This window comes from Coloeus monedula (genome assembly GCF_965178545.1).
Source record: "Coloeus monedula genome assembly, chromosome: Z".
NCBI classification, from domain to species: Eukaryota; Metazoa; Chordata; class Aves; order Passeriformes; family Corvidae; genus Coloeus; species Coloeus monedula.
Window position 1 is genome coordinate 55,523,999 of NC_138822.1, and position 141,528 is coordinate 55,665,526.

The 141,528-nt window shown below is 45.4% G+C and overlaps 5 protein-coding genes across 7 annotated transcripts; 3 read left to right on the top strand and 2 right to left on the bottom strand.

Annotated features, from left to right (window-relative positions):
- Nucleotides 1-2,449: 2,449 nt before the first annotated feature.
- On the bottom strand, nt 2,450-10,086 carry DNAJA1 (DnaJ heat shock protein family (Hsp40) member A1). Its single transcript, XM_082301344.1, has 8 exons — nt 9,830-10,086; nt 9,545-9,722; nt 8,358-8,462; nt 8,029-8,256; nt 6,534-6,648; nt 4,481-4,596; nt 3,819-3,919; nt 2,450-3,048 (listed from the first exon to the last, which is right to left on the bottom strand). The coding sequence occupies exons 1-8, from the start codon at nt 9,959-9,961 to the stop codon at nt 2,833-2,835; spliced, it is 1,191 nt and encodes a 396-aa protein (XP_082157470.1). The 5' UTR covers nt 9,962-10,086; the 3' UTR covers nt 2,450-2,832.
- Nucleotides 10,087-10,271: 185 nt separating this feature from the next.
- APTX (aprataxin) lies at nt 10,272-22,243 on the top strand. Of its 2 annotated transcripts, XM_082301287.1 has the most exons (8): nt 10,272-10,586; nt 11,297-11,433; nt 12,152-12,198; nt 13,859-14,170; nt 15,553-15,612; nt 18,474-18,700; nt 19,513-19,616; nt 19,917-22,243. In XM_082301287.1, exons 2-8 carry the CDS (start codon nt 11,304-11,306, stop codon nt 20,069-20,071), a joined length of 1,035 nt encoding a protein of 344 aa, XP_082157413.1. In that variant the 5' UTR covers nt 10,272-10,586; nt 11,297-11,303; the 3' UTR covers nt 20,072-22,243. The 2 variants fall into 2 exon arrangements, with proteins under 2 accessions (XP_082157413.1, XP_082157412.1); XM_082301286.1 differs by lacking the exons at nt 10,272-10,586; nt 12,152-12,198 and having other exon boundaries at nt 11,393-11,433.
- Nucleotides 22,244-23,513: 1,270 nt separating this feature from the next.
- On the bottom strand, nt 23,514-55,276 carry ELP1 (elongator acetyltransferase complex subunit 1). Of its 2 annotated transcripts, none has more exons than XM_082301728.1 (36): nt 55,075-55,276; nt 53,822-53,974; nt 52,123-52,204; nt 50,135-50,215; nt 49,697-49,782; nt 49,019-49,118; nt 48,046-48,136; nt 47,446-47,563; nt 46,734-46,824; nt 45,461-45,691; nt 45,014-45,184; nt 44,321-44,420; nt 43,494-43,676; nt 42,575-42,681; nt 41,983-42,086; nt 41,107-41,160; nt 40,904-41,009; nt 40,109-40,224; nt 39,304-39,377; nt 38,613-38,691; nt 38,263-38,342; nt 37,277-37,417; nt 36,119-36,204; nt 34,902-35,050; nt 33,946-34,069; nt 33,413-33,510; nt 32,057-32,258; nt 31,021-31,082; nt 30,433-30,495; nt 30,254-30,314; nt 29,349-29,462; nt 28,593-28,704; nt 27,330-27,457; nt 26,775-26,929; nt 25,721-25,799; nt 23,514-24,712 (listed from the first exon to the last, which is right to left on the bottom strand). In XM_082301728.1, exons 1-36 carry the CDS (start codon nt 55,222-55,224, stop codon nt 24,645-24,647), a joined length of 3,999 nt encoding a protein of 1,332 aa, XP_082157854.1. In that variant the 5' UTR covers nt 55,225-55,276; the 3' UTR covers nt 23,514-24,644. The 2 variants fall into 2 exon arrangements, with proteins under 2 accessions (XP_082157854.1, XP_082157853.1); XM_082301727.1 differs by having other exon boundaries at nt 47,440-47,563.
- Nucleotides 55,277-58,113: 2,837 nt separating this feature from the next.
- On the top strand, nt 58,114-77,090 carry TBC1D2 (TBC1 domain family member 2). The gene is made up of 14 exons (XM_082302022.1): nt 58,114-58,247; nt 59,919-60,406; nt 61,043-61,175; nt 62,081-62,222; nt 63,890-64,026; nt 64,615-64,799; nt 65,872-66,258; nt 67,100-67,210; nt 69,932-70,119; nt 71,074-71,544; nt 72,688-72,808; nt 74,808-74,993; nt 75,621-75,742; nt 76,429-77,090. The coding sequence occupies exons 2-14, from the start codon at nt 59,999-60,001 to the stop codon at nt 76,628-76,630; spliced, it is 2,793 nt and encodes a 930-aa protein (XP_082158148.1). The 5' UTR covers nt 58,114-58,247; nt 59,919-59,998; the 3' UTR covers nt 76,631-77,090.
- A 43,237-nt stretch (nt 77,091-120,327) lies between these two features.
- CORO2A (coronin 2A) lies at nt 120,328-140,056 on the top strand (the record flags this gene model as incomplete). Its single annotated transcript, XM_082301685.1, has 11 exons — nt 120,328-120,561; nt 125,647-125,763; nt 130,519-130,668; nt 131,221-131,400; nt 132,220-132,336; nt 134,488-134,592; nt 134,943-135,039; nt 136,852-136,964; nt 138,031-138,121; nt 138,401-138,666; nt 139,925-140,056. 11 exons carry the CDS (start codon nt 120,328-120,330, stop codon nt 140,054-140,056), a joined length of 1,602 nt encoding a protein of 533 aa, XP_082157811.1.
- Between the last annotated feature and the right edge of the window lie 1,472 nt (nt 140,057-141,528).

Consider the following 141,528-nt stretch of genomic DNA (forward strand, 5'->3'; position numbering starts at 1 on the left):
TGGGATGACTGAGTTTACACCCCTGGGTTGAGCCAACCTCTTCCACTGCTGCTGGGTAGCACGTATTCAAAACTATGGCAAGGAGAGGACCTGTAGTCTAAGGGCTTTGAAAGCAGAAGCAAAAATCTGAGTCGGTTCTTAAATGAGTCTGCAGTGGGTGTTCTTAGTTTCACACCTGTGCAATAGTGGAGCTGCTAGTTTTATGGGAGAAAAATAAAGTCCTAAATGCCTGGTGCACGGTGAAAAGAATAATTGTAATAGACTAAACTATAAGCTTGATCATATGAATTAGGTGGTGTTGAAACACTGGAAATAATTGCAAACTCAGATTACAATAGGTCAGGTTACTACACCGGTACTTACAGAAACAGCCATTTTGTGCTACTGTATCCTCAATTTCTAGAGCTGTCCATTCGGTTCATTTCCCCAAATTGGAAACTGTATCCCACATACAGCAACAAGTCAGAAAAAAATCTTCATTTTTCGGGGGCATAGAGCACCTCTGCTTTCTCTAACTGTATGATACCCAGAATATCACAGGAGAACAAAGGAGCTTGGAAGAGGCCATACCTTGTACTTGAAGCTGTAAGGCCTGGGTCCTTCCTGCTAGCTCTTGCCATCCAGTGCTTTTTGCCAAAAGCTTTCTCTACTGCTGCCCGTATTTGTTTGGGACACAGATTTTATATAAGTAACCAGCTCTTTTCAAAACAGAATACTAAGCTGGTGGTATTTCTCCTGCCCTTCCTGCACTAGCAGTAGCATCTTTCCCTGGACTGCTCTGCTAAGGCTTCTAGAGGCAGCTTCTGGTCAGCCACTCTCCTCCTGGAATCTGGACCTGGCCCCTCCTCTGTGGTGTCAGCAAGAATGAAGCACAATTGCCCATGGTCGCCAAAGTCAAGAATATGACCTCAACTGCGCCAATGCAGCTATGGGTGTGGTGAAAGGAAAACTAGTGTTCCTGAGAAAATAAGTCTATGGAATGGGGTTTTTTTACTATAATACGCAGTCATCTGAAGCAAAACCATTGTCATCCTCAAGGCTGTGAATGGAGTGTTGCTTGCCCTTGCTGTTTTGATCTAATAGTTAAGGAAAAAATAAACAAGGGTGGGTACTGAGCTGAAAAGCAGCAGTGTATTTTACTGCTGTTTAAGTCTCAAGACAGCTGTGCAGGACTCAGCCCTTGCCAAAGGTGATTACTTTCAGTTTCTCCCTTCTACTCAGAGAAACCATCCTAGTGATAGAGCACACAGGTGCCTGCAGGTCACATTTTTCAGCTCGCTGATGAGCTCACTCAAGTAGAATTTGGAAAAAACACTTGGCCTACAGAATTTTATTTCTGTTGAGGAAGAAAACAAGAAGTAGGTGAAACATGCAGGTGAAAGATCACAGTTCTGTAGGTATCTAAAAGGGACTATATTTGAGGTACAAAACCCATTGCATACCAGCTGTCTTCATAAAATGAAGCCTGTTAACGCTTAGATGAGCTAGAGATGTTTTTATGTAAGAGCTTCCAGATATTCAAGTTACAACACATGTACTGCCACGCAGCAGCTACTTAGACGAGTTCTCATGATACTTTTGTTTCAAAGCAGTATGAAAAGCGTAAGCTCTGTCCCAAGCCAGATGGTTGAGCAAGACTAAACTACCACACTAGAGGTTAAATCTGGACCTGTCTTCTCAGCATATTTTCTGAAAGAAGGTTTTTAAGATTTTTCTGTGAATAGCTGTCTAAAAAGATGGGGGTGGTGTTTTTAAACCAACATCTGGTCCAAGAAAAGAGGCAATGAACAATTTTGTAATTATATCAGAAATGCTTCATCTACAGTAATTAGAACATTCATACAGAAATTTCAAGAGTCAGCTTGAAATAATGCACACAATACATTAATTTCAGAACATCCTAGATGCACTGGTTGGCGGTACTCACTAAGCTTCTCTCCTCTGCAGGATCACATATACCCACTAAGAGGGCTAGTACTGCTTTCCATAACACACACACACACACCCCCCAACCAATGAGGGGTTATCCGATTTCAGTAATCAAGGTGGAAATCAGGCTTCACGTAGCAGCAGTCTGACATTCCAAGCCACCTGTGCGCTGCCAAAGCCTAGAGGATTTTACTAATGTGCAATAGCAAAGGCAGCTCCAAGCAACCACGGGCTCCACAGGCGCAGGACAGCAGCCAAATGGGAGTCACCCATGAAACACAGCGAGCTCTGGGGTCAGGACCAGTGCTGGCACAGGAAAGGGCTATCTGACCTCACGTGGAATAGCTTGGAGAGCTTGGGGATGGCATGATTTAACGGGCCTGTGGAGATTGACCACGTCTGTGTCAGCCTCATGTACCATGTGGTTGCATTAGAGCCGGTTTGTACTTAACAAACACCAGTACAAGCCCAAATACTGTTACCCTAATTGGTACAAAACTTAACTACATCTTACCATGGATTATAAGTACTTGTGCATACTTTATTCACAGAGTATAAGATCTAGAATTCCTAAAAAGCACACCACAGAATCTTAGTTTAAGCCTGGGCAATTGCACACATACAGGAATTACAAGGTTTGGAATAAAAGACAAGCAGGTAACGGAGTTTTCTGGACCAAGAGGCAGGGGTGAAGTGCAGTCAACTTCATATGAGCTTGCATCCTTGAGCTTTATACAAATTGCAAAGTCAGTTTAATTACTTAGTTTATTTCTTTACGCTTTTAGAAATAACTATGGCTGGATAGAACAACAAATAGCAGGAGGTGAGGGCAAACTGCTTGTAGTCCTTCACTCATCCACTACTGCATACAAAACAAGCATCACAAGTTATTCACTGGCTCATTTATGATGTCTGGCACTGAACACCACCTCTAGGCTGATGGTCATCTTCATACACTTCTCCATTATAGTGGTGTTTTTGCTTTTGAGATGGATCAAAGTCTACTAATTCCACCTGTTCCATTTCCTCAGTTTCTTCTATCTCCTGCCTTGCAGGTAGCAGTTTTTCGAGTAAGGACAGCTTATCTGAGGAGAGGAAGCCACTCTCTGGGAAGATGACCTGAAATCATCAAGAACTAAGGTTACTCAATCGATCAGAACTGGTCTTTTATTAGGTTAAATAGTCCTTCAAGTTAAATATCTGCCAAAGTCGGCTTTTTCATCATAGGTGACTTTAATTTAGAGCTTAAAAAAATTATCAACATTACTAAGATGTTTTTTAATGCCTGCACAAAGTTAGCTTCTAACTCTGGCAACTCGATCAACACCTTTCTTCTGCCTCAGGCTGCCCTCTGGAATCACCCACAACAGCAAAGTATATATGTAATATAATAGCACATACAATTACATATTTATAATGGCATATACAACAATGTATTTTTATATATATAAACAAAATGTCAGCATTAGAGATGTGGTTCAATATCTTCTAAGCCATAGCAGATGGGGCCCACTGCTATAACTCCCAGCACTAGCTTCTCCCCAGGGAAGAAAATTAGCAGTTTCCAGCCTACTCTTCTGCTCCAGCACAGAAGTCAGTTATTCATCCATCCTTCCTACAGGACAATAGAAACTAAAGAATATGTCAAGCAAATGGAAATTCACAAGGCTGCTAAAGAAACTCCTCTGGTACCTAATGTACTTTGAGCACATAGTGTTCCGGAAGTTTTCTCTTTGTTCTGAACTGTAATTCTGTTTGATGGATTGCATGTTCTCACCATTGTAAAGAACAAATACCAAATCTCTTCTTGACTGAGGTAGTGTTTATTGGTAAAATTTTGGATGGATGTTCAGTCCTGAAATGCTGTGGAAGTGAGTTGATTCACTTACCCTGAATTCTATGATCAGACGGCCTTTTTCATATGGTCTGCGATAAATTGGCATACCTTCATTCAATACACACTTAATAGCCCAATGCTCAACAACCTGGCCTGAAAAACCAAAACAAAAATTACCAGAAAAGGAAGGGATCCATGCAGGCAACAGAAGCAGCTTTAGTTACAATCCCCTTCAATATATACGTAGCTTTCTATATTGTGTTTAGGCAGCAACACCAACATGTAGTAGTCTGATAGGAACTTACTGCCTGGTAACATCTGAGTAGGAAAGCAGATTGATGTCTACATTACATTCCTGTAACCTTGTTATGCTTCCCAAAGGAAGCATACTTACAAATTTATTAAGTGCTCCATCGCTTCCAAGGCTGAAAAAGTGGTTTTCAGAGACCCACGGCCTTCAATTCTCATGAGATATCCTCAGGATGCAAGTATGTCCATGAGGTAAGGTCTGTTACTATGTCACGCAAAGAGAAAGTTACTGCTGACTGCTATGCAAAAATCCTTTATTATTTTAAGATTTGTACTGCAAAGACTCGGGTAAAGAACTTGACACACACCCCTTTTACATCAAGATGGGATGTTTCTGTTCCTTTAAATTTCCAGCTTAAATTACTATATGCTAGAACTTACAACAGAAAGTAAACCAACTCTTACCAGGATGGGAGGTAATAATAATAGTTCTGTTATCTAGCGTTGTGATAGGCTTTTGAAAGCCACATAGTGCTTCAACCAGTTGAATATCCATACACAGAAACAGATCTTCATCTCGTCTAAGGCAGAACCAATCAACAACAGTCACAGTGAGAGAGAAACAGTACAAGGATCATACCCAATGTCAGTATTTAACTTGGAAATGACAATAAGCTGTAATTACAACTGAAGCCCAGGCAATTAAATAAAGAATACCAAATATTAATGTAGCTCCTCAAGCAATTACCACAATGACACCAACCCTGAGAGCCATTACGATCATGTCAAGCTATCTGAAGTGTTAGAAGTGTTTATTGAAAAGAAGTAAGTACAGCAAGGCCTACTTGCATCCAGTTTCACTTCACTGCTCCTTCCCAATTAAAAAAAAAAAAAAAAATCCCTCAGCCTCATAAATACTGAAACAGGGACAATTAATTCCTTTCTTTGTGTAGATAAATACCTTCTTAATTGCACCACCTTGCACTACTGCTCATCTGTAAGGCTCCAAAGATTTATTACAGGGGAAGTTTGAACAGGTAATGGCCACTCTGGGTAATGATACAAGTACCTTTTAGAAAGTACCAAGAAGTATCTGGAATAGATAGTATTAATTGCTTTAACTGTATTCTGACTTCAGTATGGCAATGCTAGTGATTGTCTACATGTTCAAAGGCTACAAAATCCATCTTATTCAAGGAATGTAGAGCATTCACCCTGTTTTTAAAAGGACTCTGGCAGGAGACTTGAAAGAAAAGATAATTTTAGACTCTGACAGGAGAGGAGGAACATCCCAATTGTGCAAGAGCATGACCTCAGAATAACCCCACAAGATCAGTAATATCAAGGGTTATTGGAGGACACCAGAACTGAAGGCAGTGGGCAAAAGATAGACAAAAATAATTGAACAGAATTGTGACTTCAAGTCCCAGGAAACCATGAGAACAGTTTGCCTATCTGATTCAGTGTCTGGTTTCACTGGAAGTTAAGAAAAATCAGCTGAGTAAGCTCATACAAAGCAAACAGAACTGATTCTTAACCTGTAAGCTCAGTGTTCCTTGGCACAGAATTCTGACACCAGCTTAAAGTGCTCAGCACCATACACAACAGTCAGGCAGACCAGCTGCAGGTTTCCCAAGAACCTTTGGCTCACCATTCCTATTTACAAGCACAAGGTCAGTGGTTGGTGCTGAAACAACCAAGTGCTTTCTCTAAATCTACCGATTCCCTTGTAACCACTCTGAACAGTGGCAGTGAGACACCAAATGCAACACATTTCTGCAAGACCATCAGCGGTGGTTTTAATGGGACCAAAATGTAGCAGACAGACTAAGTCCACAAACAGTAACATGAAACAGGGAGGTGTGCAACACCGAGCAGTATTGCCTGGGAACTTGAAATAGTTGAGATGTGGTCAGTATTACTTGAGTCACGTTTGCTTTCACAATAAAAACCAGACAAGACCAATTATCCTGCCCCATAGCACTCAGGCAGGAAATGAAGTGAGGGAAACCACGTTTGATCAGAACGGTGCACGCTATACTGTGTAAATTTGTCCTAAGTAAGATCCATGAACACATGTGCACACACTCCAAGTTTTCTGTGCCTTGAGGCCAAGTGGACAACAGCTGCCTACACTAAATGGCAATTTTCTGAGCTAAGTAATTGAGAGCAAGGAAACAGTCACAAATATTCAAAACTACTAAACAAAATCTCAGTATTTCAATGAGTTCTTAAAATTAAAGATTTGTAAACTCTTAACTGTAACTACTTTTGTTTGCCTTCTATCCCCTTCTGCTGCCAAAGCTCACAGGAGATTACCCCATGCTATTAGAACACAAGTGGCCAGACTAGTTGCACCAGAATTCCCCCACCTCAGTGCTTCTCTGACCACCCAAACTCATGGCTGAGTGACAGTCCTATCTCCTGACACTCCACTACGTACAAGATGAGTGGTAACCAGGGAAGCACATGAAAAAACATCACAGGAGATAATGTAAGAGGATTCAGAAGTCTTTACCTTTTAAATACAGAGTGGTCATTTTGATCCAAAACAATAATAATATCCCCTGGCTCCAGACCTGGCTCTTGATCCCCTTCACCATGGAATGTTATTTTCTGACCATCCTTCATTCCTAGTGCAGAAAACAAATAAACATTTTTCTTATTTTTAAAATAAAAGCACCAACAAGAAACACTTCTATAGGCATGAGCTGGTATCAAGATATCTCTGTATCTTTAAGCAAGAACATCATAATCTTCCCTTGAAGCATTTGTTTTTAATTTTTTTTTCCAATCCATTCACTTGTTCAACAGATCTTAGTGGTGCTAACCTGAATTCAGTGTTATGTCTCAAGACCATCAAGTTTAACTGTACTGCCAAAAGACCCACCAACATAAAGTCCTGAAGGGAAATATTGTCAAAACAGTTTTCATTATACATACAAATACAAAAAAGAAAGCAGAAATACTGTGTATAGACTGTATTTCAAGAGAAATTGACCTCAGCTTCTTCAGTTTTATAAATATATGGCCCATCTCCTTATGATCTAAGTGCCTGACAAGTCCAAGAAGCATTCCCCATGGACTGAAAACCTCCTGTAAGAAACTCATTTCATCCACACAAAAAGTCTATCTACCGAAAATACTAGCTTTCTTATGCTAGATCAGTCTCTTTTTCCTTCCTTCTAGAAAAACATTCTTCTGGTAAGACTTCCCTCTTCAAAATGTCAGTAACATATCCCTACTAGTCCTCGTATTTACTATTACTGTAGGATTTCCCCTACAAATTCAGGCCTTGCATAAGCTCTCCTTACACGTGTAACAGTTGCAGGTGATAATCATGAGCAAGTCTGTAAAAACCATATATTGTCAGCTTGCTCTGTCTTACAAGCTGCACTACTCCGGACTTCTCCCACCAGCTTTTGGGCAGCCCTCTCAAGAGAGATGCATCTATCACTCAAAACCATCACGTTCACGCATCCCATAGAGGGTTTGCATCTCAACTTGCATTTTGCCAGGCAAGGAGGTTATACCTGCGCTGAGTAGCACTGTCAGGGTTGTGTAGCCAACAGAGTGAGTTCTAAGCACGAGAGGCTTAGCACTGTCTCTGCACCCTATCATTATAGCAGACCTGGTTCCCCCTCACACTGAAACACAGCAGAAGTGATCGGAGTCTGCAAGGTTTTGCTGCAGGCAGTGAAAACTGATTAGACTACCTGATCACAAACTGGGCTGAGAATGACCTGAAAAATAATTCACTACTTATAATAATGCAGGTTTCAGAATTCATTCTTAGTTATGTGCTAGGTTTAGAAGTGAACATAGAGGTAGTCAATCTTCCCTAGAAACAAGTCAACTTTTTATAAGGCAGCAACAGACAGTTTTACTGTATGTGTATTCAGCAGTGTTACTCACCAAATCAACACCAGGTATTTGCTAAAGCTTCTGTTTTAATGCTGCAAAGTCAGTCACTACATCCAAGTTCAATATTTCACCTCAGTAAGGCACCTCACCTTTGTCAATGTGAACTTCTAAGATCTTCTTCTCTCTAACAATTTTTCTGCCATTGCAGCTCTTACACCGGTCCTTGGGGCTGATACGCTCCCCATGCCCCTGACACTCCATACACACAGACTGGATTTGTTGCACCATTCCTGGCCCGATCTGGTGAATTCTGATCTGCATGCCTGTTCCCCTGCAATTAGGGCAGCACTCTACTGCACCTTTCTTACCACCACGACCTGAGAATGAAAATTGGAGATGGGTGATTATGTGCTACCAGGAAAAAAAATCCCAAAAAGTGTAAAAAAAATCTTTTGTTTAGTTTCAGTTTCAAAATTACCTTCACATTTGTCACAGATAACATTTTTCTGCAGTGCAAGTTTCCTCACTGCACCATTGTACATATCTTCTAAACTTACTGACAACTGGTGGACCACGTTTTTACCTGTAAAAGAACGCAGATATTTAGTCAAGTTTGGAAGCTTGGTCTGCACATCTCCCTGTCAAGTCATGATAAACCAAGTCTGTGGGCTTTAACATCTTGTTTCAATAGAACTTTGTCTTGTTTTGCTGGCATTTGTCAAAAGCCCCCTCCCAGCTGCTGTCATAGCAGGTAACAAGTGCCATGGCTTTGACTCTGTTAAAGTCAGGAAAGACCTTCTGTGAAAGTACAAACAGTAACAGCAACAGAACACAGAGAACCTCAGACATTTAAGTTCTATAATGCAGGACTCCTGTTTTAACAAAGTCACCGAACAAGTCTCCAACAAACAAGTGAAGGGACTCTGTCTGGAATCTCCACTCCAGCACTTTCTTTCTCTCACCAGGTGACTTTCTGGAACCAGAAATGAGCAATTACATTTTTACACTCAGAAAGTCCTAAGTACTTTAGCTTCTGTAGGCTTAGTTTTGCAAAGGATGCTGAGCTCTGGGTTGTTAGGAGTATTTTGACACAACACTCATAACACTTTGATACAAAACATTTTTTCTTCCCTTTTGCACCAGATCTGCAGGTGATGGGGTCAGCACTGCTCTTAACAATTTTAAAGTTTTTCCCAGTGTGATTAAACTTGAGCTTAACTTTTGAGTAGCGTTTTACTGCAGCTTCAACTTAATTCTACCGCATGGCGTGGGAACATAGAAAGGTTTCCCAGACTGAACCGGATCTTGATCTCTTGTTCATATAGTTGCTTATAGATGCTACAGTCACGGTAGCTTAGTTAACAGGTCATTTTAAGCTAGGTTACCTTTCCATTTCCTACTCTGTTTACTAGCCGGGCTTACACTCAGATAAAGGTTCTCCAAACACAACATCTGGTTAGCGATTAACAGGGGACAATGCACAGGAGACCAAACTACCACTGTACAAACCAAACGCCTCCCTTGTAGTTTCAAGCGTTAAAGGACAACAGTGTTCTCCAGTTTTGAGATTAAACCTGTAACTTCACTTTAACTCTTTTTAAATTCTTACACCTACGGCATTCTCCTCAGAGAATCTGATCCCGTCTACCCCCGCCGACACGTTACCTCGCCTCTCCCTCTGCATCCTCCCTCCGCCGCCGAAGAACATATCGAATATGTCCATGGGTGACCCGAAGCCGCCACCAGAGCCGCCCTCCTTGATAGCCTGCTCGCCTCCTTTGTCATACAGCTCCCTCTTTTTCGGGTCCGACAGCACTTCGTAAGCTTGGGAGATCTGTTTGAACTGCAGAAAGGACAGTCACCGGCACTCAGGCATCTGCAACACCCCCGGCGGGACCCCCACGTGGCCCCCTCCCGCCCGGCCCCACCGCCCCGGCCCGTCCCGCCAACCTTTTCGCCCTCATTGGGGTTCTTGTCCGGGTGGTACTTAAGCGCGAGCTTGCGGTAGGCCTTCTTAAGCTCCTCGGCGGACGCGTTGGGCTTCACGCCCAGCACGTCGTAGTAGGTGGTCTCCTTCACCATGGCGGTGGCGGTGGCGGCAGCGGCAGGAGGCCCCCGGGGCGGCGGGCGCAGATCCCGCTCACCGCTGCTCCGATCCCGACTCTTCTGGAAAGTTCGGGCCGGTCCCGCAGCCCGTCCGCTTTACAGCCGGCCCCACCCCGGAAGTCCTGCCCCGCCGCGCGCCGGGCCCGGGCGAGCGGCTCACCAATGGTTGTTCCGGACGGGAAGGGGCCTGACCAATCAGCGCCCGCCCCCGCCTCCCGCATGGAGCGCGGGCCCCGCCCCCCCGCCCCGCGCGGGCGGTGGCTCCCTCCCCGCCCAGCGTGTGCCTCGCGTCGCGCCTGCGCGCCGGGCGGCTCCCGCCCTCGGAGGCACCGAGCTGCACCGGCCACAGAGCGTCAGCCCGGCCGCCGCCTTCCCGGCACCGCTCCGCGCCTCTTCCCCCCGCACTCTACGCGAGCCTGGTCCGGCCTGCTCCACCCCACTGCGCCTGTGCCAGGCCACAGCGCCCACCGCCGGGTGTGCGGGCCCAGTGCGCCTGCGCCGAGCCGCGCGCCGCGGCGGGAGTCGCTGCCTGGTCACGTGGGAGACGCGCTGCAGCAGCTGATTGGCTGCCGGAGGCGGCGGCGCGAACGTCTCGCGCGCGGTAAGGGAGAGGGGTACGTCCCGGCGTTGCCATGGGAACGAGACCCACGGGGACGGGGCCCGCGGGGACGGTGTGCCGTAGGGATGCGGGGTGTGTGGCACTGCCGGTGTTACACTGGGGACGGAGCCTTGCCTTCCGCCGAGATGAGCTCACCACCACAGAGCTGGGAGGAGCAGCGCCGAGCACTGGGCAGGGTGAGGGTGAGAGATCTTTGCTGTCCAAGGTCAAATTAGTGTAAACTTGAGGGTTTCATGGCATGGTCCGTGTGCTAACTGTTGCTGGATGAAGCTATCTCGACCCTCTCGTCCTCTCATGTCTTCTGCTGCTCTCTCATGTTTTGATGGTTAAGTTAATCTCTCAGATGAACTCTTGATTCAATGGGAAACAAATCACGGTTTTTTCTGGGTAGGCTCTTCTGTCAGATGGAACTATCAATCCAACTGATTTTTCCTATGTAGAGTTCATGGATATGAGAATGTATGGTAATGTAGGAAGCAAAACAGGATTACCCTTTCAACAGCAACCTGCTCTTAGATTATGCAAGTGCTAGTGACATGCTTTGCCTTGAATTTCAGAAACATGAACCCAGTTAGCAGAATTGGCTCAGCTAATGGATGGGCTGGCAGCAGAATTCATGGACCCTGTTCCACAGGAAGGTGGCCCATTGGGAAGTGGTGTGTTGGTAACACACTGTTTATTTTGCTCTATAGCACAGTGATGCGTGTGTGCTGGCTCGTGGGGAAAGAGAAATGCACTCAGCGAGTGAAACTGCCACACTTGGAAGCCGTGGTAATTGGGCGTGGCCCAGAGACTGGGATAACAGATAAGAAGTGTTCACGGCAGCAAGGTAAGGTGGTTTAGCTCAAAATTTCTGCATGCAGCAGCAGCTGAGCTTGCCTCGTTCCTCTGTGTGGTCTGCAGTGTTGCCTGGTTCTTGAAGTAATCAAACCTTTTTCATAAGCACTTGCGGAGATCTCTGGGACCTAAAAAATCAGAGACATCCAATGACAGGATGTCCGCCTCTGTAAACTAAAGCAATGAACCTTAGTGTGAGTTCCCAGGCCCACAGTTGTGTTTCGCTGCCTGCACCCCTGCTTCATGAGCAGCAGTTCTTCTCCCTAGTATTCCACCAACTGACTTTTTGCATGACTTGTTATTTTATACATAAAATAACATGGTCTTGGAGAATATATGAAAATACCTGTCATCTGTATTGTCCTGCACACTTTCCCTGCCTTATCTTCTCTGCCTCTGAACACAGTCTTGCTCTATGCCTTATTGTCACAGAGGGCTGGTAAGAATATCAAGAATGTGTAGAAGACATCAACAGAATCCACCTTTATTCTGAATTAATTCCACCCTTGGCTCAGTGTATGGGTTGGCTCTGTTTTGCCTGTTGTCCTGAAAAGAAGAGACAAGGCAGAAATATTCTTGGCATACATTCACAAAGATCAGCCTCAGAAGGAAGCAGATCCTCAGAAAGAGGAGTGTTTTCTGCACTGGGTGGTTCAGCAGAGTTCTTTTTATTTACACTGTTTTGTGACACTTTGTTGTTTCTTTTGCAGTTCAGTTAAAAGCAGACTGTAACAAGGGGTATGTCACAGTTAAGCAGGTAGGTTTTCATGTATGGATGTACAGTATTTTTGATACTTACTGAGACAGTTGTACTTAACTCCACAAATGCTCCAAGTGATGATTCTGATCATTGGGTCTGAAGGACCTGAAGCTTTCTTATCACCAAGGGAGACTACAACTAGTGGCCTTCAGAAGTGAACTTCTTTTTCTTAAATGTGCACCTCAGTGAAAGACTGCACTATTCCTTCCAGATACACTCCAGTCTAAGCCAGACTTGCAGCATCAGAGACTGTGCTTGTGAATCCTCAGTCAGTTCTTTAAGGTGCTGTATTTGGGAGATTTTGGACTTCTTCCACTAAACTTGCTTATCTTCCTCCTGAGCCTTAAACTTCATAAGACAAGGCAGCTCTTTGTTTAAGGTTGAAGTCCTTGTGTTAATGGGACTACACAGTTGTAGGAGGTTTTTGTTCGGTTGGCTGATAGAGCCAAAGATGTGGTTATCTGGGAAGGGATGGGATATGAGACAGCACTGCAGGCATGTTGTGCTACCAGCTGCATGGAGGCAGGCCTTCTTCCTGACACTTATGAGGCCCAGTATCTCTGAGATAATATGAAGGGGAAAATGTCTGGTGCTGGTGTTTGTGTGTGTGTGCCCACAGCATCACCCTGTGTGGACAACATAACATCATGTTCTGCCTACCGAGGGGTAACACCATCTCTCAAAATGCCTCCAGAGCTCACTAAGCACAGGCACCCCACTAGTATCTGATGAATCCTGCGGAGATCTCTCGGAGAGTTTTTCACAGAAATCAACACTAGTCATGATTTGAGTATTATGTTACTGGAATCTCAAAACTGGGAATACTTTCTGGTGGTGGGTGCTAGCGTGTTTTCTCTGCCTGTTGAAGAGTTGCTTCCCAGGTGAGAGCTGTGTGGCACAAGGTTCCAGTGATCAGTTGTTTGATACTGTATTATTCACTGATGGGAAGCATCCTTGACCTGAGTGAAACTGCAGAACTATGGATAAAAGAGATCCTGGCTGGAATCAGGCATGTGCTTCATTGCAGTGAATACCAAGTGAGAGGTATAGTATCATCTTGTGGAGCGTGCAGGTATTGTAGTGACAAAGCTAATTAAACACTCTCTGACAGAGTTCATCAGTCACAGGAGAGAGCCGGTTTCCTAAAGCCTGTTTTATGCATAAACATTAACAAAAAGCATTTTGCTGAAGACTCCTAATTTTCCTAGGGTCACCCACATGATGAAGCAAATTCCATCTATCACGCAATCACTGTACGTTGCCTACACCACAGTGCTACTGCACTAAAATAATTTACTTAAACTACTGTTACTCCTCAGAAATAGTTGGTACTGTTACTAGTTGTGTAATAGGTTGCTAATTTGTGAGGGAAGTGCAGCACATGTCATGCTGTAATTCTGTAGCTGCTGCACACCCCGGCTGGCTGTGACACCACGCCCTGAGGTTGTGTGCTGACAGCTGTGCCTGCAAGACTGGGACACAAGGAGGTGTCCACAGGTCTGGACTGCCTGGCCCACTAAAGCCGGTTGATGTGGGCAGTGAATACAAAATGCATTTGCTTTCCAGGATAGTGGTATTCCAGGAGGACGGAGCAGAAGTTGGTGATTCCACTTACAACATAATTTTCTACTATTTTTCCTTTTTCTGTCTACCAAAGATGGGGGTCAACCCAACTAGTGTTGATCTTGTGAATATTGGCAAGGATGAAGTGGTGAAAATGAAACCAGGCCAAGTTCTGCATATTGTGAATAATCTTTACCCCTACACGGTGCAATTTGCTGAAGAGTCTGGGAAAACTGTTCCACAAGCAGACAAGACGCTACATGAGGACTCCTGTGAGAATGATGATACAGAGCTTGTGCCCAGAAAAACAATGAAATTGGAGGTGGTGGATACACAAGGCAGTTCTACGAATCCCAAGCTAAGCAATACCAGTGTATCTACACATGAAGGAACTTCGAGCAAGCAGGCAAGTGTGTTGGTATTAATACTTGTGCTGTTTCTCCTGGGCTTGTCTTCTCCATGAGGAGACGTGGTCTTTTACGTTTGTGGATTCTGCTGGTGGGAGGCATCTCAGGTGAACCCACATCCTCAAAGTATACAGAGCATGAGAGGTGTTACATACTCCTCACATCACCCAGACCCTGGGAAAGTTACTTGGGACCCATTCTAACCTGATCTGAGGGTCAGGTGTGTGTGAAGGGGCTTCCCTGTAGCAGATGAGGATTTAATCTCTGGTTTCTGCTGCAGTTTCTGGTAAAAGGACAGTCTACATGAGCTCCATTTAGCTGGAGTTACCCAAAGATACTGTCCTGGCTCTTGAATGGTTATCTAAAAGCAAGCGCACAGAGAATGGAACAACTTGAGCCTTTCTTTTATTTGTTTGTAATTGCATGGGGCTTTTTTCTCCTCCTGCTTTGTTCACTCCATGTGGCAGAGCCATGTTTACATTAGTGAATGCTACTGCCCAAAATCTTTGAAACGGAGTTTTTAGCCTTGGACATGGACAAATGAAAGACCTTAGTGCATTTGGAACAAGTGCAGTGCTGGAGGAGAAGGCACAGAAATGAAACCCCTCAAGACAAAATTCTAGTCTCAGGTTGCCTTGAGTTAACCGCTTATTTCATTTGTGGACTTGGCCTAGTTATATTAGGGCCAGACTTGTGGTGGAATGAGCAGGGAGACAACGACTCACATTGTTTCCCTGCCAGCTTATACTTATGTTCAACTTAAATAGCTTGAACATCTTCCTCTATAAGTATATGATTAATATCATTGCTGATCTGAACAGCAAAAAATCTGTTTTGAAAAAGGTGCACTCGAGGCACGCCTTCTATGAGGTGTTCAGTAACCAAGTTAAGAAACAGCTTGTATTGGTTTGATCCTCCTGTACCTTTCTTGTTTTCTCTACAAGCCACTGCACAATATAAAAAAATCAGTACGTCTAAGGATAAGGCCACATAGCACAACTACTTTGTGCTGTGCAGAGCAGTATGGAATAGGACAGTTAATGGAGATTTTTGTTCTTTCTTTGGCCCTTGCAATCCCTGAAGCAGAGGGCCTTATGCCATGACATGTGCAGGCAATTTATTAAATTTAAACACATTTATAGCTCCCTGTTGTTAAATTTTGAACATTTGGAATATTGAACTTTTCATCTTCATAGTATCTTGTTAAAAGTTTTCAAAAGTAGCTGATGTGTTGGCATTTTACAGAAGGGAAATAATTCAGCTGTCATTCAGCTGTTATTATACTTCTGTATACTAATGAATGTTCTTAACTGAATCCTTTAAAATACATAATTGGATGTTTAATTGTCTTATAATTTATTTTTCCCGTTCTGTGCTATAGGAACATTTAGGACACTGGAGTCAGGGTCTAAAGAGTTCCATGCAAGATCCAAAAATGCAGGTGAGAGCTGTATACTTGTATGTTACAGCAGATCCTGTCTAGCAAAGCTAAATGAGCTTTCTTTCTTCCTTCTGCAATTTGCTTTAACAATCTGGTTAATCAGTGGAGTCCTGCATAAGGGCTGAAATGTACTTGCATCTCTCTGTAGTAACATTAACTTGGGAGTCTCTACTGTACTGAATTTGCAGAGTGTCATTGTCTTAAGTACCTTTGAGCCCTCTGTACTGTGAGATTTGGCCAACAGATTTCAAAATGGTTGATGGGAGAGCAGGCGAGCCATGCAGTTGCTTTGTTTCCTCAGGGAAACCAGCTAAAACAGGGTTGTCATTTGAAGCTGAGCAAGTCACAGAGATTCCCATTTTCCAGCAGTCAGCATTGCCTTGTTTCTTAGTGCAGTTTCCTGGTTCCCAGCAAACTCTTAACTTTCACACCTTTGTTGACAGGACCTCGCCCCTGGTCTCACTGGGTCCCTTCAGGTGATCATCACTGTCAGGCTGAAAATAATTTAGAATCACAGAATATGTTGAGTTGGAAGACACCCATCAGGATCATTGAATCCAACTCTTAGCCCTGCACAGGACATCCCCAAAAATCCCACCATGTACCTGAGAGCATTGTCCAAGCGCTTCCTGGACTCTGTCAGACGTGGTGCTGTGACCACTTCCCTGGGGAGCCTCTCCAGTGCCCAAACACCCTCTGGGTGAAAAACCTTCTCCTGATATCCAACCTAAACCTCCCCTGACACAACTTCAGGCCATTCCCTTGGGTCCTCTAACTGGTCACAAGAGTCTAGATGTCAGTGTCTGCTCCTCCTCCTCACAAGGAAGTTGTAACTGCAGTGAAGTCTCTCCTCAGTCTCCTCCAGGCTGAACAGACCAAGTGACCTCAGCTGTTCCTCATATGGCTTCCCCTCAAGGCCCTTTTCTACCTTCATTGCCCTCCTCTGGACACTCTCTAAGAGCTCAATGTTTCTCTTATATTGTGGCACTCAGACCTGCCCCCAGCACTCGAGGTGAGGCCACCCCAGTGCAGAGCAGGTCAATCCCCTCCCTTGCCCTCCTGGCAATTCTGTGCCCCCCAGGACACGGGTGGCCCTCCTGGCTGCCAGGGCACTGCTGGCTCATGTTCAACTTGCCACTGACCAGGACCCCCAGGTCCCTTTCCATGGAGCTGCTCTCCAGCCTCTCATTCCCCAGTGTGTATGTCCAGGGCTGCCCCATCCACATGCAGAATCCAGCACTTTCCTTTGTTAGACTTCTGCCCAGCCCTCTAATTTGTCCAGGTCTCTCTGCAGGGCCTCCCTGCCTTCAAGGGAGTTGACAGTTTCTCACAGTTTAGTGTCACTGGCAAACTTGTTTTCTACTCATTCCAGTTCTGCGTCCGGGTCATTTATGAAGATGTTGAACAGCACAGGGCTGAGGATGGAGCCCTGTGGAACCCCACCAGTGACAGGTCACCAGTCTGATGTCACCCCATTCACTGTAACCCTTTGTGCCCAACCTGTGAGCCAGTTCCTCAGTTAGCTGATAACTGAACAGAAGGCTCCAATTTCTTGATTGATTTTTTTTAAGTGTGAAGTGTTGAACTGCATAGATTTGTAGGGTAACTGCCCATTGTCATAGAATTGCCAGTACTTTCAAATGAGTCTATCTATAGGGGATGGTAAAACTATGGAAATTCTTGCTTACTTTTTGAAACATGAAGCTTAATTTTCATCCCTGAAGCAGAATTCCATATAGTATTTACTAAAACAAGGCTTTCTTGACCCAAAATATAAGCAGGTTTTAAAACTGTTCTTTTAATGTTAGACACAAATAACTGTTTATGACTGAAGGTCAGCTTTATTAGTTGTAGTTTCAATATGAATACACAAACAATAGAACTCCTATCTCTGCTTTTTAATCAATTATTAAATGGCAGTATTTCTTTCTTCTGAAAAGACTTGAAAGTGATCCTGTTCCTGCTGGCTGCAGAAGCAGACACTAACGTGTATATAAAATATCTTGCTACTGAAAGAATCAGTCCTGTGATTTGTGTACCTATAGAATTTTAATCTTCCTTCCTGTAATGACCAATCTGTATATAAACATACAAGAATAATTAGCAAAGGTGACAAAGACATCGTCCATCTCTCATCAGCAGATGCACTGCTAAGACACCAGAGACACAATACACAGTTGTGTATCACAACCTGACAGCTTTTTATTGCTGGGTTCTCTCCACTGTTGTCCACAAACTTCCCAACCATTTCTCTTCCTCAGCTGCATTGAATTGTTGCAGGAGGCAAGACAAAATGAAAACAGGAAGAAGGGCATGATAGACAAGAATCTGTTCTCCGTCTTGTGAGTGATCTTACAAAGCAGCACACTGAATTGAATAGCTCAGACTTGAATGTTTTTGTCTTTGTAATGTTGGTAGAGGTCTGCAGCACACTGCTGGTAGCACGTCTGAGATTTGTGTTTCACTCCAGAAATCTGTGACAGCTGTGGCAGCCCAGTGCATTCCTACATGTTCTGTATTGAGCACAGTGTTTTTTGTTTGTGACTGCAGTTTGAATGTAGCCTGATGGAAGTAGAGCTCCCTAGGACTCACTAGTATCCACCTATAGCTATGGTTAACTTACTGCAAAGTAAGATTAGAAAGCCTTTTTCTTTTTTTAATAAAGTATATGAAAAAGGATGCTTGAACACTTCTCCATAGCTGCCTGATATATGTTATGGAAGAAGGTACTTATCCCGGAGCAACTTAGTTCCAACAGAAGTTCTCCTTGGATAGCATCTCTCCACTAAATATAGTGCTTTTAGGAATAATATGTTTAACTTTCAATCAGAAAGTAACTTAGTTATTTGGTTTTTTCCAAGGTTTACAAAGATGAAAAGACTGTAGTCATCAAGGATAAATATCCCAAAGCACGTTTCCACTGGCTTATCTTACCATGGGACCCCATTTCAAGCCTGAAGTCAGTCACCAGGGACCATCTTGAACTCCTGGAACATATGCATGCAGTTGGGCAAAAAATGATTGAGCAGTGCCCTGCCAGAGAGAGCCTGGAGTTCAGACTGGGCTACCATGCTATCCCCAGTATGAGGTAAGACCTAGAGGAGTCATCTGGTGGAGGTGCTGCTTTTCCAGTTACACAGACTTGGGGCTAAATCTGTGAGGGGATTTGGCATTGCTCAAGAACAGGCAATCCTCAACACTACAGACAGCTCAGTCAGTGTGGAGGCCTTTGCTCCACACTGCTGTATAGATCCCAATGGACTACATGGGCCTGGTGGGAAGTGCCTGTTGGGCTCTGCTAGCAGAGGCTGGTGTCTGGGACTGTGGAATGCCTGTGGTCCATCCCCAGCAAAAGGGGCAGTGGTGCCAACACCAAGTCCTAGGGCATCCCCCTCCCAGAGCACCAGTGTGGGATTAGAGACTGACTCCTAGACCTGTCGAGTCCTACCTGATACTGAGCAAGGATTTGAGTCTTGTGTAAGTCCAGACCTTGGAATGTCTAAGTGCCTTAGATGCTGCAGTCAGTTGTTCACCAGCTCTTGAATGAAGCTTTTGGACACTGGTAAGTCCCATTCAATTACCCTGCAAATAATAAAACTTTGGTTAATTATTAAGCCTTTAATAAACCTTTGGTTTGTTAACACTCCTGTCTCCAACTTTTTGGAAACTTGCAGGAATACAGTAGTAAGGGGCCAATGGAATATGCAGAATAGTGATCCTGACTGCTTTTAAGTGAAATGCTTGGCAAGAGACAGAACAGACTGTTTCTTCTGTCACAGGGTCAGGACTGACCCACAAGGCTGGCACTCTGCTGAATCATGTTTGCAACTGATACATCTGCAAAAGAACTTCGGTCATTAACCTTCTTCTCTCATATCTACGTTACATTTTTTTTTTCAGTCAGCTACATTTGCATGTAATCAGCCAGGATTTTGATTCTCCGGCCCTGAAAACAAAAAAGCACTGGAACTCTTTTACTACAGACTACTTCTTAAACTCTCAAGGTAATGATTAGAAAAAGTATTTCATAACATATAATCCTGCTTGCAGGTTCTGGCTTTGGGCTTTTCTTCCAAATAAATGTGCAAGTCATACATTTTATTGCAGTAAGTGAAAGGTTTTATTTAATTTAAGGTATTGGGGAGTAGCACCCCCAATAAAAGGCAACAAATTTTTTGGCTGGTTTAAATTAGAAGGCAGCAATGACACACTGCATGTGAAACTCTGCAGAGAGATTTGCAGTGTCATGTGCTTGATGACACTGTGTGGTCCTGATACTTACGGTCTCTTATTTTTATTCCCAGATGTGATAGAGATGGTAAGAAGCAAGGGAAAAGTGATGGTGAAAGACCATACCTCTGAACTTCTCAAACTTCCCCTCAGATGCCATCGTTGTAAACAACAGCTGTCCACAATCCCACAGTTAAAGGAACATCTTAGGAAACACTGGCCAAAATGATTTTGCAAAAAAGCATCTTTCAATCTGTCTTCAGATTTCAAGCCAACACAAAGACCACCAAATGTTAATGGAAATGTATGTTTGTTAACTGGAATGACAAATGTAATGTGGGGAAAAGTAGCATGGAAACAGCAGCATACTAATTTAATAATAGCTTCAACAAAAAAACAATCCTCTTCTTTCTCCCTACTAAAAATATAAATAAAGTGACTTTTGACCTTGAAGCTTTTTGTTTGCAGCTTTGTTGTGCTACAGCCACACTAATCTGTAAGTGAACTGAAGTCTGGACAAAGCGCTTTGTTTGGATGAAAGGATTTATTTTAATTCAGAAGCTGAACTGAGGCCAGATGTAGGTTTCTACTGAGAGGAAACAAACAATGATTTAGAGGTCTTTCTCTTGATGTTTTCTGCCTACCACTGAAGTTCCTCCTAAGCGCTAATCTAAGCTTTAGAGATGTTGTTTTCACATTATAATGAACCAAGTTCATCTAAAGGATCCTTTTTTGTCTGATTTAGTTAATTTCAGTAAAACATATGGAACGTTGCCAAATGCAGTGTCCAGTATCTAACTCAAGATTTCTGTTCACATTCTCCACTTGTTTCAAAACTGTTTTGCCAAACCTTGCCATTTCCCACTTTTCTGGGTCTTCAAAGTATTTATTGTTCTCCTATGCTTCACTGTGCAAAATCTTTTCTTAAACCATTCATCTTTCACCAGAATGGAGTACAGTAAGGTGAAGGGTTGGCCATGGCCTAATTTAAAACACCAGTCACACTAGCTTTTTCTGACATCAGTAATATTATGCCTTATATTACAAAACAAAGGTTATAGAGTAAGGAACAATGACAAAAGCACAGCCAGTCTGTGAATTCATTCTTGATACAAACTAGGGCTTCAGCTAGCTCCAGAGGTGAAGCGCTAATGCTTTTCAATGGGAACTAATTTGGACCAAGGCCAGTTGGGAATGCTGGAGAGACATGGTCTTCCTCATGGCAGACACAGGCCAGAAAGGGAAGCCATGCTTCTTCACAGTGAAATGCACTGCTTATGGCCCATGGCCCATCCCATCTGGGAGGGAGTTGTGGTTTTAGTACCTCTCAGAGCAGGTCTGAGTGAAGCACAAACTGCTGCAGTCCATCTGTATGGGAAAGGCAGCTATTCGGGTCACAATTGCCACACACTCAAATGCAGAGCACGATTCTGAGGGACAAGCCTATGTATGATGTAAATCAGTGGCGTCACCAGGAAAACCACTGCCACCAGGGCTGACCCCTGGGGGAAGGATGGCAGCATGTCCAGCGCTTGCTGTGTAAGGTCATCGCTGTATGGGAAAGGTCTGCAGGAATGGCAGCAGTGGGCACGAGCTCTCTGAAGCCAAGGGTAGCCTCAAGGCCGTGAAGGAAACTAAGGCAGAAGACATAGACATTGGCACAGGTTACTTCATGCGTGGCTTTGCAGGGGGACCCACAGCCTTCCTGTATTTTTTCATCGACAGCTGGTAAGTCCACACAGGAGACTGTGAGCAACCAATACAGCATCTTTGCTGGAAGAGAGCTTCAGAATAGCAGCATCACCTGAACACTCATCAACCAGTGATAAAGCATCTCCCTTCCACCCTTGGCTGTAATTAGACCTCTGCTGGAGCTGTATTATTTTTTGTGATATTGTTACAGGAATGAGGCCTAAAGCCAAGGAAGATACGATAAAGGACTTTCCATGAGATGTGCCATGAGACACGTGGTGAAGGGATTAACATGGGCTGCTGGTAAACTGATGGGGTGACAGGTTATCAGGTGGAGGGCAAGATGACCCTGGCCACTGCACCCATCCAGGTGGAAAAGAGTGGTGCAAGAGTTCTGTTCCACCATTATGAAAACTCCACTGCCTCTGTCCTCTTTACAACTCTCAATACTCATTTACACCTAAAGCGGTTGTCTCCCCCTCCTCCCCGTTTACAACTGCAGTAACAGAGTATTTCACTAGAGTCTCATCTCTGCTTCTCCCAAAAAGAATAAATTTATCCTTTGAAAGCCTCCAAGGCAGAGGATGAGAACATGACCACCTTGCAGACAAGTCAAGGGACTTGCTCCTCTCTTCCCAAAGAGCAGGGATGCCTCTTTGGAAAGATCTGTGCCTCCGACTCCATTGGAGTATACCCAGGAACACTCGTACATAGCACTGTACACTTGTATTTTGCAGGTGCATTTATCACTGACAATCTAACAGGAACCGATAATCTGTTGCTCTAGTGAACCACACTATTTGTAGATCTGTTCATGAAAGCTCCTACTGAACTTGATGGATTTCTTTTCCTTTTGTGTTTAATGAAGCTAATCAGCAGACAGGTGAAAAATATCTAACAAGAGAAACAGGCTTCCATACAGCCACATTTGCTCAGAGGTTGAGACATTTTTAAAGTTAACTCCATATTTCTGCATTAATGTCTTACTTCCACTCCTGGTAACTCCATCTGTTTGTAGGAGCCTCCACAGAATTTGTAAGAGCAAATTCAGTATGTCTGTAATGACAGTAACTAAAGCTGAGTACATTTCAAGATTACATGCATCACTAAGGAAGCAAAAGAACATGCCAGCAGAAATCAAGGGAAAGCAGACTCTGAGCTGCTGCTGAGAAGAAACTAAGGTTCAGCAACAGCAGAAGTTGTAAGCAGGACATCCCTCCTTGAGGCTCACAGACACTAGGTGCTGCTCCCAGCTTTACTGCTCCTTACTTGAAGTTCAGTTGGGAGGGAAAGGTGTAGGGGAAGACAAGAGCTCAGTGATGAATGATTTAGAAGATGGGTCTTTCACTTGGATGGCAGATTTAAAGGGGTTTTGCCTTGGTGGCAGAACGAGAAAGTATGCCTAAGACAAAAGGGTCTTTGACTTTCACCATCACCACAATGGAAAAGCAAAAGCAGAAGAAATCATACACATATGTAGGCACAAACACGAATCCTCAGTAAACCAGCAGCAATTTTACCTTCTCTTGTGTTCTCTTTCTAGACAATAGATTAGGTTGTGCAAGACCTCAGCATTTCCTGGCATCAGATTTAGGAATGTTAAGAATTACTGGTGTCAGTGTCACATTTCAGTTGCAGGACCAGAGCACTCTGTAGAGGAGCACAGACTCCCTCATCAACCCTTTCTCCAGATCTGGTAGATGGCTTCTGTATTTCACCATGGACTATGCTCTGCTACCCTTTTGAAGACCAAGATCCTGTGAAACACTCTTACCCTGTAAAGTCTTTCATGTGTTTTGCCGTCTCAAAAGACTTTATTTACTCTTGGAGAATCTCTTTCCAGTGTAGTCACAGTACCTGACAACAGGCTTAAGCCATCCCCACACCATCCAGAACAGGCCATGTAACCCAGAACAGCTGGAAACGAGATCTGCTCCAATGCTTCACACTGACAAAGGACTTCTACCACTCCACTCCAGCAAGCCCAAGCCAGCACAACACATCTGGTGCAAGACCAAATGGCCACCCCAATCTGATGGAGTTCTTGTCACACAAAAACAGCAATCTGCAGCACTGGACACACGCATGCTGTGCAGTCAGAACACAGCTTGCTGTTGTGCTATTAAACACCTCCAACATCCTTGTTTGTATGTTGTTTTTCTGCAGCACCCATCGAAAATGGCTGGCACTGAACACTGCAGCTGCTGGGCCAAAATTAACAAAGAAAGCGATGCTACCACTGAAAGGGTTTCCAGCCTTGTCACCTTCCTCTGCTCCCAGAACTGCTGCTGTTCTCACATCAGATTGCAGAAGTATTCTGGGGTAAAACCTAATTCTCAGTATGAGACCAGTTTCCAGATGACAGCTCTGCAATAGTGCACAGCATTATCAGGGTACAGCTGCTGATCTGTCAGTGCCATAGAGCACCATTAGTTGATCTTTGAACTCAGATAATTAGAGTAGTATTACCCAGCAGAGTGTGACACCAGCACCTCCACCCTGCATTTATTAATGTTTTTCTCTGTCCAAGACCTCCGTGGTGTGAATGGGCCCAGTTTCAGGACAGCAATGGCTGCTGGCACTGAAGGATTCATTCTGAGGTAACAAAGCAATGATGAAAATCTGGTATCAGCAACATCCAGCTTCAGCAGAGAAAACACAAAATTTGTTTAGCAACTACAGCAATTTGCTATTCGTACAATCTTACAGGTGAGTTCTCTAAAACAGGCTGAAGTGCTTAAAATGTGGCCTGTCATCGTGGCAGGTAACAACTCTGGGAGGGAGTGATGGCAGAGAAGATAACCCATCTAATACTGGTGGGATTGCTTCATCCAGAAGTGGGGAAAGTAGCAGGAGCTTTCAGAGGCGCACACCCTTTTGTTCCCCAGCCTCACAAGACACTTCTGCAATGGGACGTGAGTGGCTGTGCTTGTAAGCTTGCCACCATACAGGTCACAGTCACAGATGCATGAGGTGGAGGGACCCTTCACTAGCACAGCCCTAAGAACAGTATATCAGAAACACCAGAACAACAACAGCTTCTGTAAAGATATAATGAAATTATATAAAAAGTTGGAGTTCAGAGTCCACAAGGATTCCTTGGCTTTCAGTTACTGGAGAAGATGCAGTTTCCACTGTAGATTTTTATTGAACTTTGGTGGAGTCAGTACTTCTGGATCTGAAAGGCAAATGGAACAAGTGTCAGAACAGGGGGTAACAGCAATATAGTTCCTTCAAGAGCTGTCAACTACTCTGTTCACTTTTCTTACATCAAAGGATGCTGAGAGAGCTCTTGACATCTATAATTTCCCTGAAGTGACTGATCACCAGCCTGCACAAAAGAGTGTCTTCAGAAGACCTGCTTACACCAGGAAACCTCTGGGCACACCAAGTCCCCTCTCAATTGTTAAGTGTTACTGTTCAGAACAAGGAGGCACAGGCACAAAGCCACAACCCCATTAGTGGCACAAAGCAGAACTCTAATCATTCACCTGTCACTGGCCCATCATGCACCACAGTGACCTGGCTCCATTTGGTGTGAATAAGAGGCACAAGGCTTTTTCTGAAGCCAGCCCTGGCAAGTGGCAATAGGCAGGCTGCATCTATAGATTCAATTGAAGATTTCCCCAAGCAATTTCAGGACTAGCAGGGAAAGAGAACACAGGACTAGTGGGCAGAGGGAAGACTGGGGAGTTGGGACCACCCTTTGCTAGGTCTCTCAGCCCTAATTTTGTATTTACTGTAAGGACTTCAAGATGGCAAAGCAACATGACAGATTGAAGCCTGGCCTGGTCAAGAGCCTGGCCTGACTGCCAAAGCCAGAGAGAAAAACTCAGCAGGTAAGTTACAAGAAGAATTATCTAACACATTCCTTAAGAAATCAGATTTTCAATTTCCTCACAACAGATTGACATTACATACACAGGAAGCCAGGAGCAGTTGAGACATTTTAGCACAGGAGACAGTTTTAAACTGAGGCAGTTTTAGCACAGGAATTCAGAGCAAAATAAACTTTGTTGAGAAAGCTGCTCACTTGCCACAAGGCAGGATGGTACACCATGAAGAAAAGCAAGGAACCACCACAGCTGAGTAACTGGTACAAGTGTTGGCAGGTAGCAGTGCTTGGAGAGCCTTGAAGCCCACTAACCTCCCTGACATCCAAACCTAACTCAGAGCCTCAACTAACCTTGTACAACAGGAGGCACCATCCTCTTCTGCTGATACGCAGCCATAATGCTGTTTGCAGTTGAATTGGGTCCCAGGACCTGTAAGAAGCAATAGCCATGTTCCAACCTGAACAAAGCAAAGCACAAGCAGGGATACTCTCAAAGGAAACTCTGCTATTGTTGTCCAAAACCAGGAGACCTCACAGTACAAAGCGAACAGGAATGTGTGATCAAAGCCCAGTAATGTCTCAGAAAAGTTAACACAGAGGCAGGAAGAGAGAACTCCTTTCACACAGCTTCTCAGGACACAGAACTCTTCTCCCAGCACCTACTTCTTCACAGCACCATAAATGTAATGATTCAGCAGGACTGATTTCATTACAGCACCATCAATATTTGAAGTTCATCTGGGAGTCTCTGTTCCTTGTCACACAGAACAATTTTAATCTGTCTTTAAGAGTCCTGCTATCAACAGTTAGGGAGAAGATACTGGGGAACATCTTGTGTTCACCATAAATGCTCAGAAACCACTTATTAGAAATAAAGACTTTTAACTTTGGAAGGGAACTAACTAAAGTCCTTGTGATTTCCTTATTCTGCATTAAGCTGAAGCTTAGAAGCCTGATACAACCTTTTTTTTTTGTAATATAGACCTTAGGATATATGGTTCAGACTAAATTGACCAGTCCCAGGCTGGACAACAACTACTCTAGTACACTTCTACCATTAGGCCTAGAAAAGAAGAGAGTGTTTCCATATTCTAGAAATTGCTTAAGATGGAGCTTACAAAAACAAGTCACCACTAGTACAAAGCAACACAAGCCTCAGGAGACCTCATCACATCCAGTGTGGCATTCAGTGCAAGGCACACAGTAGGCTAAACATGTTGTACACATCTACAGTGTACTGACTCGGCAGGTCCTGCATGGAATGTCTACTGAACCTCTAACAGAAAAAAACTCCAGATTTTGAAAGCCAAGGAAGGATTCTGGGTTCTCTGCTGAGAAGGCAAAATACTGCAAAACACTTGATACTGTCTAGTGAGTGTGACAGGTATTGCAGATGAGCACAGACCAGGCTGACAGAGCTCTGTTGCAGGTCTGGAGTCCAGATTTCTGGGACTGAGGTCTCCATCAACTGCAAAACCTCTTCCAGGACTTGCTGCAGTGCCCCAGCTTGCTCATCATAACCAAAGAGCACAAGCTGCTTCAGAAGGATGTGTATCTCTCCTGCAGGAGGGAAGAGAAGCACAGCAATAAATAGCAATTAGCACAGGTATACTAAATAAACAGTTGCACTTTTTTGCTATCAGCACACAGGAAGGAGAGCAGAACTCAGAACTGGTTCTGTTCCTACTGAGTCCCTACAGCATTCAAGAACAAAAGATAAAATCTGTAGTGGCACTGAGAAAGCCTCTTTTCTCTGCTCCCAAACTTCAAATGCAGAGAGCTCACACATTATTCTGAGCACAGAGGCAGATGAACTAAACCAAGGACCAACACAGATGGCTGTATGGACCAGGCAGCTTTTCTCCCCAGCACACAGAGTAAGAACAAGAGGGGGCACACTACCTTAGCTGTCCTCATCCTCACAAGCTGCAGCATGGATTAAGATCACCAACTGTCCTACCTTTCACAGTCTCAACAGCACGAACACTCTCTCCCAGGACTTCCAGAAGGGCAATATCCTCAAAAGGACTCCCCTCTTTCAGGCTGTATCTCTTACGCTCCGCCTTGCGTCGGTTCTTTGAGGATCGCCTGAAAAGAGCGTGTTCAATTACAGTGTGCACAACAAAATTAACTACTAACAGGCTAAGTATGAAGGAACATCAACAGTGCACATGACACCTGTCACTCAAGTGCTTGCTCTCTTCAGTGACAGAGGACTGCATGTAACCTTAAGCACTGTGACAATGTTTTCAGTGCTACTCAACCCTTAATCCTTTGTGGTCTGAAACACAAGACAGGAGTCAGGCTGTTTCTCTGCTCCAAAAAAGACTGCTCCATGTTCCAGCAAGGTTAAAGCATGTCTACAACACAAAGCAGCAGCTGCTCCAAGCACAAAGCAGTAGTCACTATCAGGCAAAGCTGACGTTCACTTAAAACACGGGTGGCCAGGGTCTGTGCTTGGCTGTGAACATTTTAATTTCTGCCATCTCCAGAGCCTGCTCAGCTCCTACCCATGATCACAGGAAAGCAAATTCATTCATAGGCCAGACCTACTTGCATGATGTTCCCAAGTGATCCACACACTCTGACGCTGAATACTAAGGCTGCATTCTCTTTCTGTTTACATCCGGTCCACAAAAAAAAAAGTGTCTAAAAATTCCACATTTTTCCCACAACTGTATTCTTCCACAGTTCAGCCAGGGAATTCAGAAGTGGTCCCACAGACTACACCAGCCTGTTACACACCCCACCCCACACTGCAGCTCATATTCTTGAGAGCACTCAGTGCAGACAACCACTGTGGGAAGACATTGGTATGAGATTTAGTAGCAACCCCCACACACCAAGTGCAAAACCTGGGCCAAAGAACAGAAGACGTGCGCACATGCTGTTAATATTTGAGAGGCTCTGCCTGTATTCTGTGTCTAGCTCTCTACAGCCAGCTATTCTGGCCACATGCCCAACACCCATGGAGCCAGAACCCGCCCAGAGTCTGTGTTCACAGCTCCTCTGCCGGGCTCTCAGTTCCTGTTGCACTAGTAGCTGCTGGCATTTTCTGCTCTTTCCCTTCCAATGAGAGTTAAAATAACCATGAAATGCCTGTAATTAAAGCAGCTCCAAGGCACACACAGCTGCAAGGAGGAGCATGCCAAGCATGAGCAAGCTGACCTCCTGAATGCTGATGCCAGAACAGTCACTACCTGATTTGAAGGCAGATACCTACGCCGATATTCTTGAATTGCTGTGTGAGTATTTGCTGTTCATGTCACTTGCTGTCACAACACTGCTGGTTTCAGAGAAAAGCTCCAATTCTGGGCAATTTGGCACTTCATAATCTGCAAAACATGGTCACAACTGTCACAGTATGGAAAAAGGTCAGAGTTATTTCAAACTTTCTCTCTGGTTGATCTGTGTTGCTTGCTGGGCAGATTTATTCTACCTGCTGGAGCCTTGTGGCTCCCAACCCCACTGAGCCAGCACACAAGAAGAAACAGTAATTGTGAGACACTGTTCCTCTGCCCTGGTGGGGATCATGACACTGAACAGCACCATCAGAGGGATGACAATCTCAGTGCAGCAGATCTGCACTAGGACACAGCATTCTGCTTTTGGAAAAATTCCCTGAGCCTATGCGAGCTGGCAGGTGAATATGCCCATAGATATTTGGCACAGAGGATATGCTGAGCACTATCTCACCCAGCCAAGATGGTACTGTGGAGACAATGCTGTGTCATTTTGAAGAGCTTTCAGGTGCATTTTCATTCCAGGAAAGCTGTGACCCAAGGTAGAGGTGAAAATACAGAATAACCACACTCCAAGTACGAAGTGAGGAGGGGTTGACAAGGGTGCTGCTTCACTGCTGTAGATTCCATTGGAGCTAGAGGAGAGCACAGCTCCATCAGAGCAAATAGAAACCACAGACACAAATATGATCACAGCTACTTATGCAGGAGAAAGTCATATGCACTTCAATACCAACCCTGCAGGTTCTCACAGGCCTTCTCCTTCAGCTCTCGGACCACTTGCAGGCGACTCTTATGGCGAAGAAATGCCGCTTTCTGGGAATCTAGGAAGATCAGCTGGCTTTTCTGAGCTGCTCATTAAGAAAATCAAAACATAAACATTTTTTGCAAGAGAAACAGAAAAGCATTTTTTACACAAGCACAGTCCTTCAACAAGCTCAGAAATCAGGTGCAAAGCACACAAAAGGACTCAAATGGAAGGAAATTCAAAGCTTATAATACAGGAGCCCACCAAGCAAGATACACCTGGATGTGGAGTGAATTAACCTGCCAGACAAATATGTTCTAGAACAAGAGTCTTGTTTCTGATACAGTAAGAACAGAAAGTTCTATGGCTAAGTCTCTCTCCATTAATTAGGTTTAAATTAAAGAAAAAAAATCCCTCAACTCATCAAGCATGAAAAGGAAGAACAAGGAATAGTAACAAAAGATCCTTCCTGTGTGGAAGGGAGAATACAGCTATCAAATCATTTTTTATTTCCAAAAACTACTCATCAAAGCTTACAGGACAGATAGCCATTTTACTGATCCATAGGTCTGCTGCCACATGTGGTCTGGAACAAGGACTGTCCTGCTTGTTATGGACATGCAGACACAGACCCCTTTGCAGCTTTTGACTGTGAGATCTGGAAAAGCTCCAAAGGAGCCTGACTAAGCTAAAAAGATACCATGACACTGCAGGGCTTCAAGATGCATCAAGGAGAGCCAAATGCAGGTAACTGAGCAGCATCAATTAGATGGAAGCAAAGTATCCTTCCATACACTTTCCAATACTGGAATGCTGTGACTTCCCATAGACCCAGCAAAGATCTTCTTTAGCCTCTATAGCACAGAAAAATCTTAGATTCTTGCACAGATTCACCTTCCAAAATAGCAGGTTTCAAGTTGGTCTCCAAGATATCCAGTCTACCATACTTGTGAATCTGGATCAAGGAAAAGAAAAGAAGGTATCATTTAAGGATCTAACCCAGATCACATCCCTCGTTCTTGCACTCTAAAGATGTATTACCACTTCTGTTCTTATGATTTGAAGTATCTTACCAGTCTTAAAGCCTCTTCCCAAAGAGCCCCTTCTAAGAGCAGGAGAACAGCCTCCTCATAGTCCTAGAAGGAAAAGAGCAACCATGGGCTGCTGCTGATGTTAGTAATACACATTGAGGTAGAAGCTATTCAGATCGGTATTTCTATGCAGCAGTACCCCAGTCAAGAGAGGACAACACTACTATGCCAGCTACTTTGATCTGTTGACATAAAAAAACAAACAAGCAAACAAAAACCACAAACCAACCCAGCGAAACTATGTTACTTCTCCCACACTAAGGGGAAATCCCTCTGGAACTCTCTTCCTTATTCCAGCCCTGATATTTCAGCTGAGACAAAAGCTTTTCATACCAAAGCACGGGCAGTTTCACAAGTGGAAAAACTCAGGGACGCCACATTTATCCCCACCCTGCTCATTGCATCACCCGGACCTGCTCTGCCCTCCCCAAGAGGGCCCATGGCATGGACTGTTTTGCTGTCAGCATGCATGGAGCCACAGGTGGCGCAGGAGAAGAGAGGAAACATGGATGGTGTATCTGTTTGACAGAGGGCATTACTGGGACACAGGCAGGAGGGTGACTACATTACCTGAGTGTACTGCTCCAGGAGTATGGCTGCCTCTGCATGCTTTCTCTGTTCAACCAGTTTTCCTACCAGAAAAAGTGGAGTTTCAGCTTTTCAGAAACAGCTGGATTTTGTGCCACAAAAATACAAAGTAGAGGAAAATCCCACTCACTAAGACACTTTCTATCTGCTCATGCATGTACTCAATTGCTAAATTAAAATTGTGATTTAAAAGGGGCACCATGTAAAACCATTAAAGGCATGAAGGATTTAAATCATATTAAGTGACAGGAAAAGCAAATACTGGAGTATCCAACTCTGGAAGACTAGCCTTCCAGAAGCCATATTCCCTCTGTGTTAAGTGGCCCTTCACAAACTCCACCTCTGAGTAAGGCTGAATTCAGGACAATGCTCCATTTCTCTTGCTGAAATAGGTGAAATTTCTCTTGTTGAAATATTTACCAGGTCCACAACACATCTCAGGTCTGATATGTGCTAGTGAGCACAAATTCTGTGACCAGCTACCTTTTTCTCCTTAGGACAGCACACAGCTTTACATGTACCAGCTGCTCCTAGCTGCTAGCTGGCTTCAAGGAGAAAACAAGATGCAGCTCCAAATTATCCAACAGCCTTTAAGGTCGGTGAATAGGCACAGCACTTGCACCAGTTAATGCCTAGAGGCCTCAGTAATGTCAGACACTTCAGTGCATGTCCATTCCTTGAGGTTAACCAACGGGGCAATTTGGAAGAGCAGTCTGGCAACGAGCTGCAAGGGGACAAGGCAAGAAGCAGTCAGCACTGGGCAGCAGCCAAGGCCACAGCTTGCTTGGCAGCTCCTGTGTTGCCTGCCAATTCAGCTTCAACATCTTTTGGTTCCTTTGGGAAACAAAGGTCATGTCCAAATGCACAAACCCTTGGGGAAACATTGGATCTTTGTTCTCACTTAAGAAAAATGCTGCTGAATACTGAGGTTTTCATTGAATTTTAGGAAAAACCAAAGTGAACCATAAATAACAGCAGCCACTCCTGCTCTGCACATTTCCATCTCTTCAAGGCCTACCTGCCATGCTCCGTGCCAGGCTGGACAGCTTATCCTTTGTGTAGCCAAGCCGTGATGCCATGCACAGGGCTTGCTGCCAGCTGCCACTGCTCTGAAAAGCACCAAGTGCTTTTGCAAAGATTCCAGCACGAGCAAGTATCAATGCAGCCTGTTCATACAGCTGCTTCTGAATCAAGTACTCCCCATATGCATCACTGATATCCTGAAAGAAAGGTACAAAAAAAATTAAAAAAAATTACTAACATCAGTAGCAGTCCTCCATTAGTAAAAATTAAGGTCTCATCAACAAAAGCCTACTACCCAACTTCTACAAGGAGTTTCTAGGCACAAAGTTTCTACCCCATTTCAAACTGTATCAAGCTAAGGGCTGATGATCAGCACACGGAGACACTTCACAAAGCTACAGCAAATGACACAGGGAGGTACCTAACTCTCCAAACCAAATGCTGGGTAAACTAGATACTGCAGGAAACCAGACCCTTCCTCCCCACCCACATGAACAGTTTTTGTTAGAATGTCTCACTGAACCAACCTACTTTAGGAAACAGTGGCACAAGAGAACATGCGAGCCCTGTAACTCTATAGGCACAGGCTACTCAAAGCTCACTATCTCCATGAAGAAGGGGCAAGTGGATTTGACTGGAAGGATACAGGGGGAATAATAAAACACTCCCAATGAGTCATTTGGAAACAGACTTCCCTCATGAGTAAAGACTCCTTTCTGCTTTCACTGTGTTGCAAACAGATCGATTTTCTCTATTTCCCCCCTCACTCAACTCCTCCTTGTACAAAGGCTTGTGTGTTGTGTATTTACAATATCTACATTAGATTACATTTGGATGTACATTTTATCTCAACCTTGGACAAGCTGAAGTTCTTCAGTAATACTGAAACCAATAAGGGACACTAGGTACTAGGAAACAGCACATCTAAAAGCATCCAAGCTCTCCAGCACTTTTCAGAATACTTTAAGGATAACAAATTGTTCCCACACAATCTCCAAGCCACACAGAGGTCAAGACAGGAAGAAGTCTTTCTGAGGTTATGGGAGTTATTCAGCACACTCCAAGACAGTGCAGCAGAAGAAACAGGACTTCCAGGTGCCCTCTCAGTCACAGGACTGAAGGAATAACAACCATTGATGACCAGGCCCGCAGGGTTAGTGCTGAGTGAGAGTCATTCCAGCTCTTACCTCAGAGGAGGGTCTCAGACAACACTGCAATAGCAATGACCTCAGAACTTGAACACCAGGAACTGCGGCTTCATTCCTGCCCTCACGCAAGGTGCTGAGGGTATCCGAACACATGCATAAAGGAATAAAAAGCTTTGACACTGCACTGTCACGAGCTTACGCACCTTGTACTCCTGAGTGCTAGAAGGGTACAGTTTCAAGGCCTCAGAATACAGATTCTGATCCTTCACCAAGTTCAGAAATTCAGAGAAGTGTTCAGGACCTGCAGAAATAATTTAGTTTTTTTAAAAATAAAAGAGAAAGTACATGGCCCTCCCAGCTTCCAGACAGTCTGGGTTCACACCATCAAGAAGCAACTAGAGGTGCATGGGTGAAACAGCACCCGTTCTACTACTGTAAAATCAAGACATTCACTTCTTTGAGGTTTGCTCTGCTTTTGCCAGAGATATTAACCAAGGACAAATTACTTAAAACAGGAACAACACGAGACTTCATGTACTTCATGACCACAGAGCAGTAAACATTTCTTTCTCCCTGCACCAAGCTACAGTACAAAAAGCACGTAGTAGAAGATCACCAGACATTACCAAATGGGAAGATAGTCTTGCACAATCCTTCTCTTTCTTCAGCTATTTCCCCCCAGAGCATCTCCAAAATGGAAATGTTACACTGCAGAAATCCTCCTTAGGACACCTACCACATTTGCTGAGGTGGCCAAGAGCTTTTGTGTATCTCTTCAAATGTCTGTCTATTGTGTATCGCTGATAATTGGTTTCCATTTTCCGGAGGGCATTTAAGAAGGGCAAGTATTCCTTTGGGTCCTGCAAAGAACAATAAAAACTGCAGTTGAGCTAATCTGCTAAAATCCTTATTTGCACCCATCTTCACCAACACACAGTCCCATTTTGAAAATATATGATAATATGCTAAAAAAAGGCTTTTTTTTTTCCAAATATAAGCCATCTTGAAAAATCGATTTGTGCATATACTGTTGCCAGAAATTACTAACTTAAATTACCAGGCTCCCACATGGACTTCAGCAGTATCTAAAGGCTGGTAACACTTAAAATTCAAGCCTATGTGTCATATCAAATGCTGTTTTTAATTATCTGTGATTACGTATAAATTTGCAGCCAGATCAACTTCCCCACACCAAAGGTCATAAAACCATTAACATGAATAGGGTGTTCTAACTGATGGGCAGCAGAATTTGCTGTAACATTAGGAAACTCCGAAGATGCAGATGGGCACTTCACATTAAACCCACATGAAGATACATGCTATTATCATGGGCACCACTACACAAGCAAGAATCAAGAGCACAGAACTGAGACTGGAAGGCATGCACTCACAATGCTCCAGATACTAGTGCCTCCCTTCCCCAGAGCTACTTCGCCTTGCTGCTCTAGAAAAGCACTGTTTCACCATGAACACCAATAAATTTCCAAAGCTGTGCTCAGGAAGTACCAAAGGATGCAGAGACATGACATCTTCCCAGCATCAGCCCAAGCACACACAGGGCTTCTGAGCAACTGGAATCCTGCCTGGGTAGAGAGCCATTACTAAGAAAACATGCATGCTGATCTGCAGACTCCAAAGAACCTTTGAGAAAGCAAAAAAAAAAGTTCCTTAGCGGGAACTATAAGCCAAGACCTTTTGAGACTTCTCTGCCACCATGATGACTAAATCAAAGTCGTACGTCCCCAAGGAATAATCATACAATTCATTGACATCCACAAGGAAAAGCAGGTACTTCAGTGCTTCTTCTGCACTCACAGCTTGGACATCTGGCGTAATGCTTTCTGCAACAAAGTAAAGCGGCATATGGTCTGTTACACCACCAGCAGTGGAACCTGCTGTGAGGAAAGGATGCATCAACAAGCACAACCCTGACATCAGAGAGGGACCATCAGACTAACAGCTTGTTCTACCTTGCAGAAGGGTTACTTTGCCTTTACTGGGCAAGTTCAAGGACCATCCCAAGCACAGCACTGAGCGTGCAACTGTGACAAGCTAGAAGCATCAGCACAGAATAAAGGCAAAGTTTGCTAGCTTGAGATACCACGATCCAGAATAAGTCCTCCTATTCCATGCTGAGAGAAGTAGAGCTCCAACTGGAAAGTGAAAACAGGTCCAACTCTGGGGTATCTGCCAGCAAACTTAGGTAAAAGGGTGAGCTGAGGGCATATCTTAACTGATATGCTGCTGTACCTAAACACACAGCTAGTTTCAAGTACATTTCTGTTTTGTGGCTTGCTCCATTAACAGTCACCTTAAAATAATTTTCTTGGTGAACCATGCTAACAATCAAAGTTTTGAGGAACACATTCAGTGCAGTAGCTCAGGATGCAGCTGCAGCGGAAGCTGCAGGTTGAGCTCTGGGTGGTGAGAGCTCCAGTGTGAACTCCCAACCCCTTGCATAACAAAGGGGACAGAGACCTGTGAGACACTGAGACACAGCAGGAGCTGAGGACCTCCACATTTTTGCAGGGATAGACTATGAAGGTAAAGAAGTTCTCAGAGGCCCAGGGGTTCCTTTGTTCAGGGTCCCTCCTCAGAGGCACCAGCTGGACCTCTATTTCATTACTTAGTTATTGTGCCAAGACTAAGTTAAATTAAGGCTGGGGATGTCTGAGACTCTGCTGTGGGAAAGAAACCTGGGGTTGAGCCGGTAAGGAATCCTGGTCTGAGTGTGGGGAGTGGTCCCAGCTCCAGTGGTGCGAATGTGACTGCCAGTGTGGCTCCTGGATGGTCAGACAGGGAGGCTTCCTCCTTAACAGTTTTTTTTTTCCCCAGACAGCAAAGTTTCCTCAACACAAAGCCCCTGCAAACCACCCATTTTCAAAACTTTTGAGTTCCTGATACAAAACCTCGAAGATCATGGACCTTCTGGAGAGCAATTTCCAGTTCCGGAGGACTCTTCTTTACATGTGCTGTCAGTATTGATAGGCAGTACCTGAAGAATAGAGAATTGGTGAATGAAAAAGTGAGATGGCAGAAACACAGTTTATTCCTTTTTTAGCAGTTTGTGGAAGTTCTAGTTTATGTCTTAGTAAACAAAAAAAAAAAAGGAAACTTAAAGGAAGGCAGCAAACATGGAAAAAGAACAGAATGTATCAGAAAGGTTTTTCTACTCAGCATGTCTTCCCAAACATGTCACAAAGCTGGAGATGAGTTTTGAGTAGAATGAGCTTCCTTACCATGCCAGCCAGCATGAAGAGGACATACCTCTCTCTGACATTTCAGATAGCTGGACACAGTTTTCCAAATGAAATTTGGCATGAAAATAGCCTTTTTTTATAAAAGGAAAGTTTTCTAGGGTGTTATTTATACTTTCATACCATTCACAGTTACTACTTCAAAATAGGTTTCCCAGCCAAGCAGATACTTTATTTTCTGAAATTGTTTGCTAGAAAGTGTCTAAATTCTCAGGGCTCAGCAGCTACCCACCACACCTGTCACTCCTCTCTCCACTGTTAAATATTAAGCAGTCAATAGTTTAGCACCATTTCACCAGGCACTGTTATTATCCTATTTTCCCAGCCTTTATTCTTGTCTGGTGTTAATTCATTCAAGGAGGATGGTTACCAAAAAGGTAATCAATCAGGAACATGGAGCTGATCATTTACACAGTAATTCAGTGTCAAATGGAACAGCTGATACCTTTCCAAAGGGCCAGCTGCTTCAGTCAGCAACTCACCAAGATGAGAAAATCTTGCTCATGTCTCCATTTGCACACAGACTGATCCTAAATTGAGGGTGTATCCCAAACCTTCATAAGCATCCTGCATCTATTATTTTAATTCTGGTAGTAAAATGTTGGTATGTTATCTGTGGAATTATTAGATGTTTCCAGGACAGCATCCTCAGCAGAAGCAAGGCATGGTTTAGCTAGTTTTGTGAAGCACAAGCTCACCTCAGAGAACCTAGAGCAAATTAACTGATGTGAAGGACAGCTTCACTTCCTGCCAATGACTTATTAGAAATCTCTCTAATGGTTTCTTCACCTACAGTAACAAAGTGCTCACTTTTGAGGGTCAATGTGTTCCATGGCAGCTCTCATCACGTCACATATGAGGTTTACTTTTTTCTGATCAGGATGCTGGCGTGGATGGGTATTGCTGCTACCATTCAGAGATGGGTACATACTCTTTGTGAAATCTTCTTCTCTAGATAAAAACAGGTAATGTGAATAAGAGCACTGTCCGTCACGTAGCCCAGAACAAAGACAATAAGGTTAAGGAACTCAAATGCATCCAGAAAATAACTACTCATCAGCTGCCACACTAACAGAAAGCTCTCCAAAATCTGTCGGTCCCAACTGATTGCCAGCCAAGAGAGGCATTAAAAAAAACCCCCTAAAACTGGTCAAACAACTACTTCAGTAGCGCAAAAAAATAAGGAAGGCAAGATTAACAAGATACAGCTGTCTTCTACTAAATCCACTGTGGATTTATCCACTGAATAATTCAGAAAAATAAGCCATTTGCTATTATTTCTGGTCAGGTTAAAACTGAAAATCAAACCAAACACCTAAGTGATAGCACCAGTTCCTACACAATTATTTACTTTAGCAAGCTTGAGAAGTCCTGAATTTACCATCATCATAAAGCTTCCTCACTGAGCATTTAAGAAAGAAGTCAGGGGACTTGATTTGAGGATCCAAGTAAGTATCTTGGCCTCAGACTCTAGATATGCAGTGCCATCTTCCTCCCCTTTATAAGGGAACAAAATTTTCTCTGTTCTCATTTACTGCTCTACAGCAAACGAGCAGAAAAGTCAAAGTACTCAGATAACGTACTAATTAGTTGCTGCAAAAATCTAATGGCTGCCTGTAAGCTGGAATTCCCAACAAGACACACTATCCCTGAAACTATTAAGCTTACTCAAGCCTTTATGACTCAACATGCCAGATTTCTGATTCCTTGCACCCACATCAAAGAGTTGCCAATGTTTTGACAAAATAATTTACCACTGATTACATGCATGCTTCCATTTGCAGACTTATACTCACTTCAGTTCTGTGAAAAACAAGTTGATGTAATTTACAGAATCTATCTGCCTGATAAAGGTTTCTGTGTTTTCCAGAAATACCTGAAATGAACAAGAATATTACCACTGTTATTCTAAACACTAAGAATATGTACATCAAGTACAACAGTAAATTCAGAAGCCTTGTCTGAAAGTATAGGATGAAATGCTAAATTGGATCTGTCTGCATGATTATGTTACAGTACAGAACAGCCATCACTGCTGAAAGCAGAATCAAAGCACCACCTACAGTTTTGAGCCCACTGTTCAGTGGTGATGGATTCCAGGGTAGATTAGTATGGCGAACAACACAAGAGAACTGGGGAGACTTGCCTTGGGGTTGTGGTCATAGAGAAGATTTAGGTTGATTCGCAGCTTCCTCATACACTGAAAAGCTTCCCTGAACATAAGCCTGGAGAAATGAGTCAAGTGGGACAGTTTATATAGTGGATGAGATGCAATACCCGCAAATAAAGGCAAGTGACTAGAGCTAAGCACAGAACCAGGTGGAAGAGAACAGCCTACACAATAAGCTGTGTAGACTGCCTTCCAGAAAAATGTGCAAGGTCAATACTGTTCGTTGCTGCCCCCTGCAGTGGGACACACCAGCATGCAAGGTTGATGAAGCAATACAGAACTTAAATTATTTTTATTTCCATTAAAAGAGAGTGTTACATTTTGGATCAATTTCCCTTTCAGAAAACTTAACCGTAAATGAATTCAATAAAAAATGGAAAACAGCTAGCTTAATCCTGAAGTGACTGAGATGTCTGGAGAATGGAGCAGATGAAGATTTCTCCCACCCACCCAATCTCAGAACACACAGTAAGCCCTTTGGTGGGGAAGTGAGAAGCACCTGGCACTGCTGAAAGCTAGACTTCTAGGTGGTCACCCCAGAAACAGTTTTGTTCCCCCTAACATGGGCAATTCCTCTTAGTTTAGCTTCCCTCTCTTTTCCAGGTCAGTCAGCCTCTAACAATTCAGACTGGTGGAGGGAAGACAAGAATATACCAGTGCCATCTACCTGTCCAGCCACTTCCGAATCTGGGCAAGAACCAGAGCACGGTGATGAATGGTCTCCAAATTTCCTCTTGGCATCTATAACACAAGATCCACACAATTACTTACTTGTAGTTACTCTGCCTACACTGTAGACAAAGTGGCCAATTTCTTAGGCCTGTCTGCTACTTGCAAGCACATGGGCCTCGTTGCCCACTCGAGGACATGCAATTTCAACAACTGTGGAAAAATATCTGGAAACATATTCTCTCAGTTCAGAAACATTCCTTCCTCAGAAGGCTGGACTCTACCCGACCAAGCATGACCCGGAGCAATCCTATCAAGTTTTCATGTTAGTCCTGCTCTGAGGAGGATGTTGAGCTCCACACTTCCAAAAGTGCCTCTCAAACGACATCATTCTCCATTCTGTGAATCTCTGCCAGCTCTGAAGAGTAAGCTCAGAAAAAAACTAAGTGCCAAGGCTAAGGGAGGGCTGCTAGTAAGTACTAGGAAGTGAGTCTTGAGATTCATGGGGAGAAACCACAATACTAGCACTGCACTACCTCAGCCATTAGGAACTTCAATAGTCCTTCCCAGTTCTGCACTGGGTATCTCTCTGCCTATACTGAACCTAACTCCCACTGGCATGCTCAAAATCTCTCTGCATCCAGCCGGGCAGCTGGAGATTTGTGAGGTGGTGTGCTGCAGCACTAGAGGGCATCAGCTTTGTAGCACTGCACACACTGTTTGCAGGATGGCCAGCTACCCACTGTGACAGGCCCCTGCACACCCTGAAAGCAGATGCCAGCAGACATGGGCAGAGCACTGACCTGCAGCACCACCTTTGTGTCCTGGGGAACAACGGTGACAATACGTGAGCCTCGCTCCACCTTGCGCAGGGTCTCACTGTTGGGTGCAGCAGCACTGCTCAGGCTAGCCTGGAGGGCTGAAGACAACATTTATCAGCACACATGGCACATGCAGCACAGTGCCCCAGTAAGGACCTCCTATGTTGCAGGAGCCTGGCAACGTTGTACTAGACCAACCAAGCCACCAATACAGCAGCGATCTTCAGCAATTCCTGACAGGATGAGAACTTGCTCAGTGCTAGTCACTGTTGTACCTGTACACAAAGCAGAGGTGTGTCCTCTGTACAACAGGATGACAGAGCTCAACAGACCAGGCAAGAGTAGCACTAAAACATGTAGAGGACCAGTAGTCATTCTGCCTCTACCAAGGTCATCACACTTCTGATAGCCAGGCACCACTAGAAACTCTTTCTGCAGTGATCCCCTCTCTACCACACATCCTCAAATAGCACAGACTTCTTCTTTTGGACATGGAGGGAAGGGAGAGAATGCAGGGCTAGGCTGTTGAAAACAGTGTAAGGGTCAACTACACCACAAATTCTCTTTCCTGTAAAAAGCACATGATATACAGTCAGTTCCTTGAGCTCCTTGCTTTTTGGTAGGTTTCTGAAAGCAGCTCTCTTATTCTCGTCTCTTAAACAGTTCCTTTGAGGAACCCAAATACGGCAGGTTTGGATGTGAAAAATGGGGACATCTTGTGCTTCCAAGACAAATGCTATGAGTTACCAGCAGCAGGCAGCCATTGCTGATATTTACCTTTCACTGATAAGTTCTTCAAGCAGAAGCACTGACAGGTGTGGGAGGTGGTTGTCACCAACAAAAACTCGTTGTATGTTGCGAATGATGTGATGTTAGAAGCAACCTGTAAAAAAATGAAGTTTACCACAGTTTAGACCAGAATAGGAAAGCTGCCTTTGGCAGAGGAAAAGGGGATGGAATGATGAGCAAAAGCTTTGTACCTCAATATCATTAACAAAAAACCGGCATCGATCTGTGAGGCCCAAGATCACCTCCTGTAATTAAAATGATGACAACTATGAGCTATCAGCATCAAAACCTCCAGTATTTCACAACACTGGTAAGCTGATTGAAGTACCTTACAATTAGGTACCAAGTACCTCATGTGAATTACTTAGAGAAGCTGGACAGCAAGTCATCCAACCTCTCTTCCAGGAGTGCTTAAACTTAAGCATCTTTAAACACTGCTGGCTGAAAATCCAGCTTGGCCTAACCTGTAACTGCACAGTCACAAAATGGAAGCAGAAGCCACATTAGAAATCTAGGCTTTTCTATTCAGCAGTGCTTGGTCTAGGATACCAGAGGAAAAGGACCACTACAGAGCAGAGCAAAGCAGGTTCTTACAGCTGGATGCACACTGAAGGACAGAAACCTCTCAAATATCAGCAAAACATCTAGTCATTCTTTAAGCTGTTGTAACTATCAAGAAACCATCTCCAACAGGAAAAACCAGTAGTAGGAGATCTGCAGTAACTCAGTGCAGCCATACTGGCTAATAGGTTAAGTTCATATAAAACAAAGCAAAATGGTCCTTTCAAAAAGAGCACGGCACTAACTGCTAGAAATTTCCAATATGAAATTTCTCACTCTTTAATGAAATTACTCATTATATTCATAGAATGGGGTGATGGGGTGTTAACTGCAATCCACCAGAAATGCTCTAGAAGGCAAGAGAAGATAAGCTCTCAGCTCTGCATAGGACCTTATGAAGAACATCACAAACAAGTATCATTGGGCCCTGGGCAGAGGACCATGGTGTACTTTTGACACAGAGAACAACTGAGTAGGAAATTTAATCTGCTCACAGTCTCACTTACTTCATCACTGATCCTCGTGATGGAAGTCTGCACACAACGGTAGGGGAACTGAACAGCAGAGCCACTGCTGCTCTGCCAGGGCTCAAGGACTGGAGTAGAAGCCTCTAAGGAGCAAAGAAGATCTAATTGTTTTCCAACCAATCAAAAACTCAGACATTAAAACATATCTCAAGAAAACTGGAACTGGGAATAAGCTACACTATCTGACAGAGGGGAGGAATGCTGGCACAGAAGTCCAGGATGCAGTGGACAAGAAGGTAGTAACTTCTAGGGGCTCAGTAGTGCCTTTATTCCACCGTGGAATGAGAGAGAAGTACTATGGATGTGGCAGTCAGTCAGCACTGAACTTTGTGGGTGTGCATATGTGCATTAACATATGTATGTGTATACATGTAAAGTTACTGTTCATTGAATTCTGATACAAATCACTAATTTTGGCCCATTACTGGGAGCAGAGGAAACGTGAAACACAGCACCAACTATTCAGCAACAGTCACTCAAGTCGCTGAAAGTCAAGTAATTTCATTAAACCTTTTAAGAAATATGTAATAACTACACCTAAGACCAGGTACTGTAACACGACCCAGCTTACCCCACAGGTATTTTAGGATCCGTCTATCAGTCAGCTGCAGAGCTACAGTTTTGGTCACTGGGCTGGTGACCAGGCTGATCACTTCTCCATCTACAGGCACTGACAAGCTGACGTAAGACAGAAAACACAGAACATCAGTCACAGCAGATACACTGAACACCTTGTTCCTGCCTTTCTTGTAGCCAGATGAAAAGATGCAGATCTTCAGCACGGACATACTTTGCTCATGTAAGGATCTTCTGCAGTCTTCTCACACCTATGTCAGCTGACAGTGGCACCACAGAGCACCAGCAACTGCAGCGAAAAGGCATTTGCCTAACTGTGCCGGTCACTGTCTGCACTGCAGCACTCTGCAAACACATGCCTTTTTCTGTTCTACAGTTCATATGCAAATCATTCTGTCTTTGCAGTGTAAGTGCTGCAGAAAGCTCCCCAGTCTCTTTGGGAACCGTATTTCTGTACCCCAGGTGGCTTTCTTTCCTGTCTGGTTTTAGCTCAACTAGCCCCACAAAGACCAGCAGGTGAGGAGGAGAAGGATGAGGAGGAGAAGGAGGAGGACAGAAGTTTCAATGGCTACTGATCCCCTTCTGGACCTTGATAATGGTGGGCAAAGAATGGAGGAATTCAGTATCATGTGCCATCCCCCCTCCTGCAAGGGCCTCAAATTCCAAGGAACAGAGCCATCCTGTACTGATACATGCTTAGCATGCACCGTTGCCAGGCCAGGTGTAGGCATTAGACTACAGGCAAGTGCTGACCAGTAGCCAGCCTCATCAGCTGTTTGGTTCTCCTGCAGGAAGACAGCCAAATTCCTTAAACCACGGCCTCAGGCTGCATGTCTATTAAAAGACTTAACTCCTTCTAGGCACTGTCCAAAAGCGTTCTCAGACTTCAGCCACAACTGACAGATCTCTAGTACCGTAAATTCAGGCACTCTTCTTCAGCTCCAGCCACATGAGGCACTGCAGTCAGATGGTGAAGGACAGACTGAGCAGCATGCTGACCTTGACCAACAACCAGGAAGCTGTCATCTGGCAGCCAGGTGAGAAATCGGAGCCCCAGAGGATTCATCACTTCATTGCTGCCACTGCTCACATCAACTCTGTCACAAAGTAAAAGAGGTTGGGACACAAACAGAACCTGATTTCAGTAGGCCACCTCACTAGAGAGGCAAAGGACTTCCTAAGCACAGCCCAGCTATTCAGATACACAGCATGGCTAGGAGGGCTCCAGTGCAGAAACACAGATACCCAAAGCATGAATCCTGCCGCAGGCTAGACTGGAGATAAAGGATGAGACCTAGGAAGTTCCATCTGTTTTCCCTAGGTGGTACTGCTTCCATGCCAACTACCTCTAGGAACAAAGAGAGAGAGCATGGTGGGATTTTCAACCTCGTCACTGTCTCTGCCGTGCAAGCAGCTCTGTTGCTCTGTATGCCATCATCATGGGCCTCAGCACTGCACCATCATTCCTCTGAGCTCCTGCTCCCAGAGCCAAAGTGCTGCACCAGGCACAGGAAGGGATATCTCAGTGCTGTCACTGACAGTCACTGGTTCTGCCAGATAGAGACCTCAGTAAAGGGCACTTCTCAGCACTGCTTGCAGACACAGTGTGAACAAAATGAAACCATGTTATCTGACAGCCTTCTAATAATCTTGAGAAAAGTGGTCAGAGCTGTGACCTCTAAAGCATCCAGCCAGGTACAACCCTCTTCTCCCCTCTACAGCTGAACTAGTTCTGCATTACCTGTAGGTTTTCTCCAGGTATGGTGTTTCCACAGCTGCTCTAAACCCATTTCCTCCCACAGCTCCAAACTTGACAGTAGGGTCATTTACTGTACTCTGTCCTAGCAAATGCAAAGAAGAACAATGCAGAGTTTAGAGATCTTCCCAACAGAGCCCCTTCCATCTTCAAACTTATCAAAAAGTAGATGCTACATGAAACTATTAAAAAAGTCAGACGATGCTATCCCTACTTGTACAGCCAAAATGTAATTCTCATTAACACTTGCTCTGAGGAAGACAGTCACATTCCAACACTGCAGTACAAAACAGCTGTTTTCTCACAGCATGCTATATATAAAACTGCACTGGGAAGTGCTGGGTGCCCCAGACAGATTCTCAGACACTTCCTGGTGCCAGTCAGCATCATACCATCAGAGCAGCTCATGCAAAATACCATGTGCTGCAGTCAAGCTGAAGCTAGGCAGGGGAATTATTACCAACACAATTACATAGTCAAGAGACAAACACTGTCTTCTCATGAAGTCAATGCATCACCAAAATGCTTGTATGTCACTCAGTCTACTGGAAATGAGAGCAGAGCTTGAACTCCCACTTAAACCAAGTACATCTTGTGTAAAGGTTTGAGTGACCACCACCTTACTAGCCCCACACGGTACACAGGGTTTCTTTTAACAAGGCTGCAACATGCTCTCACCGTATCTGTACACAGAGATCCTGTTGTCAGCATCCAGGACAGCCATATCCCCACTATGTTTGGGATCTGTGTGAAATGCAACCTGATTAACTGCCTGTTGGAGCTGGAGCTCATAGGTACACATGGGTGGAGGCACCACAGCATGCTGGAATGCTGTGACAAGCACTTTATCTGTGGAAGAGAAGAAAATCCAAGATGCAAACCACTCTAAATGTTAGTGAGACTCTTTCTGGATTCTTTACTGAAGTAGATATAATGTTACAGGAAATGGTTGCTGTGCTGCTAGTGAGCCACTCCTGAAGCTTCTATCAATTACATGGACCCCTCCCTAAAAGCTTTGTAAAACATCAACTAAAAGAAGAACTATCATAATCCCATCCAGCCTGAATACAAAATGCTATACCACCTTTTCTGACCCTGGAGCTGGAAAGCTGCCCCACTGCTTACCTCCATCTATAACAGCCACATTTGCCATATGTTGACTGTTCTCCCCCAGCCCATGGTCTGTGGTCCAATGCCAGTCGTAGAAGAGGTAATGCCAGCCCTGGCAGAGTATATGTAGTTTATACAGGTTCTCTCGGTCCCAGAGCAGTGACACCAACTGATTTTCCTCCAAGCTACCAAAGTGTAGACTTTGCTTCAGGTACCAGTGATAGTTCCCTGTGGTCCATAGCTGAACTGTAGAGAAACAGATAGTTACTACAGCCTAGTATTGGAGACCCAGCTCAAACCCTCCTTCCCAACCACCACTGCTCTTCCAGGGGTGGGTTAAGTGCAACTAAAATAATAGTTGTAGCCTTCAGTCCACAAGCTGTGTCATACATCACACAGCACAAGAAAACACCACACTGTGAAAAAGTCAGTCCTAGAATTCACTGAGGAATTTACCTTGGGAGATGGTAAACCCTTGTTTAATGAAGGGCTCAGACCTTTAGTATTCCACTTGTACCACTTCCAGTTACAGCAGCCTGGAAGATGCTTTCAGCTCAGGCTGACAACTGGCTCTTCCTCACCAGCTGTGCTGGTTTTGGCTGGGGTAGTTAATTTTATTCATAGTGTCAATTATGGGACTGTGTTTTGGATCTGTGCTGAACACAGGGTGGGTAAGCGATGTTTTAGTTATTGCTGAGCAGGGCTTACAGAGAGCCAAGGTCTTTTTTGCTTTTTGTACTGCCAAGCTAGCAATGAAGTTGGGGGTACATAGGGGGTCAAGAGGGGACACAGCCAGGACAGGTGACCCCAGCTGACTAAAGGAACCATGTGACATCATGTTCATATATAAGGTGAGGGGAAGAGGGAGGAAGAGGGGGTATTTGGAGTGATGGCATTTTTCTTCCCAAGTAACTGTGGGATATATGAATATGATGGGGCCCTGCTGTCCTGGAGAGGGCTGAACACCTGCCTGCCCATGAGAAGCGGTGGCTTTGCCTTTTATGGCATGTGTGGCTTTTGCTTTCTCATATTAAACTGTTATTATCTCAACCCACAAGTTTTCCAGCTTTTACCTTCCTGATTCTCTCCCTGATCTTGCTGGTGGGGAAGTGGGCAAGAGACTCTGTGAGGCTTGGCTGCTGTCTGTGGTTAAACCATGACACCAGCACAGTGGTCTCAAAGCCACTGGTAAGCCTCCACAGTGTCTCCTAACTTGCAGGTAAGTACCCACTGCTAACCACATTTGCAGTAAAGCACTAAGAGCCAGAGCCTCATGGGGTGCTCTCACCGTAAGTGTTTGTGTTGGAGTTTTCCACCTTCAGGTCTTCCAGCCATATAGCCAGGATTGTAGAATCTGCATTCCAAAGCATTTCATTAACCTGCAGAAACAAACATGGCTCTTACTGATATTGTTGCTCCCAGATAGTTTACAAGACCAGGAGGTGTTCCTTATCTTCAACAATGAAAGGTGCGTGGGTTAATATAAAAACAGAGCCCTCATGTATCGCAAAGCTCCTGAGAAGGCATCCTGAAAACCCCACAGATGAAGAGGCCACAAAAATGACAGTAGCGTTCTCTTTGCTTCCCCTGACACTGAGAAAGAATCTGCCAAAAGACCTCTCAGCATCCAAGCACAGAAGCTGAAGTAATGCCCTAGCAATACCTTCTCACTTATTTGGGACAATGCGAGTATATAACCTCACTCTTGCAATGGCTGACCTGCTGAAAAGTACTTTTGAATCATTTGCCTGGTAGAAAGTAAACAGAGCCCAGAAACACGCCAGGGCTACAATCATCATGCACTACATGTCTTTGCACTATGGGCACGCAGAGGGCATTGCATCTTCTCCACAGGCTTCTTCATTGTTCTCTTTTCAGGTCACTTCCTCCATTAGGATAAGCACGAAGTATTAGGTTAAAACCTCTCCCTAGAATCTGGAAAAGATCTAGCCCTTTTCTCCATTACATCAAAGAAGCCCAGACAAAGAACTTACTTTGACCTGCCCTTTCTGGAAAGGGAGGGTGAACTCTCCATGAAGAAGACCATTCTTTTCCAAAAAAACCACATCATGTCTGTTGGGTTTTTCCTGTGTAGACGCTATCAGGTTTCCTGAAGGCCTTAAAAAAGAACCAAATGAAAAGTCATTATTCACACAATCACTTAACTGTCATCTTAGACCCCAGTCATCTCACATTTTTTCCAGTGACATGAAGAAAAAGGCAGAGGATGTGTTTTCCTCAGCACTGTTCAGAAAAAGTCATAGGTCCAGCACAGATCAGAGCTCATGATATCTACAGGTGACCAAATAAATGCCAGCACTAGGAAAGGAACCTGTAATATTCCTTTTTATACAGTTGAGCCCAAACCCACTTGATACTGACCATATGGAGAGAATCTAACCCTTCTTCCCACTTGCAATGCAAGTATTTTCAGGGTTTAAAGGCCTACTCTTCCTCATGCTGAATTAGAAGGCAGCTTTCTCAAGTTTTGGGAAAAATCAACAAAACACTGAAGAAATGAAAATGATGCTGAACAAAGACTGTGACCAGGGAATAAAAAGCAACACTGCTGTCAGCATGCAGACTGCTGTACTACTCACTTCCAGGACAGTGCTTGTTCTAATCCGGAGATAGGCTCACTTGTTGACTGCAGCACAAGCTCTCTGCTCCACACCCGGACCTTCCGGGCACCTACAGGTTGAGAGACCAATGAGACAAAGGTCTAAGAACACATTGGGAAGAGATTTTCCTAATTTTATGAGGGTAGAAGAGCAAATTTTGATGCACATGTGTAAAAAGGAGATTCCTTGTGTACACCTTAAGGGCTAACAACTTATTCTGTCTCAGGCAGTTCTCCCTTCAGTAACCAAGTGACTGAAGGAACTGTGTTAGGAATTTCAATCTGATGTAATTCAGTCACAGTCATTTCCCCCTCTAGCTTTCACCATGGGAATGTTAGAATCTTCCTATAAATTTATGATCCTCCCTAATCTGAAGTACTGAAGGTAAAAACCCAAACTTGTGGAAGAGCTGTGAGGTTTGGTGCAGTTCAATATATTGACCAATACATCTGAACTCCTCAAAAAGTAGTATTTATCATGGAAAACATCAGTTGCAGTCTTAGAAGTATTGCATATGCTTATTACCTCTTTGACTTCAGGGCATAACCAAGGGAAAAGTATTACCAGTATTTTTTAAAAAGTGTGCAAGGCTAAACTCTAGTATAAGGGACAGTGGTTATATGAACCCAAACACATTCATCCATTCAGCATTGAGAGCCTATCAGGTATTCCTTAAAACTTGAGCAGGTGAAAGAAGCAGTTCAGACAGTATCTACAAAGGAGTAATCCCTCCTGGCATCTCACTGAACTGAAAACCAAACTGCAAAGAAGGTATTCAAAATACCATATCTATAATATGGCTCTGAGAACATGAGAGCAAAGGGCAATCAAATAGCTCAACTCACTCTTGCTTTAAGTGGCCGACAGACCACAAACAGTTCTTGCCTTACCTAGATTCTGCTTAAGAAGCCCTTTACACACGTTGGTATTGCAAAGAAGTTTGGTGCCATACCTGTCTCTGGACAGACAGCACTCACTGCAACGAACTGCCCGTCTCCTCTCCACGTCACCCGAGGCCTGCCATCATCCCAGGCTGGTGTAGGTAACACTTCCTGAAGTCACACAGAAGAAAGTTGCATCAAAGCTTGGGAAGGCAACTGCAGTCTTTGTCTAAACAGACTGCTCTTTGAAGAGCCTTAGCATGAAATCCGTCCATTAAGAAGTGTCAAGGCTAGTAAGTTAAAAACTCATTATTCAAAATGTTGTTTCAGGAAATACTAGAATTAAAACTATCTAATTCAATCTGCTCCTCCTCCAAGTGCATATGACTATCTCTTCACATGATCACACCCTATCCTTCCCATCCACCCGGGTCTTTACTTATAGACCAGCAATGCATAAGCTGGACACAGAGTGAATTGAGATTGGTTCAGGATTGATGCTGGAATGCTTGCAAATCTTACTTTGAGCTCTGTTTGAAAAGCAGTAAGTACTCCCTGCTGCTTTCTTGAATTAGAAGGAAGATAAAAATGCATGATTTCAGACAACACAGAAACAGACAGAAGCCGCCCATGAAGAGAACTACTAGAAAGCTGGTGGCAAATTGGCACCGCAGGAATAACAGAAACTCTCTTTATACGTGTTTTGCCTGAGAGAGCATTGGCTTGACACAAAAAAAGCAGTATAATACCGTCTGTTTGCGATGTGCTGCCTGTTTCCCTTCTGATCCATGGAACTGCGTCTCCTTTTTACCCCAGCCAAGAGCAATAAACTTTCCTGAAGAAGAAATAATCCTTGTAGTGGAAGATTTACAGAGAATACCTTAACTACTGTGCACTTTGTACACAATCACAGCTTCAAGCAACCCGTACATTCTCCCAAAATTTTATTCTAAAAACCTACAGGGAAGTTACGTTGCCCAGAAAGTACTTTGGTACATGGAACTTACTTGAATTTATTCTGACAAGTAACAATATTGACTTTCCCCTTCAGCTGTCCAGCAGCACTATAGTCTAATTAAATGTCTCCTAGGGCCTCAAAGTGCTCAGCTCCATTTCCTTACTTTCTACATGCTTACAACATATCAATTACATCAGCTAGGGCAACTTCATTTCAGTGCACCTCTCACCTTCTCCAAACTCATCTTGGTGGATTTGCTTCTCCGTAATTGGTTCAAAATCCCTTGTCATCATGATGAGTGTCTGCTGACCTGCAAGGCAGATATTAAATACAGAATTGGTAATGGTATCTGCAGCATATAAAAACGCATGTGTTCCCCTGTGTGTTCCTGTTGTTCTGTCATGTACCTAAATACAGAAAACATGCACTAGAGAGAACATACCCTTCAAAGCATGAAACCTCGAACTGGAACAGAACACTTGCAAGTTTTTCTCCTCAAAAATATGCTTCCTGGCCTAAGATAAGTAATTTTTCTTCACCTTCCAAACAAGTACCTGGTACCTTTTCTCTTGAGATATGAAGGACAAGAAGGCGACTGGGAACAGTCACTATGGATTTATGAAGAGGAAATCATACCATCCTGATAACCTCCTACAATGGGATGACCACCTTGTGGATATGGGGAGAACAATGGATTTAATTTATCCTGACTCTAATAAGGCTTTTGATGCTGTGTGCCACAACATCATCATAGACAAACCCATGAAGTATGGGATAGATAAAACCACAGTGAAAACCAGATGAACTGCCAAGCTCAAAAGCTTGCCAGCACTGTCAAAAAGTGCAGCTTGAGGTCAGTCACTGGCATGCCTCTGAACACTAGGGGCAATGATTAACATCTTCCTCAATGACCTGGAGCATGGGACCCTCAGCAAGTTTGTAGATGACACAGAACTGGGAGAAGCAGCAAGTAAGCAAAAGGTTGTGCTGCTGTCCACAAGGACCTCGTCATGCAGGCAAGATAGGCTACCCAGAACTTCATAAAGCTCAACAAGAAAAAAGTAATATCCTGCATATGGAAAATAATAATCTCAAGCACTAAGACAGACTGAGAACCAAGTGGCTAGAGAGCAGCTTGGCAAAAATATAAACTATGTTTCCTGGGGCACCAAGTTGAACTAGCTGGCAGTATGCCCTGCTGCACAGGTGGACAACAGCAACCTGCCTGCATGAGGAGTGCTGCCAGCAGGTTGTGGGAAGTGATCTAGCTCCTCTACTCAGTGCTGGTGAGACACATGTGGAATGCTGACTCGATTTTTGGGCTTCCCAGTACAAAACAGACGAGGACATGCTGGAATGAGACTTGCAAAGGGTCACAACGATGATTAAGGGCTTGAAAAATCTGTCACATGAGTGGAGGCTGAGACAAGCCAGACTGCTCTGGAGAGAAGGCTCCACGGGAATCTCATCAGTGTGTGTTATATTATCTACAGGGAGGTGGGGTACAGTAAAGAAGACACAGCCAGGCTGTTTGTAGTGCTGAGGGACAGCATAACAGGCAATGGGCACAAACTAAATCACAGAAAATTCCCTTTAAACCTAAGAAAAGGTTTTTTTTACTCTGACGACAATTACAGATAGGAACAGGATGTCCACAGGGGCTGTGGGGTCTGAAACCTAACTGGGCACAACCCCCACAACTTGCTCTAGGTAACACGCTTTGAGCAAGGTGATTGGAATAGGTGATCTCCAGAGTTTCCTTTCAACCCCAAGCACTCCATAATTCTGTGTTGTCTGAGGCTAATTTAATTTTCTAGGTGAGTCACACCTGTAGCTAATCTGGGCCTGTGACACATGTATTTCCTACCAAAGGCCAAGAAACAGTTTTTGTTACTAAGAAATCAAATGGTGATATAAAGAAGTATTTATGTTTTTGAGGCAAGATCAAATATACTCCCCAGGAAGATTTTAAGGACTCATAACTCTTCTACAAAACAGCTTTTTGGGCCTAACCAATTTCTGCTTGGATCTCTGAAGCACCTTATGAATCATGATATGAAATCTAATGTATAGGATCTGATGGAGTTTTTTCCACTTTAAGTCCTAGCCCCAGTTTCATAACTTTTTCTTCTTGTCTCTCACTCTTAGTTGTTTGGTGCTTTGGCCATAGTGAGTTTCATTCCTACAGGCAGAAAGTTTACAGGCTGTTGTTGATACCTGTTGCAAGCAAAACAAGCTCTTGGTCAGGACTCCAGCTCATGACACTGAGACCGCTGTCCACACTTCCAACACATTCCACCTGTAAGACCAAAATAAGATCACAGAAATGCAGGAACATGAGTGCAGCACTATCCCAGCACAAATGCAAACAGCCACGAAGGCAAAAGAAAATTGCCTCCTGCTTAAAAAAGTCAAAAGCCTAACTTCACACTTTGTGTTGAACAAAACAAAAGAAACATTTCTGACTAAAACTGGTTCCAGAATGTTTATGAGTGAGAGCCCAGGTAATGTAGAGTCTAGCACATTCTACCATACACCGTTTTAGACAGAGCTTTATTCTGCAACTCCCAGTCTTATGTCAGCAACGTATAGTGTCAATACTAATATTGTCTGAAAGGGCCTGTGATTACATTGGTAAATATTCTTCAGTCACAAAACACAGACATAATGATTCTTACCTAGAGAATTCCAACACACAGTTAAACGCTGATCAGCCTGTGTATGCTGAACGTGACAACTGTATATACCTGCACCAATGTCAAAATTTATGGAAAATTGGGCTAGTTTTACTGGGCCATCATGAGCAAGTAATAGCAGTGGGCAGAGAACCTTTGTTATGCATTGCTATCCTGATTTGCAAAAGGCATAGAACAGAGCAACAAACACACCACTCGTGATAAACAGCAATATGATGCCATTCAAGGAATTAGGCTTGGATGCCATAATCTTTTCAGGTAAGAAAAGTGGGACTGGGACCAGTCGGCAGAGTAATTATCACTCACATACAGAGGATTTCAGAATAAGCAGAGGAATCTTCCAGACCTCTTTGTTGGTGCCCAGACTGGACCAAAAGACGACAGCCTTAAAACTAGAAAGTAAGCCACAAACCCACAAAATAAAGAATCTGAGGTTAAACCTATTCTCTGATGCATCTATCACTGCAAAAGAAGTCTCCCATATCACATGCTTTGTTAATTTCTATTCCTTTGTGACATGTAGTAAGCTGCAATAAGGACTCATTTTTCAGATACAGCTAACTGCATATTTAAGTGGTATCTGCAAATCAAGTGCAAACATGAACCAAAACAGACAAGCTGCAAATAACCACAATCTTACAGCTAACCCAGACAGACCACTGTCATCTCATGCCCACTTAAACCTGCACTGTTGGACTGGTATTGTGGGAGCTGATTCAGATTTCAGAGGGTGCTGTTGTGGTGTTTAAGTGTCTTGCTGAACATCATATAAATCTGACACTGAGGAAGGAACAGAAAGCAAGTATCTCAGTTTCTGCCATATCTTAAGTCATGTCAACATGTATCAACTGATAACAAAACAGTAGCTACATTGTGAATTATGAATGGATTACTTTATTCTTTACCTAGTCTCAGAAATATCCTGTTTTTGTAATACTTTCTAGCAGATCCTGTACTGCTGGGAGCCCACTGAGCAAATTCAGAGGACCCAGGCTGTGGATAGACAAGCCATCATTTCAATTCCAGTTCCTTTACAGAGTATATATTCTGTCTTTAGTCATTCTCAAGGTTGTGACAAAAATCAGCTTGTCTGCCCAGAGAATGGAGACTAGCCATAGCTCAGTATGCAATAAGCATACAACTGGCTCCTAAAGAAATTATAAGTGTTATTCTTTCCTCTGGACTCCCTCCGTACTGTTGTGTCTTTCCTGCCACGGTACCTGTTTTGTGCTCAGGTTGCACAGTAGGATGTCTCCAGCTGCTGTAGCAACACACACACTCTCCTGCTCTGGAAGATCTTCAACACCCACGATGCAGCCACTTCCATCCTCAGGCAAGAACCCATCCACAGTCAGGGAAACTTCTCTTGACACCTTGATACAGAAAGGTCAATGGCTAACTAATTACACATCAACTCATTGGGATTTTTGCAGAAATAACAGACTAATATCCGTAGGTATATTTCATCCTACTGCAGTTAAACAAAACATTACACAGCAAAAGGGAGTGTGTCAATGGCACCAGAAAAAAAGCCAGCTTGCAAGTACTTATCCTCACTTATCCATAGAAAACCATGAAGATCCCTTATGGTAAAAGTGACAGAAGAAAACGAGAAAACTGATATATGGAAACAAACAATACACAGCTTCCAATTTGCTGTGCTAATCGTCTTTCAACATCCTTTTCATATTTCACCAGTGTCACCATTAAGAGGTGCAAGGCTAGCTGCTTAAAGAGTCCCACTACTCTCAAGGGGGCATGCACACTTCTAGACACAGCATAAAAACAATTTCTAAGGAAAACCATTTGGATGGTTAAGGTACAGCAATCTTTGAAAATTAAATCCCTGGAAAGCCCCAAAGGTCTTTTACCAGGTAATTTCAGAACTGAATGTACTAAAGGAATTAGATGCTTCAGAATCGCATAGTGGGAAGAAAGCAACCCAGCTCTAACAGGAATTCATGACTCAACAGCACTTTATTACTTTAGCGGTATGTTGGGGTTTTTCTCCCCCTAGAGCAAAGTTTCAAAAACTTCCTCCTGTACTCTTCACTATCTCTTTGCCTGCTTGGTTCTGTTTTGTGAACCTGTCCTGATGCAACTGTTCGCCAGGTCGTGCTTAAGAGTAAACCACGCGAGTGACACGTGTCTAACACAGCCACGCTCTTAAAGAAGCAGATTTAGTATTTTAGAAGCACAAGCCTCTTCAGCCACCAAGATCACGGTGCAGCGGCTTCCACGGCACCGTGAGACAGCAGCAAGCGGCGGCGGGGAGGAGCAGGAGGGTCCAAGAGCCCGCAGACACGGCCGCGAAGGGGGACCGCATCAGGAGACAGGCGAATTCCCGGCGAGCACCGGCGCGCTCCCGCTGGCGGAGGCACAAATGCTTCATTCCAGCTTTACAACCAAAGCCGACCCCAACACGATGGCAACCACCAGCACCCTGCCCCGCAGCGGCAGCCCCGGCTCTCACCGAGTCCCCGGCGGAGCGCAGCTCCACAAGCCCGTACTGGGAGCCCACGAGAACCGTGCCGGGCTCGGCGCCGAGGCAGAAGCACTGCGGGGTGCCCGTGGCGGCAGCGGAGCGGCACCCGCCGGCCCGCAGCAGCCGCAGGTTCCTCATGGCGGAGGGAAAGGGCAATGGAGGCCAGGCAGCGCCACCGCCTCACGGCGCCGCCATGTCCTGCAGCGCGGGCGGGCGGGCGCAGGCGCCGTGCGCCGGTGTCGCTCTGGCGGGGCGGAGCGCGGCCCCTCCTGCCCCTCCGCGGGCCGTGTGGGGAGCGCCGGGCCCGGAGCCGCGGGCGGTTGTGGCTGAGGCGGCAAAACCAGCGCTGCGACTCCTCAACAGCTCAGCTCCCTGTGAGGCTGCACAAAGAATAACAGAATCACCGAGGTTGGAGGAGCGCTTTAAGGTCATCCAGTCCAACCATCCACTTAGCACTGCCACTGTAACCCTTTCACCACATCACCAGATCCAGATCGAGATGTTTATTAAACACAAGGGCTGGGGACTCCCCCACCTCCCAGGGAAAACTATTCCAATGCCTGACCCCCCTGACAGTGATTTTTTTTCTAATATCTGATTCTCCCATGTCTCAGATTAAGGCCATTTCCTCTTGTCCTCTCACTGCAGGCATGGCAGGACAGACTGACCCCACCTCACTACACCCTCCTTTCAGGAGCTGTAGAGAGCGATGGGGTCGCCCCTGAGCCTCCTCTTCTGGAGACTAAACAACCCCAGCTCCCTCAAACATTTCTCATATGACATGTTTTTTCTGGTCCTTTCATGAGCTCTGGACATGTCCAGCACATCAATGCTCCTTTTAAAGTGAGGGCCCCAGACTGGACAGTTGTCAATGTGCGGCCTTGCCAGTGCCAGTGTATAAGGTGACAGTGGGAGCAGGATGATTCTTTTGGAGCCATTCTAGCACTAACCAGCTGAAGAACTCCAGCTGAGACTTTTAAGGCACTTACAGGCCAGCCTTCACATAGATCAGTGCTGCCCTGATGCCACTGCTTCTGTCACACTCTACCACCTCCCTCCAGGTGTGGCTGAGAGGGAGAAAGTAGTTCAGCCTTCAAGGGGAAGGACTTCATGCAATCACAGTCATAGCCTTCACATTTCCCCCTTTTCCTAGTGGAGCTAGATTCCATCAGTCAGTACTGATGATCAGTTCAAGAAAGACAAGGAGCTATTGGGAAAGGTCCACCTGAGGTGACAAAGATAATTTGGGGTCTGGAACTTCTCTCTTGTGAGGAGAGACTGTGGGAGCTGGGCCTGTTTAGTCCAGAGAAGACTGAGAAGGGATCTCATAAATACATATAAATATCTCACACGCAGGTGCCAAGAGGATGATGCCAGACTCTTTTCAGTTGGGCCCACTGACAGGATGAGGAGCAATGGAAATAAACTAGAACACAAGAAATTTCAGCTCAACACAAGGAAGAACTTCTTTATGTTGAAGTTGGCAGAGCACTGGAAAAGACTGCCCAGGGAGGTTGTGCACTCTCCCTCTCTGGAGACATTAAAATCCTACCATAGTGCATTCTGCTCTAAGTGATCCTCCCTTGGCAAGGAGGGATGGACTAAAGAGTCTCCAGAGATCCCTTCCAACCCTAACAATTCTGTGATGCTCTGTGATTCTATGATCCAGTCTAATGTCCAAATACGAAGACAAGACAAATTTGAAACAAATTGGTTTTGTCTATGGCAATCTGTAGATTTTGCATGCTGTAATCAGCTTAATGTGCTCTACAGTTTGGCAGTTAGGCTAGTGGAAAGATGGGCCATTAGACACCTGGACAGGTTTTGCTGTTCTGGTACTAAACTTGGCTAAAGTCAGTGATAAAACTCAGTAAAATTTGCTAAATTCAGGGCTTTTTTGAGACCAGTGGAAAAGGCACAGTTATCACTGCACAGAGGGAAAATTAAAGCTATCCAGACTCCTTATTCTTGGGATAAAGGCATAAGAAGTGCCTTCCCAGGCCAGTAGAGCGCCTGCCAAGGCCAGCAAGGCCTGGCTGCACTGGCAGGAGGAAAGGCAGCTGTCAGAGAGCACGTGAACCTGGCCGTGCTCTGCGCCCTGTCCCCTCTGACACCCCAGGACCTGCACTGCTTCTTTAGGGTTGACACCCCTATTCCTTGCAGTATCTTTTCCAGAGGCTTTTCCCTTTGGCCCAGCTTGATCCTAACAGCCTCCAGTGTCCCAAGTCACCAAGTTACCACTGTTCTTACCCTGTGAAATGTGCTTGACTGAGCTGAGTTGCCCCAGCTCTCACAGCACGTCTGCATCTGTCACCCGGTGGTTTTGCAGCTCTGGAGAGAAGCCCCCCATAGCAGGTGGCTGGTCCCCTCTAACCCACGAAATGTCTCCTTCTGCTTGCTTGCTAGCCGTGGGTCGCATCACCCTGATGAATCACTTTCTTCCCGACACCCGTCTGAAACGCCCTATATTACTGCCGTTGTTGTTTTTGCCGCGGCTGCAGCTGACGTCCCCCGCCCCGCTGCCCTCCCGCTCCCCCGCCCCGTCCCCGCCGCTGTCCCGGGGCAGCCAGGGCCCCGCCCCGCCGGCACCGCCGCAGACCGGCCCGGCAGGAAGCGCGGCCGCCGCAGGTATTCCCGGCGGGGGCTGCGGGTTCCCGCGCGCCGCTCCGCCCCCCCCATCCCAAAATCCCCGACCGGCCAGCGGCTTGGATGCCCCCCCCGCCCCAGCCGGCGCTGGTACAAGCGGTGCCAGGCTCAGGCCAACCCCGTGCCAGGCTCCGGCAGCCGTCACTGGTACCCCCGCGGTGCAGCTGGGCTGGGAGGCGCTTCTGCGGCGCTGCGGGAAGCACGGGAAGCACGGGGAGGGGCGGTGGGGGCTGTCTTGTGCTGATTCCACCAGCAGCTCCGGAAAGGTTTGTGCAGGGTCCACCCTGATCCGTTTTCATTGGTGAGTCAGTGTTAGGGCAGCTTTCGGCTAAATATATCTTTCAGACAGCTACCCGGCAGCGACTGGACCGAAGAAAACCTCAGGCAGGCGCTGCTTTTCTTTTACTATTGGATTTGTTGGAGGCTGTGGTTACCTGCTTGGTGGTGTTTGCAGCAGTAGCTCTGTGCCAGGAGACGGTGACTTCCAGGAGCTTCTCTCTACTTCCCTTAAGGAGGTGAGGTCTTATCTAGAGGTCTTTGCAAGGCAGATCTGACATGGCTCCTTATAAATTGGTTCTTGAACCTAATGCTTACTAAATAACCTAAATTAAATTACCTAAAATGCTTACTTGATCCTGTTCGTGGTGTGGACCCATGGACCATCATGCTGGCAAGAGGTGGAAGTGTGATGGAGTCTTCAGGCGGTACAGAAGATACTTGTACTGGTACTGACATAAAACCCCGAGGGTCTTTTTGGGAAAGTTGAGGGTGTTTCTTCCTCCTGATGATATTTGCCTTGTGCCAGGCAAAATTAGCTTGCAAATGAGGTGTTTTTGGTGTTTCAGAAATTTAGTTGAGGCAACACCTTCTCAAGGGGTGCTTGTTGTTGGCATTTGTGAATGTGTTCAGCACCAGGATCCACAGTGTCATGCGAGTGAACGAAAAGAATTTAAGTAGCTTTCCACTAAGCGTGAACATTCCTGATGGTTGTCTGTAAAGCTGATGCAGGAACAGGAGGGGGCAGCAATAAACAGGATGGGGCTTAGCCAGCTCTAGGATGGACAAACCTTCTCTCAGTCATGAGGATAACTTGTTCATAGAAGCAGAGGAACAAGATCAGCTTGGGAGCATCTCAGTGTGCTCCATTGTACTATTTCATTGACATGTTGTCATACAGCTGGATGTTGTGTTGAATCAGCTTTCCCAGTTTTGTGTCTGCAGTTGGATTCCCACTAACTTATCACTGCAGCCATTTATTTCCTTACATGTTTGCTTAGCTATGTTAGTGTCTGAAACCAAAGTTTCAAAAAATGCAAGAAGTTATTTATAGATACTTTTCTGGAGTGTTGTTAGCTTTCTTTATACTGGAGCTGTGGGTATCTGCAGTGCTGAGGAAAAAATCACACCTGTCATGTGGTTAAGCGCTTGAAGCATGGCAAAATTGCCATCCTTGTGTATGATAAAAATTTATCTGAATGCAGACCTGGCTACAGATTTAAGTCTGAGAGAGCAGTGGAACTCGAGATTTACACAGATCCCTTCCAGCCTGAGTTTTATCTTTTTCTTTTATACTTCTGGGACACAGGTGGTCACTTTGGTCACAGAAGCAACCAAGTCGCTTTTGCAAGGACCACAGAATTACTTTCTCTGGTGCATAATCCATCATATGAATCCATCCTACTGGATGAGGAACTAACACATAGTATTTGGGCATTTTAACAACTATAGTGAGCTGACAAAAATTATTCATAAGAATGCTGCATAAGGCTGGATTTTTCTCCAGAGCCATGGTTTAAAATATTAGTTGAACATTCAGTGGAAATACCAGGACACACTTCCCTGCAATCCCTTGACCTGACTATGTGCCTACCCCCTTGTTATCTTGCCGTGTTTTCTGCGGCTGTTTCTTAACATTAAGTACCAAATGCCTGGTTATTGCTATTGATTTGGTATGCCCACAGGCTGTGCTTATTTTTCGCACAGGAGATTATGGCTGCTAGTCCAGGCTAATCTAGGAATTAAAAGGGGAGAAACCAGATATATAGAGGTCATCTGAGCAGAGGAGAGCAGGGAGCAATGACCAAAAGTAGAGTTGGAGACCTTGGCTGGGTAGTTTGAAAGCTAGGAAGTGGTTTTTTGTTGTGTGGCAGACCTGAGCTTGTTTCTTCCTTTTTTGTTGGCTGCAGGTTCTGTAACACTGATGATATAATCGAGATCGGCTTATTTACCTAGAGAACTTCCTGCTTCAATCTGTTTCCTTAAAGAAATGAAGAAAGGACCAGAAAGCGGAGCATGCACCCTTGCTGCTCCAGGCAATTTAGTGGAGTCAGATCCAGACACTAAGAGCAGCAATGGAGCCTCAGCAAGAGCGAAAGACACACTTCTCTCTCCTGGAGAACTGGAAAACGTACCGCTGAAACCCAGTACAGAAACATCCAGAAAAAAACTGTGTGGCTATTTAAATAAGCTGGGCATCAAGGGGCCAATCAAGACCTGGAAGTCTCGTTGGTTCTTTTATGACGAAAACAAATGTCGCTTACTATACTACAGAACTGCCCAGGACATTAATCCTTTGGGGTCTATTGATCTCTCCAGCGCCAGCTTTGACTGCAAAATGGAAAATGGGGAAGGAGTTTTTGAGATCAGAACACCAAGCAGAGTTTTTACTTTGAAGGTAATGAAAAATTCCCAGTCAGGACAGACACACACATCTGTACTAAGGTATCTCTTAGCTTGAGTTTCACTGAAGTCCTCCTAGCTTTGATTGCTACCACTTGCACCTAAATTACTTGTCTTGTTTTGGCAAGTCTGGGACTCCTTTCCTATGAGATGGCTGTTGTTTAACAGAGTGGGAATAAAACCTGAACTATGTGCCAAATTAAAGTAATTGAGGAGGCCTGCAGTCCACATGTAATTTACTGAACAGAAATGAACTCCCCTGTCTAAAATGGTTGCTCTAGGAGGATTCTCTGCTAGGCTTTTATTTCTGTGTAAATCATTGTTAAAAAGCTCTGGGGATGATTCCTGTCTAAAACAATTGTGACATTTCTGCTTAGCCTTGGACCATAATAAACCAAAACAAACTTAAAATTAGGTCGGTGGTCCACTGAGATTCTACCACTTAGGGTCATACTAAAGATTTCCTCTGTCTTCCCAAATCAGTATTAGGACCAGAGGATACAGATACAGCATAGGCCTGATACAGTGGGCCTTATTTTTTGCTGACTTGTGCAGCAGAGTGGTGGTCATCTCAGGATGTCTCATGTTGATGAGATTATTCCCCTCCCTTTCCTGTTTTCTATTATGTTAGGCAATCAGCAAACAGGCAATGATGTACTGGCTGCAACAGCTGCAAATGAGACGTTGGGAATTTTGCAACACTCAGAGCAGATTTCCTGTGGGCAGCTCCCAGCTTGTGAATGAACCTCTGGCTGGAAGAACAAGTAGGTGTTGCACATGTCAGCCTTTCTTTTGCTTTCAGCCCCCTGGTGATGAATGGTGTTCCTCATCTGGAAGTGGGTAGAAGTTTTGGCCAGATTTTTAAATGCAGGTGCCAACTATCAGTGCTTCGCCAATGTTTGACACTTCTGCCTTATTATGTATGAAAGTGAGTAAGCTGCCTCGTAATCTACAGCACATGTTTGGGAATGTTCAGGTGTCTTGTGATCATGAATTCCATCTTGATTTTCCTCACACATGTGAAATGTGCACATTTGATAGGTCATTCTTTTAAGGCCTGTGAAATACAGAGCAAGCAAGGGTTTTTTTCAGCAGTGGGATTAAGATGTCCATTCCTAGAAGTCGTAGTAGACAGGCCAGCAGATAAGGGGAGGCGCAACCAGGGTATCCACCTGTTAAGTTATGACTATATGCACATTTTGTTTGAAACAAATAATCCCCTCCCTGGTAAGTGTCTGCTCTCAAGGGTTCCGGGTAGCATCTTGCTGCAGCAGGCAAAAATTTGGTAACAAACTGCTTGCGGAATGTTATCCACGCATTAAAGCTATCAAATGTGGTTTGGAATGTGGGAAGAGAATAGCAAAATTTTCCTTCCTTATATCTTTAGGCAGTTAAAGTTTGATTGTTTAAGGTTAGTCATTCTCATATATATGGTTGAAATCACTTGACTGGCCTTGAATAGATGATTCTCTTTGTACATGGAAACTTCTGTTATTTGACCTAAAACTAAGGAAGCCTACTCTGCTGTCATTGTTCTACCTGACCACTTGAACATGCAATGTATACTTGTAGTAAGTTGTTGTGGCTGTCAGGTTACATGAAGGACCCAAAGTCCAATGGACTTCTGTCTTGGTCATTTGCTTTTGTGTCCTGTTTTGTTTTTACGTAGATGTAGTTGACAATGAAGACTTTCTGCCTCTGGTGAAAACACCAACAGAAGCAGTGGGTTTAAAGGCAGCATCGTTGCCTGCACCTCAAACATCTACTGCTTTGCAGAACATCTCCCTTAAGCACCCTTGGACAGAGATACAGTAAGTGCATGAAGAGAACTGCAGTGTGGTTGACATGCTGGCCTACCACTGTGTGCCTTCCTTGCCTGTCATGTATGAAAGGGGACTCTTGCCTGGGTGGGAGAACTCTGAAGCACCTTTTTGGAGGCTAGTCCAGGTCAAAGTAAACTTCCTGCCAGTGGGTCTTCCACATCCCCCTGTTCTGATGCATTTCATGTGATGTAGCTCTCTTAGCAAAGATTGTGGTGGCAGACCTAGGACTTGGTTAAGCTCTCTTCAGTGTAGTCAGTTCTTTGCATGCCTAGTGTGATGCATCTGTACAGCAGTCTTGGAAGGGCACATGGTCAGGTTCAGCTGTACTCAGTAAGTAATGATAGAAGCCCATTAGCACTTTCCAGTGGTTTCAAAGGACCTTGATTGTAGTGCATTCTCTAAAACAGGAACTCCAGGGAAAAGTTGCTTAGGCCTGTAATGAGGCCTGACTGCACAGCTTGCTCCTGCTTGCTGAGTTTCAAGGATGTTAATATTCCTATTGCCTGCTTCCATCTACTGTTGCAGTAGCCCCATCAGGTTAAAAGTTACAAGCCTTGTGCAGTTACAGTTTCACAAAGACAATGCCATCAGTATCTCCTAATTGTTTTTTGTTTATCTCCTAATTGTGTTTTGTAATCACTTATTTACATATAACCAAAAATGAGTAAGTGGCCAGAAGTGTGGTAGGCAGCTAGGCACCTGCCAAATACTGTTGGTGTGGAAGTTGCCTGTAGTTTTTCTACCACCAGTACTGCAGCTACAATCTGATGCTTATGTGCGGAAAGATCCCCTATGAGATCAGAGTTTCATTTACATGTTAGCAGTTTCATTTACAGTTAGGAAAGCAGCAGACACTGAGTCTTTTATAGACATTACAACAAGGGACTTGCTTTGTTTTCGCTGAAGGACAACACAGGAGGAGAAGGGAAAAGACCTGTATGCATACTTTCTGGTGTAGGTTTTACACAAACTGCTCATACATTTGTAGTTCCTCATGATTCTGTAAAGTCATCTCTTAGTGCCTCTGGCAATATCTGATAGCAATAGCTGTAACAAACTGTTTCTGGGTCTGGCTGCAGTTTTCTTCCTGAAACTCTTTACTGCATTTTAGTTTATTGACTTTGTAGCGGCAAGGTTGTTTATTAAATGTTTCAGAGCACAGGACCTCTGACTGCTTCAAATGTGATCATTGTCCCAGTTTTGGCTGTGTTGTAGGTAACTGAGCTTCTCTTGGCAGCTGTTCTTGGCACCTGGGGATTTCTGCAGTGAACTAAAGATAGGGATGGATGAAGGAAGGGAAGGCGAGAGGGAGAGGGAAGGATGTGGTTAGTCTACTGTTACCTTTGATCCTTCTCTTTGGTCTGATGTGTTTATGTATAGGGCTTAAGCACATGGAGAAATTCCCTGGTTTTACGTTGCTGTGCTGTACTGATTTTGTGGCATCTTCCTGGTTTACACCAGTTACAACCTTGCTCTCCTCAAATCTGCCAACGCTATAAAGAGTTCATTTCTTCAGCACATGAAGGAGATAGGTTTTGGGAGGAGGGGTGGGAAGTAAGGGGGGGTAAGGCATTGAATAGTTTGAATATGCACTGGCTGGCTGCAGTGATCATGGCTTCTGTTCAGTAGGCTGTCTTGATCTCTTCTTGTTTCAGAAACACTGTCTACAATATTTGTGGCTCCAAGCAGCTCTGGGGGAACAATGGGAATGTCTTTAGCTTTGATGAATTCCAAGAGCATCCTGAGAATGTGGATGAGAAGCAAGAGGCAGAAGTGGAGGCAGGTCGTGCAGGTGATTGTTTCCGAGCTGTGTGATGCCTTCTAGGAGGGATTCGGACTTTGCAGGAATGGAAAGGAGATGATGGCAGCTTGTCAAGGGATATGAAAACTCTGTTACATTGTCTCAAGTCTCTTCCTATGTTGTTGCCACAAGACTGACTCTTTTGGCTCTGCTTCAGTTTCCAACTATCTTTATCTTCTACCTCTGGAACATTCTGCAGAGGCAAAAAAAGGATTAAAATCCATGGTGCCAGATTTATTTCTTTGAGGTAAAAGTGTAATTGCTGCACAGTCATAGGCTAAGTGCGGCAGCTTCACTGCATGTGTACCTTTCCATGATGGTAACTTGCATTCGCTGTGGGCCAGATACATGAGCAGGGTGCAAGGTGGGTTAACGGGTACCATAAACCATCACAGCTTTGTTTATTGTGGGCATATCAGTGTCTGGTCCCTACTATTTTGGCTTCAATCCTGTGGGTCAATTTTCCTTGTCTGGTATGTCAGCCTCCTCTGCGGAGCTGTTGTGAGTTCCCCCACAGCAAGACTTGGGAGTCCATAGTAGCAAAGCAATCCGGTGTAAATTAAATCTATCTCCCCTCAGATAAGGAGGGGACCCTGGAAGATGGGAGGATGGAGCCCAGACTGAACTGGATTAGGAAAGCCAGGTGGATGAACAGTGGCTTCCCAGGCTCTGAAGAATTGTCCAGGGAGAAGAACTCAGTGGATAAAGTGAGTGTCCTACAGCAACAGATTCTGACACTCACAGAGGAAGTCAAATCACAGAAGGTGAGTGTGGTGAAGAGACTGCTATTTCTAAGGCTCAGGGCCTTGAGGCTGGTCCCAGGGACTCCCTTACACACAGGTGTGTAGAAGCGCTGAGAAGTGCTCAGCAGGCATTACCTGGAGACCAGTTGAAGCTCCTGGTATTAGCACCTGTTAACACCTGTATGTGCCTGAGTGTGCCCAGCACAAAGGAGGACCTTCAGCCATTTCTAGGAAGTGCAGCTAGGTGTAAGAGGGAGATAAATCCAAGAGTGCTCTGCTGTTGTCTTGCTCCTGCATCTCTATTGCTCACTAAGTACACCTGAATAGTTACTGTGACACTGGTGAGAACTGCCAGGTGGAGTCATGCTGTTAACAACAGATCATTCTTTTTGAACAGTGACCCACCATTAAGGTGTGATTTGCCTGTAGAAGTCAGGACATGGGTCACTGCAAGGGCTGTCAATCATGAACGATACTGTTCTTCAAAGCATGGAGCAATGCTAGGTTCTCTGCTAATGATGCTGGTAGCTCTTCCAGCAGAAGAGTCAGGAGAGCCAGGTCCCATATTGGGCAGTCAGTCTTGATTTGCTTTCTTAAAGTGTCTGAGATGGCAGAGCCTGAATCAGCAACATGTTGCTGGGGCAAGGTTCCATGCCTTCATGCAGGATAGAGTGAAGGAGGACTCTGGCAGAATGAAAGTTAAAATGGACACTGCAGTTTCCTTCTGGTAGCACAGCTAGTTACAGACTGCATTATTTCCCTCTCTCCCATTTTACCACACTGCTGACCACATCTCCATGTTCTCTGCTGGGCCTCCCAAGAATAATTGTAGGAAAGCCAGAATGCAGACAGTGTGGTCAGCAGCTTTTCTGCTAGCAATCCACATCAGGCCATCTGTGACCTGCTGCAGAGACCTTTCAGCCCCAGCTCTGAGAGCAGAATGTCTCACTGTGGTATCATTGTGGTTTCAAGATTTCTGCATTGTTTTCCTTCTGAAAGGAGTAAATTTCAAGATATTTCATTGTTGCGTCTGTGCTGTCTATACTGCCATTGCCCTGGACAGCACAGTGATGGCTTTGCATTCCCTTTCCAGGAACTGGTTAAACTTCTCCACAAAGCTCTGGAGGCAGCCCAGCAGGAGAAGCGAGTATCTAGCATGTATCTCACTGCAGCAGAAGATAAGGACAGGCTGGAGCTGGTGCGCCACAAAGTGAGACAAATTGCAGATCTGACAAGTCGATTGGAAGCTCTTGAACAAGAAAAGAAGGAACTGGAGCAGATACTGACTTTAAGAGACAGCCATATCCAGGAGCTCAAGGAACATGTGCAGCTTTTGATGGAGAAGAACCATGCCAAACAGGAAGTCATCATGGCCTTGACAGAGCAAATGGCCCGAGAGTTCTCTGACCCCCTGCAAGAAGCCAACACTATCACTGTAGAGACGTTGTATAAGCAGCAGGAGGAGATTGAACATCTGAAGGTGTGTGAGAATGGCACAGGTCTTTCAGGCCCATTTTTATGCCCTCAGATTCAGTGGGAGGGTATTCTTTGTGGTAAGCACAGAATATACTTCTGCTGGTTGCTCCATCTGTCTCCAAATGAGAGGAAGGCTGGAAGGGACTCACCTGATGCCAATAGGGTGCTGAAAAGCATCTGGGTCAGTTTCGGCTTCAGCTTAGAGCCTGTTTTGTTTGACTTCCTGTCATCATTCAGTGCCTGCCAGTTTCTTTTCTTTCTTTTGTTTCACAGATGCAATATGACTTGCTGCCTTCACTTACTTTGTTGCTCTGTTTCTGTCTTGCAAACAGTTTCCCAAAACATCCTGGATCTTTCAGATGCAGCCTGTTGTATGTCTCTATGTGCACAGCTGTAGTTATGGGTTAATGTGAGGTGGAGAATTGCCAAAAGATCCACTTGCTATGGAGAGTGTTTGTTTTTGCTGCCAGCCGTGGGGCTGAGATTTGTTTCACTAAAAAAAAAGAAACAAATCAAAATTAAACCAATCAACCAAACAAAACCCAAACAAAACATATACATTCTTCATCTTATTTAAGTGCATCTCTGGCTTTATATGACCATGATCTCCCTGTTTTTTAAGTACATATATACATTTAGCATTTTCAAGTGTCTTGTTGATGCATGACAATATTGTGCCTTGATTTCCTTTGTAGGCAATATTTTTACTGGGGAGTCCTGTCTGCTCCTCAGAACACCGAATTTTTGAGATATTTTATTGTCTTTAATATAATCTGATGTCCCTGAAATGGGAGGGATTTCAAGCCCCTCAAGAACTCTCATTATGTGACTGTTTTGCTTGGTAGGATGATATTGATGCATACAAAACCCAGAACCAGTTTCTCAATTCAGAGATCCACCAGGTTACTCGACTCTGGACAAGCGTTGCTGAGAATGAAAAAGCCCTTCTGATGAAGGTAAGGCCAAATGACCTTTTTTCCTTGGTGTGAACTGTTACTAATTTATTTTCAAAGCTGGCACTGGAATAGATTTTGTTCCACAAGGAATAAGCTTTCTCGTGTTTTTTTAGTGTGACCTCTTTACTGCTTTGTGTTGTTTCCAAATTAGACATAACCATTTTAATTCTTCAACAGAAGTAAAATAACTGTGAAGATTAGTCTTAAAGGTGCTGAAACTTGACCCAGATTTCTGCATTTCAGCTATGCAAATAAAAGAGTAACACTGTGCAGGCAATCAGAAAAGTTTCCTTAGAGCTGACAGACTGAGTCCTGGCTCCATCTAGTCATGGTTTCTCTGATGGACTTGGCACTGCCATGTGGCAGCACTCTTCAAGTCCTGAAGTTCGATCAGAGTTCTTGTGTTTTCCTAAGTTGTATTATTATTTGTAGCTGTGTAAGTGTGCATAACCTGGTTACCCTCAGACTTGTCTAATCCTATTTTCTGGTCCTGAACCAATTCCAAGACTGGTGGTGTGTGCTGGCATTGGTTCTATGGGTTTTGCCCACAGAATCCTAGGTTTTGCCTAGGATTTACTTCCTTGGGTTTTAAGGCATTGTTGTGAATGAGTGTCCTAGGTTGCTTAAAGAATCACTGGCAAAAGTTAGGCAAAGCAGGTTTAATAGTATTTAAAATTGAAGTGAAAGCATAGCAAAGCTCATTGGCAAGGTTCACTCTACTACTTACTAGATGGTTAAAGCAGATGTAAAATACTAAAAAACCTTTAGTCAATCTAAAACTAAAATCAATCAAAAATCTACATGGAAGCCGGGGATGGAAAAGAGTAAGGATGGGAAAGCTTTAGCATGAAAGGAATAAGGAAGGCCCTCCAATCGATCCACAAGGTTCTGTGTGGACTCCTGTGCAAAACTTACCTCTGGACTTGAACAGTAGTTTGGGCCTAAAGATTTTAATAGCACTTAAGCAATGGCTGAATTTAAACAATTTACAAAAGATTCCTTGGAATTTACTGTAATCACAACAGTAACTCACTTATAGGCCTAACTTACTTACCAGGCTAAAGTACTTAAGAATCTAAGATTCCAGGTACATTTTTTGTGGCATATTCACACAGACCTAGAGTATGTACAGTATGTGAAAATTCTCCTTCGGTGAAGTGCTCCTGTCAGATGTCTTTGCATCTTCTCAACAGGCAACGGGTTGAGCCTCAAGGAGTGGGGGTATCAGCCCGGGCTCTGTCATCATTGTTCAACAGTGGTCATGCAAGTGCAGCAAATATGAGAGTTCTCTGGCTCTGAGAGGCCTCACTCAAAGGAAGGTTGCTGGTCACAGCCCACTGTGATCCAAGAGAGCTCAAAGGGTCTCACTTAGGACCACTGTTCATAGGTTCACAAGACAATTGCCTTTAGTCATAGTAGTTTGCCATCCTGTCTGCAATTGGTAACTTTCTTTGAAAATGTGATGACAAAAATGTTGTTCCATTTGGGTTTGTGAGAAAAATAAGTTTCCAATGGTGTTTGTTAAAAACAGAAGCTTGTTAGGCAGCACCAGTTCCTGGGAGCAGACAGTGTCTCTGATAAGCACAAGAGCTTAGCCCAGGTGCTAAGACTGAGCCTCATCAAGACTGAGGCCTAACAAGCATTTCTGAGATCATAGTGTGGCCTTACGTGGGGAATGCACCACCACAAGTATGTCTTCATGGTCATGGCTTCTGGAACAGGGCAAAAAGCTGCTTCTGGGGTGTTATTGCCATTCTTACATGTGTTTGCTTTATAGTTCTTTGAAACCCTGCCTTCCTCCTAACTTGCTGCCCTCTCATCCTGAGACTGTCATAACCTTCAAAAAGGAGGTAATCACACGAGCCCAGCATGCTCAGTGTAAGGCAAAATGCTAATTAAAGTGGTAGTATGAAAGAAACCATGCTCTTTTCTGTCCCCTCTATATGCAACCTAACTCTTTCTGTGGCTTCTGTTTTGTTCTTGTTTTCAACTTCTGCTTCCCACCGAATAGGAGTCTTCACTGAGTTCCTGTGAGGCACTGGGTGAGTCTTGTCACCTCTGTGGCCTCAGTTCCCCACTTGTGGAGTGGTCTAATAATCCTCATTCATTTTTTCTGCTTTCTATGCCCAGGACTATGGTGGTGGCAGGTATTGTCCTGTTGTTTGGTCTCAGTTGGGCTTCCTGTGCATGAGAAATGATGTGTACAGTGCCATGGGACTGGGGATGCTAAGGGGCATGTGGTCACCTAGTCTGTGGTGCTACTGTATATCCTGAAATTGGTATGCTTATAGCTCAGTCATGGGAGTAGTATGTTTTATCAGGATACAGCTCAATGTGGTGTAGAGAACTTGTCTGAGGGTGAGGGAAAAAGACTGCAGAGGACTCAGATGCAGTGCTGGCTCTTTGTGTCCTCAGCTGAGCTGGTGGGATGTGGCCATCTGTTGATACAATGCAGTAGTTAAAATAGGTGATGATGTAGAAGGTCTCCCAGTCAATAAGCAACTTCTGTTCCATGCTAGCTACTGCAGCTCATGCTTGTTCATAGATTGTGGTGATTCATGGCTGTAGTTCCACTGACTGTGGAAAACTACTAAATGTGTTTCCTGGGGCTTTGCTCTTCAGAAGTGTTTACTTTATGTGCAGACCAGGCCAGTAGACAGCAGTGGCAATGCAGAAAGAACTACCACTGAGGGAGCTCTTTCCTTCTTGTTTCCCCATCAGTGTGCCTGCCTGCAAGCAAGAAACTGCCAGATGGAGAGCAAATACCTGACAGTCTTGAGAAAGCTGCAGGAGGCTGTGCCTGGTTTGCCCAGCTCGCATGCTGAATTGGTGAAGAACCTCATCCAGGAAGCTCTCCAGTGGGATGTGAAGGAAGAAGCAGATGAAGGTTTTAACTTGAACCCTGTAAGGTAAGAGTTGAGAGCATGGGGATATTCACAGCTTTGTAGAAGCCTGTCTGCAAAGAGAAGTGTGCAGGCAAGGACATCTAAGGCCATTTTATAGCAGAGGTCTACATTTGTGTTTATGCCTTCCTGCACAGTCAGTGCCCCTGTTATGCAGCAATTACAATTTTATCTGTTTGGTCGGCCTCGCAGGTTCTCCAGGTAGCTTTGGAGATGAGACCCTGTAGGCCAGGCTTGGTCTCTTTGTCAAGAATATGATGATATCTTAGAAGTATCCCACCCTGTGGACAGATGGTGCACAAACCCTGTACAAGCTGTACTATCAGTACTCCTGGGCTGTTCTGATGAGTAAGAGATTTGTATTGTGTACAGGGAGACATCAGAAGGGACTGTGGATTTCTGTTCTCGGATTTGATGCCCCAAAGTCTTTGCAGTCCCCTCCTACAGAACTGTCTCTGCACTAGGACATGGTAGGGAGACGGTACACAGGGTGAGCTCGATATTCCCTTAGGGACTGATGAGAGGGGTGTGATGAGGTTGGTCTGCAGCTCAGAGAAAAGTTGTGCTTGAATTTGTGTGTGTATGCCAGTGCTGCAGGCTCTCATTTATCTTCAAGGCTCTGAGGCAGGCTGTCTACAGAAAAGTGAAGGAGAAGTACTGTTACAAATGAGTGTTTGAGATCGCTTAAAAATATCGCTAGCAAGGGTATCAGCAAACCCCAGATTTAGTATTAAGCGACAGCGCGACAAAGTGAAGTTGAGGCCTAACGAGCATTTCTCAGATCGCACTGCAGCCTAGAAAAGGGTGGGGAGGAATGCACGCCCACAAGTACTTGTGCTCTGGCATGGGTGACGGGAGCCTGGCAACAGGCTGTAGCTGACATGACCCCAGGCAGTAAGTGTCCTTGACACAGGTACCAGCACTGTCATTTGAACTAAACACTGCCTTGTGTCCCTCCAGCGAGTATGATGAGTATGGGTTTATGACTGTACCTGACTATGAAATTGAGGACTGGAAACTCCTGGCCAAAATCCAAGCCCTTGAGATAAAGTCCAACAAACTGCGAAGCCAGGAAATAGTGGAGAAGCCCCTCCATGACAGATGGAACAGCATTGGAGAGCTGAACCCCTCTGCAGAGCTGAAGAGTCTGATCCGAAGTGGCATTCCAGTGGGGCATCGGCAGCGGGTGTGGAGGTGGATGGTCAGCAGGCACTGCAGCCCTGTGTGTGGCCACTACCAGCGACTGTTGGAGCAGAGCAGGAGCACCGAGCACCCTGCCTGCCGGCAGATTGAGCTTGACCTGCCCCGCACACTCACCAACAACAAGCATTTTTCCTCTCCCACTTCCCAGCTCATCCCCAAGCTCCGGAGGGTGTTGTTGGCATTCTCCTGGCACAATCCTGCCATTGGATACTGCCAGGGATTGAACAGGTGAGGAGCCAGGTATGGTGCTTCTTCATGAGAGAGCACTGAAAAGGTGTAGACACATACTCTAGGCTGTGATTCAAGCAGGCCCAGGCTCTTGCCTCTCTAAAGTTCTGTCCTAGATCTAGGTATTTACTCGCAGAATTCTGCATTTGGTGTCTTTTCTTTCATCCAGCATTGTTGCTGGGATCCAGTAAGCAGCAGGATGCACTTGTGTGGCATCTCTATAGTTATGGAATAGGAAGGAACAGCTATAGGAGGAAGAGAGAAGCAGTTGCAGAATAACAACACAAGGCTGAATTTTTAAGTAGTAATGTAAAGTCGTAAAGCAGACGAACACCGTGGTGATTCCCTTTTTTGCTGAGAACAGATTGGAGGAAGTGTTGGGAAGTGTTAACACATGAGGGAGTTGCAGCAAATGACACAAGGAGAGACTGAGGAAACTGGGTTGTTCTGTCTGGAAAAGAGAAGATTCAGAGAATATAAACGCTTCTTTCACTTCCCAAAGAAGGCTATAGGAAAGATGAACCTAAATTTCTTAGAATTGTGCTGCCAAGTAGAAAAGGCACCAGGCATTAGCTGTAAGAAGGGAATTTCTAGTTGGACCTTTTCACATGAGGAAGGTCTGTGTAAGTTATTTATTCCTAATGATGTTTGGATGGTCTTCAAAAAGATGATAGAAACTTTTCTCCTGAGAGCCCTTAATGTAAGGTATCATCTTTCTAGTCTGTCTAAAAGGGGGTAAATCAGAGCTGAAGAAGGTCAGGGCTGTAAAAGAATGTATGGAGAGGTGAACTATGTCACATAATATGGAGTACCTCTGAGTGACCTCTTTCCTGCATTGAAATAGCCCAAATCAGCACACTACTAACTTCAGCACATCTACAGAACATTACATTAGCTGGGAAACCTGACTTTGTCACACCAGTTCCGTATGTTCTGAGAGAGCCACATGGGAAAGAAAATCACATCCCTGTGGTTCCTTCAGAAACAGATCACTTGCCTCTGTCTGGCTGTCCTGCCACACGTGATTCGTTAGATGCTGATGGAGCTGGAGACATGCAAAAAGAAGTCTTGTATTCTTCAGTTCCTGTGCTGATGACTCCCCCTGAAGTATTGAATTGCCTCACCATGTCTTGTCGATCACAGATTGGCAGCTGTTGCTCTCCTGGTCCTGGAAGATGAGGAGAGTGCTTTCTGGTGTCTAGTCTATATTGTGGAGAACCTAATGCCAGCGGACTACTACAGTGACACACTAATAACATCACAGGTGAGCTGAGCACCCTCACACCTGCTTGGACTCTCATACAGTGATTTTCAGTAAAGATTAAAAAGTGAGTAGTCAACCTGCTGTGTGTTTGATTTCTCACAGGACAGTGATACCACCTTGCAATCCCTTCCATTGCAGAGGTGTTGGAGATATGAGAGTACAAAATTGTTACACTCACAGGAGCAGCACACACAGAGCAGCAAAGTTGGTCACCAACTCTAGGAAATGGGGTACCACTCCTAAGTAGTAACATGAAAGTCAGGTTAGTGAGAAGGAAAGTACCCATAAATTGCACAGTTACTTATTTTAAAGAAGTCTTAGTAGAGGTGAAGCTGCACACTCTTGATATGTGTAGCCTGAGTATGAGGAGGGCACCATTTTGCAGCCCTTCAGATGATTTTTTTGGAGCTGCACTCTTATCTTTGGAGTGCCTTGCACATATGGATGAAAATACTGAGATTTTTATATTCACTGTATTTGCCTCAGTTCATGATAAAACATGGTGTTATCACCATGGGGCTCTCTGCAGATCAGAAAAAATTCTGGCCTTTTGATGTCAAATGTGCTGCAAGTAACTTACCCAGCTGATTCAAAATCACTGGATTTCAAGGTTTTCAGCATGTCTTGTGTCAGATCTGCTATGTCCTCCCAGGCAGACAAAGAGATAAGCTAACTCCCATGTTGTTCAATGGAATTGTAATGGTGTGCCCATACCACCCACACCCTTCAGTGCCCAGTCTGGTAAGCCTGGCTATCACCTTTGTGTCTCTATTGTGTGTGGTCCTTTCAGAGAGAAGAGGGTTGGTTTTATCTGTGGGCCCACAATAGAGGAGTCTTCAAGGGTCAGTAGCTGAGAGATTGTGCCACTGAATTTGTTGACTAATGTTTACTGGAACAGTGGTGTGCTGGTGGAGAGGCCAACCCACAGACTGGGGAAACAGTCAAATCACTGTGAAGATAGCAAAATGTCTATCCAGAGCAGGTTGTGTTAGCTGTGGGATTTAATAGACAGCATTCAATACTCAGCAAGTAGAGGCTGACAGAGAAAATACAACAGACTGAAGAGGCCCCCCTACATTTGGTGAGAAGACACTGTCAGCTGAGAGTCTTCTTTAGAAAGAATTTCTGACCTCGTGGTTGGTATCTGCAAGTCTAGCCAAGACCCATGTAAAAAGGAACATCTAAGGTGATGCTTTGTGGGTTGGCTTGATAAAGTGAGTTGGCTGGAAAACTTAAAAGTGCAAGTTTTAAAGACAAAGCATATCACGTATATGGTTTGTACCGCTGTGCCACAGCTAAGTGGGCTGACACAGCTGGGCATTAATATGATGTGGCATAGGGAAGCCCTAAACATTATCCTGCTCTTTAGCACTTACCCTCCAGAAAGCACAGCTCTGCTGAGATGAAACCTTTATAAACCTGGATCAAGGATCTTACTTGACTGCATTTCTGTGTTTTGGCTCATGCAGTCAGAAGCAATGCACAGACAACACTCAGACCACAAAGAGAAGCTTAAGTGAGAAGGTCAGGTCCTGCTTGCAAAGTCAGAGGTACTCTAGGTGTTCAGTCTGTTGGACCATGTACAGTCATTCAGACCTGGGCAAGTTTTAATTCCTGTGATTCAACTGGACGCTCGTGGTATCACAGAAAATCCCAGTAAGACCAGTGCAGGAAGATGTGTCAGATTTTCCCTTTGACTTTGAAGGGAAGGAATATGCTTCTTTGAGTGAGAAGAATGGATGTTTCTCTGCTTGTGTCTTGGCCCTGTTTCAGCTCCATGCCTTGCACTGGATGCTGCATACAAGTACACTGCTCAGTGAGTTTGAAGGGTCGGGAGACAAAGGATGCTCTGCTCTTCCTGGGGTGTGGTTCACTAGGAGGCAGCACCAGTGATGACCCTGACATGCAAGGGCCATTGTGCTCTTGCACCACTCTTCTCTTCCAGCACCAGGACTGCTCTTGACTAGGACTTCATTGTTTTCTTTTTTGTCAATTTTAGGTAGATCAGAGAGTCTTCAAAGACTTCCTGTCTGAGAAGCTGCCTCGCCTCATGGCTCATTTTGAACAGTATCGCATCGATGTCTCACTCATCACCTTCAACTGGTTTCTGGTGGCCTTTGTGGACAGCCTGGTCAGCGACATCCTCTTGCGAGTGTGGGATGCTTTCTTGTATGAGGGAACTAAGGTGCGACACTCAGTCTAGGCCTTCCTCCCATCTGCACCACCTCTGTGATGTGGTGAGAGGCTGATGGGCATACACATCTATCAAAGAAATGTGAGGTTGAACCGCTGTCTTATCCTGCCTGTTCAGTGTCATGCATTGATGTCTCCAAGCCTCTGTGTTTTCTATGTACTTGCTGCTAGTAGGCAGACCTAATCCCTGATTCTGTGCACTTGGTGCTTTTCAGCAGGTAGTTGAACAAAACAGCTGTCTGATAGGCCATGGCATCTCCTGCTCTGTGACACAACTGCGAGTATTACAGACAAAGGGAGCATAAGATAGGCAGCATCTGAAAACATGCGTCCTGCATTGTCCCTGTGCATAGGGAGAACCCTTGTGAAATCGCTGTGGGGTCCTTTTGTAGAGACTGGTATTCTCTGGGGTTGCAAATTAGTAAACAGATGGTCATTTCTGTGAGATAGCTCTGTACTCCTTTAGGCTTGCCATAGTACAGACTGTTGAGAGCAGCAGTAAGCCGGGATCTAGGCTGTGCTGCAGTGCTGTGTGCCTGACACCATCTTCTATGCCAGGATGGCCTGGACCTTCAGCTCCTTAAAGCCTTATCCACTCAAATACCTTTCGATCTTCCAGGTCATTTTCCGCTATGCTCTTGCGATTTTTAAATACAACGAGGAGGAAATCCTAAGGATTCATGACAGTGTGGAGATCTACCAGTACCTACGCTTTTTCACAAGAATGGTCATGGATGGCAGGTAGGACTCTGAGTTGTAGACAAGCTTCCCCCATGTATTTGTATTTGACTGCCTGTTAGGTCAGCTAAACAAGAATTATGACTAATTTATAAAGAGAGATGCATATGCATTGACAGGTCTGTGGGACATGGATCTATTTGTCTTTTTTTGACTTTCCCTTTATGGTGTTACTTAAAATCTTTTTGGCTTGGGCAAAGGCATGCTACAGCAGAGCAAGACACAAAGTCTGTGTCAGCCTCTTTCTTGTAGCAGCTGGTACTTGTGCTACTGATTGCTGGATTTCTCTCAGCTGTAGTTGGGATGTTTGGGAACATTGCACAACCCGTGACCTTTAATGGCAACATATGTCTGAGATGAAGATTTCTGTGATCAGATGAGCTCAACATCAGGAATATTCCTCCCTGAGAAGCCATCAAAATTGGCATCTGATCCATTGTCTCCTAAATGATGGCTGCACACTGGTACTTTAAAAGGTGGGATGGTATAAGTGTATGTGAAGTACTGCTTGGGTTGATGCTTGTGTGGGAAAGAATTCCTTTAAGACTCTGCCATTTGGTGACTTCTAAGCTCAGAGGACTGAAGTCCGAGGCACTATTTTTGCACACTCCAGAATGCTCTCGGTGTATCTATTACCATGTGTTACCAGTCAATAAATAAGTTGACCAGAGCTGTCCTTTCTGTTGTAGGAAGCTGATGAACATTGCTTTCAATGACTTAAACCCCTTCCCCATGAAACTGCTGAGGAGCCGTCGGTCAATGCACAGGGAAGAGCTGGAAGCAGAGCTGTGTGAACTTGAACAGATCAAGGCGGCCTACGTCAAAGAGCGAGCAGAGCAGGGACCTCAGGACCTGAAGGACGTCGTTAGCGAAGAGGAGGAAGAGATCTAACAAAAAGAGACTTCGTCATCACTTCCCTCTCATCTTGCAGAAGGTCAGCAGCAGCAACTGTCAGTAAGAAATGGACCAGAGGGGGAAGTGTGGTTACAGGAGTTCATCTGCCCCAGTAAGCAAGGCTGTAGTTATGGGACCATTTGGAGACCAAGTCAGACTTTATAATGGTTTGGAAGGTGTCAGAGGAGTTTTATCCTCTTCTGTACTTCTCTCCATTCAGCCCATCCTGTCCTGTGCAGTTCAGGATTACAGCTGAGGGTGCAGAGGAAATACCAGCTGTGGTATAACGACAGGAACTGACATGGTGCAAAAGACCCAACCAAGCAGGGCTTTTATACATTTTCTGATGGAGGCTTGAACGAGATCTTTATGTACACGTAAAATCTCCAGAAATAATGAACCGAGAACACTCCTTCATTGGTACCTAGGGCTTCTGAATTGGTCAGGAAAAAAGCCTGCTCTTTGAGGGTATTGGTGCCTTCAGTATCTAGCCTGCCAGGAGAGTGTGTGTTTAACATTGTTACTGAGTCAAGACACTGTCTCCAGGTGAGTGTTAGGTCTGTGGGGCTCTGAAAGCTGGAGGACATCATCCAGTGGGACTCAGGCTGGGACAAAAAAATAGGTTGTGGGAGAGTAGAGTTGCTTCCCCCGTGGGAGGGTCTGATTCCTGTGGAAGTTCGTGGGAGCACAAGGTGTGTTTCCTGCTTGGCTGGGAAGTGTTGGGAGCTCTCCCTCCTCTTTGTTTAGCTTTGAGACCCTGGCAGCACTCTGTGCTGGTGAGTTTGTTTCATAGAGGAACTCTCATCTCTGCGTGCAACCAACCACAGCCTGCCTGCAGGCAGAGCCTAGTGTTATGTGGACCTTTACTGGGGATGACTGGGTTTTCTGATAGCCTTACTCCTGGCCATCTCTCTGCCCCACAGTTACGGTCCTCCTGTGCTGGGTTTTTACATTGATAATCCCTGTCTCTGACTCCCATTCAGTATGGGAGGGATGAGGCCTTTTCTGTAGGAGTTTATGATATTGAAGGTATTTTACACATGGCATATGGCTGGTAGTGAACCTGCAAATCCTGGGAACAAGGTCACAGAATATTACTTGATATTCTTTAGAAAAAAACATTAATATCCCCTGAACCAAGGAGCTAGCCTCCATGGATCTAGCATGCAGAGATGCCCTATCTGCCTCTGGGAATGGCGTTTGATAGCCTTCTCCCCTGCCTCCCAGGCTTGCCCATCCCCTGGGCTAGATACCCTGCCTGTGCAGCTCAGCCTCCGCAGACCCAGGATGAGCCATGTATTTAGATAAATACAACTTCTTCTCCTTAACATGATGCCAGATCCTGCTGCCCCACTTTCTGGCTGAGCAGTGCATTATTCCAGGTGTGCCTGCTATAACAAGGGGTCTGCTTAATGTTTTTAGACTGACCTTGAACCCAAGTGGATTATGCCTTTGTTAAACATCTTGTGGTTGATAACCCAACCCTTCAAGTTGTCAGTGCTTGCAGAGGAAGGAAAAGGTGGCATTCATAGCCCGCAGTGTTCTCAGCCAAGATGACAGACTCTAGGGGAGATAGTGCCTGTTCACCTGAGACACATGGTCTCCCTCACTGCACAAGTCAGCCAGTTTCAATGAGTTATAGAAGACTGAGATGGGAGAGACCTGTGGAGGCCAACCACACAGTATAGAAGTAATCAAAGTGAAGTTTTGGAAAGAGTGGATAGATCCCCTGAATGTCACTGAGAGCTGCACAGATTGAAAGTGTGGGATGAGAAGAAAATGTTACTACAATCCTACTACAATATCTCAGAAAAATGAACTTATTTTAAAACTATGCCACCTAGCTAGGGAAGTCTAAAAGGTAGGTCTTTCTTCACAGATGATATTGCTAATCTAATTTATTTATACTCTTACATTCATGGGTGCACACAGACTTTTGCTATTGTTACAGACATTATCTTTTAAATCAAGACCATGAAAATTGAAAGTTTACTTACAATTTTATTTCCTAGAGCTTTCTACAACAGCTTAAAAATCTTCCCTCCTGACTTGCCCTTATGTTTATTAAAAAAGGCATTTGAAACATGTATTATTAGACTAAACCACAGCCTGACATATGTCTACAGTGTATAATAAACATTGGTCTATGTGATACATAAACTCTTCTGAAGCAGACATAAGGATCAAGGTATTGACCCTGATGGGGAATTCTGAAAATAATTTTTAATTGAAATCAGAAGGGAAGGACATCTGAGGGTTGCTATAAGTTTCTTTTCTTTTGTGTCTTCATCAGTTCTTTGGTCCATGTGTATTTGTTGAGGGCCATTTCCTCTAGTCATAACCAATCACTTGTGAACTTGTGTTCATTCTTTATTAAATTGTGATGGATGAAGGAATATCTGCAAGGCCTATGCAGACCTGCACCTTGCAGCCAAGCTCGCATGTCCTCATGGGCCCTCATCTACTTTCCTTCTGCTTCACAAACTTCAGTGGTACTGAAAAGCGCTGAACTCAGGTCACAAAATCCAGTTGGGACAGAGGTTAGCTTTGCCCAATGCAAATCTCTTAGGCCCCTGCAAGACACGGAGTGACTGTCAGTCAGTGCCACAGGTGTTTTGAACCTCTTGGTTACCTCTGCATGAAGTGTTCAAGAATGATTTGTGCTGCCACTGCCAGCTGATGTGGCTGGGAAACAGTTTGACCTGGTTATGCAGCCCAGCAAACTCCTTCTGCCTGTGCTGGTGCTTGTGGATAAAACAGGTGTCTTTCTACCCAGAGCCGGTCTTTGCTGAGCTTTGCTGCATGCATAGCATTACTTGTGAAATTAAGCTTTCTGTTTCTGCATTTATCTAAAGCTTGGGATACCAGCTCCAACCCTAAAAAGAATAGTTTTGATTTCCACACCCACCCTCCTCCATATGACGTGCAATTAATTTGTCCTTCACTTTGTTGCAGGATCTTGGAGCCACTAAAAGTTTACAGGGTTTGAGAGGATAAATTGGTGGAGGGGTGCCAAACACACATAAAGCCACTGCTGGCTCAGTAAGTCCCCGAGCTGTCAACAAGAAGAGACCATGAAGCTTCCCTTCTTCACCCCTTTTTGGCCTGGGTGGTGTTGGGCTGGCAGGATCTATACCTTTATATGCTGTGGCTAAGCCCTGTATTCTAGCATGCTGCCATGGTAAGAGGCACTACTGGGGAGGTTGTTTCTCGGTTAATGTTTAGTCTAAGCTTGAGCTTCTTATCCAGGGTGAAGGTGAGAGCTAAGGGACAAGGCATTTTCCGTGGGTGGGAAGCAACAACAGCCTGTAGCAGAAGCTATAACACAGTGCTGGGTTTCTCCTCCAGTTTTTGCAGGCTGGGCAACCTCCTGCCACCATCACAGACACAAGGCCTGGGGCTTGCTCTCTTCCCATTCAGGAGCTCACTTGTGGCCTGAGACAATGCTGAGACTTCTCCAGGTGTCTCCCAGTGCCAAGAGCTCCTTTACAAAACATTAGGTCTGTTTCGCCTAGGGACATGGCACGTGCAAGAAGACAAACCGCTTTCCCATGACAGAGCCACAGTGCTGGAGCTGATACAATATAATGCCACCTGAGATAATTTAACCCCTTTCCTAGAGTTCAGTGAGAGGCTGTGGTCTGCACTGAGATGCTAAATCATGAGATTATCTGTGTGCTTTCTGCTCAACCTCAGGAGTCTCCAGAGGGGAAAATGGCACACCAGCTTAGTTAGTGGAAGAGAAGGTATCCCTAACTGTGATACAATTGGGGCGGGAGGTCCCCTGTCCTGCTGCAGCCAGATGTTTGCTTTGGGCACATGGTCCACTGCCTTTGAGACAAAGTCCCTATTTCTCCTTGTTATTAAATGACAGCTTCCTGTGAAGTGCAAACTCTGCCTTTGAGACTCCAGCTGTTGATTCAGTATCTGCTCTGGTTTTGAGCTTAATTTTCATGATACAGAACATCTGGCACATTCTGGTGTCAGGCTGTTGGAAGCTTGGAGACTTGGAGCAATATCCAGGGTAAGCAGAATTAAATTTCAAGCCCCCTTGTAATACCAAAATTGGCCAGATAAAAACTCTCTAACAAAGTTTTGAGTATTAGAAAGCAGCATTCTTTATTGCAGTGTGCTGGTCACTGGGAGAATCCTCCCTCTAATTGAGTGCCCTGAGCACTGGGTAAATGCTCAAAACTTGAGTTTTTGTCATACACTGATGACACATTCATTGGCTATCCCTGCTTACTTAATGTATGTGTATTACTTTATTTTACATAGTCACACTCCTTATTGGTAGTCCTTATGTGTTTCTTTGGGGTTTGTCTTCAATGTCCTGTGTCCTTTTTAGGTGGCTGTTCCTCAACCCCCATTTTGAGTAAGTGCAATATTGTTGCTTTGCATAGCTTCTGCTTTGTCAGCCTTGCAAGCTGAGCTGGAATCCTGCTTGCATTTTGCATGACTTGTTTTGTCCACTTCTCCAATGCTATTTTGTTCCCTTTATTTGATAAGAGTAAAATATTGTTCTGTTCTACTGTCCTTATCATTTGGGAAAAAAATAGAACTCAGCCCAACATCACAATTCCCTGCTGAAAAAAATGCCTATATTTTTTTCTTTTACAAAATCATTTTGTTAGTAGAAAAGTATTGTCTATTGGCAGCATTTTGCAGGGAGGAAAAGTTCCAAAACAAAATTAAAACCAATTGATATTTTTTGCTGCATCTTCCAATAACATTTTTCAACATCATAAAAGCTCCAGTGCCACAAACTCTGAAAAGGCTTCTGGTTTTGACACTACCATTGCAATGGTGCTTTAAATCAGTCCCAAAGCTGGTGGGTGTTGTGCTGTCCATGCCACCCACCCCTGTACATAGGGCACAGTTAGTGATAGTGAACTGCAAGGGGCTGGAAATAATTACAGTAGGAAAAGTGGGAACCAGTGAAGTTTTTGTTAAAGGTGAAGCTAATTGGTGGTCATAACTAATTAGCAGCTTCCTCCACGTGTCTCCATCCAGAACTACCAGAGACATGTCAGGCCCCTTGACCTCTGCAGGCAGGGATAAAGCAGAGTTCAGTGCTTGCTGCAGCGCCTCCCCTTCAGTGCAGAAGTACTGGACTATATGCTGGTATAATTTAGCCTTGAATTAAATATACCTGAGGATATGTGTCTGCAGACTGGTCATGCCTTTCCTAGGGTTGCAAAGCATATCACAGGTTTGCAGGTTTCCTTCTGTCTCGCCTCATCCACTTCTGCAAATGCTCCATGCCAGTCAGGACCCTGCTCCCAGGGAGCCGTGCCCAGGTAGGTGAAGTGCTTCATCATTGCTGCACAGACCCTGTGAATGTGGCCATGCTGATGTAGCTCCTGCAATGCAGACCAGCCACAACAGGTGCTGGCTCTGCTCTTCCAGTGGCTTGCCACAGGTTGAGATGCTGCACATGGTTTCTGGCTAACAGTGGTGTTGTTCTGTTGCACTGGTCTCAGGCTCCCCTTCATAACCAACTCTGCTGGAGTGGGAACTTTCCACTTCTCATTATTTTGCATGGGCCAGGAAAGAGATGTCCAGGTGGGACACCAGCCTGCCTCTTGGCATGATTTCTGGCACCTAATGGTGTGGGATGGAAGAGAGTTACAGAACATGCTGCTCCAACTTCTCAACAGAAAGCACTAACATCTTGGCTGCTGGAGGCCCTTCACACAGCAGAAATGTTGTGTGAGAGTGCTCTTTGCCAGAAGCCACTTCTGTGGACACAGGCTGTCAGCAGCGGTTGCTCAGCCAGGTTCTTGGTGCTGGATGACCTGTTGAAATGTCTCAGGGAAGAAAAGAGAGAGTAGCATTCATCCCAATCACCAAGGACACCCCAGTCCCAGCCACCCAGTTTTAGACTGCAAAGGGGACTGGGGAGCAAAACCATTCACTTTGTCAGCACCTGAAACAGCTCTCAGGAATGGCATTTGCACATGAGTAGCAGAGCCAGATGCCTACAGCAGACAGGGCTGTAGGCAGAAAAAATCTTTTCCCCCAATAACCCTAAACAGAGACATTCTTTCTCCCTGTCAGTCCTGCATGCAATCTTCTACAGCTTAATCAGGGCTGGAGCACAACATGTATGAAAGGAAGCACTGGAAATCATCTGTGCATCAATACCTGACTGTCTTGTACTTCTCCATAGTGAACATGTGAGCACACGCTGCGAGTATCCTGAGGGGTACCAGAAATCATCTCAATTCCTGTAGGCAGGGCAGGCCCAGGACAACTGCTGCACTAGTGTCCATAATTCGTGTCCACAGGAAGAAATTCCATGTCCATGGACATTGCTTCTCAACAGTTGTCTGGTGGTGTATCTGGTCAAGTGCCTTAGTCTCCTGGGATGTCCTGGGCTGGCACCTGGTAGCAAAGGATGAAGATCACTCTTAGGGGTTGCTGGTTGGTTCTGAAATTCTGCTCAACACACTTGAAGAATTCAGTGGATCTGCTCTTTTCACAAGCATCATTTTTCTTCTCCAAAAGGACTTGAGGTGTCCTAACAGGCATGCTAATGATATCACATGTGCAGTGTCCTCTTTTACTAAAGTTGGGGTCTGTAGTGATGATGTGGTCACTGGGTTGGCGGTTGTGATCTCCCCTTGATGGAATTACCTTTCAGCTAAGGACACAGTTCCTGCCTCACTCTCTTGGCATTGTCAGCATTTCTTACTGCTACAGTGATTTAAATCCCTGCTAATTTGCCTGTTGTTTCCTCACTTGATTGGTTGACAGTGTTTGAGACATTTTTTGGAAGGGTTCATGGGGCCTCTACCCCTTCTGTCTTTGCCTAAGTCTGCTAAGGTTGATACACAGCTTCTTGATAAATAGTACTTTGTGAGGAATTAATTGGTAACAGCATCCAAGCTATCATTTGGGCATGTTTGCTTTTCTGTTCGGTCCCTTACACTGATCTGTGGCATCTCACTTGTGAAGAACATTGAGTCTCAGAGTCTTGTCACAGCTGCTGGCTCTGCTACCCACTGAGGGGATGGGACTAAAGTATGTAGATGAGTTAGTTGTCTCAGACTCTGATTAATCAGACAGGACCAGACTGGTGTTAGCTGAGGGGGTGACCTGGCCAAAGAAACCTCCTCTGCTATTTGATCTTGGGCACTGCTGTCTACTTACCAAGTTCCCCATTCAGGGCACCGAGGAGGTTTGTAGTGCTGCCAAGGTACCAGCTGACCCCAAAGTCTGAGTGTGAGCTCTGTGAGAAGCTTTGTAAAGCCATATGCCATCAGTAAAGAGCATGCAGCTTTGGGCCAGTGTCGCTCCATCTGCCCGGGACTGCTGAGACAGCCAGAGGCTGCCAGCTAAGGCTGGCACGTTAAAACAGGGGTTGCAGGGGTGTGTGCAGTGTTCAGGATGAGCGGCACCTGGTGGTCACACTGAGGGTATGGCACGATGCGCCTGTCTCAGAAGCTCTCTGAGCCAATGCAAGGCTTGTGGTACTCTCTCTGCAAGTGATGGCAAAGTCCTGATGCTGTCAGGTCGATCTCGTAGGAGGATCACGCACCCACCCTTCAACATGCGCCTCCAGCAGACTCGGGGACTCACCGGCAGCGGGGATGGTGACGGTGAATGGCGCACATCGGCCCGGGCGGGCACTTGAGCACCTTGTGGTTGCGGAGGGGCTCTCCCCGCCACAGCACCAGGGCAAACCCTCGCTAGCCACGGAAGGTTGAGCCCAGGGGCCGGGCACGGCCGCAGACTGGACCGCCCCGGGAAGGTTCTTCGGAGCTCTGCGGGGCCAGGGGCAGCCCCCGGTGCCCGCCGGCACCTCCCTGCGGGGCGCGGCGCGGGGGCGGGCCGGGGCGGGGACCGCGGGCGGGCCGGGCTGGCGCGGCGCGGCTCCCGTGCGCACGTCCAGATGCACGCCGTCAGCGGCAAGGTACGGGAGCGAGGATGGTGGTGCGGGGCGTGGGGCCGGGACACGCGCGGGCAGGGCCGGCACGGGCACCTGCCGCAGCCCGGAGCCTGCGGAGCCCGGCGCTGCCGGGGAGCGGGGTGGGACGCCTGCTGTGCCCGCTTTGCGCCGGGGGTGCCGCAGCTCCCTCCGGCCCCACCCCGCTTTGTGCGGAGCTGGGGCCGCCGCCCACAGCCGCGGGGGCACCGACGGCTGGGGGATGCCTTGGCCGCCCGGTCCCGCGGGCCTCGGGCATCCCCCGGTCCGTGCGGCGGGAGCGGGGCGTTCCCGCTAGCCGCGGTCGGGGCAGCCGGGGCTGGTTGCGCCCTCGGCGGGAAGGATTCTTGCTCCCCGGTAGCGCCGGGGCTGTTCCTGCAGGGAGCTGCCGGCGGGATTTTCTGCGCGGGGTGTTGCGGACCGCGAGCCTGCCCGCGGCGGGAGCCCTCCGACCCTGGGGTCTGCAGGCGGCGGTGCACGGAGCAACAGGGCTTCCTGGCGACCCGAGTCATCCTGCTGCCTGGCCGGGAAGGCTGCGCCTCCTGCCAGCCCTGCTGGCCGGTGCCGCCGGTGGCACGGTTTGGCATCTGTATAACTTCGCTTATTATTTATAGAGAAGCTTCATCTATAGCTGTGTGTGTGATGGATTGAATTTGGCCTTTTTTTGCCGGAGTCGTGAGGAATTTGGGTGCTTGATGTCAGGGCAGGTCACATCTTGCACAGGGCATGATGACAGCCACATAAATGACTCTTCGGCAGCGGGATCTCCTGGTGCCACTTCCCCCTGAAGGCGGAACTGGTACTTTGAAGGAGTCTTATTTTCAGGCAGCACAGCTTTGAAGACTGCTTCTTCCGTGGGTCTGTCTTTGATGCTGCAGCTCTGTCAGGGGCCAAGACAGGCTGTTGCAAACGGATGTGTAACAGACAGCACTTTGCAGACCGATGTGTCTGAACACATTGTTCACTTTGCAGGGAGTGGTGCCCTCCTTGTCGTGCTCTGGAGCATGCTGTCTGTTCCTGATTCCCACCCCACCCCACCCCACCCCACCTGCCCTTTTCACTTACACTTTCTAAGAAGACACTGTGCTGCAGCCCTTGTAAAGGGAATTTGCCTGGACAGGCTTAGCCTCTTTTGGCCCCTTGGGTGCTCAAGTGAAGTGATTTCCTCAGAGCATTCAGGGAATATTTGGGAGAAGGTTGACTGATGGTTGCCTTTAAGCTTCCCAGTGCAGGCTCCCCAGTGGGTTAACAAAGGAGCAGGCTGTGTAGCCCCGCTGTTCCCTTTGTTCTTCCTCTGGCTGTGCCCTCTTTGGAGAGCTCTGATCTCTCCTGGTTTGATCAGAGACAGGGAGTGACTGATGGAGACACCAGGGAGTTCATGTTTTGGTTGTGAGCATTTCAGGAAACTCTAGAGCTTTGGGAGGGAGGATGGGGGAGTGCTGGTTGCTTCTTAGAGACCGGGAAAAATGAGATGTTTTCATATGTGCTGATGTTGTTTGGTGAATTACCATTATGACATGTATTATTATAGCTTTGACGAGAAGTATTTCAAATTAATTCAGTCCGTTACTCTGTAGCAACAAATCAAAGCCCCTTAGTTCTGTAGAGCTGCCATGGACCTAGGAAACGTGAGAACGTGAGACCCAGGTACTGGTGATGTTTGGACAAAGAGCCAGACGATTCTGCTGCCTGCACCCCAACTCTGCCCTAAGCTCCTCCTGACCCCTCTTCCTCTGAGGCAAAGCACCTAAGCATGAGTGTGCCTGTTTTGCAAGTCCGGGGGTGAGGGAGACTACTGTCCTCTGTGTGGCAGCTGCACCTGCCTGACCAGCAGCACTGATCACCTCCATACCACTGATCTGCCTGGCTGCTGGCTGTGTCTCTGCAGGTGGATTTCCTGGTAGCAGGTCAGTATCTCCAGATGTGGTGTGTTTCTCATTCTCCTTTTCTGCCTGCGTAATTTCTGCCTGTCTTTCAAGTATGCTGGTTTGTCCCCTCTCAGCAAATTTCTCACTCTGCAAATGCCAGTAATGGATAATATTTTCTCGTTTCTGTGTCTGCTACATTTGTTAGTAGCTGGATAAGGAGTGGATTTTCAGTTGCCTGAGTCTGTGGCAGGTTTCTATGAGTCTCTTTCCAGGTGGGTTGGGACTGGGCAGGCTGCTGTCTCTGGAACAGGTTTATGGTGCCTCTGCAAGGTCAGTTCTCTCTTGCCTGTGGGCTGTCTGGACTTCCAGATGCCTAAATGTTGTGTAGGCTGTGTTTTGGGGATGAATCGTTGAGTACAGAGCAGGTCCCTGTGTTGTAAGCTTCAGGTGCCCAGGCACTCACTGTTACAGAGGCTTAGGGGAGAGAACTGAAGGCTTTGGCATATCCCAGAAAAAAAAAGGTGATGCTTTGAGTGAGAGACAGTTGCTGTGGAGGCAAGCTAAGGTGTATTTTGTGCATGACCTTGCAGGCTCCTCATAAATTGTGGTCGGTTTGCTGCCTCTGACTTTTTTGTATTCCTTGACCCACAGCGGCTGTATAGCATGAAGTCTCCATGCCACCTTGTTAGGTCCTGATTTCCCCGGCAGGGATTTTGACAGGAAAACTGTTGGGGAGTGGGCTGTGGCAGGGTGTGACAGAGACTCTGTGAAGAAACAGTGTGGAGGGAGACTGTGCCAGATCGTTTCCCCACCATCCACTCTTGGCTGGTTCAAGGGGATGCAGCAGGTCCTTAGCGGCCACACCCTGTTCTCCACTCTCACAGGAAAGTTTGCTTGAAGTGTTTGCTTCAAGAAACGCCCCCCCCCTCCCCCCCCCCCAAGCCCCAGCACCTTATCTGAATATTCCTAACTTCCATCTATAAACACCAGCGGTCTTACAGTTGGCCAGTGGGCTGTCTGGGTGGCTGCTGGACCTTGCTGCTAAACTGCTGCTCAGAGCCAAGGGCATCCCTGGTGAGGCTGGACAGCAGCTGTGCTTTGAAACATGTTGTGTCTGGCCACCTCTTGATGCACAACAAGAACAGAGCTGGTCTGGTCTCTTGCTCCCGTGGCAAGAAGACACCGGAGCGGTGGTGTGGTGAGGTGTTTCACATGCAGTCATTAGGTGGCTTCCCGTAAGTGCACGTTAAGCTGCTCTGGCTGCAGAGCTGACTGAGGCGAGCAGCCTGCAGCACACTGCAATTACACTGACGCGCCTCCTGCCTCTCCTCAGGAGAAACAGGAAAGACCTTTATATCATCCAGGAGGCTGTATTGGCTGAGGGATTTTGATACTCACAGGGTTATACTGGCTTGTAAGTAGAAGCCAGACTGCCCTAGTATTTCCAGGGATTTCCCCTCTGTGGTATTACAGGCTTGCCAGCAATTCCCCATTTTGAAAATACACCCTGCAGGGCTCTATTAGTCTAGTGCTGATGCTTAGTATTTCTAAAGCACTTTGAAATTCACAAATAGGACTTTCTGACCCTCAGCCAAGCAAAACCCTTTCTAAAGCTTGGAGACATGCCTCTGCCAAGGGTAGGACCAATGACAGTGTGCAGCTCCAAGCCCTGTTCTCTCTTCCCTTGTTGACCTGTTCGGTGCTCTGCTTCACACAGTTTCAAATTTTCCAGAGCAGTGCCCAAAGTTTGGCCTCTCTTTCCCTCTTTCTTCCAAGTATTCTTCAGGGCTCTGGTTTGTTGAAGGGTTTCCTTCCAGTCTGATGAGTCGCTTGCTCTTTATTTCTGTGCCAAGAAACATGGACCTACCTGCAGAGAGGAAGTTGCAACCGATGACTCTACACTGCCTCTCTCCCTCCATGGGACAAGGTCACCTAGGAAAATGATAAGGAAGACAAAGCCCTAGAAAATACCAGCAGTCGTGGTATTTTTATTGCTGAGATTAAGACAAAGTTCATGAAAGCTGATAAGATAGCTTACAGGAATGCAGGAGAGGGCAAACTCCATCTTGTTCTTCCTCCTACAGTTCTGGGAGATATGCTTAAACAGGAGAGGAGGCAATGCTGGGGGAGAGCTCCTCCCAGAAAAAGGTGACTGGGCAAGGCTGTCCATGTCAGGGTTGCATTAATAAAGGAAATATGAGCTTCGTGGCTTGAGCTTGTACATCAAGCTCAAGTAGAGCAGAGACAGTCAGAAAAAAAGGTGCAGGGAGGGGCTGAGGCAAATACTGGGCTTACTCCCAAGAGCAGAAATTAATCTGTCCTTGCTCTACAAATAACATGATTTAAACTTCCCTTGCAGAGTGCCTGTGAAAAGGGCTAAATCCTCCTTGTGAGAATCTGAAATCTCTGGATCCCATCCCAGGCTTTCTGGGAACCGATGGTAGGGTGCATGAGATGGTCTTGGTGGACAAGTGCCCTTTCCTCAGATGTGGTTTTCTCTGTGGGCCAGGATATGGACTGATGTAGCAGGTGAACAAGAGCATGTGCAAGCACAGGTCTGGGAGCAGCGGATCTCTCCCGATACTCTCTGTCCTACCCCAGCCTCACTTGGGTCTTGTTTAGCTAGGGAGTCTTAGCATGTAGGATGTTTTCCAATCTGCCAAAAGGATCCCTGAAGGGGTGCCCCTGAATGCCACCCAGTGTCATTGTCACAGTATTGATCTGTGAATCCTGTAGCACCACAGCTACCCTGTTGGGTATCTGTGGAGTTTTGCTTTCTGGGCTGTAGCAAATTTGACTCTAACAGTGCTGTTCAGTTCTCAGCCACCTTTCACATGGTTACACTGAGGTTATTTCAAACCAGTTATTTAAATCAGTTTCACAGTGTTTTCCCTAAGCAAGAATACACAAATCCTGAAAAATATAAAACATATTGCCTTAGAAAAGCGTAGCTACCATTTTGCCTGAATTGCTGGCACAGTTGCAGTGCTCGTTTCTAGGAAGCCTCACATTGATGTTTTTAGGAACACTGTAGCATGAATGATGCCGGGAAGGACTGATCTTCTATGTCATCCTCTGGTTTCTTCCATTCTATCTGCCCCCTAAAAGGAGCCTGTGCTGGCAACAAAATTGCAGGGTAATAGGCACAGAGAATCCAGACAGCTCTTTAATATCAAGAGACAAGCAGAAGAAGTCAAAGATTGTCTTGCTAACATCTACTTAAATGTAATTAGTTCACATTATTTTCCTCTGCCATTTTCTCTAATTTAATTTGAATACCAAACCACACACATAGAGGAACAAAAACAAAATCAGAATAGCATTGCTCCAAGTTCCTGCTCTTGTAATGTTCAGCTTCTACATACAGAGGCTCTTTTCCTTACAGTCAGGGAGGATCAGAGTCTGTCTTCTGACCCCTTCTGCCTGTGGTCATGACTGTGGTTCATGTTTCGCTTTGAATTTGCAAAAGGTCTTTATGTCAGTAACTGATGCCCAAGTCTTAATTGAAAAGATTGATTTTGCTAATGATAGCCTGGCATCTGACATCTTCCATAGAAATCAATTGGAATTCAGTGTTTCACAGTTTTAAAAACCATGGCATTTGTTTAAAGGCTTAATAGGGATTGAAGGGTTTGACTTTACAGCCCCTTGCACCTATTTGAGGCTCATGCCTCTGCCTTACATTAATGTCCTGTGCAGTAGTTCTAGGTGTGATGCATCCTGCCAGGCAAACCAAGTCTTGGAGCAGAAAAAAACCCCAACCCCTCTATGAGATTTTATAGGTAGAAGCTCAAGTGGAAAGTTGATGATTTTGTCTTTCTTAGTCTCCAGGTTGTATTTTCGTGAACTCTTGGTTTCTGTGGAATTGAAAAGATGAGAAACCTCTTCTGTCTTTGTAGATAATGGATTCTTCAGTTGGGCTGATGAACCACAATGAGAGCCAGTAGCTGGAAGCAGAAGTTATTACTTGGCAAATTAATAAGGCAGTTGTGTTTTTAGCAGCAAAGAGGAGGAATCGTGGGAAGAACTTCTCAGGATGATGCATTGCTTGAAACTGGAACAGGATGATCTTCTAAATAGTGTCACCCAATGCAGAGAGCAGTGTTCTCTGGAAATAGGTGACACTGCCATCAGCTGAACAGCAGCTACCTGGCCTCCTGCAGAAATTTCTTTCCCCAGCTTGTCACCCCTAGAGCATCCCATCTCATAGAGGAGAGCATACATTTCCTCTCCAAGCTCTCAGCATGTTCTGCTGGGCTTTGCCTTTAGGGTCCCAAGGTGGTATTCTTGTTGCCTAACACGACAGCTAATTTTCTCTCCTGCGTTATGTTTTACAGTCACTGGAGGGATGACAGTTTGAAGGCAGGAGTCCTCTGAGCTAATTTGGCATTGACTGTAAGTGGAGAAGGGCTGTGTTGACTTGTGATGTGGAGAGGGAGTGGTAGGTGACTCATCGTCGTGGAGGCAGAGCACTGTATAGGACCAGTACCTGCTTTTGTGATCGGTGTATATTGACTGACTGAGTTCACAATTATTATCCAGTCAGGGGCTTAGTAGGATGGTTTTCTTGCCTGTAATACCTCAACCTTTGGAGATTTTCAGAATTCCCATGAACAAGGCCATGAAAAACCTGGCCTGACTTAAAGGCTGACCCTGTTTTGACTGGAAGTTTGTGCTGTGAACCATCAGAGGTCACTTCCAGCCTAAATTTGCCTACGATTCTGTTGTGGTATTAGAAGCAAAAACCTGGTAATGATATTAGGAGTGAAAGTTTCCAGAAGTTAAAGCAAGGAAACCCACAGCTAAAATCCACCTAGAAGGTCTGCCTTGGTCCCTGTGTTCCATGTTTCTTTCCCAATGTTCATGGTGCATGTTGAACTTGGATGAGTGGTAAGAATTCCTAACTTTCTGCTGCAGCACACATATCTGCTTCATGGGTTGATCCACTGAATTAAGACAAAATATGAAAGGATACCCTGGAGTATTTCTTGGTCATCCTTGAAATTTCAGAAAAACCATTTCAGTAAAGCTCATCTTGCTCTTAGTTTGGGGAATCTTCTTGTGATGAGAGCTTTGATTTGGTGCCCAACCGTCTGTGGGCTGTTAGTAGAACAGGACTTCTTAAGCCCAATTGAGAAAATGCATTTAATGTGTAAAGAGGGAACTGAAGTGACAATTTCTCTACCTTCTCTTTTTTTGATTTTGAGAAACCAGTCATTATTTTATGTATGGTTTTGTGTATTTCAGAAGAGTTTTACAATGTCTTACCTATACTTCCTTCCCTGACATGACTTGCAACATGAACTTGTCTGTGACTTCATGACAGCTTATCTTATATATTACAAAAAATAGCAGCATTTGTACTCTAATTTCTGCCTGTCTTGCAGTCAAGCTCAGTTGTGAGAGTTTGGAAGATTAAAGGCACAGACACCATACATGGCACTAGAAGTGTTTCACACACCTTTTGTTGTTGCAGGGTTCTGCTTCCACTGGTGCCACTGGCCACTGCCAGTACAGGCAGATGACCACACCGTGTCTTAGTCTATAGGTCTGGAAATCTGCAAGTGCCTTCAACTCCTGCAGAAAAGCAAGACTTCCCCAGGAAATTCAGATTTTTATTTTGAGCTATTTCTAAACCAACCCTTTCTTTACTTCCATATCCTGTGTCATTACCTGCTGTCCTTCCTGTGCCTGGAGTTCCCTGGCATGACGGTGTCATGCAGGGCAGTGGTAGCACTCACCCGCAGTCCTCAAGCCTGCTCAGGGAGCGCTCTGGGACTCTTCCCAAATGCTGTCATCTCTGGCTGAGCTAGGAGCACAGTGGTGACCCTCCTCTGGCTCTGAGCAGTCTTCTGAAGTTTCCTGGAGCCTGAAGGCTCTCTGGTACTGGAAAGCCCTAGATACAGATGTAATTTCATGAACGCATATAAAATATCCACAGAAAACTGCACATTCAGATAGCTGCAGTGAGGCCCAGTGTGTCCACCCAGTGCTTTACTTCTCACTCTTCTTCACACAGTCTTTGTTTTTGCTGCCTAAGGCATGGAAATAGCAGCCCAAACTGCCTGGCCTGCATTATGTCAGGAATTCAAAGTTCTGCTTTAATTCACAGCCAGACTTTAAGGGCTGTGTTACCTTACCTTACTTTACCTTACCTTTTTTTTTTTTTTTTTTTTTGGGTCCTCCTTTCTACTGCACTGATAAAAAAATAAAAATAAAAATACTATCGGGATACATCTATAGTGCAACTGTGTCTTGAATGCCTCATGCAAAACAAGCTTTCTGCAGCTCATTGAAGACCTGGTAGTGCAGAAGGGAATGCAGAGAAGGACAACTGTTTAGCTTGGAAAAGGTATGTCTGAAAAGGGATATGACATATGGCTTTTGACTTATGGTAGTATGATGGGATGGAGAGTTCAGATATGGAGTGATTGTTCCTCTGTTTATCATTGCCCAGGAACTACAGGATACAGATAAACAGTGGAACTCATTGACACAGGATGCTGGGGATGTGGTTCAAGAAAAGCCATTAGATGAATCTGCAGGCGGAAAATCCATTAGGGCTGGCTAAACAGACAGATAAGCATTTGGCTCAAAAAGTCGGTGAGGCACAGAGGCCCAGAGCTGACTCAAAGGCATAGAAAAGATCAGTTTGTCGGCGTGGATATCAGCTATGCTGGAGAAATACACTGGCATGGAAAGTAGCAGTGGTAGAAGGACAGTGAGACTGTAGCAGGGAGGTCTGCTGGGATGTGGAGGCACTGCCAGGGCTGCTCTCTGGCTGGAAGGGTTGAAGAGAAGGCTGGTGCAGTGGGACAAAGCTGGAAGGTGATCAAAACTCATACTGGAGGAGATATGTGAAGAGGCTGGCAGGAATGAAGTATGTAGTAATTAAACTACTACTGTATGGGAGGAGAGGCTGATCTTCATTACTAGGAGGTGTGAAGATGGAGGGGCGTGAAGAGTGAGACTGGTCACAGAGGAGAGCAGTGGGGCTGAATCACATGATCAGAGACTGAGGAACATCTAAAAGCAGTGTAAGAGTGCCATACTTGGAGGAGAAGAGGTAAAGAAAATAGTCTACATGAAGACAGGTAAGGCTGAAAGTCAAACAGAGAGGGATGTCTGTGTGCAGAGACTCACCTCTCTGCTAACTATAACAACACCTATAGTTCAAGAAAAGTAGACCTGTAGAGTGAAAGAGGCGGTACCAGGACTTTTTATATCCACAGGCATTTTGGATGTTTTAATTTGACTCAGCTGGTTCCATTAGCAGATAGAGCACACTGGGTCCTGATCCTGGAATGATTTTAAGTTTGTCTAGAGGGAATCCTGTCTGCATGCTCCAAGATGGCTTTGCAATGCAAACTGGCAGTGCAGTGAATGGCAGCAATAAGGAGATTTGCTCCAAACCCATGCTCCCAGTCAGAACTAAACAATACTTATGTACTTGCACTGATGGGATAATTTCAGAGTGATGGCAGTGGTTTCCAGAAACTGTATATTTGCCAGGCCCAGCAGGTGAATGAATTGGCACAGAATCTCATTTCCCTGGCAGGAAAGTGGTAGTCTTCCCACTTAGTCAGCATCAATCAAAGTAAGACTAAAAACCAAAAAGAGCAAAAGTCAACCAACTACTGCTGGTCTAAATGATGAATTTTAAAATTTATGATGTACATGGTACCATACTCACAATGGGGTGACATCAAACTGGAGACCTGTCCCTAGTGGGCTTCCACAGGGCTCCATCTTTGGCCCTGTGCTCTCCAACATCTTCATTAACAACTTGGACTCAAGGCTGAAAGGGATACTAAGCAAGTTTGCCAATGACACTAAATTGGGAGGAACTGTTGACTCCCTCAGGACAGAGAGGCCCTGTGGAGAGACTTTGATCAATTAGAGGGCTAGGCAGCCACCAACAGTATGAATTTTAACAAGGGAAAGTGCTGGATTCTGCACCTGGGATGGGGCAACCCTGAATGTGTGTATAGACTGGGGAACAAGAGATTGGAGAGCAGCTCCATGGAAAATGACCTGGGGGCTGATGGCAAGTTGAACATGAGCCAGCAGTGCCCTGGCAGCCAGGAGGGCCACCCGTGTCCTGGGGTGCATCAGGCACAGCATCACCAGCCAGGCAAGGGAGGGGATTGTCCTGCTCTGCACTGGACTGGGGTGGCCTCACCTCAAGTGCTGGGGGCAGGTCTGGGTGCCACAATATAAAAAAGACATTGAGCTCTTAGAGAGTGTCCAGAGGAGGACAATGAAGATGGTGAAGGGCCTTGAGGGGAAGCCATATGAGGAACAGCTGAGGTCACTTGTTCTGGAGAAGACTGAGGGCAGACCTGATTGCAGTTACAACTTCTTCATGAGGGGAAGAGGAGGGGCAGGCACTGATCTCTGCTCTGTGGTGACAGTGACAAGACTTGAGGAAATGACCTGTAGCTGAGTCAGGGAAGGTTTAGGTTGGGTATTAGGAAAAGGTTTTTCACCCAGAGGGTGTTTGGGCACTGGAAGAGGATCCCTAGGGAAGTGGTCACAGCACCAAGCCTGACAGAGTTCAAGAAGTGTTTGGACAATGCTCTCAGGCACATGGAGTGACTCTTGGGGATATCCTGTGCAGGGACAGAAGTTGTATTTCAATGATTCTGATGGGTCCCTTCCGACCCAGCATATTCTGTGATTCTATGATGTGGTAGAAGAAAGCATTGGCTGTTGTGTCTGTGACACGTGCCTTTGCCACACTCTCTTGCTGGCTTGTCATGCTTCAGGTAAGTGGCACCTGCTGTTACAGAGCTCAGAAGTGTGTTAGGAGTTTTCTGGAGAACAGAGAGATGTCAATTCTGACTTAATCAGCCACTGAAAGAGAAAAGCCTCAACTGGAATCATAATTCCACAAGCACTGCATGAGTGTGGGAGAGTTTCCCACACTTCTCTTTCGTGTGGGCCCCTCATTGTTTTTTGCATGCGGTTGATGCAGCAAGGGAGGTGGAAGAACTCTGTAGCTTACGGGCCTCAGAGAATACCTCTGATGCTGCCTGCTGCCTTTCAAGAAACAAAGCCCTGCTGTCATTGTTCCCAAAAGGACAGGGACCATTTCCCTCTAATTTTGGCTTATGATTGGGAAACTCTCAGCTGGTTCTTCTCTGGTCTATGGTAGTAGGTACCTGTGTCCTCTGCTGCCAAACCCACTTGCTAACAGGATACAAGTTCCAGAAGGGCAGTTACAGAGTCAGACTCTCCTTAGCACTGACAGTGTCATAAGGAGACAAGAATGCAAGCTGCAGCTGGAGAGAAGTAGGTCAGATGTTAGAGAAAACTGCATCCCCAGGAGGGTGCTGGGAAAAGGCAGGTGGAGGCCATCATCCTTAGGGACTTTGAAGGTTCCTCATCTGTCCTGATTTAGAGCTACGGGTGGGCTGACTCTGAGGCTTTACTGGAGACCACCAAGACGGAGTCTCCTACACCGTGCCCCTGCATATGTGGTTGTGCTTTCCTTCCCAGACAAATCAGAGATGAGATACAGACTTGATGTCATTGGCCAGGATCTCATCATGTCCTACCAGTATTCAGGCCTATATACAGAGCTTCAGCTGTGGGGCAGTGCAGTGACATTACATCACATTGGATGTAAGGGTTGTATATTGGGACATTCAAGTGAAGTGTGTAACCTCCAAACTTTGACAGAACTCAGGAGAAACATCGGCACTTGGTGTATTTCCATTGCCTCACCATCCTGCTGGGCACTTCAGGTTTTTTCATGTATCTGTGTTCTGGTGGCAGCCACAACTCCTCGGGTAGGCAGAAGAGGTTTGAGAAGAAAAGTGGCTAGCCCAGTGGATCCCACTTGGAATCCTGGGGGCAAGTAACCAAGATCATAGGATTCTGTGAACAGTCTTGAGCCCTTGAATCAGTGATGCTCAAGGAAAGCCTTTGCTGCAAGGAAAGCCTTCTGTACAGTAGCCTTTACAAGAGAAACCCACTCTGCCAGATGTCTGCAGGTGTGGTTAGACCTCACAATAAACACACATGGGACCAAGTGTCCTTGTCTTCCAAAGAACATGGCAGGTTACTGAGACCCAGCTGCATCATTTTGATGGGGAGCTGAACCTTGGTTTCTGAAACTGGGAAGCCAGCTTGGCCTTGAATAGCAGAAACTTCTTTCTGTGAAACAGGAGAGTGAAAGCGTGGCATTCTTGTTTCAGGAGAAACTGCTGAGCTTGCAGAGTGTCTGATAATGAGATTTTCAAGGCTGCCTTTCTGACAAGAAATGTGGCAACGTGTCTGAAAGTTCATAACTTCCTTTTTAAACTGAGTTTTTGCAGGTGTGGGAGGGCAGAAGGGGCTTCCAGTTTTTATTGTTCTTTGAACCAGGACTGTTTTATTTGCTTTTCTTTTGTAATGAAGGAGGATCTTGCCAGCATATAAAAGGTCTGTAAGATGGAATTTGCCCTCTTGTTGAATTCAGAAGCACATTAATACTCACAAGGAAGTTAATAAGCAATAATATTTTCTTTGCTGCCCAGGTAACCAGCAGAGTGAAAGAGGGTATTGTCTCTGGAGAATGCAGGCAAGATAGCTTTATCTTTCTGTACACAGGCTATCTTGGAAAGCTGGAGGTGAATCAGAGGAAGGAGGGGCTTACTCTCTAGGGAGGCTGGCATTGCCCCACCCTCTGCTTTGGTAATACTGCCTCCTGCCCTTCCTGAGAGCTCTGATAAGCCTTATGAAACTAAGCTGAGTTTTGGGCTTTGGGTTTTGCTAGCCTTCACACTCCCCTGCTCCACTATGGTATCTTGTAAAGGCCATGTTGACTGAAGACATTTATGTCCTCAACTCAACATGTTTCTTTCTGTCAGAGCTTGCAGAGTGTGGCACCACATGAAGCAGAAAAGGGAGTGGTGATGGGACAGGTTGAGCTGCCAGAAAAAGGTGTTACCACTGAGTGTGGGATCATCCCTGGAGTATTCCCCTGTGCCTCCTGGGATGCACAAACTCACTTTGCATTGACTGAGCACACATGTCTTCACAGACACAGAAGGGTGGTCCATGCGCTTCAGCTTGATTTCTAGCTGATGTTGGCTTAAAAATATTAATGAAGAAACTTCTCCTGTGACCAGGGGCAATTCATGATGTTTCACTCCCTGTGCCTGAGTGAGAGGTGTGTGAATCTTCAAGAAGTGGAGCTCCAGGTGCTGTTGGCAGTGGAGTGACACTGACGATGCCTCAGGCTCCCTTGCTCCAGGGTGAACCACTTTGGTTGCTCATTGGAAGAACGATGCTTGTCAGGCCACTGCAGGGAAGTCCAAGGTCTGGCAACAGACCCTCCATGGGCACTTCCCAGCACCTGGGCTTCCTAAGGAACCTGGAGGCTCCCAGACTGCTTTATGCCTATAATGAGGGGAAAACCAGCCCCCTATGAAATTTAATAAAGATAAACGTCAACTTCTGCCTCTGATGTGCAGTCTCTCCCTGCAGTGAAAGGAGCAGCTCTTGTGAAGGCTGTGAGGGTCCTGGTGGGCAGCAAATTTTACCAGAGTCATCTGGGTAACTCTGCAAGGCAGCTGCAGCCTGAGCTTCTCCACTAGACTCTAGATAGGCACATTTCCCAAGGAGGCCAATGGGATCTCCATCCACGTCAGTCTTTCAAACTCAGCTGGACAGTCTAAGTAACCTGACCTGCCTTTGTAGTGAGCTTTGTTGTGGGCTGAGGACAGGACTTAGGATCTCCAGAAGTGCTATCTGGCCTGATGTTTTTATGTGGTTCTGTGTGCATTACTGTTGTAATTTCTCTTTGCTTCTCTCAGTTGTCGCAGGGAGGCTCAAGCACACATTTGGTGTCAGGTTTGGAAGTGACCACAGCAATAAAATAAAGAGCAGCTGACAATTCAGCCAGTACTTCATTATGTGCACTTCAAAATGTTCCGGGGGATTCTACCCAAAATAACATCTTGGATTCCTCCCTGGATCGGGTGACAGCAGAGTCTGAGCCTCTTGGGAGCTGCCTGAGGCTGTGATCTCTGCCAGTTTTTCTCTTTGCTCTCTTCTCTGCTCCTCACCATTGCTGCTGGCTGTGCTGGGATGACCCAGTTAAAAATAACCTGGCTGAGCTATTTTTATGTGGCACATGTGCTCCCTTGTCTGTCTCCCTGCTTTCCCAGCATGGCTGAAGAGCACATCCATGGAGAAATACCAGGCAGTGGGGATGTGGCAATAACATGGACAGGTGTTAGCGTTAGGGCGTTATTATGCTGGGTGCCATTTGGCATTGTGGTTTAAACCTGTGACTGAAAACAAGTGCAGGTGGAAAACTCATCCAGGAAAGCCATGGGATTTTTGCTGTCTCAACCTTGTTTTGTGAAGAGTGGTCTTGTTTCACTCACTCCTGGCAGCCCTTGCCTGCCCCTGAACATATGTGCTTAAAATTATTTTGAGGTTCACAACATTTGGTGTATCTTTTAAAGCAGAAAAAGATTGCATGATGTGCATTTAGCCAAGCTTGGGACCTTGGTATGAATTTGACCCTTGTTGGGCAGCCTTGGGTTCCGTCCTTAGAAAGCTGCTCTGAGACAAACAATGTGGTACCAGCTGCTGATGGCTGCAGTGGGTTTCTGGAGTCTTTCTTTTCAGTGCAGGCTGGGTCTCTGTGCAATGTTTGCCTTCCCTGACCTAAGCCAATAACTGGGAGATGTAACAGTACTGAATTACCTTTCTGCTTATGGTCTGAGCAGAAGACGCCTGTGTTAGTGGAGGAACCACTGTCTCACCTCTCCTGAGTCTGTGACCACCCAGTACCCTCTGCATAAGCTTTGACCTACTGCCAGCATGGGGGAAGGTCTGACATGTCTCCTTGCAGGGACTCATGTGAGACCTCATGTCCTGCCCCAGTCAGTGTGCGCTGAAAATAAGGGGCAAGGGGGGCTGCTGTGCGCTCTCAGAGAAAGCTATTGACCTTCCTGTTTTGTGGATGAGGAAATCAACTCATTACTTTAGTTTTGAGTGACTCCTTCACCTTCCTACTTCATGTCCTCTCTACCTGTGCAATGTTTATTCTACACGCAGAGTTTTTATTCACAACCAGCTTACCAGGGCACCATATTTAAGTATCTGTGCCATGCTGGAAAGCTGCAAATATTTTGGAGTGTTATTTAGAGCTGGATTTTCTGATGAAAGACAACATCTCTAGAATATGTTGTTCTTTGAGATCTTGCTTGCTGCTGTCATTTTGTCCCCCACGACTTCTGCAGATGCTGGTCCATCTGCACCAGTGGCATGCCCTTCCTCAGGCAGCCAGTAGCCTGCATGATGTGCTGCTGCCTGTGGTAACAGAAGCAATTCCCACAACTCCTGGTGGGCTGCCCAGGAGAAGGGACCTTTGTGCTTCTGCAGAGAACCAATGCTCAAACCAGCATTGGTGATGGACATGGACAAAGCGCCTCTTTCCATCGCCTGTTCTGCTTCTGAAAATACAGAAGCATCTGGAGCATCTGACTGATGCTTGGTTTGGTGAAGGCTCTTTGCCCATGCTTCATTATGAGGCTGCTTTATAGTGCAGCAGAAGGATGTGGTGTGTTTGCTGTGTGTCTGGTGAGGCCACCATGTCCCTCTTGGGAAGGGCTGGCTGCAGGCTGTGAGCTGCTTTTGGGAAGAGACACGTGTCTGTTTCTGAAAGCCTTCTGAAACCTTAGTCTGAGCTCCCTTAATCTGAGCTCCGGAACAGTGGGTGTGGATCCTTATGGAACAAAAGACAAAGAGAAGCAATTGATAAAATCGAGGCCCATCACAGGATGGCTGATTTAAAAGGCTGGTTCCCAGCTGGCCGATTTAAAAGCTTCCAGCTCTGGTCGCAGATAGGGTTGTTTTTCCAAGGATATGCCTCTGAGCAGCTGTAAAAAGGTCCTGCTGCCTGATAGAAAGGCGTGCTGACAGGTTTTTATTTGCTACTGTGGATTGATTGGAGTACAGATGCTCTGGAAGACATGCTGCATTATTCATGTGGTAGATACCGTTGCTAAAAGCTAATGTACGGCCTGAAGGCTGTGAGGAGTGGTACAGTCCTTTGTGTGGCTTTGTTGATTCACTAGAGAGCCTGGACTGCTCTTAAGCTTTTTTTTCTGAATACTGAGATTGATAAAGCAAATCGAGGAATGTGAGATCACTTAGTTAATGGCTCTCCACCTCCTTTCTTGTTTACAAAAACTATTCACACCTTTCTTTTTTTTTTTTTAATGCATTATTCATACAAAACTGCTTGCTAGGCTGGCCCTGTTTGCAAGACTTCATCAGTAACTCAGTTTTCTTGTGGCACCAGCTTAAAATTCTTCCCTATTGAGGCTCAGGTGTCTGCAATAAGTGTCCCACTTTGGATTCTCTTGTTAATGTATATTCAGTAGCCTTACCCATGAAATTCCCACTCTTGTACACAGATGCTGGGGCACCCACCAGCAGCAGCAGGGCTGCGGGACACAGTTCTTGTGTTTCTGCACACTGGCTGCAGTGGGAGGACCTCACGCAGGCTTCAGGGTGCCATAATTTGGTACGGGCCCTGTTTTTGTGTGAGGAGGCAGAACTGCAGTGTATGTGCTTGTGAGTGGACTGGCTGCAATCCTGCTCTGGAGACTGAATATATAGAAGACAGCCTGGTAACATGTCTTTTTCTGTAACTCTCTGCTGACTGTTAGCAGCTGGCTGTCAAGTGACATGGTCAAGACCATGGTCTGGTGGTTAGGTTTTTGATATGGGGACTCTGAACTGATAAACCTCCAAGGTAACATCTTTGTGGGCAGGATGTTGCTTCTCAGACCACAGTTGTGGAAGATACATGGCCTCAGTGGAGGCTCCACGTGCCCTGCATTAGGTGTAACCAAACAATGAACCAAGGGGTGAAAGCCACCATATCGGTATTGTTTATTACTCTCGTAACAATAAACCCGTAGCCTCTGAGCTTGTGGTATTGTTTGAGATGACACGTGCAGAAGGTATTTAAAGCTGTGGGTTGCTGTATAATCATATGGTCTGGTTGACTTTGGTTCCAAAGGAATTTATTACTGGTAATTTCTCTTTGATAGTGTTATAGCACAGAAGTGGAATTTGGATGGCAGGGTGCGTCTAGGGGTGTGTCTTGCAGATCTGCCTAGGACAGTGTCTATGGCTTTGAGGGGAACCCAGCTTAAGCAGAGAGGCTCACAAACCATTTGGTGTGGTAGATTTGAGGGAAGCAAGATCAGAAATGACAGAAATGGTCTGTTCTTATTTGGCATCTGACCCAGAAGGCTGGTGTCTGGTGATGAAATTCTGAAGGCTCTGATTTTGTTTTGAAGCAGCAACTCAACTCAACACAAGCTGTGATGAAACATCTGTAAAAGGCAGGAAACTGTTTCTCATGTGTGTGTCTTACAAATTGTAGATAACACTGACATTCCTGTTTGCCTTCAGGGTTGCCTTTTTAATGGTGTACTTGTATTATATTTTGAAACTTTGAAGATAGAAGCATGTGTGGGTGGATTTTTGAAAAAAAAAAAAGCAAACTCAAAAATGTAAACCCAAGAGCATTAAATCAGTGAAATACGTTGCCCTGATGAGGGTCGGAACCAGCAAACCAGTCTGTAACATGAGTGTGGCAAAAAGACACTGGGGCAAGCAGGTTACTCAGCATAGCCCAGTGTATGGCACAGCTTCTGTGTGCTCATGCCTGTGCTCTGACTGTGCTGCTGGGAGCAAGAAAGTGATGGCAAAGGACAACAGTCAGACATGCTGGACTTAAGAGGTGCATGACAGATTATTTGCAAACGTAATGTATAAATGTTCTGAAGAGTGCACTCTGGGAGCAATTCCCTGCCCCTTTCCTGGGCAGAAAATGACAATTTCTATTTCGAAATTAGAGAGCTATGGCTGGAATAAAAGGAAGAAAAACAGCAACAGTGTTATCTGCTAAGCTATAAGGTGTGAGCTGGAGCTGCTCTCTGGATTTCTAGAGCTGTTTCTTTTCATGTACTACAAAGCACAGACACCTTTGCTTATCCTGTTCCTACCACTGGGCTTTCCAGGCCTGTTTATGTGGGAATATATTTTCAGTAGTAGTTAAAGCCTTTAATTATATTAATACAATCACACCAGTATTGCTGGTCCTCCTTGGCATGAAGAAACTAATCCAAAAGAGGTGCTTCTCACAGGGGAAAAGGAGAAGATGCTTTCATCCCCGTTTTGCCTTTAGAGAACTGTGTCTGCACAGGGACATTTGTTGGTATGCAGAGCAAAACCCAGGGTGGGTAGGAGTGTGAGACAGCCTGTCCTGCAGAGAGCTGCCAGGTTGCACAGTTCTGTGGGCCTGACTTTTCATAGGAGGAGCAGCAAGACTTTGTGCAGCCCGAGAAGGTAGGCTGTGACAGGAGGTGTTCTCTGGTTCACTGATTCTGAATCTGGGCTCCTGGGTGTTGCACCAGATAGCCAGTCACAGGTGAGACAGGAGGTCTCCTCCTGCTGCAGATAAGGCTTTCTGTGAGTGATCTGCTAATGGTATTTGCTGTGCTGGACAACCATTTGCTGTGCTGGACATGGAGCTTAGTCTTGTGTGTTGGAAAAACACACAAACTCCTCCCAGAGCCCCAGGAGAACAAAAGCTTGGAGATCCTGAGGAACTTGCACCCCTTGTAGGCTATGAACAACAAGCACTTTAATGTCCTGCATGCAGCCCAGTCTGGTGATCCCAGTGGGTACTTGGGATACCAGTTACTTAGCTGGTGAGTTGCTGCTTAAGGGGCTTGGCATGTCCTGTGATCAGCTCAGCACTGCAGTCCAGTCTGGTAGGGGTCTCAACTTCCAGCCACATTAGGTTCTTCTAGGGACAAACGCAGAGCCCTCCCTAAGCCTGGCTAAATTCCCCTGTAACAGCAAGAAGGGATGAGTGGTACTTTGGACTACAGTGGGGCAGGTGATGTTGGACAGTGCTCATGGAAGATGTGTGGGGACCCCAGTCAGTGTGAGCTGCAAATTAACTCAGTGCAATCAACAGGTTGTCTTTGAAGACTCTTCAGAGGATGGAGGAGATTCCTGAACTCTAGGCACAGGGAAGCTTGAGCCCCTCTATAAGGAGTATATCAGAACAATAAGAAAAAGTGGAACACATGGGAGAAATAATGAGATGAAAAAGGCAGCATGAGCATGGTGAAACCAATCATGCCAACACCCTGATTTCATCTTCCAGAGGGTGGTGAGCCCAGTGGATGTGGAATCATTTATCTTGACTTTAGAAAAATGTTATCCCACGCAATTAAGATAAAAGAATATGCACTATATACATCTGTCTGTGGTCAGGTATATGTAAGTCTGGTGAGAGAATTATACAGGAGAGCTTACATGACAGTTTGGTATCAGAATGTGAGGATTTATTGAGAAGAATTTTGCAGGCCTGACATCTGATGCTTTTTGTATTTTTATTAGTAATCAGGACAAAGGAATAAATAACAAACAGGAAACCAGGCAGAGCAGGAAGCTTGCAGAATGACAGGGCTCTGGTTTGAAACTGCCTTGATGAGCTGAAGTAATGGCATGGGAAAATTAGGATGAGGTTCAGCAGAGAGAAGTTTGAGTCTTCAGATGATGCAGTACCATCAGACCCAGTGCAGTTCTGCACAAAAGTGTCCAAAGGCTGCATTTCATTCCAACATGACCCAGTGACATGCTGTAGAAAGAAAATGATAAATATGAACTGGAGAATATCTGGTAAATTTTAAAGAAAGCGTTGGATGGTTCTGTCCGTCCATGTTAGTGGAATGGATGTATGCCAGTTTTAGGTGCAGTTGCTCTGGTAAAATGCATATGAGCCAAAGAAGAGTGGAAGCAAGGAGGACAAATTTGTCAGCTGTTCAGGAAACATGGCTGACAGAGAATGAGGTAAAAACCAGGGAAGACTGGGAAGCGGTGTGTTAGCTGTGGAGGAAAGCTTGCTGCAGTAAGAAGGGTACAGTCTTTTGCCTGGGATCTGGCTAAGTAGAATAAGAAGCAAGGGACACTGACTGCACAAAAGGAGATTTAATTTTGACAGCAGAGAAAAGGTGCATAATTGTAAAGGCAGCTGTCTGCTGGGTTAAGTTTAGCAGGATGATGATGGTCTCTCCAGTACTTGAGAATTTTGGGAAAAAAGTCCTTAGGAGAAAATGTAGAAAAATGAATGAGAAGGACAGGACAAAAGATGGGCTCACAAAACCTGTGACGATCTGCTTCTGTTCCACAAATTTATGCTTCCTGGAAGACATGTAGGTATGTAAACATGATGGTGAAAGTCTATTTTGAACTTAAGCCTGCAGCACTCAAATGTAGGTGTTTCCTATTTTTCACAAACCACTTACCCATCTGAGGACCTTCTTGTTAACCTCGTGCTGCCTTATCACTGTGGCGAAGGACTATCATAGTACTGGAATATGAATATACTATGTCATGGTGACTTTGGGTTTTGTTAGAGCAGTTTGGCTTGTGAAGCCTGGCAAGGGTTTACAAAAGCTGGGTTGACTCTCCATCTTTCTCACTTTTCTCTGCAAATCTACCAATTTCCACTTTTTAACACTTTGATGTCATTCTCCTTTTACCAGCCTCCCCAGAAAACCTTCTAACCTGCCTGTTCCTCATCTAGTTGGACTCGAATGAGAGAGTTTACACTGTGGTCAAGTTATTTTTGTTGCTTTACGTCATCTTTTTGAGTTGCTGCTTGTTTTCCTTCCCCTGAGCATGGCCCATCTGATGAGTCCCTCGCAGGCAGTGTTAAGTAACAGGGATATCTCCTGTCTTCACACTGAATGCACACAGAAAGTTCTGATCTACTTTCACTGTATCTTCTCAGGACCCCTCTCCCTTGAGATCAGTGCAGATCTCAGGAACCTCTGGAGATCACCTAGTCCACTGCCAGCTCAGAGCAGATTCAGGGTGTTGTCTAGGTGGGTTTTGAGTATCTAAGGATGGGGACTCCACAGCCTCTCTCAGCAACCTGTGTCTGAGACAGGCACAGTGTGTAATCACCCTCAGAGTCTGAAAGTTCCCTTCAACATTTAACTCTCTGATCAAGCTCAGGCTGAACAGCCTGTGGTTCCCCAGATCCTCTGTCTTGCCCTTTTAAAGAATTTCTTCCAGTCCTCGGGGACAATAGATACCCCATCCCTGTGAGCTTTCAAAGAGGACCAAGAATGACCTTGCAACAACACAGGCCAGCTTCCTCAGCTCCTGTGGGTTCATTCCATCAGGAATGTCCATATCCACTCTGTTTAAATGTTCCCTGACCTGATCTTCCTCCAACAAGGGTCTGTCTTCCTTGCTTTGGATTTTCTGCATCTCTCAGGGCTCCACAGTACCTGACAGCTGATCATAGCAGTAAAGAATAGAATAGAGTCTTGACAAGGTAGAGGCCTTGTCAAGCCTCTAAAGGGGAGAAATGATGCCTTAGGTTTTTACTTTCTTATTTTTCAAATCCTGTACTGCCTAGTGTGTAACTCTGAAGTTTCTTGTAGCCTGTTAACTTCTGTTCACTTGTGCTAGGTAGACATAACAAAGCCTCTCCAAGCCTGCTCTCCAAGGACACCCAGACCATCCTAGTCCCAAAAAGTATAAACCAAAAGCCTCAAAAGGGGGGGGAAGCTTGGGAAAATTACATCATTAACTGAAGCTTTAACTGGAGAATTAACCCTGATATGCAAATGAACCAAACTTATAAAAGCATGAAGAACTCGTGACCTGTTGTCCATCTTGGGGTCCATCTTGGCAGTAGCCTCTGGCTCCCCAGGGTGTACCTTTGAAGGCCTTTCAAATAAATACCTACCTTTATTCCCTTACTCCTGTCTAGTCTCTGCCTTTAGGTGGCCTCTCAAGGCATCAGACTGAGGTGAAGAAGGCATTCAATGCCTCAATCTTCCCAGTGTCCCTGCTGCTTTTTCTGTTGCTCCTTTGCAACAAACTTCTTCAGTTGTGCTTGGAACTACTTCCAGAGACACAACAGAGTTACAGTTAGTATTTATGCTTTCTGCCTTCTCTTGGCAAAATAAAAGTTTCACATTTCCTTTAAGAAAGGAGCTGAAAAGCAGGAGATCTGTTGTGACACATGCATCTTCCTGGTGCACCAGTGAGCAGCCTCCTCAGTACCAGAAGACTGGAAGGTGGCCCATGGAGTACCACTACCAGGTGTTGGAAGAGATAATTTGTTAAAAGCTTGTCTCCAAGATCAGCTCTTAGCAATATTTTCTCCATAGGGACAGCAGTGTATTTCACACAGCTTTACCCAAAAGCTTTCACAACCCGAGAAAAGGAATGCTTAAAATGAGAAGGGGCAGCATGACTCTTTCAACACAAAGTTTGGATGGCTGTATTGAGGGCTTGGCCTTGATTTATTGATGTACATTCTCATGGGAAGATCTTGTTATAAACGAGGTGTCACCAAGCAGGAGAGGACAGATGAGAGGATCATCTGCCTCTATGATACAGACCTTCCTCATGGGGAAGCAAGATCTGCTAGAAGGTTGAGACAAAGGTTGTCCCAGACCAATAAAGCAAAACGATGTCTTGTCAAAGTCTCCACCCACTCTTCTACCAACCTGGCAGCACAGTAATTACCTTGGTGTTTTGAAGGGTCTCCTCTAGTTTCTTTGCAGGCTGCAAACCAGGGACTGCCTCCCCCCCTGCATACAACTTGTTATTTGGGAGTACACACATATAATTTGATTTGTAGCTCTGTGATTGAGAGTTACAAGGCCAGCCCCACTGGCTTTCCTCTGGCTGCTCCTGAGTCCTCTCTGGAAGCAAGAGGCAGGTGTTCCTGGAAGCAAGAGGCAGGTGTTCCTGAAAGCAAGAGGCAGGTGTTCCTCCCCCTGCTTTGCTGGTTCTCCAGGTCATGCATGGAGAGTGTGGGCAGAAACCTGTGAGGGTAGGTCAGCCTAAAGAAGGTGGTGCAGTAGCGCAGTTCTCGTGCTCGAAGCACGAGCTCTGGCGAGCCCTCGATCAGAGAGAGTCCAGCTGCGTTCTTCTGTGCTGAAGCGACTTTGGCATCAGGAAAAGAGCTGCTGGCTGAGCTAGCTCGCTGGCTTCTTTGCAGAGGGAACACGGCAGGAGCCGATGGGATCGGCTCACGTTAGCTCAGAGACAAAGGAAGAGAGAGGCTGTTCTGGTCTGGCTCCTAAAAGGAAGAGAGAGGCTGTTCTGGTCTGGCTCCTAACAGGTTTATTGTTAGAAGTTTCGCAACCCGAACAAGCTCGGAAGGGATGGAATGCGATGGGATGCTCCCGAGGCTTGCCCTCAGTTTTATAGGGAATTTGAAAACCCCGGTGAAAGGGGAAAACAACCATTGAGTTACAAGCCACGGGGAGAATACAATGTAACAGGAACCACTGGGGGAAACTGAGAGGCGGGAGCTGTAACAGAGAACAATGAACAACCGAGGAACCCAGAATTTTCCCGAACCTGGGGAGGCGGCTTGGACCCTGGCACGGCTTAGGCTTCTGAGCCGCCCCTCGACCCGCCCTCTGAGTCTGCTTCTTCGGGAAACTCGATCCAGGGGAGGGGCTGGGATTGATTGGCATCACGCTGCCCCAGCCCCACAGTGGGCTGGGTCACACCAACAGTGCAGGGCACCAGGAAAGTGAGGGAGTCTGCCTTCTGGGAGTTTGCAAGATGCAGCTGGAGAAAGCTGCAGCTACACTGATGTCACTGAGGATGGCCTTTCCGTTAGCCAGAAAGTTAATTTGTATCTGTGATAAAGCTGTCCCTTACTGCTGCTTCGGATGAAGGGGAAAAGAGGAGAGTGGGAGCAGGATGAGGTCTGGTTAAATCACCTGGGAATAATATTGGTGTGGGGAAGAACAAATGATGACTGGACTGTGCTCCAGTGGGCTGACTGCTCATGCCTGAGCCTGGTCCGTGTTTGCACGAGTCTGTTCTGTCCTCCAAAACCTTTTTGGGATGATTGCATGCTACTTGAAGAAAACTACACCTTGCTGCAATACTTGATTTAGCAAGAGGGATGTCTTTCCCATTCTGCAGTTTCTAATGAAGCCCTTTTCATTGCCATGAAAGCTGGTGGCAAATGGGGACACATGGGATAGGAAATTGCACTTACTGCTTGTACTTAAACAGTGGCCCCTGCACTAACACAACAAACAGACACCTTTCTCATTGCTTGCTTGCTTGTGATCACTGTGCTCCTGTCAGGGTTGCAGCCAGAAGCCTTTTCTCTGCATAAGGCAAGAATAAGGGGTGAGGAATGCATTTGGAGCAATGTGAAATTGAAGGTTTTAAAGCTGTCTGGAAGTGAGAAGTTCCTCTGCACACAATTTTTTTCAGTGCCTGTCCCTTTGAATGCTCTTGCTTAACCCCGGGGGCAGGGTTGCAGTACCAGGTCCTGGGGAGAGCGATCTTTGCCCTGTGAAAGAAGCAATTAGTAGCATTATTCAGAGGAAATACAATTACATGATGTATTTTTGTTTGCCAAAACTGTCCCAGTCCAGCTGTGTGGACCTGGGACTTAGTTGTCTTAGTTGATTAGTCAGCTGCTAAAACCAGTGAAGGAATATCTTGCTAGTGTGTCCCATGCAGGTGACAGATGTCTCCTGCAGGATGTGTGAGACACATTAACCTTGCTGGTGTGAGGTACATATTGCACTGCTTCCCAGCTGTGCCCTGATGCTGGCTAGGCAAGAGCAGAAGGCTTTGGAGCAGCCTGCTTAGCAGACAGATACTCCTCTGCCAACATTCATCAGGAACCAAGATGCAGCAAGAATCACACCTCTCTGATCAGGAGAGGGGACAACTGTGTGTTTAAAGCAGAGACACGGAAACCAGGACCCTGTGCCTGTGTGAAGAATGCAGAAGCCTGGTTTGGAAGCAAGTAGCACATGTCTTCCTGTTTCAGCATAAATCTATTGTGGGGGCAGCAGAGTGAGGAGAGGGGAGGGAGTTTTTATGGAGTTCTCTTGTACAGTTTGCTCCATATGGAGCCATGTCATGAAATTTGCAATGGATGTAGCTGGCTCTCAGGCAGAAAACCAGCAGTACTTCATTATATATTAATTGCCTTATTTAAAATGATGTGTTTAACTGTTTCCTTTCTACAAGTCCTGCGGTACTGTAAATGGGAATGTATCCCCCCTTTCCAATACGTAGCTTGGTATTCAGTGTAAGGCAGTACTGAAGCTGACTTCATATATATCTTGTTCTTGTCATCTGGATGTAAGCGTTGTCTAATTGTCATTGGCAGAGACAAGATAGCTGAAAGGGCTTTTTGAGTCTCCCAGAGTGACTCTTCTTACCTTCTGGCATCAAGTTATATTATTCATTTTTGGATGGGAAGGAATAAATTTTGAGGGAATAAGTGGTGTGGAAGAAAAGTGGAGGGGAGGAGAGAGATTTTAGCAGGACAGGAGAAGGATGAAACTAATGGATGATTTCAAGAAAAAAGGAGAGAAGGGACCAGAGAAACTAATGGATCTAGGCAGATTCTGGGAATGACAGTGATTCTTACTTCTGTTTGATTTTATTACTTGGAGCTGAGTGCAGGTAAAGATTTTATTTCATGGACTGGTGGTAGAGGACTGAGAAGAGGATGTGTATCTTCCTCTATAGAGTTTTCTAGCTATATATCCTTGTGCCACTTTCCATCTGCTTTTTTTGCATGAGGTTGAAAGCTTGAATCTCTTGTGGCATTCTCCTTGGATGCTTGCAAACAGTTGTCTCACAAGACTTGCAAGGCTATGGGTTTTTTGGCCATAGAAACACCACTTAAAAATGAGAAGGCTGAAAAGGAAAAGGCATTACCTATGCAATACAAGTTTAGCATTCCAAAAGAGAAGGTGAAAAGGGAAATGAAGTTTTAATGGCATATGAAATTGAAATGCTCATTATTACTTTCAAAATCCCCCTTACTAACATTGGCATTCCTTTTTTTCTCCCATTTTTAGGTCTTTTGACCCTGCATACAAGAGAAGGAATGAGGGTAGAGTGTATTTTTTCTGCTGGTCTCTCTGCTTTTCAACTTACCTCTAACTTTTGAGAGATTGAGACCTCTGAAAAGTCTTTCAGAACTGTAAATTCTCTTGATTCCCTGTCAGTAAGGAAACAGGAGAAAGAGTCCAACTTGTCAGGCTAGATCACCTGAACATCTGGAGTGCTTTTCAGAGTCACAAGAGGTATAGGCAGAGTTTGGAAACCTGCCTAAGAACAATAGAAAACAGTACTTAAATGTTTTTTTGGTAGACTGTCATGTTATGTGCTTTGCCTAGGAGTGCACTAGGACTAGGTCTCCAGAGGTCTGGCTAGATTTCAGCCTGCGTCTCCCAATGCCAGGGCAGCTTTCATGCAGGAATGCAACATAGACCATGTGGAGAACAGGTCTCGAGGAGAAGGGAGACTTCTTGCATGAAGCTGGGGGAGCATGAAACAAACATAACCATTACTAATTTGTTGGCACAAGTTTCTACCCTGCTCAGAGGTGTGCAGCACAAGAGAACAGAAAACAATTGTTTGGCATGGGGCATGTACCATACACATGATGGATCTGTGCAATGGAACCATTGTGCACTATGAACTGGAAGGCTCTGAACCCAGGTGTTCTGAGGAGTGTGAGTATCTCATTGTGGGTTTGGATGGGGAAAAGGTACAAGTTTCAAGTCCTTTCAGGAGATGCTGTGCCAGATTCTGGTCTCCTGAAGAGCTCTGTCTGTTCTTTGATTGCTGCAGTAGTGTTTCTCAGATTTCACAGAATATTCTGAGTTGGAAGGCACCCACAAGGATCATCAAATGCAACTCTTCATTGAATGGCCCAAATGATCCAGAGAACAGGAACAGAGACAGGCAGGCTGTCCCTCTGTTGCTTACCTGAAGGCAGACAGAGCTGGAGAGCTTTCTGTTAGAATTTACAAACTGTTATTTGGACTAAAAGTACTGCATTGGTTTAATTGAGTGCTGCTTCTGCAATCCACACAGACTTTATGTGCCCTGCTTCCATGCCAAAACTGTAATACACTCTTGTGAGAGACTCACAAGACTCATCTAATGTGATGCTCTACAAGAAGTGATCTTGTGCTTGCACAGGCTTCGTTTGTATGAACCTCGTAAAAAAGGCTTTGAATATCTTACAGCTGATGTCAAAGAATGCCTGTTTGTGTTACCAGAGTCAGCTGTGAGCCTCCTTCCTGTGCAGCCTTGAGTCAGTCAAACATTGACAAGTGCTGGCATGGGGGACAGAAGGGGTCAAGGACTTGTGTCTTGATGGATGCGTGTTGGGTGGATGCATGCTGGGTGCTGCCAGGCCCCTGCTGTGTAAGAGGTGGAGAGAGGGTGTAGTTCACATCTGGAGCCTGGTCCCATGGAGATGGGTGTTGGGATGGGCCATGGGCAGCTATGGGCAGCGAAATCAGCTGTCTGCAAACAGGAAGGTGATTTCCAGCCTGATTAGCTTAAAAAACGTTTTGGTGCCAGAGACCTCAGACACCTTCCTGAAGCAGCTCCATGTGGCCTAGCCAAGAGGAGAAATTTCTTATGCCTGTTGGACTTGTTCAGCTCCTGTGAGTTCTCCAGGTAGTGTTTTGTGCTGCTTTGAATGCTTTTATGTATCCATTTCTTTCCTTTACCATGATGTTCATGTGATCTGTGCTTTTGAAGATGCCACCCCTTTTCCCCACCATTATCTTCAGGTCCGTATCTGGACAGGGTGGTCTCGTCCCTCTACAAGTCCTTTTTGCAGTCTCACAGAGTTGCTGAGATTAAGCTCAAGGAAATAGGGCCTACTTCTGTTTACAATGCAGTGGAAAAGGTTTCAGCTCAAACTCTGCATCAAACAAACAAACTGATATTAAACTTTTGGCTTTCATCTACCATTATACTGCTCTTAATATTAACCCTGAAGAGTGATATATTTGGAAGGAGCTACTCTGGCCAGTTAATGGTTGGAATGATGGCCATTGCTAAAGAGCTTGAATTGCAGTGCAACTCTTGGTACCATAATGAAGCAGATTGTTCTCAAGTAGCTATATCTGATTCAGCTGCTTTGTCCCTGGATATTAAAAGCTGAAATTTTTGTGTTAAGTACTGCAACCAAAAATCGCTTGAAATGGAGGTACTGGATGCACTTCTGAGCGGGTTAGTGCAGCCAGAATGAGTGGGTGTATAGCCCTGCCACACTCTGGACATAGCAGACTTATTGCACATGAAATTAAAATTATTATCTGATTTCTATTCCGTCTCTGTGAGTCTGTTTTCTGTCCAAACCATGAGCAGCTGTAGCTCTGTTGTCATTGCTAGGCTTTTATTGAATCTGCCTGGGAAATGCCAGGAGAGATTAATGCCATTCTCCCTCCCACTCCTATGACTGATAAAAGTTTTGCTGCTGCCTAATTGGAAACTTCTTTGATGCAGTTAAAACACATGTATTTCGACTTTCTTGTCTCCCCTAGATTTTGAAAGCAGATGATTTATATCCTCCTTGTACCAACTTGTTCTGTTTGAAGCCTACTTCATGGCTTCCCTCCTTCATCTCTACCTCAAAGTTTTTAGGATTTCTTAGCAGATCTCACACCTTTGATCATTGATCCACAGAGTTCTACCCTGAATTCTCCTCTAACTCTCTGACACATCCTCAAGAGCAGTGCCCAAAGCTGAAGGTCTTTTGTCTAGTATTCATGTTGCTGGTGATTGAAGCACAAGCTGAACAGAAATTCCAGTGCAGGCCGGTGGAGTGGAGTGAGAGCATGCAGTATACAGCATCCTCTTGTCTGCACACTTGTTACATATTGTTTCTGTCCTGGAAATACAGACAACTCAACTTGGTACTTCAGCACAAAGCCAACCTACCTTATTTCTTGCTGGTGTTTTCAGAATAGGGAATAAGCCTGGAAGGAAAGAAAACACCCAAGAGAACATCTGGGTTGGTAAGTGGTGAGGTTGTTCAGCCTTTCCCCTTGTATAAAGTCAGTGAAAAATTGTCACCAACGCTAAGCTCGTTGTTGAATTGGGATGGGTGGCAGTGGACACTCTTGGCTCTGGAAGAGTCAAAATGCTGAACCCTTGGCATTCGTTTGGCAGACGGGGGCCTGGTACCTCATAGTCCTGCTCTGTGCCCCTGGGAAGTAGAAAATTAGTCACCTTCCTGGCAATCAGCAGCAGGATGCGTCAAGGTCCTGGCTCCCAATGTTCTGGTGCATGTCTATTCACAGGGGAATGAGGCAAGCAAGCTCTGCCTCATAGCTACTTCTTTCCTGGGGTGGTACTGTCACACTGCCTGTCTGTAGTTCCCTGGGTGAGCAGAGTGAGAGATTTCACTGCTGCCAAAACACTCCAATTCCCCTCCTTCCAGATGTGATGTGATGCCTATCATTTGTGCTCTTTTTAACCCACATCAGATACTCTATGATTTGATTCTGCTCAAGTGCCTTGTTCTAGTTTTTGGATGGGTTTTGTGATTGATTGTTGTTGTGGTCTTTTGTTTGTTTGCTTGTATTTTCATAATTCCCATCCTCCCCCCGCATTAATTTTCTGCTCAGAGCAAGAGAAAGCAGCTTGTGGATGGGGCTGAAGGTGCCAGACCACAAGCAGTCCAGGAGTGTGTGCTGGAGAGGTCACCTCCTAGCAGTGTGTGGAGCCGCACCCAAAAACTGGTATTTGTAGGAGATAAGGTGCCCATCAATCTTCTTTCAGGCCTTTCCCAGGATGTAAGGAAAATAATTTCCTGGTCTGCTCCTGGCACTGCCAGGGATATCAAAAACACTAAGGATATCAAAGATGAGAAACGGTAGAATAAAGCGTTGACAAAGTTTTGAGTTTTTACACTATTGGGGATGACTGCTGCTGTGAGTCTTTCACAAAATACTGTGGCGCCAGAGTAGAGGGTGCTCTCAGTTTGATTTGGATTAGGCTACCATATGTCTGGGTTTCCTCAGACATATTTCACTTTTTCCATGTAGTTATTTTGTCCAGGACCAAGACAAATTCATCCAGAATTCACACATGTCATGCATGGTTGTAGTGGGTTGACCCAGGCCAGATGCCAGGCACCCACCAAAACTGCTCACTCACTCCTCTCTGCAGCTGGACAGAGGAAACAAAATTTAATGAAGGGTTCCTGGGCTGAGATTAAGGACCGGGAGAGATCATTCGTCAAATACCATCATGGGCAAAACAGGCTCAGCTTAGAGATATGAAGTGAATTTATTGCTAACAAAATCAGAACAAGATAATGAGAAGTAAAATAACCCTTTAAAAACACCTCCCCGCTCACCCCTCCCTCCTTCCAGCTCTACCTCCTACCCCAGCAGTGCAAGGGGACAGGGAATGGGGGCTATGGTCAGTTCATCCTACTGCTCAGGGAGAGGAGTCGTGCTCCTGCTGGACCCTGGGGTCCTTCCTATGAGAGACAGTTCTCCATGAACTTCTCCAGCGTGGCTCCATCTCATGGGCACCAGTCCCCCTCAAACTGCTGCAGCATGGGTCACTCTTCCACGGGCTGCAGTTCTCCAAGGACAGGCTGTTCCAGCCTGGGAGCAGGGCCCCTCTCTCCATGGGTCTCCCATGGGATCACAGCCTCCTCTCCACCTGCTCCAATGTGGGGCTTCTCCATGGGGTGCAGGTGGATCTCTGCATCCCCATGGATCCCCATGGGCTGCAGGGCCACAGCTGCCTCAGCATGGTCTACACCACAGCCTGCAGAAGAATCTCAGCTCCAGTGCCCAAAGCACCTCCTCCCTCTCCTTCTCCACTGACCTTGGTGTCTGCAGAGTTTTCTCCTCACATGTTCTCACTCCACTCTTCTCTAGTCACAATTACAACTCTACAACCCCTTTTAGTTTTGAATTCTTCTTAAATCTGTTATCACAGAGGCATTACCATAATTTCTAATTGGCCCAGCCTTGGCCAGCAGCACGTCCATCCTTGGAGCTACCAGGAACTGGCTCTGCTGGGCATGGAAGAAGCTTCCAGCAGCTTCTCACAAAAGCCACCCCTGTAATTTCCCTGCTACCAAAACCCAAGCCATGCAAAACCAGTACAATGGTGCAGGCAAATCTGTAATCCTAGAGTAATATTGTTAAGAGACCATGCAAAACGTTTAATTTTCAGACATCATAAAATGCACAAATCTGTATTTTAATATTTGGAGATGATAGTGTCAGCTTTTGTAATGTAAAACCAATCCTGTCTTACTGACAAAATATTTTTTACTTACTGAAAATACTTTCTCCCCTCCCATTCCTTACACCAGTTGCTCTTTGCACTGTTTTGAAAGCAGTTGCCTCTCCAAACAGCATTTTTTATGAATGAGGAAGAAATGTGTTGTCATCACTTCCTGTCAGAGGAACAGGTGAGAAAGCTGAGCCTGCAAGGCACACGTGAGGTTTATTGGGTTGAAAGTCTGCCTCTGTGGGTGTGCATCTTGGTATGCTGGCAGTGGCATTTTTAGGGCAGTACAAGATACACATGGCTGAGATCCAGAGCCCCTAAAATCACAGGATCACTGAATAATTGAGGTTGGAAGAGATCCCTTGAGTTCATCTAGTCCAACCCTTCTTCTCAAAGCAGGGTCAACCTGAAAGGTTGCCCAGGACCACACCTCCCAGGATGGAGACTCCATAATGTTTTGGGCAACCTGTGCCAGTGTTGGATGACCCTCACAGAGAAAAAGTGTTCCATTGCATGTAAGTGGAGTTTTCTGAGTTTCAGTTTGTACCCATTGCTTCTTGTCCAGTTGCTGGGTACTGCTGAGGAGACTCTGATTCTGTCTTCTTTACTACCTCTTCTGAGATACTGGTATGCATTGATAAGATCCTTCTGAACTTCTCTAGGTTAAGAGTCCTGGCTTTCTCAGTAATTGCTCTCATGTGCTTGGTGACTCCTTTCTCCAGAAGAGCCTTGAAACGTCAGACCATGCACTCTCTCCCAACTCAAAAGCAGTGTAGCTAGAAGTTCCTTGCAGCCAGGCAATTAATTTCCTTTTGGAAAGATAATGGTACTGCTGTAACAAGCAACTGCTGCATCTGGACAATACAGTGATTTCCTCCCCCCCACCAGTGTGAGTAAACCTAACCACTAAAGCTGTAATGAGCATGAAATTGTTTGAGAGCACTGCACCTCTGGGGCTGTTTGGGGAGCTAGTCAGTTGCATATAACCTCAGCTTGCTTTCTGCCTGTGAGCATTCCTTCTTCCAAGATTAGTTTTCAGGATTGCTGCTTTTTTTTCCAGATAACTTGCATTTCTTTGTTTTTGTTTGGGACAGGCAGCTCCCACTGTATCCAAGATCCTTTGCACCTAATGTTTTCTGCAGAAGAGATCCATTCAACTAAAAATATGGACAAATGCAGGGTTAACATAGGTAAAATATGCTAAGGTAAAAGAGAGCAACAAAGATGGCTCTGAAAGCCGCTGGTGATCTGCCAGGACTGTTACAGGCATGTGTATTTGTCCAAGGTGAGGTTGGCTCCAAACTGTGTCCGTAGATTGGGAGGAGGCAGTAAATAGGATAGAACTTGTGTCCTAGTACTGTTCATAGCCTGAATCTTCCAGTGTGACACAGAATGTGAACTTTGTGGGTCTTTGTATTGATGAGTGCTTGTAAAGCTCCAGTTGGACTGCCCAGCCTCAAGCCATCCCGTTTCTCAGCCTTTAATAGTCATCTCAGGAGGATGCATGACCATGCCAGCAACATGGACATTTTGGTTTAGAATTGCTCAGACCTCTGCTTGTCAGGTGATCATGCACTTGGCTTCCTGCCATTGAGTGCATGCTTATGCTTCCCTTCACCCTTCAACTATGTGAGAGAGCTGTCTAAGCCTTGCTGCAGCTCAAAAGCTACTTGGGTGGGTTCCCTTGTCAAATTGGAGTATTGTTGATCCGACATCACTGATAATACTGTTCACCAAATGCACATTAAAGAGGTCAATAAGGGACAAAACCATGTGCCATGGTTTAGCACAGTTTGGGTTTTTAGTTAGAGAAGGCTCTATCAGCCACAGAAGTGATTCTTTGCAAATAGGTGTTTACAGCTTCCTCTAGACCCAATAGAACCAATCAGCTGGCCAGTTTGAATATTGGCAACTTTTTAAAGCCACTTAAGAAGCTTGACACACCTCTGTGATCCACATTTAAGAACGAACAAACCCCGGGAAAGCTCTCTTGCTTCTGGCTTTGGGACAGGTAACTGGGGGCGCCCACATAGCCCAGTGGGGCCGGGCCAGGCCCTGCTCGGTGCAGCCCGGCCGGGTCGGCCGCAGTACAGCTTGGCTGAGATCTCAGCCGCTCCTGCTCGCTGGACACCCGGCACAGCCCCCTCAGTGCAGGCCGGGCTGGCCGAGAGACAGCCACCCCAGAGCCCCCGCAGCCCTGCTCCGTGCAGGTGGGCCAGCAGCGCGGCTCGGCCAGGCCGGCCCTCACCCAGGGCGGCCGAAATTCATCTCAGGCCGCTGCCCGCAAAGAGCAGGTGACCAACAGCGATAAGGGAATTCCAGCTGCGGGGCCGGGGGACATTAACCCTTGTAGGGCTGTAAGCTCCCTCCAGAACAGATGAAGCCTGCAGACATCAGTCCTCTCCCAAGTCAGAGGAAAAGGAAAGGTGAAGGCACGTGAAGGAAACACCATAAAGACACCAAAGTCAGTGAAGAAGGCAGAGCTGAAATCCTGAGACAGGAGAAAGAGGAAGAAGCTTCAAACCTAGAAGCTGAAATTCTGTTGTAAAGCTATGGTGGTGATGGGCTATGATACATCAGAGTACCCGTTGTAATTTCATGAAAGCATGGGGGGGTGGAGCGTTCAAACTGCAATTGTGAGCAAAAGTACCTGTGCTGAAATAATGTTGAAGTAGCTGTGATTCGATGAGAAGCTTGAACAGAGAGAGATGAAAGTGATGAAGACCCTTGCTCCCAGGGAGAAGAAGACCTCTGTTCCTAGAGATGAAGATGCTCCCAGAGATAGCTGAAGAGAACCTTTGCTTCTGGACAGCTCATCCTTAAAATGGTACCCCATCAGCTCAAGATTGAGCCCTTGAAAGCAGTTGTGGGGAAAGCTGTAAGACAAGGGAAGGGCCTCTCACATGTGAGCAGAGAACCATCCTGGGTAGCTGTCTGGCTGTGACATTGAAGCCATGAGAGAACTGTTTCTTGTGGAGATGCCTCCATAGCATGAGCAAGAGAGACTCCTCTCCCTAAGTGAACTGAAGAAAGATGATTATAGAGATGGTAAACTGACTGAAAATCTCAAGGGCTGTCTTTTTACATTGTCAGTGGGAGAAGGGAGAAAGGTGGGGGTAAGAGAAGTGTTCTGAAGGTTTAGTCTGACTTTTTTTCCCCTTTCTTTTTGGTCTGTTATTAAACTTTTTTATATTCTATTAAGTTTTGTGCCTGCTTTGCTTTCTCCAAATTCTTATCTCACAGAAGGAAAATAAGTAAGTAATGGGTATTTTGAACCAAACCACTACAGTTTACAAACTGAACCCGCTACACCATGCCCTCTGCCAGTATTTGCCCGTATTCCCAGCTATTGTGCGAAGTGCTCCCTACCCATAACCTTCCTGCCTGATCTGCATTTCTTTTCCTATGGGCAGTAGAATCTTCTCACTACATTCACCATATGCCTTTTGCTCTCTAAATCCTGTGGGAGGAGCAGGATTTAATAGTCTTAATTACCTTTTCTGACCAACATTGGTAATTTCCTATTTGAAAATAGCCAGTCACAGGACAGGATTCTCCCCTTCTGCTCTCGTGAGACCCCACCTGGAACAGTGCATATGGTTTTGGTGCCCCCAACATAATGAAGACATGGAACTGCTAGAGCAAGTCCAGAGGAGGGCCATGAAGTTGCTGAAAGGAGTGGAGCATCTTCCCTGTGAAAACAGGCTGAGAAAGTTGGGGCTGTTCAGCCAGGAGAAGAGAAGGTTGAATGGAGACCTCACAGCAACCTGGCAGTATCTGAAGGGTTCTACAGGGAAGGTGGAGAGGGACTCTTTGTCAGGAACTGTAGTGATAGGGTAAGGAGTAATGCATGCAAACTGAAGAGAGGAAACTTAGATTAGATATTAGGGGGAAATTCTTTACTGTGAGGGTGGTGAGACACTGGAACGGGTTGCCCAGAAAAGCTGTGGATGCCCCGTCCCTGACAGTGTTCGAGGCTGGTTTGAGCAACGTGGTGTAGTGGTAAGTGTCCCTGCCCATGTCAGGGGGTTGAAACTAGATGGTGTTCAAGGTCCCTTCCAACCCAAACCATTCTATGACTCTGTGACTCTATGATTTTATGAAATGTTACATCAGTTCCATTAAGCCTCACTGCTCTCTGTGAGAAGGGATTCTTGTGTTTAGCATGCTTTATGTGTGTCATTTAAACACATTTAAAATGCTGTCTGTCAGAGGGCTGTAGTGCAGTTACAAACCAGACATGCAGAACATAATTGTCAGTTGAAAAAACATCAGCAAGTGGCTGTAACTATTCCTATGATCTATCAAACTTCTTTTTTCCATTCATGTGAGCAAAATTCAGAATAATCTTTGGTCCTAAACCACCTGAGGGCTAAACAAAGCATGCATCCAGACTGGCTTGTTCACTCACCATGTTTCAGGTTTTCCTTACCCAAGATGTTGTATTTTGCATGCTTCCTGAGCTCTATCCTACCAGAATTCATGTCCTCTTAAACTTGCTGCCATGCGGCCCTGCCCCAACGATAGGGACTGCTGACACATGCACAGCCCAGCTGGCCGGTGATGCTGAGAGCTGTCATTTCATCCCTGCACTCTCCTCTATCCATCAGAGATGTGTAACAGGATTATGACAAAGGGGTGAACACCAGAGAAAACTGTGTCTACGGCTTGCTGGCTGAGGCTTGGTGTGAGCAGCCCAAGTGGGGAGGGTGAGGCTGTGGTGGGGAGAGGGGAGTGGGATTCTGCAAGCCTGGCCTGTCCTTATGCCTTGGGACATTGTGTTTCTCCCCTTGCAGATGTCGTGGCACCCGCAGTACCGCAGCTCCAAGTTCCGCCACGTGTATGGCAAAGCTGCCAGCAGGGATAAGTGCTACGACTGTGTGCCCATCACCTGCAGCGTCCACGACAACCACTTCTGCGCTGTGAACCCCAGCTTCATTGCAGTGGTGACCGAGTGCGCGGGCGGCGGCGCCTTCCTCGTCATTCCCATCAAGCAGGTGAGCTCCCCAAGGCGAGCTGCCTTTCCAGAACACATCAAGAGGCTGGAGGAAGGACAGGCTTTCTAGGGACCTAGATCACAGAGGATATTCATTTAATGCTGTTGCCCAAATTGCAAAATGGTGGAAGAGGGCCCAGTTGCCCTAGCAGGTGATTCCTGGCATGTGTGTATTTATATGTCTTGCATTGCTGCTTGCAGATTTTTGACACCTTGCTTCATTTTATAACTCATTTGTCTTTCTTGTATAATCAGCATAATGTGCTGTTCAGATGTTTGTCTCCTGGGAGTAACTGCAAATTAAAAAGTATTTAGTGGATACAGAGAGCAAAACCAGAAAGATGCTTTAGCAACATGGATTCAGTGACCAAAGGAGAATATGGTATGTTTTGTTCTACCTTCTCGTTTGTGAAAGAACGGAAGCACAGTTATCAGGCAATGAAGCTCTTAAACTTCAAGCATTGATGCTGCGAAGACTTCCCTTTCAGAAACAAATGCCATGTATATGAGTTGTGATGACTTAGGATCAGATGAGAGGGAGAAGCTGGCTGTCTGATGTTTATTGCTTCAGTAAAATTAGGCGTGCACTGATGTGGATTAACTTCAATATGAGATTATGATCTCTCTGGAATCAGGACAGAACAGATGAAAGGCAGAAGTTCAGCCTTTAATTAAAAGTTAATTGATGGTGTTATTGCAATGTCACTTTTTCAATATATATTTGCTAAGGATGAAAGTGAACTGGCTGTGCTTGAAGAACCTAGCACAGTTTCCGGCCCTTCTGGACTTTGTTAATTCATTCCTTCAATGATGGTGCTGTTTAGAGACTGTCCTAAAATTAACCACTACCCTGTTTTTCTTGACTGAGTCACTTCTGCCCCCACAATGATGGTCTGTTGAGGCTCAACAACTTGTCTTTATCACAGAACTACATCTGTAGGCAGCCAGCTGTTGACCGTGGGATGTGGTGTGGGACCAAGCTCTCAAAGTTCTGGCAAAAGTAGCTGAAGTTGCTTGCATTTCTTACTATTAATTTTTCTGTCTTCTCACCTTTTCTCAGCTTGGCTAGTCTTTGGAGTAATTCTTCATTCTTACACCTGCTCACATACTCCACCCAGTTCTGAAATATTGCATGTAGAAATCAAAGGCATGGTAGAACTAAAAAGATACAGAAGAGGATAATTTAAGTATGTCAGTGAAAATGTGAAAGTAACTTTCATGTGAGGAAAGACTTTGCAGGTCAGGCCTCAATCAGTCTGGGAAAAAAGGCAAATGAGCAAGATGTATAAAACTGTCAGGAGAAGACGTTTAAGGAGCAACTCTTCTTGATTTGTTTGGTGAAGGGGATTCTGGACACCAGGGAGCAGTCCGTTAGCAGCAGATGTAAATGCTGCTGCAGTTTAGATGTGGGGCTCACTGTCCTGGATGTTGATGAGTCTGGAAGAATTAAGGGCTTCAAAACTGAGCTATGGAGAGGTTGGTCCCTTGAGGGTTAACCTTTGGTTGTGTGTCAGGGAAATTAGGTGCTTCACACAACTGTTCTCTGAATACCACCAGTTCCTTACCCATGCTGGGTGGTAAAGCTGCTTCAGCCACCCAAAGAAAGGGATTCCCAGAGTCAGGACCTGCAATACCAGCTACTTTGTTTTGTTTGATACACTTCCAAAGTGGTACCATCTGGTGCAAAGCAGAAACTTTTGACTTGTGCTTCTGATGGTGCTTTTTTTGTGACTGCCACCTCCCCCTATGAAGGTGAACCATGGCAGACAGTGTACTGGACACTTGGCTTGTGCCCTCAGCTGCCAGGGCATCAAAGGCAGCCTGTTCTGGAGATGTGTCTGGGACAGTATTGCCCTCTTACAATGGACAGCTGACTGTGGTTATTTTTGACTGGATTCATGGGAAGCAGACACATCCCAAGTGTGACAAAGTGTGGAGGAAGAGCCCAAGAACCCAAGAGCCATGATGTCACATATTTAGTTAAAGCAGGAGATAGTAGCCAGGACAGGGAGGGCTGCACTTGCTGGGGAGGATGAACAACCTGATCAGGTAGCTGTTCTTGTCTCTCCCTCCAATGCTTTTTTGAGTTCATTCTGCATGTGCTGCTACTAGAGGGGCTGCCTGTCTAAGGACATCTTTGAATGAAGGCTCAGCTTTGCTCTGTTTAACTGTGCCTCCTTGTTTGTTTGTTGTACTCCTCACCTGCTGAGTCACAGACACCAAGGTCTCTCATCTCTCCTTGAATAAATACCACTTCTTTCCTTCTGCACCAGTCTTCTTCTCTGAGAGCCTGGGGGTGAGGTGGGGCTGGGGACAGCAGAAGTTAGGTAGAGAAAGAGTTCTTTGCCCTAGATACCATCCTTTCAGCAGGCCTTTGCATTCAGCCTTATAAGAAATCAGTTGAATATTTGCCATCACTTTGGAAATGGTCTGTTGCAGGGTGTATCAGTGAGGTCCTGGTGAATATGTACCACTGAAACCAGATGGATGGAAGGGCAACACATCTCACCAGGGAGGGAAGGGGCCGTGGCCACCGGGGCTGCCTGGTGCCCAGAACGGGCTGACTGATTGTAAATCTTGCAAGTTCAAGGAGACATGAGCTCAGTGACTGTAACTGAGAGATCAGCTGCTTTCCCACAGTGTGGCCTGGGTGTAGATGTGCTGGGGAAGTGCATGCACAGCGTACCAAGGAAGGATCTTGACTGGGAGGGAAATTTTGTGGCTTTCTTTTGAAAGATGGAGTCCTCCCTTTTTCCATCTCCGATGATGAGACTCGGTTGAGACCGCATCTGTCTCTTCCTCTGCAGCAAAAAGCCAAGTGAGAACAAGGTCCCAGGAGACAGGGAGGTTATTTGTGCCCAGGTCTGCAATCTCCAGTCTTTCAGTGTGTCAGCACCAGGTGTGAAAGGGAGGACATCTGTGGCTGTGCAGAGCTCCTAGACACAAACTCCCCTCCCTTCTCTCTGGGAATATGGACTGTAAAACGAAACCATGATGACCCCTCTGGCCTTATGTAACTGACACATATGTGAGCGCTGTGCTAGCGCCCTTCAGGGGCAGAGGTGGGGGTGATCTACCTCATAGTAATCTGCCCTGTACAAATCTGCTGGGAGAGTTGTGACAGATGTTCCACTACAAGTGATTTTTGTCAGGAAACTCCAAGCTTGACTACTTTTCAGAAACGCTGGAATTTTAGAAAGCAAGTGGTTAAAAAAATGGGTCATTTTCAAGCTCTGTAGGTAACTGTGGAAGTCAGGTACCACTTCGTGGGATGACAACATCTAGTTACTCAAATAGTTTTTGGTGTGTAAAATTAAATTTCCTCCAGCAATGAAGATCTTCACTTCCTCATGCAGATGTGTATCTGAGACCAGCAGCTCTAGCTTCATGTCATATATGTTTGTTGGCTCTTGGGGGGTTCATGCGTGGTGAGTCCTGCTCTGTCCCAGTGCTTGCAATGGGGCAGGTGAGACTGGTGGCTGGGAGAACAAGGGCTCCTTTTCCAGAGCCTGTTGGGGAAGTGGGAGTAGGGTAAGAGAGCCTTGCGGAATGGGTGAGGCAAAACAGGCTTAGGTCAGCCTGGGAGTCTCCAAAACAGAGTGGGGAGCAGACAGGCAACTAGCTCTGGGAGGGGACAGGGTTCCCTTAGGGATCAAGGGATTGCTGTGGATTTGTCTGTCCACCCCTTTTAGTTGTCATCTCGAAACTGAGCTCTGAAGCCTACAAAAGGACACTGTGGGTGGAGGAGCACTTCTTATTAAAGGTCTTTCATCTCTCTTTTGCCTTCCCAAATCTTTTTGCATTGTTGCTGTTACGAAAGGGAATTTTTTTTGTAGTCTAAAAAAGCACAGTCTTTTACATTTCAAAGCCCTTTGGATGTTCAGTCTAAAGCAGGTTAGTCCCAGTTTATGCAACAAACTTTCCAGTGAAGCCACACACCAGTGTCCCGTTCTGCATTCAAAATTGCAAAAAACCCCCAAAATTTAAAAGCTGGGAAAATTACACCCTCTCCACAGCCAGGTTAGGGGCAGCAGTGGTTCCCCGTGGCTCTGCACTCCTAAGGCCCACCTCTGGACAGGTGTAGGAGTACATCAACAGAAGTGTCTGCTTTCTAGGCAAGCACACATTTGCCATCATTTTGGTCTAAGATCCTTCCAGGTGGGAAGCAGGTCAGCATCACCAGCTTGCCATCATGTCTCCCTTCTTAGGTGCCTGACTTTTGCTCTTGAACTGATGCCTGGGGTGGGTCAGGGGACTTCCATACTTCTTCTGCTTCTTACAGGGGGAAGCAAGTGTTGCTTGAATGTTAATAAAATCACCAGCACCCTTCCTATCATTTAAATATTCGAACTTGACTCTAGCAGAGATCATGCCTGCAGTGTGGCTTTATTCAATGCAACACAGCCCCCATGTGGCACAAGGCTCTAAATACACCTTAGGGCACTTTGTGCGGGATTTTTACCACTGCAGATGCCACCTAAACATGGCTTCTTTTTTTTTTTTTTTTTAAATCCAGAATGCTGATTGAATTCGGTGAATGGCTGGATTTGAACACTGTCAGAGAGAAATAGATAGCTTGCTGAAAGAAAAACTTAGTAATTTTGTAATTTGTGTCACAAATACCTTTTTGCTTTAAAAATTAAATAAATGCTAGCTGGTGAGGCTAAAATTAAAATGTAAACCATTTTTTTTTGCTGCTTGTAGGAAATGTCTTCTGAAGGAGATTTTGCTGTTCTTTGTCCCCCCATCACCAGATCTTTAAAAAATGTTGAAGATTCAACTCATTCATAGATGTTTCTCCTCCAAGTTTTATTTTGGTGTCTGAACCTAATACTGTCTTCTAATATGCGTGTAGGCATGCACAGCATGCATGTACTTAGGAAGGCCTGGGCAATCCTCCCTTTCTTTATGGTGATATCATCAAGACTTGACTAGCAGGGAGAGCAAAAACCCATCCTCAACAGACAGAGAGCACCTAGGGCATTTGGAGGACAACAAGCAGAAAGAAGTTCCTCTCTGGAGCTGCCTTGAAAATGTCCTATAATTCCATGGCTCACCTTAGGGTTTGACTGTATTTTTTTTCCAGACAGGCAAGCTTGATCCACATTATCCCAAAGTATGTGGGCACAAAGGAAATGTTCTGGACATCAAGTGGAACCCATTCAATGACTTTGTAATAGCGTCGTGTTCAGAAGATGCCACAGTAAGTTTACCACCTTGTACTCTGTGTTAGTACCTGGCTAATGTGCTTTTTGGAGAATGAGATTAAAAGAAACCAAACGCCCATAGATGAGATGTTAAAACATGCACATACTTACTTAAGAAGTGAGGTAAGAGTAAGATTCCTTTCTTTCTCTTGAGTTCAGACCTGTGTGATACGAAATCAGTGCAATGAGGCAGATCTGTTTTGTGGGGGCTTGTGCCTTTTTGTGGTGTATTTGCATGATAAAAACAAAATACGAGTTTAAAATGGAATGACTATTCAAGTTTAATCTCTATGAAACTCCATCTTTACTTTAGAATAAAAGCTTCAACACATGATAATCTGGACCAGCTCTTTCAGTTTAATTCCCTGCAGAGCAAGTCTGAGCTTGTTCCTGCACTCGGTTGCTCTGTGAAGTCATTCTGGATCAGTTGCAGTGTGGAATATGCATCATACAGTTCTGCAGTGGGAGCTTTGGCTGAAGTTAGTGTGGTTAAGATGCCATCACTGTAGGAATTGAAAGATTAAAGTCATATTTGTAAGGGACAATTTAGCTCATATCTACCTACTGGAAGGTCATTTTCAAGAGGTCTTGTAAAAAGTGTGATGTTGACTTCTGTGATAATGAGGACATCTGACTACCTACCATGCTTTTTTCCAGAGATCCCATATGAGCTTTCTCCCACTGGGTTTATTCTCACTCTGCCGTACAGCATCAGGGAGGTTTCTCCTGTCATTTTCTCCGGCCCTGGCTTGGTTCACATGCTTTGCCATTTTAGTTCTGCCAAAAAGTCACTCTTGATTGTAAGATTTTTGGATTGTGTTTCCTGTTTAGTGACTTGTCTTTGCTTGTTTGGATACTCCTCTGGGGTTTTTTTTGAAGACTTCTTTCAGTTTCTGAACTGATGGTAAAGATCTTATTTTATCTTCTGACCTGTGTGCCAGGTTCTCATGCTGTCTCAGGAAGCATGGCATGGCATGGCTTACTTGTGGCAGGAGGGCACCGCCTTGGCCACTCTTTTGAGCCTCATATGAGAAACGAACACAAGCTTCAAAACATCCCACTGCAGTTACAGAATCACAGAACCATTTGTGTTGAAGGCAAGGTTGAGTGGTCTCTTTTACCATCTCTCCAGGCAACCTGTTCCTGTTCTTCACTGCTCCCATGGGGAATTTTTTTCCTTCCAGTATAGTTAATTGCTGTATCCTGTCCTCCTACCCTGCATTTCAAGACAGAGATTGGCTCTATTTTCCCAGTATTTAAGTATTGAAGGCTTTTATCAATTTGCCCGGAAGCTGTCTCTTCTCTGGGCTGAGCAAGCCCATCTCCCCCAGCTTCCACTCACAGGGCAAGTGCTGCAGACTCCTGAGCATCCTGGTGGCCTCTCCTGGACTCACAGGTTTATCAGCATTTTTCTTGCACTAGGGGGGTGCTGGATGCACTATCCCCAGCTTTCCTTTCCGGTTTTCTACAGAAACTTGACACTGGATCACTCCTTAGACTAAAGAATAGAAACATGGAGCATGTCACTGGTCTCAATACAAAAGTTGTTCCAGGAAGTTTGTCTGTTTGTGACTGTACTCTCTTTTTACTACTCTCCCATCCTCATCCTAGCACCAGGAAATGGTATCTTAGGGGTCCTCTGCACAGTGACATGGCATAGAGACATCTCCTCTCTACCTGCTAAGTGGCGAGGTGTGGAATTTAAGTAAAACCTTACAAAAGGAAGGCCTTGTTGCCTTTGTAAAATGATGGCTCAGGCCTGTTACTTTGGCTAGAGAAGGACTGTGAGAAAAGTTAATGAGAAGAAATAACAATTAGTTTTTTCCCATGAGAATGGAGTATCAACAGAAGCATGAAAGTTAAACAGTAGAAGGAGAAAACAGCAACATATCTGCACCTGTTATTTGACTGAATGCTTGAATGCTTATGCTATAGGTAGCCAATGGTAGTATATTGAAGTTAATAATAGCCAAGGAATCTATTGCAGTAGTTTAGCAGCCAATGAATCTGTAACACAAATGGTAACATATAAAAGGTGTATAAAAGAGGCTGCTTTGTTTAATAAATGGCTTTTTGCCCTTTGTTTGAGGCACTATCCATGTGTGTCATTACTGCCCCAACAGCGACAGCGAGGACAGCAGTGTGTTTCTTGGGGTGACTGTCTTTCCTGATACCTTGTAGCTAGACCTTGGAGGTCACTTTGTCCAAGCCCTGCTCAAAGGTGGCCAGTTGAATTGGGGTGTTCCAAGCCTCATTCAGATGAGCTGGGAAGATCTCTAAGGCTACAGATCCTGTGCACTGTTCTGGCTTGTGTGCAAGGATGCATCTAATTGCTTACTGGGCTGGGCCTCTCTTTGAAGAGGCCACAAGCTTCTGGGTAGATGATGGAAATTTCACTTCTCCCACATTTCTCAGAGGTTTCTTCACCATTAACCAGACTTTCTGGAGATTGCCTTGGTGGTACCACTGTTACGAAAAAACAGTAAAAATAAAAATTCCTTAAAACTAACAAAGCAGTAAGAAGCAGACATTCTTTATTCAGCCAGATGCACAAGGGCATATCTCCTGTGAAATATTGTGCATGCTGACAACAGAAGAAACTCCTGTTTAGATACTGTATTTTACATACATAGTCACTGATTTTCCCTGAATAAACATACATATGATAATCATTTCCCTCAAATCAGTAGCATATTTTCTCTTCCCTTTACACATGCATTTTTCTGTCCTGGGGATCTCTTTGGTAGTCCCTGGTAGCTGGTGACCTCCAAAGTCATACCTGACTGCCCAGTGGACTGGTAAAAGTCGACACAATGGGGCTGGTTGCTTTCCAGTTCTCCTTCTTACAGAATGGGCATTGTGCAGTTCCATAGGCCAGTGGTTTTTGAAGAATAAGCATTGTGTTAGCCCACCAGGTGCAGACGATTTTTCATCTGGCAGTACTACAGCTATCTTTTGTGGTGCATAGCTGGAGCATGTAGAATGGTACTTTTGGGCATGGGAAGGATTGTATGTTCTCTGTGAACACTGAGTTCCAGTTCCCACTGCTGTTTGAGGCAGGCTTAGGACTGAGGCCAATGCAAATGGGTAGGGGCTGAGAGTTTGAGCTTATCATCTTACCCCTTCTGTTTCTCTTGGCAAATCGTCAGGCATGAAGAATTCAACTTGTTGAAGATCTTCTCCCCTCTGGTTAGAGGGAAAACTCTGTGCCTTTTACTTCATTTTATCAGGTTTTCTTCAAGATGTAGCAGGGTAGAGAGCTTGTTCATGCTTGGATTACTCATGCTTGGCCTGCAGGCCTGACTCCAAGGCCTGCTTATTCTGCACACTAAAGAACTGGCAATTTCTGCCATTTAATGCAGCCTGAGATTCCAGCCAGGTGCTTTTCTCTGCTTGTATCACCAACCATTTCACAGCGTGAGGAGTGGATGGTTCATTCTAGGCAGCTTTTGTCAGTGTGAACAGAACCTATTTTTCCCTTTTCTACTCTCTCAGCCCCATTCCTTTAGTGATAGTTGTTGAAGCTGTAAAGTGCGATCTTTTCTCTAACTGCTGCAGGAGTTCAGGTGGATACTGCTGGACTCTATGGCTGTTATGTTTCTGGTGGACTTGATTCCTTAGTGGGAGAAACACTGCTGAGAAGAGTGCTCATGATGTTTTCCAGGATGTCACAGAATTTGGGTTCCTTTCTTATTTGGCTTAGAAAGGAGCCATCCTCATCAACCAAACAGCAGGACACTTGCACAGGTGTGGCTGATTTCCACAAACTATGTTCCAAAGAGCATTTCACTTTTGCTTCAAGCTAAGACCTAGAAAAATTTTGACAAACACAGTAATTTTCATTGAGCCAAAGGATTAATCATCTGTTAGCATCCTAAATACTTGTGTTTGTAGGGTTAGTGTGAGAAAGACTCATTTTATACCCACATAGGTTCAGCCCTTCTTGCAGGTTTCCTCAACTGTTTTCTTCCACCACAGGAGGACAGAGCATTCTGTTGTCATGCAGCATCCTTCTAGAAGGACCCAGAGCTGTAGGTGGACCTATTACAAGACAGCACACTCCCAGTGCTGAGTGTCTTCAGTGTAGTGCTTCCCAGTCTCTCTGCTCAGGGTGTCTACTTTGAGGCCACGTGTGTGCTGTTCTGTGTACTTTGACAAATGGCTGTGTCATTTGCAAAGCGTTCAGCACCAGAGCAGCTTTCTGTGAGACAAACATTTCTATAGCTGTCGTCTGACCAGAGGAATTCTCAGTTCCTTTGCCAGGTGGCATTGAATGGATCCTCAGAACCAGGATGAAGAGGGCCAGGAGAGCAGGAGAGGGTTGAGCTTGGATCAATCACTGCTATAGTATTGTAGATTCATAGAATTATAATATCTTTTGGGACTCAGATTTGCTGGCTCCCGCTCAAAGTTTGTTAAGAGGCAAGGTCTGCAAGATCAGTGGTTTACTTCTTCCCGTTGGGAATAACTTTCCATAACTGTGCTGACAGCTTGGCCAGGTCTAAGGGTTGGATTGCCAAATTTAAAAAAAGCCCTGGTAGGACTGCTGTCTGAAGATAGAAGGTAAAGAGGAGTCTTCAGGTCCACAGAAGAGTAGAGACACAAATGACAAGGACTGGCATACAAAAAAGCCAGGCACATTCCTATTCACTACAAAGGGAATAATAATTCCAAGGCAGTAATAGCTGTTGGTAAATTCCAAATTAGCTCCTGCTCAGGAAACTCACAAAGACCCATCCTGTGCCATTCAGGTTAAAATCTGGGACATCCCCAATCAGTTGCTGAAAAGAAACATCACTACTCCGAAGAAAGAACTTCGTGGGCATAATCGAAGAGTTGGTCTGATTGAATGGCATCCCACGGCTGGTAACATCCTCTTCAGCTCTGGCTATGACTACAAGGTGGGTCTGTGCTCCTGGAGCACCCTGTTTGGCTGGGTGTTTGAAATTTATTTTAATTTCAAGCTGTAAGATGGTACTGAAGAGTTTGGAAGCTTTCTTCAGGGGGAAATTCCATGGTGAATTCAATTGAAATTTTGAACTTGTAGCAATAATCCAAGGATATTGCTACAAGTTCAAAAGGACTGTCTAATTTTGCAGTCTTCTGATGAACTTCAGTCTACTCTGCACTTTGCATTTACTGAATTGGATACAGTATGCAATGCCATCCACTTTTGTTTGTGCTAGTGCAAATATCTGCAGTGATGTTGTCTATTTTTATGTATAAAATGTGGTTGCAAAGGAAATTAAAATATTGGACATTCTGAGCTGACACTGATACACTGCTGTTAGTATCAGGAATTATTTTAGTTATTTTAAATGCTGGAGAACAATCACTTACGATAGTAAGACCTATACATGTAGAGAAAATATGACAAAATGAATAGAGTGCACAAAGTCCCCTGGTGTGTGAGGCAGCAAAGGACTGATTTTTTTTTATTAATTTTGCTCCAGATAATGATCTGGAACCTTGATGTCAAGGATGCTGTCCTTTCAGAGCCAGTGAAGATTATTCATGTTCACAAAGATGTGGTCCTCTCCATGTCATTCAACACAGATGGCAGTCTCCTTGCCACTGCTTGCAGGGACAGGAAGATACGTGTGATAGACCCTCGTGCTGGAACAGTCCTACAGGTAGGTTGGATTCAGAGGTTTATGATCCAGCTGATCTCACCTCTTGGAGTGCTTCCTCTGCTGGGTAGCTTCATTGCCATAAGGGACGATGCATCTTGTGCCCTGAATTGCCCAAGGCACTATATGGTACTATTGCCTTCTATTTTCCGTGGAACGCTGGCTGTCATTATTGAAAACAGGGATTTTGCATCTTGATACCGTGATCCTTGCTCCCTGAAACCTTACTTGGATGGCATTATTTTCATAGGTACCTCCTGCAGCCTTCTGAGGGACATGATGGGAGGGAGTGTAGAGATTAGGTGGACAGGTGGATGCAAGTGTACATCTGTCCCAATGATCAAGGTTGTTCTTGTTGCCTGGGTTTTGTTGGCTGGGTGAAGCTGGCTGCATTTTGTAGCCATTTGCACAGGTTTGTGTACACAGACAGTCCTGCCTGCATCTACTAGAGACTGCTGTCTTGCAAATATGTGAATCAATAGTTAGGGAGGAGAGATTGGCTCGGCTGGTCAGAGCAGGTACTGATAGCACCAGGATGGTGGGTTTAATCCCTGTATGGGCCAAGAGTTGGACTTGAAGATCCCTGTGTGTCCCCTTCAACTCAGAGTATTCGATGATCAGTGATTGGTCATTCAGCTTTTGGGAATGATCCTGAAGAGTTTAGGCCACTTTTTTCAGATGCCCATGAAATCCTGCTCACTGTAGTTCAGCTGGGCTGAGCAGATCTTTCAGATGTTAGTGAATGAAGGTTGTCTTGTAACATGAAATGTAGCTATGCAACAGATGTTGTCTTACTTATGCAACGTTCTTTCTCTTCTACAGGAAGCAAGTTACAAGTCTCACAGAGCCAATAAAGTCTTATTCCTTGGAAACATGAAAAAGCTGTTCTCTACTGGAACATCTTGGTGGAATAATAGGCAAATTGCATTATGGGATCAAGTGAGTTGGACCAAAAATCTTAACCATACCAGCTTCAGTTTTCTCTCTTTGCTGTCTCTTTAACTTTTCCACCTGCCACATACATAAGAATTGATTTATAACAGCAATCCAGAAGTGATCTGTCAGATTCCTGAGGGGTGATAGGTCTTACTGCTGTGAGAGCTAACCAAGTTCTGAAGAAGCTTTCAACACAGAAGCCTATGAGAGCAAAGAGAATGCTATGCCCATGTCCTGGTCTTGGCTGGGACAGAATTAATCTTCTTCTTAGTAGTTGGCACAAGTCTGCCATTTAGTTTGGATTTAATACTGAAGGCGCACTGACATTTGCGGTGTTGCTAAGTAGTGCTTACCCTAAGTCAAAGACTTTTCAGTGTCTCATGCTCTGCCAGTGTGCAGGTGCACGAGAAACCGGGAGGGAGGATATCCAGGACAGCTGATCTGAACTGGCCAAAGGGATATTCTATACCATAGAACGTCATGCTCAACTGGGGGGAGTTGGCCAGGAACCATGGATTGCTACTCAGGGACTGGTTGGGCATTGCTCAGCAAGTGGTGAGTGGTTGTGTTGTGCATCATTTATTTTTCTTGAGTTTCATTCCTCTGTCTCCCTTTTCTTTTCATTACAATTGTTTTTGTTCTATAATTTGCTTTTTCTTCAATTATTGAACTGTTCTTATCTCAACTATGAGTTATCTTTTTCTGATTCTCTTCCCCATCCCACCAAGGGGAAGTGAACAAATGGCTGCATGGTACTTAGTAGCTGTCTGAGGTTGAACCACAACAGCCCACTACAAGAAGAAATTGTTCAAAGGACCTCTGTGTGGTTACTGTAGCTCTGACTTAACGTAGCTCTTACTGGTCTTACTGGCAAACTGGTCCTGGTGCTGGAAAAAGAAATGAGCTCTAGACACAGCCTACTCAGATGAAGCCCTCAATGAAGAAAAGTATGTAGTGTGTTTTTGATTTCTGATGATTCCTGACAGTAGTGTACTGAGGTAGTGCTTAATTGGTCATTTCTAAGGCATGGTCTCCCGTCAGGATGGCTGCTAGCCTTGTGAAACCCTGCTCTCATCTACCGTTTCATATGCAGTGAGATTTTTTACTTTGTCAGCATCTAAATATGTCCCTCTTCATCAACTGCCATGCAGCACAATCTTTTGTGTCTTTGTAGTGCTGTCACTCTTTGTTACCAGACAAAGCTGGTAGACCAAGCCTATGATTTGCTATGTTTTGGCTGTGTTTGGACATGGCTTCTTCGCACATGTGAGAGGCAAAGCACTGTATTGCTGTCTGAAGGCTTTCCACAATGCTGAGCAGTGCTGTGACACATCATGGGTGTCACATTAGGGTTTCACATGCTTGGTTTAGAAACTCAGTGGGAAGATCTGTGAGGCAAGGTATGTACAGTCTCCTTAGGAACAGGGATCAGCACAGGGCCTGCCCAGCAGGCCTCTTTCTCAGGTCCACATCCACCCATGCCGTCTTTGCATCTAAACAGAAGCTGTGGCTTCCCGCAGCCTGCAGCTGGTCAGTTCTGCAGGACAAAATGTGTGTTAACCCTCTGCTACACACATGTTTATGTGAGAATCACCAGATGAACAGCCATGGGACAACATAGTCTGCCCTGTTGGTCCTCCGAAGATCACTCCCTTCAGCAGTGCTGAGCCTGAGCCTGAGCCTGAGCTGCAGCCACAGCCCTGAGCTGCTTGGCTGATGCAGACTGCTCTTGTGGGTGGTGCACTGTTGTGCAGGTATTGCCTTGACTAGAGGTTTTGAGAGAACATGAGTAAAATTTAGTGTGAATTTTACACCAGCAATGCAGGTGTACCCTGAAGGCCCCTTCATCTCCTGTGGTCTGGCCCACATAGGGGCAGGCAATGTTACCGTATCTACCCTGAAATGCCATCAGATGCCTGAGGTGCTACAGTGGTAGGAACTGATGTCCTGCCCTCAGTCAAGGCCTGGGACAGAGCACCCGTTTCCCACCCACAGAGCTTTGCAGCAGTCTGTGCATGGCCCCCTGCTCAGGGCTGTGGGTCATTACACAGAGCTGCGTTCACATGCCACTGCCAGGTGGGGTTCAGGGGAGGTGTTCGGACTTGAGGTGACTGACAGGTGATTGCAGCTGACTTTTTTCTGTGTCCTGCCCAGAATGACCTTTCTGTACCTTTACTGGAGGAGGATCTGGATGGCTCCTCAGGACTACTGTTTCCTGTCTATGACTCTGACACACACATGCTTTATGTGGTGGGAAAGGTAAGTGCTTTCCACATCAGCAAGTGCAGGCCTGTTTGATTCTGCTCTCAGCTGGCATTGCAACAGACTGAAGTCAAAGATGCTCCTGAAGCATGTTGACCTAAGGATATGAGCAGATGGGAGGGGAGCAGAGGGTGCTTCAGCATTGGGCCACATTTACCATGTTTACAGATGTTCCATGTTTATTGTGGAGAGGTACACAGCTGGGTCCTAACCTTCCCATATAGGAATCTCAGGGTAAACATTTGGTTCATTGTTGATCCTGCATGGCTTTTTGGGGCCAGGAATTCTTTTCAGGCTTTCATGCTGAACAGCAGAGTCTGGCTGATGTTGATTTTCTTTGCCTTTAGGGTGATGGAAACATACGGTACTATGAGATAAGCCCTGAGAAACCATACCTGAACTACCTGATGGAATATCGTTCTCACTTACCACAGAAGGGAATTGGTGAGTAGCAGCATGTCTAATGTTTCAAGAGGATTGTGGCTTCTTTAATTTAGAGGCTGCCAGAGTCTAGGACTATCCAAAATATCATTTAGAAAAGAGAATGGGTCAGATTCCTCCACCTGGGTTTACAGGTGCTTACAGTCAGCTTGGCCCAGGTCACCCATATATCACAGGTGGTATTACAGAGTCAGAGCTTGGGCCCTTCGGACCAGCAGAGCATGGGCTGGGCAGTTTTACCACTCACTGCTGCATCTCCTCTCACATACCTGGTCAAGGTGGAAAGGAGGATAGTCCGGATTTAAAGGCAGAGAATGGTCCTTGTCATTTGTCAATCTGCTTCAAGATTTTTGTCACTGAACTCTATTTCCATTGTTCCCACTGTGTGATATCTCTGGTAACAAATGCTTCACATCTTAATGCCTTCAGTCTATTGGTTGTCTACCTCCTTTTTTTACTGACATTTCCTATTTAGAAATAGATCTACTGTGATTAGGTCACCACGCCTCCTTTGGACACCCTTGCTTATTAACCTGTCTGGGTACTACCCGCTGTTTAACTAATTCAAGCTACAGAATTTAGCTTTCAGCCCTCAAACCATATTGTTAGCCCTTTCTTGAACCTTCTCTGGTCTACTCTGTAAGTCATATTCCTCTACAGACTGACATGTTTCTAGGATCATTAACACCCCTCCACACTACCTGTGGACACTCCTGCTGTTAGAGGAAATTAGTACAGATATTTGGCAGCAATGAATTTTGTCCCGGCAGGTTGCCTTAAAAAAAATTAAAAGGAATATATTATTTAAAACTTAACTGTAAGGATCTTCTCATTATTCAGTTATTATAATCCTTCAGTATGACATCATTATTTCTCATTGTCACAGTCTCTTTAAAAATAATTTCATTAAAAGGAAGTGTACAAGTGTTTTTAAAAGGTCTCAGTGAATCACGTCTACTTCCCTAACCTGCTTTGTTCAGCTGATCAAGCGTACTGCTAAGGTTATTGCACAAAACTTCCTTTTCAATATTACCAAAACAAAGTACTGAGTGGAGCAGTGGAGTTTAGATTGTAAGATTAGAATAGTTTAGATTGTAAGTTTAGACTGCATAATGTAAGGAACAACAGGCCTTCATGTAAAATCTACTGCTTAATGAAGTCACTGGGTATTAGTAGAAAACTAAGCTTGGGCACTATGAAACAAGGTCTAGAAGCATAGGGAATATCTTTTGTTAAGGGAATTGACATGGATATAGCTTTGGACTGTACAAACTAATGGGAGAGAAACCCACTGAGGTTATCAGGTACTTAGAGACCTTGTGTGGATTAGCCAGTCCTTAAAACAAAAATGGACAGAACAGATGTTCACATCCTTCTCATATTCATTTCTGTTTTGGGACAGCATTAGGGGAGGATACTGGGCTGGAAAGTGTTTCAGCCATATATAGCTATTGTGGTGTTGTTTAGGTGTCCTGAAATTCCTTCCTGGTGATTCTGATACTCAAATCCTGTGGCATCACCTGCCAGTTCTGTTCTGTTCTGGTCACTCTATTTGGAGCTCATTAGAATGAATAAAGAACAGGAGGCTTAGCATGAAAACCACATACCCTGTATGTAACAACATGGTCTGACAGGAAAAAAAAATTATTTAGTTTTGTAATTTGTGCCACTGAGCCGATTTTGGATGCAGACTTCATGCTGATATGGTGCTGATACTATGACTCCTTTCATTGTTTGATGCCCCTTCTCCCATGGTTGATTACATTAACTTTCCTACGGAGATTTATACTACATTTTTTAATGCTCTTCCCCCAGGAATGATGCCAAAGAGAGGTCTTGATGTGGCAGCTTGTGAAATTTTTCGTTTCTATAAACTGATCCCAACTAAAAGCTTGATCGAGCCCGTCTCAATGATTGTGCCTCGACGGGTAAGTCAACCTCAGGTCGTGTTCATATCTGAGGTAAATATCAGTGGAAAAATGAGAGCATTGCTTCCTCTCTGTGACTCTTGGGAGCAGGAGAGTAGGTAGAACAAGAGATTTTCTCTCTCCTGGCGTGAGGGACATAGCTGGCCAGTTTCTCGGGCAGCCCTGCCAACAAACCCTGTCTGGGTAACTCAAGAGTTACTCAGGGGTTAGGGCTCTATTTAATGTTTGACTTTCTAAGACATGCTACCAGGTCTGCTAGCTGTCTGTAAACTTCTCCAATAGAATCTGTTTGACATAATGACAAAAGAGGGAGAGGGGTGGGAGTTGATGTTGGGTGGCATGAAAATCTCCTTGTGGAAGGAAGCAGAATCACCCTGGCAAAACAGGAACTATGAATTCATGGGTCTCTGCACCTTGGGTACAGTTGTGTTACAGACAGTTGTTCTGCAGCATGTAAGGCACAACCCGTTGCACTGAGGGTGATGTAGAAGTAAGTCTCAGAGGTGGTGTCATTAGAGAAAGAAACAGGCCTTGAATCTGTAGCTAGCCAAGGTAGCTCCTGTGTGAGCATAGGTACATGGGAAATGGCAGCACTGTGCCCTCTACTTCCAGAAAATAGAGTATGAAAAGAAGGTATGAGTTCCTTGAATTCAGAGACCCAAAAGAACTAATGCTCATTGCAACTCCCAACCAGGCGTGTTCCTCCAGCTTAATCTCCTTGGCCGGTTTCTGTCAGTTGATGATCAGCTGATGCTTTGTGACTTGTCCATCCTTTGTATCCACATACTCATTCTCAGAAACATGATTTCATGGGAGTTGAGTTGGTGTATGTCAACTTCCCCCAGTCTGAAGACCTCACTGGCATGAATTAAATGTGTCTCCTAGTTGGGGTGAGGGGCATAGAGGCTCAGAGCAGGTGAAAAGACTTTATCTCCATGCCAGTGAGTGCTCATGACACTCCCTGTGCTGAAGGGGAATAAACTCATTTCTCCACCACAATCCAATATAACCTCTTTAAGCCAGAATCTCACTGACATGATTACTCTGGACTTTTGTTTGCTTCCAGTCGGAATCATACCAGGAAGACATCTACCCCTTGACTGCAGCAGCCCAACCGGCACTGTCAGCACAACTATGGCTGAACGGGTTTAACAAAGGTCAGCACATGGAGAGCTCCCCAGCCCTTCAGCTTACTAGGGCTTGGGTAAGATGCTGCCAGCTCTCTGGCCTGTTACCTGCCAGAGAAAGAGGAAAGAAGGAAAAGGAGAGACACAGTAAATATGGCTGGAATCTAAAATAACTTGGTGGCTGTGAATTCTGGAAGCTGCTCCGGTCAAGTGCCTCCATGTTTATCTCTGCAGGTTGTTGGAATAAATTGCTTACAGCTGATTTCTGGGTGTGGTTTGTGAGTGCTAACTTGTCTCCTCCCTCCCTAGGACCTCTTCTGGTATCCTTAAAACCAGGATCTCAACCTGTGAGCTCCTTACCACAGTTTCTTGACCCAGAGCCATTTACAAAAGTTACTGACCTGAGCCAACAAGAGGGAGAAAAAATGTCTCTGGAGGACAAGCAGAAGCTAGGAGAGATCAGAGATAGCAGAAAAAAGATGAAATCGGAGGAGGAATTGCCAAGCAGTAAGAAAATGTGCCTCTTCAATGGCTCTGATATATTTGAGTGTCCACCACCAAAAACTGAAAATGAGGTACGAATGTCTGGGATGAAGTGTTGGGGCTGTGGGGGAAGCCCAAAGCCAGATGACAAAAGGATGCCTTTCACCTGGTGGCAATTCAGGGAGGCTTTGTTTTGCAGGCCTGTGTCAGTGCAAGCTCTTTGTTCTTTGTGGGGGCAAAAACTCTGCCTGACCTGGCTGCCACATGGGAAGCAGAAATGTGTCCCAGCAGCACCCCGGCTGAGGGTGGGGGGCAGTCAGCGTTCTCGCTTCCTAGGCATTCTTGTGGCACAGACCTGCCTGGTGGCTGGCTGGGCACAAGGAGGTCCTTGTGACTTCCAGGTTCTAGAGAAGAGAAGGGGGGAGGTTTATGCAGAATAACCCTTTGATGAGAGCTGCAGTCAGCAAGCCTGGTGAGGCAGCAAGGACTTCTGTGAAAGGAGTGGGTGTAACCCTGGTGCATCCATGTAGTCTTAACTGCCTGACTGTATTGTGAACCCTGACATGAGAAAGGGTCTATTTCTGCCTCTGGCTCAGCAGCTCACTACTGAGGACAACTTGATAGTGCAGTGCTATTGAGGTTGGCTGCTGGTTGCAGCATGCACCTGGGAAAGGCTCTAGAAAAGGTCCTGGTAGCTCCATAATTTGTCTTTAGTCATGGACAACCACCTCTCTGTATAGTGATCAAAGCTGGCACAGTGGTACATTTCTCTGGTCATTTGTCAGCCTCCCACTGTTGGCAGCTTAGGGACATTTTCAACTACATGCAATGTGTTTGCTTTTAGGAACCCTGGAATAATTTTCTTTCCATACCTGTGCTGAGGTCCCCTTTCATCTCTGCAAGATTTTAGCATCTGCACCTTGATAGGGCAGGAATTTCCGCATGTTAATGTCCCAGTGGTATGAAAAAGGGTATTTTTCTACATACTTCTGAGCTGCCACCCCAAGGTTACAGAAGCAGCCCTTGTAGAGCTGGTGCTCTGCTGCATGCATAATGAAAGACTATGCTAGTCCCAACTGGAAGAAGGAAAGGGAACCTGCCCAAGATCAGAGAAGGAGATGTGGCATACCTAGGAATTTAGACTCCAAATACTTTCTGTGGAACACCTGCAGTCACAGCCCAATCTAGTGGACAACAGGAATACTGCTGATGTTGTCAGGCATATATAGGTTGGTTGAAGGCCTTCTCCTTAGATGTTTCTCTCAGAAGTGATGACAGCTCTGGTGGCATTGTTAGGTTAAGCCTGTGTTTTCTTAGTGTAAAGTAAGTAAAATGTGTGCTTTCTTACAGCTTTTGCAGATGTATTTCCGGCAACAGGAAGAAATCCGTCGACTACGTCTGTTGGTAAACCAGAGGGATGTCCAAATTAAACAGCTGAAGCTGGAGCTCATGAATGTCAGAATGGACACACAGGATAACTGAGGGTGCTAGCCTGAAGCTCTTTGTATCCGTGGAAAATGGGGGAGACTCCAGTTCTTGTGGATAACTCCTCCTAGGTTTTTTACTGGGGGTAAAATTGATATTTCAGGCAGCATGGACTTCCCTGGCTTGTGGTGATCACATTTCCCTAATCATCACCAGACAGTTTTTGATGGATTTGCTGTACTTTTTCAAGTTCTCCTTGCTTGCCTGCTCACCAATGTCAGAAACTTGTGTGTTAATGCTAGTGAGAGACTTTGGAAATTCTTGCTCTTCTGGTCCTGGAGAAGCTACTTGTTAACCTCTAGGAACAACCTGTTTTGCTGCCCCTCCATGTGACAGGAGGATGGGAGACTGAAGGCAGCTGCCAGATTCTTTGCTCACCCTGAGGCCCAGCAATGTGGCTCCTGTCCTCTTGCCCAGGGAGTCCACTCTGCTGAGCTTCAGAGGCACCCCTAACTCCAAAGGGATCCTCATACACCCCTCTCACCTCACAGCTTGGCTCTGCCCCCAGGTGGTTTGGGAAAGCTGTGGCTGCCCTGACCTGGTGCTGGGGATAGTCCCACTCTGAGTGGGAGGCTGCACTGGGGGTGCCAAGGGCTGGCGCTTTTGTGATAGGTAAAGAAGAGTCGGCATTGGGGGATCCTACTTTAAAAGGGTGATGGTATGGGCTAGTTCTCATCAGAGAAGCTGCAGAGTCTCTGTGTCCTGTGAGTCAGTGGCCTTCTTTCCCTCCTTCTGCCAAAGACCAGCTGCAGTCAGTTGGGGGTCCTCAGAGAAATGAGGACAACATTTAAAGCTGCATAGTGTTGACAGCAGGGGAATTTGCCAAGAAGGTTTAAAAGGATGAATGGGGAGTTGGACCCCCAACCCACTGCAGACATTTCAGCAATGGTGCTAGAAGAGTTGTGTCAACCACAGTAAGACCGCAGGGCTGTGGCCAGTCATGAACAGCCCTCCAGGGCTGCTGAAGTATCACTTGTCCTTAATGCCTGCAGCTGCTGCTTCCTTAGCTCCCAGGTGCCAGAACCTTGTCCCATTTCTGCAGCCATCTACAGCTGCAGGTTCCCTCTTGCCAGCTGTGTTGTCCAGCCCCCTGCATCCTCCCAGGCTGCTCAGCCTTCCTGAGCCCTGTGGCCACACTGATCTGTGCCCTTCAGCACCAGCTCTCTGGCTCAATGCTGGACCTTATGGAGATGTCTTAAACCCAAGCAGAGCAAACACTGTTTAACCTGTATCTGTGCACCTCTGTTGTGGCACATAGCAATCACAGAATCAGCTAGGTCCAGGGGATATGTCTAGGACACATCCTTGTCACCAGATGTGTTTTATTGGCTGCATTTTTTTGTGCTCGTTTTTTCCATACAAAATAAATTATTTAAATTATTTCCAAGGTAAAGTAACTTTTCCTGGGGATTTTTACATCCTCTTGAGGACTGTTTCTTTGTTATTCTCTGACTGACTAGCATAGAGAA

Bases quoted from the DNA above. Each gene is read 5' to 3' on its own strand.
- DNAJA1 (XM_082301344.1), bottom strand. From the start codon at position 9,961: ATGGTGAAGGAGACCACCTACTACGACGTGCTGGGCGTGAAGCCCAAC. The intron at 9,723-9,829 runs GTTGGCGGGACG...TCCTTTCTGCAG, and splicing joins ACCCCAATGAGGGCGAAAAG to TTCAAACAGATCTCCCAAGC. The intron at 3,920-4,480 runs GTAAGAGTTGGT...TTGGTTTTTCAG, and splicing joins TATTATTACCTCCCATCCTG to GCCAGGTTGTTGAGCATTGG.
- APTX (XM_082301287.1), top strand. From the start codon at position 11,304: ATGCGTGTGTGCTGGCTCGTGGGGAAAGAGAAATGCACTCAGCGAGTG. The intron at 14,171-15,552 runs GCAAGTGTGTTG...TCTGTGCTATAG, and splicing joins AAGGAACTTCGAGCAAGCAG to GAACATTTAGGACACTGGAG. The intron at 18,701-19,512 runs GTAAGACCTAGA...TTTTTTTTTCAG, and splicing joins CATGCTATCCCCAGTATGAG to TCAGCTACATTTGCATGTAA.
- TBC1D2 (XM_082302022.1), top strand. From the start codon at position 59,999: ATGAAGAAAGGACCAGAAAGCGGAGCATGCACCCTTGCTGCTCCAGGC. The intron at 64,800-65,871 runs GTGAGTGTGGTG...TTCCCTTTCCAG, and splicing joins AGGAAGTCAAATCACAGAAG to GAACTGGTTAAACTTCTCCA. The intron at 74,994-75,620 runs GTGCGACACTCA...TCGATCTTCCAG, and splicing joins TCTTGTATGAGGGAACTAAG to GTCATTTTCCGCTATGCTCT.
- ELP1 (XM_082301727.1), bottom strand. From the start codon at position 55,224: ATGAGGAACCTGCGGCTGCTGCGGGCCGGCGGGTGCCGCTCCGCTGCC. The intron at 47,564-48,045 runs GTGAGTAGTACA...TTCTTTTTTAAG, and splicing joins GAACAAGCACTGTCCTGGAA to GCCTTCAGGAAACCTGATAG. The intron at 28,705-29,348 runs GTTGGTATTGAA...CATGTTTTGCAG, and splicing joins GGCCTGTGAGAACCTGCAGG to ATTATGAAGTGCCAAATTGC.